Here is a 139174-nt window from a genome sequence, read left to right on the forward strand (position 1 = left end):
AGACTCCACCAACCACACCATAGGTCCCTCCCTGCTTCACAAGCCAACATCCAGGCTTCTAGACTTGGGTTCAATTGCCACACCAATTTCAACTAAGAGTACATTAGAGAAACTCACCAACTGACCGTGGAGATCTACCACCATCCACACCAGGGTGAAGACTCAGAGACACAGACACAAAGTATAGATTTATAAAACCGGAAGGCAAAGGTTTCCCTCTACAAAAGTAAGGAGGGAACCTGATTCAGCACTTCCCAGAAGCATTTATTTTCTTAGGCCTGCCAGCTCAAACACCAGCATGGTGGCACAGTGCAGGTATAGCCTTTCCAGGACCTGCGAGGTCTCTGGCCTGCTCACTCCTACCTGACACAGTGCCTTTGTGTGCATCTTCTTAGAACCCCAGCTTCAAGTCCCTGGTCTGCCACTCCTGTCTAGAACCATTAGCCATTGGGACTAAGGCCACCAGTGGGGCACATCCCCAGGATCCAGGCCTCAGCCCTTTAAACTAGCACTGTGGCACGGTGTTGGAACAACACCTGGACCCTGCAACATGTGTCCCTGGGCTGCCTGCTACCTACCTGGTAGTGCCAGGTGCCATGCAACACTCTGGTAGCAGTGCACCTTAGAACCAAATGTCTGGATTTTTCAGTTTCTTCCTGAAAAGTCAAACTTTTGGGGACTGGAGCATTGACTCAATTGGCTAATCTTCCACTTCCAAGTGCCGACATCTCATATGGGCACCAGTTCATGTTCTAGCTGCTCTACTTTTGCTCCAGCTCCATGCTTATGACCTGGGAAAGCAGGAGAGGATAGCACAATGCCTTATGTTGTATAAGTGTAGAACCATGTTCAGTTAGCCCAGCCTGTCTCTCCCCCTAACCCAGTTCACATGCAGGCCAACAAGAGTTGTAGCCCTGCCCAGCCTGGTCTGCCCTAGTCCTAGCTCTCACATTCACCAGCAGGAGCAGTGGCCTACTCAGTATGTCCCCACAGCTCCCCTACTGGGCTTGCCCCCCTCCCAGGGCCTTGCATGTGTGGTGGGTGCTGCAGCCCAGTCTGGCATGTCCTGCCTCACCTTGGCATATACCAGTGGGTGCTGTAGCCTGGCCTGCCCTGGTGTTGCCCCAGTTCCAACTCCCACTGGTAGGTAGTGCTATCCAACCAGCCTAGCCAGCCCAGTCCCGGCAGTAATATGAACTGGATGCTGCTGTGGTCTAACTTGGCTTGTCCTGCAGCCCATCCTGGTTCTCAGATCTGCCAGTGGATGCACCTGGAAAGTAAGTGTAAGATCTGGGACTGGGGATTGGGCCCAGTAGGGAGACTGTGGGCACTTCTCTGATGGGCTGTAGCTCCCACTGGTGAGCAAGAAAACCAGGACTGGGGATAGGCCTGGCTAGACAGGTGGTGGCATCCACTGACATGAGTGAGGCCTGGAGGGTGGAGTCAGTGGGTTGAGCTAGGCTTTACCATCTAAGCTATAATAACTACACACCACATTCATGTTAATTAGCAAATGTTGGAAGATCACAAAACAACACTGATCTAAGAACACAGTCAGTATATGACTGTCTCAAAGATAACTTGAGACACAAACAATTCTGTGGCCTTTGACCATTGCCCAGCCGAGGGCTGCTTCCCATAGGCCTCAACCTTGGTCCTACACCAGTGTATACCTATAATCCTTGCTACAAGCGTCCAGGTATTTGGGGGTACGTTGAGGCACCAATGCCTGCCAAGCTGCCTTCCTCTCCACTAAGCAGAAACATGGGAATAGATTTGCCTTGGCATGGCCCTCATAAAACACTGTGTTTGTACACCTGTCTGATCCCTGTCCAAGGACTGCAATGTCTTATACTGAATCTTGAGTCACAACAGATGTGTGCAATCTGGCTTGAGTCATTCACAGATGTAGTCCCCATGAAGGACTGTTTTTTAAATCCAACATATTTTCACTTTTATGGGTTCCAGAATGTAATGGTGAGCACTCTGGACACTGAATCCAGTGATCTGAGTTCAAATCTCCATGGGACCATTGGAGTTTTTCCTGTTTGATTGAAATCTGGTTTCCACTACAATTTTGTTTTTTAACAGAGAGGCAAGGCAGCTCTGCAAAGCACCACTCCAAGCCTCATGTTTCTGGCTCTGTGCCTGGGACCTCGCAGGATCTTTCTTGTGCTTGCTCTTCTGCGCTTAAGCTCCCCAGGAGTTCAGGTTCTCATATTGGCCAGTCTGCCTGGAAATGAGCGATCCTGGAGGATCCTGTTCCTGGCCAAACCTGAGGTGCCTGCACTCACCACAGAGAATGTTGGTTCCTTCGAGGCATTGGCTCTGCCCGAGCTGTTGCCTGTGCTCAAGGACTCTGTCAGGGAACCACCCATGGTGATGAGATAGTTCAGACACTTTAGTAGCAAGGCCAGAATGTGGGTTCACGCTGAGTTCTGGTGGGACCACTTGCAGAAGTGAAAATTGCTCACAGCTTTGCTTTACCCCAAGGGACAGTGTGCAGCAAGTACTCCGTCTTCCCACATCGGGGTCCTGAGCATTGATCCCCAGGCACTGTGGGGTGCTGCAGGGCAGCTTGGTTTTCTTAGGTTGGGGTCCATCAGGGTTGATGATCCTTGTGATGATCACAAGGCTGCTCCAGATCCCTTCCCTTGGGTGCACACTACCAGGATCCAGGAGCTTTGGGGTTTCCAGGTGAAGAGGAGTGAAACCTGGGTCTCCGTGGACTAGCCGAGCCCCAATTATTTACCTTACTTCACCACAATTTTAGGGTCGTCCTGAGTCAAGGATGAGGGGGTGGGTCACATGACTTCAGGCACTCAGCTCTGCTTCTGCTTCCTTTTGGCTCACAAAAGTGCTGGACTGAATTAGAGCTAGGTGGGAATCGGGCTCCTGCGGAGGTGACTGGCGCCATCAGAACTGTCAGCGGTCTCAACTGAATTTGAACTGTGGTAATGCAACAAGGTGGAGGAATCCACCATAGGCGGGAGGTTTGGGGAGGGGTGGGGGGAATCCCAGTGCCTATAAAACTGTGTCACATAATGCAATGTAATCAATAAAAAAAAAAAAGAACTGTCAGCGGGACAGTGGGCAAGAATAGCAGCTGCTGCAGATCACTGACTTATGACAGTAGAGGGACCTGAGACAGTCTAAGAAGCTAAAATTTTGCCACACCTTTAAGTAGGTGGCACAAGAGTTGCACAGCCATTTCCTAATTGGCTAAGAAACCACCAATGGAGAATCTTTTACCTGTAGGTTCCCGCCTAACAAGAAGGAGTCAGGGAATGCTTAAAACCCCAAGACCCTTCCTGAAACCTTTGGTGTCTCTCCCTCTCTCCTTTCAAGAGACATCCCACCTCCCAGCTTTCTCTCAGGAGGTACTTTCCCCTTCCCTCTTTCCACCCCCAATTCCCCTTCCCCCAGCTCACTTGGTCATGTTGCAAGTAAAACTACTCTGCAACAGGTTCCTGGCTTTGTATTTCAATATTAAGCTGAGGAAAGAACCTGGAGTTTTTCTGGTAATAGGACCCACCACTGATTGTTACTTGCTGGAGCTGCTGGGGACCTGGGTTGGCAGAGGTGTGGGTGGAGGAATACCCTCGGGACTTGCTGGCCATCCACACAGGGGATGAGCCCTCAAACAAGAGGCACTGTTGCAGCCAGCATTGCAGGGGCCTGTAGAGACTCAGTATCCACTTGACCACGTGGGTCCTCCCCACCTAGGGGACCAGGGCGCACCTCCTCCAGGCATGATGGGACTGTCTCCTGGTGGGAGATCTCCAGTGAGTTCCACAATGGGAATTCACACACACACACACACACACACACACACACACACACACACACACACGAAAATGCAATGTGCATGCTACCTTCAGGGATGCAAGGCCTTCTTTGAGCCTTGGCCACTGAGTATTGGAAGTAAATTCACAGAGACTTAGGCTGGAATTCCCATTGGTTGTGCTGCTGTCCCAGGAATCTCCAGGGGTTGCCTGGCTTCTCTTATAGGCATCTCCCCCCAGGAAGGCATTGCCCGTGACCAGACTCTTCTTGGTTCTCCTCAGCTCCAGGTTTGTTTCCTGTAAGACTGCACATAGTCCTTTCATTCTCTTGTGGCCTATGAAACTGGTTTGAAATCAACTCTTAACACAGTATCATTTTTTTTGTGATTTTTAAAATTGATTACATTGCACTATGTGACAGTTTTATAGGCACTGGGATTCCTCCCACCCCTCCCCACCCCCCCGCCATGGTGGATTCCTCCACCTTGTTGCATTACCACAGTTCAAATTCAGTTGACATTCTTTCATTGCAAGCATCTACCAGGCATAAAGTCCAGCATCTTATTGTACAGATAAGTTCATCAGTTTCTTGGGGAGACCATCTCTGGTCTGAAGGTAGAGCCGGCAGAGTGGTCTTGATAGTTCAACAGATCTGAATTGCTGCCACTCTCAACACTCCAAGCACGATGCAGTTGTTGGAGAATCCACTGATTGACATAGTCCATCATATAGTCTCTGTTTGCCCAGTATTTTCATTGCCAACATATAGCTGAGGTGGTTGATTGACTTGTTCTGTCTTCTGTCTTTTCTTGGTTAGGGTTCTGAGTCCGAAAGCTAGATTGGGGGGATCCCCAAAGAAACTTTGTCTGAGGTGTTCTCAGACCAGATTCTTGTATGTACTAGCAAGCACAGGGCCCGGCACAGTCCATCGCCCTGATCAGCTGGTGGTTGCAATTGCTGGGTTGGTTCTATTCTCAGCCCGACTTACACTGGAACCAATGGGTGTTGCAGTCCAGCCTGGTTCTGCCCAGCACATACCTGACCCTCGCATAAACCAGTGGGAACTGCAGCCTAATCAGAGCGACCCACAATAACCCCACCATGCCCGCCCCCTACCCTGCTTTGCCAGTATGTGTAGCAGACTAGTCCAGTCTGTCCCACATCCCCTTCTGCTCTCATACATGTCAATGGATAGTAAAACCTTGTTCCATCTAACCAGTTCAACTATCCAGCCTTCATGGATGTTGTTGGGTGTCTCTCTGTCTAGCCACCCCAGCCCCTGTCCTAGTTTTGGTGCCCTCCCGTGAGAGTGGTAACCCATGAGGAAGGAGCCCACTATTTCCCTCCCAGGTCTCTCTCACTCCCAGATTATGCACTCTCCAGGTGGTTCTGTGGTTTGACTTGACAAAACTAGCTCCCAGTGCCTGCTTCTGCCAGCTGATGCTAACACAGTATCATTTTTTAAGTCATGGATTTCTTTTGTGATTCTGAAGGTTTTGTCCCATGCACTTAAGGCCATTGTCTCGAGAAGGTGGCATGGGTTTCAGCAGATGGCCAAAGGGAGACAACCCACATGGGAGAAAGAATGAGAAGAGGCACGCAGGTGGGACCAGGCTCTAGGTGGCTGGTTACCTTCCACCAAGATGGAAAAAGAACGGGAGGGAAGATTCAGATGGAAGAAAACCCTGCATGTCCAGGGTAGACACCAACAATCTGAGAAGGACTGAGTGGTCTGGGAACAAACTGCTAGGGCGTTCCGCCTGCAAGGCAGCAGTCAAGTCCTCAGCTGCAGGTGGCATTCTAAGACACTGAGCTCTGGGAGCTTGTGTGCTCAAGCGGGAATCCTGTTCTGCTCCCTGTGGTGCAGGCTGAGCTCCTGGGGTCTAGGGTTGGTAAACAGTGAATGTAGATGTGACCTTAGACTCTTTCCAGGTAAATAGAAAAATTGTTACCCTAAGAAAATAAAATCTCCCTTTTGTGAGCACTGCACACGCAGATTCTGTTGCACCCTGTTCACGTGCTGAAGTCTAGGCTGTCTTGAAGTCCTCCAATAACCGCAGCTCTTATCTGTGGTGACCTAGTCAGCTTTCCCAAGACCTTCACTCCTGTCCCAGGCACATTGGCAGGGAACTGGATCAGAAGTGGAGCGGCTGGGACTCTGACTGATGCCTGTATTTGGTGCCCTGTGTTTGTTACAGATGACAGCTTGACCCATTTTGCCGTAACAGCAGCCCTTGTATATGAACTTTTTAAATTATTCTGCTAAGTGTGAACAACCACTGTAAACCATATCAAGCATGGATGTTGGGGTCCGTGCAGTGGATGTGGGAGACACGAGGGTGTGAGGACATTGTTCCATTGCTGGCAGGGCCACAAGGAACTTCCCGCTGAGGCAGGGCCTGGCGGATGTCTACAGTCACCTGGATGCAGCTCCACCTTCCTTTGCATGGATACCGGGCCACCCTGCGGAAGAATTCTAATCTGCCCAGGCATTTTAGCTATTGTGAGACTGGCTTTTTACACAATGTGAACTTGGAGGCTAATGTCAATGATAATGTCTTACAAAAGGGCCTTCTATTATTCCTACTGTTTTGGCTGTCCCCATTGACCTTATGCTAATCAAGGGACCTGTATTTAGGGTTTCATTCTTTCCTTAATCTTTAGGTTCTCCTTTTCTTTGTGATACAAGATTAGGTTGTAGGATAAGAATTGTAGCAGGAATTTCTATTGTTTTTGGATAAAGCAGATGGCAGGGTTGTCCTTAGAAACACCCACTTGACCATGACCTGGAAAGTCTGGACCAGAGTTTTAACTGATTCTGTATAAATAAAGCGGATGGTTTTATAGCTATGTCCACTATCATCATGGAATCCTAGTGGTCCGTCTCTTTCTTTCTGCTCCTCATCCACGCACCCTTCCCGAGTTCCGAAACCCAGGCTGGAGCTGGGCTCCGGCACATGAATGCTTGTGAAAATTTAGAACCATTGCTCACTAATGTACTATGCCCGTTATCACTGCTACTTTTACACGTTTTACACTTGGTTCTGAACTCCAACCACTACACTACGGAAACTCCATCACCGCCTTCTCTGGAGTGTCTCCTCACCTTCTTCAGGAGGGCTGCCTGCTTTCACTGCGTCCTGAAGTAGGGAAGGAGCAAGGAACGCACCATCTGTGCCTCAGCGACGGGGAACCGCCCATTCCCGCTGACCGGATGCAGAGTCCGCGTGTGAGGAGCCGGCGTCCCAGCACTCGGGTTTCTCGCTGCTCCTAGCTCGGGGAGCAGGACACCCGAGTCCCGCCCCACACCAAGTCCCTGCAGCCGCCACAGGCTGCGGGCGGGAGACGCTGCCGCCTTCCCGAGGAGCTAAAGGCCGCGCTGCAGAGCGACTCCCGCGGGTCGTGGGCGCCGTGCGCGGGAGCTGTGCTGCGGGAGCTGCCGGCGCCTCAGCTCTCAGCTCCTCTTCGCCGGGGCCGCCTCCGGGTCTCGGTCGTGCCCGCAGCCTCCCGCCCTGCCCCGGCGCCGGGCAACCTCTCTCCGGAGCTCGGCGACTTCTCCCAAGGTAGCGGCGTTTTGTTTTTTAGCCGACAGGGCGACCCCTGGTACAGCGATCACCTACCTGCGTGCTTTAGTGGGCGTGAGGCCTGCGGCGTGCTGCTGGTCGGCCTTTTGGAAAGGGTCTGGAGAGTCCGCGTTCCAGACCTGCCAGGAAGGGGGAATGAGGCCCGGTTTTGGTCGCGTGGACGGGGATTTCTCAGATGTGCTCTTCCACTACAATCATGCAGATGTGGGGGCAACGAACCAGTAGCTTTTGTCTCCGTGGTGGTCCGCTGGGTGGAATTCGACGCCGCTTTCTTCGCCGTGGCCCTGATAGAATTTCAGGTCAGGAAAATTGTAAAACCTCACATTTAAAACCTTTAGAGAGTTGCGTTTCTGGAACTGTCTTGTAGTGGGAAAGACTCAGCCAGGAAAAATGTATGGATGCGCAGTTGTGGGTTCCCCTCTGGGTGTTGAGGATTTGCAGGACTTTTGTCTCTTCTTTGTAGATGCCATCATTAGCCCACAGTTATACAACTATGCAAGAGACACATATACTGACCTCTTCATTTGTTTGCCATATGGGCGTTATTGAAAGAGCTGGTTTTGTTTCCAGTAACGACTCCTCACTTTTTAAGGTTTAAATTTCCAAGTTTAACAGCTGTTGACTGTGGGGAACTATCTTCAGAAGTGATCTGAAGGTGCTGGGAAACTGAACACAAATAAGCAGACTCATGGAAGCTTGGAGCCACTACTCATGATTTGCGCATGGTTGGCAGGGAGACAGAGATTGGCTGTCAGCCCATTTGTAGCTGCTGGACTAAAGGAACAAGCAACACAGTCACTTGGCAAGTCAAGGAAATCCCAGAATGGGAAAAGCCACTGAGGAGGTGGCAAGTCATGTGCAAAAGTTTGTGTGTTGGGTGGCTCTCAGCACAAGATGATGACTGCAGGGTTAGGGGGTCATCATAAAAACAGCAGAACCTAACTATAAAACAAGGACTATGGGGGAACGGAAGGTAGAGGAGGGCGAGGGAGAAAGCAATATACCTGCAAAATTGTGAAACAGAAGAATTTAGAAAAAGGAAAACAGAAAGTAAAAAGTAAATGTATGCAGGATGGTCACTGCTTATCAACTATGCATCAAAATGACAAGAAAATATGTAAACGTGAATAGTTTCTAGATAGAAAATATATATAGAGTCTTTGCTTATCGATCATTTTTTTCTGTAACCTCTATTTTCTAAAATAAACAGATACCAATCATACTTCATAAAAAAATCACAGAACCTATGTGATTTTGAGTCTACGGACGGGGGATACAAATCAGAAGATCAAAAGGCCATCCTGAGACACCTGTAATAGAGGAGCCTGGGAAACTACTCTGACAGAATGCAGTTCCTGAAGATGAGTGTAAGAACCAAGGTAACGAGCAGCCCAGACCAGGCCAGGTTACAATACCCACTGGCATGCATGTGGATCAGGTCCAGGTGGGGTCAGGCTAGGCCAGTTCATAACATTCCCTGGTAGATCTGAGAACCAGCATGGGGTGCAGGAGGGATTGGGTTGGGCCACAACACTAGTCAGTTCACATCAGGGCTGGGCCTAGGGCCTGGCTGGGCTGCAGCACGCATCAGCATGAGTTGGAACTGGGGGCAGGGTGACCCAAGCCAGGATGCAGTACCCGCTGGTGGATGCCAAGGAAGGTGAGCTGTGGTAATCAGGGGAAGGTGGGTGCTGAGTCCGTGAGCCCCAGGCATAGGGAATCCAGAAGGACTCAGGTTGCCTGGCCCAGGTCCTCGGCCCACCTGCATGGTGGGGGCCGGGTTCATATGCCCTGGGGGCAGGGGGTCTAGTGGGACCCAGGTTACCTAGCCCGGGTCCTTGACCTGCTCACGTGCAGGGCCCGGTCTCCCAAGGGTTAACTCCACAGTTTAGCTTGTTTCTAAGAGGTAACACAGTGGAAAATCTTGGCCTAATGCATTTAGCCCCTGGCTTGACTGCAAGTTCCCTCTTCCTTACTTCCCTTTTGTTAAGATGCCCCCAGGGGAGCTTAGGTGTTGCTTGAACATTGGGATAATACTGGGAGGGACTAAGCAGACTATAAAAGCTGCGGGATACTTGGAATAAATGGCATTCTGTGTACAACAGTGACCCTCCGCGTGTTGTCTTGTGTTGTCTTGTGTGTTGTCTTTTTGCAACCCTAGCCCCTCCGCTCGGCTCGGGGTACGTGGTGACTGTGACGCGGGCGTTGCCAACACTCACGCATTCGGGGCTAGGTCCATGAGCCCTAGGGGCTGGGGATCTGGTGGGGCCCAAGTCGCATGGCCTAGGTCCTTGACCTGCCTGTGCATTGGCGGCTAGGTCCATAAACCTCAGGGGTGACAAGTCTAGCAGGGCCTTGATCACCTGGCTGGGGTCGCTGGCCCACCTGTGAGAACTGGTCCTCCTTCGTAGAAAAGATGTGGTAATGGACAGCAGGCTTAAATCCACATATAGGATATGGCATAGAGCTTTGCAGGAATAATCTGCAGAACAAATTGGACAATAAGCCCTGCCAAATAGTGACAGCAAATATCTGGGTAAATGGAGACTCTGAGGTTGACTATGTCAGCCAATGGACATTGAAAGGGGCCCCTGGTACTGGGATCAGTGAGATCGATAACATTTCAGAAGTATCAAAACCATCTGGGCACAACCCTCAGAGTATGTGCCACATTGGGACCCTGGCTTGATCTCAGGTGGCCATTCAAATCACTGGGTACTGGAGCAGTTGGGAGGTTGGGTATGGCTTATCCCATTACACCCCTTCAACCCACAAACCTCTGAAGCAAGAAGGATAAATAGAAAATCGGGAAAAAGTGATCAATTTGATCCAACACACTTAGATCAACTATGTTAACATATTCTAAAATTAAAAATTAAATTCAAAAAAATTTTTTTTTAAAAAGATTTTATTATTATTGGAAAGCCGGATATACAGAGAGGAGGAGAGACAGAGAGGCAGATCTTCCATCCGATGTTTCACTCCCCAACTGAGCCGCAACGGGCCGATGCGCGCCGATCCGAAGCCGGGAACCAGGAATCTCTTCCAGGTCTCCCACGCGGATGCAGTGTCCCAATGCATTGGGCCATCCTCAACTGCTTTCCCAGGCCACAAGCAGGGAGCTGGATGGGAAGTGGAGCTGCCGGGATTAGAACCGGCGCCCATATGGGATCCCGGGGCGTTCAAGGCGAGGAGGACTTTAACCGCTAGGACACGCCGCCGGGCCCAAATTCAAAAAAATTTTTAAAGGGTCACTCGGAGCAGCTTTTCTGAGGAGAGGCGAGGCTCTAGCTCCACCTCAGGGAGGATGCCATGGCTCACGCTTTACAACCAAAGGCAGTGTTGTCCTCTTCGGAGTGCAATGTTGATTGGATATAAAACACCACAATAGCTTTAAAACAGCAAGGGATAGAAACTGGGCTCACACTGCCTACATCTTGGCCACCAAACTGAGGAATTACAGGCTTTGCGAAGGAAACAAGTGACAGGACAGACTAATTAAAGTGTACCAGGACGCACTAGCGACAGACTTGGCCTTGCAAATGGGCAGTACCTGGGAAATCGTTAGCGATGAATCCCTTCACCGCGCGCCGGCCCGCAACCGCCCACGCGCAGGGAAACCCCAGCTTCCCAGGGCAGAGCACGGCCCTCGCCGCCTTGCCGGTCGCCTGCTTCGGAAGCCAAAATCTGGGGACGGCGGTGCGCGCTTCCGCTTCCCTCTCTGCCGGCGTCCGCACCGGGACCCGAGGGAGCTGAGCGTGCCTGTGGCCGCGGGTGCTGGCGCTTCCCAAGCCGGGCAGGCCCCTCAGCGGCCTCGGGCGCCGCTCGCTCCACCCGGGGCGCTCGGGGGTCCAGGCGGAGCCCGCCGGACGCAGAGAGGAAGGCGGCGAGGCGAGGGGAGGCGAGGACAGGGACACCTCCCGGGAGTTCTGGATGCTTCTCGGAGTCCTGGCTGTTGGGCCACACGGGTACGGTGTTGGTCTGGCTGCTTGCCTGTCGCGGTGTCCTGGGGGAGCGGAGCGAGCTCTGGAGACACGAAAACGGGATGACCCGCAGCTGTTTGTGAGCACTTGCGCGAGGTGATGGTGCCGAGTGAGTGCCTACCAGCAGGTTGCAATGGAGGGAAGGCTGAGTTATTGTTCCGTGATGGCATAGTGGTTAGTACTCTGCTTAGTAGTGGCCGCAGCAACCTCAGTTGGAATCCGAGTCACGGCAGGTTGTATGCAGCGAGGAACTAATTTCTCCGTTAGTCTTCCTTTGTACTCCCTCCCTCTTTAGAAACACGCAGTGTTTAGAAACACGCATCGGATTTAGCTGCAGGCCCCGCGGCAGCTCCTCGCGCCCACTCCACGGGCCCGGCGTGCCCAGACCTGGCCCAGCCAAAGCAGGACCACGGACTCACAGCCAGCCGTGCCCCGACAGCGCGGGCAGAGCACCGGAACTCTGCCAAGCTGCTGTGTCGGTCGTGCCTAAGCCTGGCTGCGGTGATTGCGTGTCCACTCTGTGTTTGAGCCACCAGGGCTGTAAGAGCGACACTGTTGGATTCTCTCCGCGCAGCAGGCTGCAGCCTTGTTTGCACGGAGTGAACTTACTCGGACGGGAGAAATGCAGGGGTTGTGTGTTGTGTGTTCCCTGGTGGTCTAGTGGCTAGGATTCGGCGCTTTCACCGCCGCGGCCCGGGTTCGATTCCCGGTCAGGGAGCTTCATTTTAAGCACTGCATCAGCTGCTGCTGACGTGGTCGCTAGGGAGCTTGTGTGCTCCTCCTCCTCTTCCCCCTCCTCCTCCCTCTGGTGCATGATGATAGCCTGGGCTTATGTACCTACCAGTGGCAATGGCAATGCGACCTTCCCTGGACTACTGTCTCATCAGCAGAGAAATTCTATGCCCTAAGAAATAAATCCTGCTGCAAGTACTGGGCAGGGTTTCATGCACGGTGGTCCGGTGGCAGGATTTTTGCCTCCCACTTGGGACACCCGGGTTCAATTTCTGACAATAATGTGTCACCCCTCGTTCTTTTCCACGTGTCCAGTGCAGAGTACCTCTCTCAGGCTTAGCGCTCATGCCCTGTAGATGGTGGGTTGTCAGCTGCCAAAGGCCAGGCCGCTTCGAGTACTGATCCTTTAGATTGCATGGCAATGGATTCAAACTCCAGGTATTCATGAGAATGGGCTGGCCGTGCTGGATTTGGCTGCAGCACCCTCAGCATGAGTTGGGACTAGGGGCAGGCAGGCAGAGCCAGGCTACAGCACCACCAATGAATGCCGAGGTGAGACAGGCCGTGACAGACTGGGCTGCAACACACACCGGCACAGACATGACCCCAAGCCAGGAATGAGCCTGATGGGATGAGGATGTGGGGGCTCCTCTGCTGGATCACTGTTCCCCTGGGGAGTGTGACTGCTGGAGCTGGGGGCAGTCAGGTTGGGCAGGGCCATAACAAGCATCAGCCTTGTGAGCTGGGTTTGCTGGAGGCCTGGGCTATGCCACCACAGCCATCGCTGCCGCCTGCAGGAGCCAGGAGAAGTGCCATCTGGTTGGGCTTTACCACAGCATCTGGCAAGTACCAAGACAGGGTGCAAGTTGTGTCAGACTGGACCACAGTAACCCCTAGAAGGTGCAAGATCTGGGAGTGGGCCTAGGAGGGAAGCTGTGACCACTCTGCTGCTGGCCTGCAGCTCCCACTGGTGTGCATTAGAGTTAGGGCTGGAGGCAGGTCAGGCTGGATGGTGACAGCACCTGTTGGCATACGTGTGGACTGGATCATTGTGTTGGGTGGGCTGAGTTAAGCGACAACACACATATGTGTATACAAGAGCCCTCCTGGGATGCGGCACGGACCAGACTAATCTGATTGTACACATTAGAAAGTGCAGGAACCAGGGCAAGGGGCCAGCATGGTGGGGGTTATTGAGTCCCCCTAACTAAACTGTAGCTCCTGCTGCTCGGTGTAAGCGCCAGGCCTGTGGCAGGCTGAGATGGGCTCGGTGGCATCACCCATAGGTTTGCATAGAATGTGGGGCTGAGGACAGAACTGACCAGGCAACTATAATCACCATGGTGGGTGTAGGCTTATGCAGGTGACAGATCGAACTGGACCCTGTACTGGTTCACACATGCAAGAAAAAGGCCTGTGATCACCCAGGTGAGGCTTCTTTATCATATATATATATATATACACATATATATTATATATTATATATATTATATATATTTTAATGTTAATGTAACTTCTTTTTACATTATTATTTTCATTCTATGATACAGTTCCATAGGCCCTGGGATTTCCCTTTCCCCCTCCCCATGTCTGCTCTCCCCCACTGAATTCCCCTATATTATTACTATAGCATAGATCTTCATAAACAGTCACATATTCATCATTGTGGACATGGACAGTGGCAGAGAGTCCAGCCTCCCATTGTCAAGATACAGCTAATCATCTCATTAGTAGTCCATCTTTGATCTGGAAGTAGAGATGCACACTGCACTGCATCCTCACATCTGGACACGAGAGTCTCCATCACACAGTCACCACACATCCCTCTTCAGTGAAAAGCCACAATTCAAAATCAACAACAGGAAGAGAAATAGAAATTTACAACACCATAAATTTCTCAAGAGGTTTTGATAGCTCAACAGTCCTGAATTGCTTGGCAATCCTGCCTCTCCAATCACGATGAAATCTCTCCCAAATCCACTGGCTGCTAAAGGAAACCTTAATGTCTCCGTCTGCCCAGATCTTCACTGCCGATGATTGGCTGGGGTAGTTGATCAGTTTGTTCTGTCCTCTGTGCTCTGCCATGGTACCAGGTGTCCTCTGGAGGCTCCGATGGACTGCCATATCCTCCATGTACATTTGGATATGCGGTGCACTGCTCTATCTGAGCCACTGAGGAGGCCCAGCTCTGACACATCCACTCCCACAGTCAGCCCATGCAACCTGCATTTCTCGGAGAATCAAGATGGCGGAATAGGGTAAGGACACGTTTAAATGGGTGGAACCTGCAATTCTGTTCATAGTTAGGGTTCTGAGTCCAGCATTTCAGTTGGTAGAGAATCACTCAAGAAACCTCATCTGAGGCCATCCCAGACCTGATTCTTACGTGTGTTTGCCAATGCAGGGTCCGGCACAATCTGTCACCCAAACCAGCCTACACACACACCAAGGAATGGTGAGACCTCTTTTTCCATGGTCCATCCTCTCCTTTCCACCCTTCCACATCGAGGCACTGTGGGCACTTCCATCTCATCTAGGTCCTCTGGCACACTTCCTCCTTCTCGTCAGCAGTCGGGGTCCAGAGTGACCGACCCAGCTTAGCAGGAATTTGCGGAAACGTGGATGTTTTGTAACTCGTGATGCCTGCTTGGCAAGCCTGCCCTGGGCAGAGTCCGGCCATTAGGGCTCAAGGCCGCGTACAATGTTTTACTCCCCAACTTAGCAGATGCCTTCACGGTAGCAGGAGGTGCATACCCCACTAGGAGAAAAAAAAAATCTCTCTGCTTGTCCATAGGTCATGATAAGGATGTAGTCAAGCATAGCTGACATGTGGCCCGGCTAGCTCAGTCGGTAGAGCATGAGACTCTTAATCTCAGGGTCGTGGGTTCGAGCCCCACGTTGGGCGCAAGTAAGCTTTTGCAACCTCAGAACTGTCCCAGTTCCATCTACTGGAGAACCTTCTTCAGAAACCACCAACCGCCATCCGAGTTCTCCCCTCCCGCTCACCTAATCCCCCACCCGCTGACTTCCCACCGCTCCTCTCCTCGGTGGTCCTCTCCTCTTACCGCCCCGACTGTGTCAGTGCGTTTAGCTGGCTGAAAACATTCAGCTCTCTCCCGCTTTCTGCCCCGTTTTGAAGTCGTGGGAGGAGAAGCCACAGAAGAGCACGCGTGAGTTTAGTGGTCACGGGCCAGCCTTCTGCGGCTGGTGAGGGTGGTCCAGTCCAGTGCACCGTTGTGGTGAGCGGGTGTCTCCACCTGCGGAGCAGGCTGAGGCCGCTGCTTGGCTTCCAGGGAGCTTGGCATAACAACTGAAAGTGAAATTGTTCTTGGAGAAGACTCTCAAGACGAGGTGGAGGCGTGAGTTTCGTGGTAATGGGCCTCCACCTCGTCTTATGCCGCATTTTTCTGAACCCGAATTTAAGCACTTACCTCTCAGAACGGCGGGCAGAGGACCCCACACAGGGCAAGCTGTGTACCCAAGCTCCCTGGAGCTCTTCTGTGGCTTCTCCTCCCACTACTTCAAAACGGGGCAGAAAGCGGGAGAGAGCTGAATGTTTTCAGCCAGCCAAACGCACTGACACAGTCGGGGCGGTAAGAGGAGAGGACCACCGAGGAGAGGAGCGGTGGGAAGTCAGCGGGTGGGGGATTAGGTGAGCGGGAGGGGAGAACTCGGATGGCGGTTGGTGGTTTCTGAAGAAGGTTCTCCAGTAGATGGAACTGGGACAGTTCTGAGGTTGCAAAAGCTTACTTGCGCCCAACGTGGGGCTCGAACCCACGACCCTGAGATTAAGAGTCTCATGCTCTACCGACTGAGCTAGCCGGGCCACATGTCAGCTATGCTTGACTACATCCTTATCATGACCTATGGACAAGCAGAGAGATTTTTTTTTTCTCCTAGTGGGGTATGCACCTCCTGCTACCGTGAAGGCATCTGCTAAGTTGGGGAGTAAAACATTGTACGCGGCCTTGAGCCCTAATGGCCGGACTCTGCCCAGGGCAGGCTTGCCAAGCAGGCATCACGAGTTACAAAACATCCACGTTTCCGCAAATTCCTGCTAAGCTGGGTCGGTCACTCTGGACCCCGACTGCTGACGAGAAGGAGGAAGTGTGCCAGAGGACCTAGATGAGATGGAAGTGCCCACAGTGCCTCGATGTGGAAGGGTGGAAAGGAGAGGATGGACCATGGAAAAAGAGGTCTCACCATTCCTTGGTGTGTGTGTAGGCTGGTTTGGGTGACAGATTGTGCCGGACCCTGCATTGGCAAACACACGTAAGAATCAGGTCTGGGATGGCCTCAGATGAGGTTTCTTGAGTGATTCTCTACCAACTGAAATGCTGGACTCAGAACCCTAACTATGAACAGAATTGCAGGTTCCACCCATTTAAACGTGTCCTTACCCTATTCCGCCATCTTGATTCTCCGAGAAATGCAGGTTGCATGGGCTGACTGTGGGAGTGGATGTGTCAGAGCTGGGCCTCCTCAGTGGCTCAGATAGAGCAGTGCACCGCATATCCAAATGTACATGGAGGATATGGCAGTCCATCGGAGCCTCCAGAGGACACCTGGTACCATGGCAGAGCACAGAGGACAGAACAAACTGATCAACTACCCCAGCCAATCATCGGCAGTGAAGATCTGGGCAGACGGAGACATTAAGGTTTCCTTTAGCAGCCAGTGGATTTGGGAGAGATTTCATCGTGATTGGAGAGGCAGGATTGCCAAGCAATTCAGGACTGTTGAGCTATCAAAACCTCTTGAGAAATTTATGGTGTTGTAAATTTCTATTTCTCTTCCTGTTGTTGATTTTGAATTGTGGCTTTTCACTGAAGAGGGATGTGTGGTGACTGTGTGATGGAGACTCTCGTGTCCAGATGTGAGGATGCAGTGCAGTGTGCATCTCTACTTCCAGATCAAAGATGGACTACTAATGAGATGATTAGCTGTATCTTGACAATGGGAGGCTGGACTCTCTGCCACTGTCCATGTCCACAATGATGAATATGTGACTGTTTATGAAGATCTATGCTATAGTAATAATATAGGGGAATTCAGTGGGGGAGAGCAGACATGGGGAGGGGGAAAGGGAAATCCCAGGGCCTATGGAACTGTATCATAGAATGAAAATAATAATGTAAAAAGAAGTTACATTAACATTAAAATATATATAATATATATAATATATAATATATATGTGTATATATATATATATATGATAAAGAAGCCTCACCTGGGTGATCACAGGCCTTTTTCTTGCATGTGTGAACCAGTACAGGGTCCAGTTCGATCTGTCACCTGCATAAGCCTACACCCACCATGGTGATTATAGTTGCCTGGTCAGTTCTGTCCTCAGCCCCACATTCTATGCAAACCTATGGGTGATGCCACCGAGCCCATCTCAGCCTGCCACAGGCCTGGCGCTTACACCGAGCAGCAGGAGCTACAGTTTAGTTAGGGGGACTCAATAACCCCCACCATGCTGGCCCCTTGCCCTGGTTCCTGCACTTTCTAATGTGTACAATCAGATTAGTCTGGTCCGTGCCGCATCCCAGGAGGGCTCTTGTATACACATATGTGTGTTGTCGCTTAACTCAGCCCACCCAACACAATGATCCAGTCCACACGTATGCCAACAGGTGCTGTCACCATCCAGCCTGACCTGCCTCCAGCCCTAACTCTAATGCACACCAGTGGGAGCTGCAGGCCAGCAGCAGAGTGGTCACAGCTTCCCTCCTAGGCCCACTCCCAGATCTTGCACCTTCTAGGGGTTACTGTGGTCCAGTCTGACACAACTTGCACCCTGTCTTGGTACTTGCCAGATGCTGTGGTAAAGCCCAACCAGATGGCACTTCTCCTGGCTCCTGCAGGCGGCAGCGATGGCTGTGGTGGCATAGCCCAGGCCTCCAGCAAACCCAGCTCACAAGGCTGATGCTTGTTATGGCCCTGCCCAACCTGACTGCCCCCAGCTCCAGCAGTCACACTCCCCAGGGGAACAGTGATCCAGCAGAGGAGCCCCCACATCCTCATCCCATCAGGCTCATTCCTGGCTTGGGGTCATGTCTGTGCCGGTGTGTGTTGCAGCCCAGTCTGTCACGGCCTGTCTCACCTCGGCATTCATTGGTGGTGCTGTAGCCTGGCTCTGCCTGCCTGCCCCTAGTCCCAACTCATGCTGAGGGTGCTGCAGCCAAATCCAGCACGGCCAGCCCATTCTCATGAATACCTGGAGTTTGAATCCATTGCCATGCAATCTAAAGGATCAGTACTCGAAGCGGCCTGGCCTTTGGCAGCTGACAACCCACCATCTACAGGGCATGAGCGCTAAGCCTGAGAGAGGTACTCTGCACTGGACACGTGGAAAAGAACGAGGGGTGACACATTATTGTCAGAAATTGAACCCGGGTGTCCCAAGTGGGAGGCAAAAATCCTGCCACCGGACCACCGTGCATGAAACCCTGCCCAGTACTTGCAGCAGGATTTATTTCTTAGGGCATAGAATTTCTCTGCTGATGAGACAGTAGTCCAGGGAAGGTCGCATTGCCATTGCCACTGGTAGGTACATAAGCCCAGGCTATCATCATGCACCAGAGGGAGGAGGAGGGGGAAGAGGAGGAGGAGCACACAAGCTCCCTAGCGACCACGTCAGCAGCAGCTGATGCAGTGCTTAAAATGAAGCTCCCTGACCGGGAATCGAACCCGGGCCGCGGCGGTGAAAGCGCCGAATCCTAGCCACTAGACCACCAGGGAACACACAACACACAACCCCTGCATTTCTCCCGTCCGAGTAAGTTCACTCCGTGCAAACAAGGCTGCAGCCTGCTGCGCGGAGAGAATCCAACAGTGTCGCTCTTACAGCCCTGGTGGCTCAAACACAGAGTGGACACGCAATCACCGCAGCCAGGCTTAGGCACGACCGACACAGCAGCTTGGCAGAGTTCCGGTGCTCTGCCCGCGCTGTCGGGGCACGGCTGGCTGTGAGTCCGTGGTCCTGCTTTGGCTGGGCCAGGTCTGGGCACGCCGGGCCCGTGGAGTGGGCGCGAGGAGCTGCCGCGGGGCCTGCAGCTAAATCCGATGCGTGTTTCTAAACACTGCGTGTTTCTAAAGAGGGAGGGAGTACAAAGGAAGACTAACGGAGAAATTAGTTCCTCGCTGCATACAACCTGCCGTGACTCGGATTCCAACTGAGGTTGCTGCGGCCACTACTAAGCAGAGTACTAACCACTATGCCATCACGGAACAATAACTCAGCCTTCCCTCCATTGCAACCTGCTGGTAGGCACTCACTCGGCACCATCACCTCGCGCAAGTGCTCACAAACAGCTGCGGGTCATCCCGTTTTCGTGTCTCCAGAGCTCGCTCCGCTCCCCCAGGACACCGCGACAGGCAAGCAGCCAGACCAACACCGTACCCGTGTGGCCCAACAGCCAGGACTCCGAGAAGCATCCAGAACTCCCGGGAGGTGTCCCTGTCCTCGCCTCCCCTCGCCTCGCCGCCTTCCTCTCTGCGTCCGGCGGGCTCCGCCTGGACCCCCGAGCGCCCCGGGTGGAGCGAGCGGCGCCCGAGGCCGCTGAGGGGCCTGCCCGGCTTGGGAAGCGCCAGCACCCGCGGCCACAGGCACGCTCAGCTCCCTCGGGTCCCGGTGCGGACGCCGGCAGAGAGGGAAGCGGAAGCGCGCACCGCCGTCCCCAGATTTTGGCTTCCGAAGCAGGCGACGGGCAAGGCGGCGAGGGCCGTGCTCTGCCCTGGGAAGCTGGGGTTTCCCTGCGCGTGGGCGGTTGCGGGCCGGCGCGCGGTGAGGAGATTCCTCGGAACAAACGGGTTCCCGGGCTTTGGAGCCGGCGCTTTGTCGTTTTCAAGGCTCTGGCTCCACCTAGTGCCAGTCGTACACGTTAATTAGCCTGTCCTGTCACTTGTTTTCTTGGCTTAACCTGATTCCTCAATTTTGTGGCTAGGAAGTTTTCCGAGCTCTGTCCCTATCCTTTAATGCGTTTCAGAGGTGTTTGGTGTTTATATCTCACGCGACATTCCACTCCCTAAGAGAAACAACACTCTCTTCAGGTTGCGATTGCCTAGAACGGCGTGAGCCGTGGTATCCTTCCTGAACTCTTAAGATGGTTTGCAAGTCCCGCCTGTCTTCAGAAAAGCTACTCAGTGTGGCCTTTAAAAAGAAACACGTGATTTGTATCCTCTTGTTATAATTCTAAATCACATAGGTTTTGTTTTGTTTTCTTTTTTTAATGAACTAATCTCAATTTTTTTGCGCTTGGACACGTCTCCGGCGAGCTCAGCTGTGGCGGGTTGATCTGACCAGAGACCCAGGACGCAGAACATTGCCAAGAGAAGGTGGATGTGGCCTTGGCCCCCTTGGGAGACTTGTGCTGCCCGCAGCACAGGTGAAGTGTGGGAGGCAGAATGGTTCATGATGGCGCAGAACGCGAGAAGGTAGGAGGAAGCTCCAACTCCTGTGTCGCTCACATGCTAACAGAAAGCGCAGCGTGCGGGTGAAAACGTAGGAAGCAGAATGCGTCTTGCTCGCTGCCCCAAGCACGCGCTATGGCCGCGCAGTGGTCAGGCCTCAGCTTGTGGCCCCAGCAACCTCTGCTCTGGAAAAGTCGCGGAGGCCGGGGGAGCAGGTGGGTGGTCACACGAGGCCACAGGTCGCACGCCCACCAGAGCACGCAGGTGCTCGCTGTGCCGGGCGGGAGGCTGCGTCATGGCTAGGATCAAAGATAACACAGTCTTTGGAGAAGTCGCCGCGCTCCGGAGAGAGGTTGCCCGGCGCCAGGGCAGGGCGGGAGGCTGCGGGCACGACCGAGACCAGGAGGCAGCCCGGAGAGGAGCTGAGAGCTGAGGCGCCGGCAGCTCCCGCAGCACAGCTCCCGCGCACGGCGCCCACGGCCCGCGGGAGTCGCTCTGCAGCGCGGCCTTGAGCTCCTCGGGAAGGCGGCAGCGTCTCCCGCCCGCAGCCTGTGGCGGCTGCAGGGACTTGGTGTGGGGCGGGACTCGGGTGTCCTGCTCCCCGAGCTAGGAGCAGCGAGAAACCCGAGTGCTGGGACGCCGGCTCCTCACACGCGGACTCTGCATCCGGTCAGCGGGAATGGGCGGTTCCCCGTCGCTGACGCACGTAAGGTGTGTCCGGCGGTCCTTCCTTTTCTGGGGACCGAATGGATGCAGAAGGCATCCTGAGGAAGGTGAGGGAGTCCCTGCTGTAATGGTACTTCAGCTCCGTTTCCGTAGTGTAGTGGTTATCACGTTCGCCTCACACGCGAAAGGTCCTCGGTTCGAAACCGGGCGGAAACATCTGGTTGTTTTTGCTGATGGAGGACACTACTTAAAGCACACAGGGGATCTACCAACCAGACCACACAGCTCTCCCTTTCGATTCCTCTATATTGATATATCTGTGATATATTTGGGAAACAGACTTAAAGACAGAAAGACAGAAAGAAGACAGAATAGGAATGAGAGAGAGAGAGAGAGAGAGATCTACCATCCACTGGTTCATTCCCCAAAGAAAATAGCACCTAGAGCTGGGCTAAGTTGAAGATGGGAACCTGAAAATTTATCTGTGGTTTCATTGGCCTAACGTCTTTGGCCATCTTCTTCCATGTTCTCAGGGTGTTAGCAGGAAGGTGGATTGGAAATGTACAGCTGGGACTTGAACCACTGTCCATATAAAATGCCAATGTTTATCCCAGCTGCTGCACTTCCCATCCAGCTCCCTGCTTGTGGCATGGGAAAGCAGTTGAAGGTGACTTAAAGTCTTGAGGGAGCCTGCAACACATTTGGGAGACCCAGAAGAAGCTCCTGGCTCCTGGCTTCAGATTAGCTCAGCTCTAGCCATTGCAAACACTTGGGGAGTGAATCAGCAGATGGAAAATTCTTCCTTTCTGTCTCTCCTCCTCTCTTTATATCTGACTTTCAAATAAAAATAAATAAATCTTTTTAAAAATGCCAGTATTGCTGGAAGCTGTTTAATCTACTATTGCACAGCTGTGGCCATCTATGATTACCTTCAATTCCTTGTCTCTCCCATGATGGTCTTATGCCCATTCATTTTGCAGATTTTATTTTTATTTGCTTAATCTCTAGTGACTCATTTTCTTTCTCAATTGGTTCCAGTTACTTTCTGGCTCTTTACAAAGTTGGCTTCTGGATTCCCATTTTCCCAAAGCTTGTGCACCACAACGTCAAAAAGTGAGTTATCACATACCTGCACCTATGAATCATGAGTAGATACTTTGCAGACAAGTTAACAGAGTTCTGAAAATAAACTCCCATTTAGGAGGCATTGCTATGGTGTAGTGAGTTAAACCATTGCTTGTAATGCCAACATTCTTTAGGGCTGGTTGGAGTTCTGGTTGCTCCACTTCTGATCCAACTGCTTGCTACACTACCTGGGAAAGCAGCAGAGGATGGCAAGATGCTTGGCCCCTTGATTTGTATGGGGGTTCTTGGAAGACTGGAGTGCAGAGTGCTCCCTTTCCCTGAGGAAGACAAGCCACCGTTTGTCAGTTGGGTGGCCACGGCTCTGGGGGACTCACCATGTTTCTGCAGGTGGTTGGCCGGGAAGGAAGCAGTAGCTCTGGACGTGAGGTATTTCTCTGTCAGGTCGCGGAGGTTCTGCTTGTTCTTCTCCAGCGTGGAGCGTAAGCAGTAGTGGGTGTCCAGGGCACGCCTGTCAGCCGCTGCCCCAGAAACTGTGCTGGGAGGTGTGGCCATGATGGAAGCTTGTGCTCAGAGCAGAGCCAGAGCCTGGGCGGGAGAAACCAGCACAATGACTACAACTCAAGGGAGGGTCCACGGCTGCCTGGCTTAGTAACTTCCTATACTACTCAAGTACACAACTGTGATAAGGCTAGAGGGCAGAGCCGAAGGCACTGCCGCAGCCACAGAATCCCACAGGAGTGAGGGCGTTAGGACGAGCTTGCCAGGTAACGGTGTGACGTCACAAGAGCAGATGCAGAAGGTGGGGATGTCGTGGAATCTCGCGAACCTCTGTGTTCCAGTTGCCAAAGCCAGCCTGGTGCCCGAGGCCTCTGCTTTCTCCTGATCACCACCAGAGGGCACCACCCAGCCGGCAGCAAATCTCAGTATTTGTGCACCAGGGGACCACACTCCAGTCCTGTGTTCCTAAAACCTAGGCATAGTTCCACCGTTTCTTCTTCTGAGAGCAGACAGAACATAAAAGCATTCAATGCTTTTTTTATATATAAAGAATTCAGTGTTTTCCAAATTGTTTTTCTTCTTCATTTTTAAAGTTTGAAAGCAGAGTCAGAGTCAGATACAGAGATGAATCCTCCATGCAGTGTCCCACTCCCGATTTCCACAGCAGCTAGAGCTGAGCCAGGCAGAAGCCAGTAGCCAGGGAGCCACTGCTAGATCCAACTGCCAGCGCTGTCATCGGCGGCCTCCTTGTGTGCACACCAGCAGGAAGCTGCAGTTAGGAGCCGGGGTTCACAACCCAGCAATTGCAACCACCAGCTGATCGGGGCGATGGACTGTGCCAGGCCCTGTACTTGCTAGTACATACAAGAATCTGGTCTGGGAACACCTCAGACAAAGTTTCTTTGGGGATCTCCCCAATTGAAATGCCGGACTCAGAACCCTAACCAAGAAAAGACAGAAGACAGAACAAGTCAATCAACCACCTCAGCTATATGTTGGCAGCGAAATACTGGGGAAATGGAGACTCTATGATGGACTAAGTCAATCAGTGGATTCTTCAACGACCTCATCGTGTTTGGAGTGGTGAGATTGGCAGCGATTCATAACTGGTGAACTATCAAAACCATTTGAGCAAGAATCTCGGAGCATGCCCCACATTCGGGACCTGGGGTGGGTGGGAAACTAGCTGGGGCTCCTCCCTCAATATCCTCTTTACCTCAGATACACGCAGGAAATAATATGGAAATAATAGTCTTCCCCATTTTCCTACAGCCCTTGATCCTTTTTGCCCTAATTTACTATGTAAAGATGGTAAAAATATAATTTAAATAATGGGGGAAAAAAGGAGCCGGGATTCAGTTCCAGGCACTCGCATACGGGATTAGGCATAAGCAGCAGCAGTTTGATCTCTGCTTACCCAGTCCGCCACTGCTTTCACTGCTTAAGGACTGTCATGATGTACTGTATTCCTCCTGGGGTCTGCGACGTCTGGTAATGTGTGGGTGGAGAGACTGTTGAGGGAGAATGAGACAGATGAGATATGACTTCTCAGGACTTCCAGCAACCAGGCCACTGCACTTGCAAGTAAAAGAGGAAGCTGAGACCCAGTGGTTTAGAGGAGGGAAACTGGAGGACCTTTTAGGACCAAACCAATACACCCACTCACGTGTGAGACCTGAGCAGGGATTGTTGGTATCCACCACCATCTATAGGCACATTTAAAAGCTATGGATGGGGGACCTGCCTGGCAGGGCTCGACCATAGTACGTGCCAGTGAAGGTCGGGGCAGGGGAGTGGAACATGTTGGGGTGCACCATGTTAGGCTGGGCCATGTCACTAACCAGCTCATGAGAGAACTGGGTGTGGGAGCAGATTCTGTGAAGGGTCATGGGCACATCCCTCTGAGATTTCCATACCAGTTGGTCTGCTTGAGGTCTGGAAGTGGTGATGGGCCAAGCTAGGCATGACCATGGAACTCACCAAAGCTCATAGGTGCCAGGGTTGGGAACAGGCCAGGCTGGTTCAGGTTGCGGTATCAATAGGCACACCCAAGGATGCAGTGTGGGGTAGTACGGCCACAACAACCACCAGCACACACAAAGACCGAGACTGGAGAGCAAACTATGACTGCTAAGGGCCTAGCATCTGCTGGCACACGTGAGATCTGAGTCTGAGAGTGGGCCTGCTGGGGGAACGTGGGAACTCCCTTCATAGTCCGTTACACATGTGGGGTTGGTGGGGCTGAGCTAGGTTCCAATACCCATTGATGTGTAAGAGAGCTGAATGCGGTGTGGGATGGACTGGACCAGTCTGTTGCACTTATTGTACAATCCTCATTAGGCCATTACTCCTGCTGGTGAGCACATGAGTCAGGGCAGGGCTGCTCCACTTGTCTACAGGTGTGGGTTAGCTCTAGGGGAGCAGACTGAACAGCGACAGGCCAAACTATAGCACACAGACATGCACAGTAGCCAGGATGAGGTGCAAACCATGCTGGACTAGGCTAGGCTACCACACCTACTAGTCTGTATGAAAGTCAAGGATGGGGGCAGGCTGGGCAGGGCTAAGTTGCAGCACCCACCAGCAAGAGTTGGGATTTGGAGCAGGCCAGGCCAGGCCAGGCCAGGCTACAGCATCTGATGGCACAGGCCAAGCTGGTGATGGGGAATGCTGGGCTGGGTTGGAGCAACCCATTGGCATGCTCGAGATTTGTGGCTGGGAGCAGACCTGATTAGGGATGCCCCAGCTGGGCCTCAATTCCCACCGGGGAGTGCAAAAACCAGAACGGGGGCAACAAAATAGGTTGGACATGGCCGCAGTATCTCTCCACATGGGTGTGGACTGGTTTGGAGATGTGCCAGACTGGGCTAGACTCCACACCTGCTCGTGCTCACAAGAGCCAGAGTGGGTGTAGGATGGGCTGAGCTAGGCCGCTGTGCCTGCCCAGTCATGTGAGAGCTGGGTCTGGGGTTGGGCTAGGTAGGTCTGGGTGATAGCTCCAAACAGTATGAACTAGAATGGGTGTGGGCTGGTTGGGCAAGGCCACTGTACCTTCCAGGACAGGAGGTGGGCCAAGTCCGGATGGGCTAAATCCCATGGGTTTGCATGAGATTTGTAACTAGGAGGGGACCTGGTAGAGGAGCTTGGGGAACTCCTCTGTCAGGACACAGTCCCTGCAGGCTAGCACAAGCACCAAGGCTGAGAACAGCCCAGACAGCAAGGTGACAGTAGCCACCAGCATACGTGTGGCTGAGGCCCGGGGGCAACACAGGCTGGGCCAGTTCATAGCACCCATTGGCAGATGTGAGAACCGGGACAGGGTACAGTCTAAAGCAGGTTGTGCTACAACACTAGGCAGTTCACATAAGGCTGGGACTGGGGGCTGTCCAGGCTGGGCTAGGCTGTAGAACCCTTCAGTAGGAGCTGGAATTGGGGACTGACCAGGATCAAGCCAGGCTTCAGCACCCACCGGTGAATGCAAAGGTGAGTTGGTGCCATTCCAGGCTGACTGGGCCAAAGCACTCAGCAGCACACGTAAGAGCTGGAAGGCAGGCTTGGTGGGAAAGTCCAGTTAGAGGAGCTGTGGGGGCTCCCCTGCTGGGTTGCTGCTCCCACTGGTGAGCTTGTGAGCATGACAGCTTGGACTGGAAGCAGGCCAGGCTGGGCAGTCCTACGACACCCATTGGCCTGCATGTGAGCTGGGTTAGGGGGACAGCAGTTTCGGCTCAGCAACCGCATCCACTGGTTCATGTATGAGCCAGAGTAAGTAAAAACTAGTAGGTGCTGGGACAGGGGGCAAATCTTCCTAGGCTATGCTGCAGAACCAACTGGAAAGTGTGGGATCCAGGCCTGGGAATGGGCCTAGTAGGGAAATTATGCACACCCCTCTGATGTGCTACAGTTCCCACTGGTGAGCATGAAAACCAGGGCTGGGGTTGGACCTGGCTGGACAGGCAGTGGCACCAGCCTGCATGAGTGTGGATTAGATAATGGGGTTGATAGGGCTGAGCTAGGCTCCAACACCCCATGATGTGTAGGAGAGCTGAACGGGATGTTGGATGGCCTGGCCCGGTCTGTTGCACGTACTGTCATGCGCAAAACCAAGGCTTTGATTGGGCCTGGTGGAGGCTATTGGGGGTCTGTCTGACTAGGCTTGAGTTCCCTCGGGTGTGCAGGTGGGCTGAGCGCGTGGTGGGAAGGGCTAGGCTGAGCCACAGCATCCATTGGCTTGTGCATCAGATGGGGCTTGGGCCAGAACTGACTAGGTGATTGTACATACCAGTGTGGAGGCTGATGTGAGTGATGGACTGACTGGGCAGGACCCCTCCCTGGCTGGCACACAAGGAAGCAGGTCTGGAACGACCTCTGGCCAGGTTTCTTTGGGGACCCCCTCAGCTGCACCACTGGACTCACAACTCCCACCATGTGAAAGTCACAGGATCTGTCGTCTGACCATGGAGTGCACATGTCAGAACTGGGTCTCCTTGGTTGCTGAGACTTGTGTGGCAGACACCATGCCCAGATGTTTACGGGGGGACTTGACAACCAGTCCACTGAGGCATTCAGTGGACATTTGGTGCCATGGAAGGCAGAACAGGTTGGGCAACTCAGCTCTCCCATTCAGGCTTTGACAGCAATATCTAAATGAATGGAAGTTCTAGGGTAGACTATGTCAGCCAATGGACCTTGGAAGGATTTCCTTAACCTTAGAGCTCTAGGTCAACAGGATTTCATAAGAACTGAAGGCACTTAAGCAGTGCCCTAGGAACACGTTCCACATCCAGGACCCTGGAATAATACCGGGTGGCCATCCCCATTCCCTGGTGCTGATGTGGCCGGCCTCCTGGGAGTGGCCCTCTCCCTTTCTCTCCCCACTTTCCTCAGATACAAGAAGAAAAGGAGAGAGTAGAGGTAGTTGTCTCATCCACTTGCCCTCATTCCTCGGCCTTCCCTACCCTAACCAGTGGTCCACGTGGGCATGCATCCTTCTCAACTACGTGAACATCATCAAAAATAAAGTGAATTTCTTAGTCAAAAAAAAAAAAAAAAAAAAAAACAAGGGTGGAAGATCTTTGGTTCTCCTTCTCTCTGTAAATCGACCTTTCCAACAACAAATAAGTGAATCAGTTTTAAGAGCACGTTGTTATTGGAAAGGCAATTTTAGAGATTTGGAGACAGAGAGGGAAAGAACTTCTGTGGGATTCCAGGCTTGAAACTAGGGAGTTAATTTGGTAAGCCACAGAACAAGCAGCAGTATTCTTATCTCTTTGAAGACTATTATGTATTTTTATTGGAAAAGCGTCTTTACAGAGAGAAGGGAAGACGAAGATTCTCCCTCTGCTGGTTCATTTCCATATGGTCGCAATGGCAGGATCAGACACTCTAAACCGGTCAACTTTGCCAATCAAACTCAGGTGAACGCTGGAATAAGAGAGATCGTGCTCCAAGCCATCTGTGCTGCAGAAATGCTACCGTGAGTGCCCAGAGACCCGAACGCAGAGTGATGACGGCAGCGTTGCAGGTCACCTTAGAAGTCACACAGCCGATTTGGACGGGGCGATGCAAATCAGACGAAACAAAAACGGGAGCACCGTCGCACTCCGGGTGTTCAGGGAGGATCCCGCGGATCACACCTGTATGGGCCGGCCCCAACCTGAGGGGCGGATGAGTGTCGTTCTCCCTGGGGGTGGAATGACGCGTTGGATGAAAAACACCACAGCCGCTCTAAAACGCAGGACTCTAAGGACAGTGGAAGAAAATGGCTGAATTAACGTGTACGACAGCGCACTCTGGCACTAGGTGGAGCCAGAGCCTTGCAAGAGCCCACGCGCAGTGCCGGCTCCAAAGCCCGGGAACCCGTTTGTTCGGTGGAATCCCCTCACCGCGCGCCGGCCCGCCCACGCGCAGGGAAACCCCAGCTTCCCAGGGCAGAGCACGGCCCTCGCCACCTTGCCGGTCGCCTGCTTCGGAAGCCAAAATCTGGGGACGGCGGTGCGCGCTTCCGCTTCCCTCTCTGCCGGTGTCCGCACCGGGACCCGAGGGAGCTGAGCGTGCCTGTGGCCGCGGGTGCTGGCGCTTCCCAAGCCGGGCAGGCCCCTCAGCGGCCTCGGGCGCCGCTCGCTCCACCCGGGGCGCTCGGGGGTCCAGGCGGAGCCCACCGGACGCAGAGAGCAAGGCGGCGAGGCGAGGGGAGGCGAGGACAGGTACTCCTCCCAGGAGTTCTGGATGTGGCGTCCTGGCCGGGTGGCAAAAGGAAAACGGTGTTGGTTTGATCGCGGACCGGCCAGGGTGTCCTGAGGGAGTGCTTGGAGAGACAAAGGCTGGATGCTGCACGGATGCTCGTGCGCGCCGAGGGGTAGTGACGGTCCTGAGTGAGTGCCTGCTCCCGAGTTGCAGTAGAGGCTTTTGGAAGGTGTCGTTGTGTGGTGCCGTGATCGTATAGTGGTTAGTACTCTGCGTTGTGGCCGCAGCAACCTCGGTTCGAATCCGAGTCACGGCATGGTGTGTGGCAATGACTGATTCCTTTTCTTCCTTCACCTTTTTTTCCCCTCCCTTTTTAGAAACACGCAGGCTCGGAGCTTCTGATTTACTTGCGGACCTGGCGCAGCTCCTCCCGCACACTCCACGCCCTCAGCCTGCCCGAACCAGACGTCGCCAAGTCAGGACGCTGCCCACACAGCCAGCCCTAACCAGAAGCTCACACTCGGGTCTGTGCAGGCTCCAGCCTGGTCTGAGCACCAGGAACTCTGCCAGCCTGCTCTCTGGCCAGCTTCCCACAGCCGGGTGCTCCGTACCCTTTTGCTCCGACGAGATTGCAAAGAAGCTGTAAGCTCCATCCCACCTTGGAGGGAGGATCCCTCATTTGTTCAGCGTGGGGAGAGGTTTGTGTGCACAGGAGAAAGGCAAGGATACAGAGCAGGGAAGGACGGGCCTGAACCAGAACACTGATCTGAAAGTGAATTGTGGTGGGGCCAGGAGGAGATCAGAGGATGGGTGGGATTGTGGTGGGCTCCCAGGTCAAACTCATGAGCCAGAAGAACCACAGCCTTCTTCCCCAAACACGCATTTGCTCCCCACATGTCGGGGAATCCACGTGGTCCCTATCCCAGTGGGTTCTTTGCCGGCTGAGCTGAGAAGCAGCAGGGAAGTTCCTTAGGCAGAAGTGTCAGACAGAGCAACACAGCCCTCTGCCTGGCTGGCCCTTGTGGACAGGCCCCAAACAGGGAGGACTCAGGACAGGAGCAAAGGGAACCCCTGAGGGCAGAGAAGCCCAGGGTGTCGGAGTCAAGCCCTACCCCAGAGGTCCGCTTGAGTGGGACAGCACTGTTGCCAGTGGAATGCACCCCTGTGCTGTTGTCATTACCGACATCTGCAAGAGCTCAACACTGGACAGGGTGTCCTGCGGTTCCCAATGGGAGGTGGCTCTCCCCTCCTACTTGCTTGGTGGGTCCTGCTGTAGGGGCAAACCACTCAAGCAGAAGAGTTTTCTCTTGCTCCAGTCACACAGGCAGGGACGTTAAACGATTCACCAGAAGAGCCCTGCCCCATGAGGAGTGGTCTTCCCCCAAACCTCAGTCCAGCAGAGGCTGAGGTTCCTGATGTGGCAGCGCCCTCACATGTGACCCCTGGGATTACTGGAATGTGCCATTGGATGTCTGATCTGAGGAAAACGCAGGCTCGGGGGAGGACCCTCAGGTGTGGAGGCCTTTGCCAGGGGAAGAATGCAGCTGTCCCCCGGGCAGTGGGGAAGGTGGCAGGTGCAGTGGGTGCTGACAGAAGGTTGTGCCCAAGCCTTGCTCAGGTGAGTTGCCTGTCCTCTTGTTGAGACAACACGGATGTGGGAGATGACTCTGTGTGATTCCTACAGCCACGTAGCCCAGGCCTTCTTTTCACTCAGATTTATTTATTTTCATCAGAAATGCAGTTTAAGGAAAGAAGGAGAGAGAGAAAGATTTTCCCTTTGCTGGTTCACTGCCCAGGGGGCAGCAATGGATGGAGCTGAGCTGATTCAAAGCCAGGAGCCAAGAACCAGGAGGCTCCTCTGGGTATCCCACCACCACAAGTGCAAGGTCCCAAGGCTTAGCATGCCTCGGGCTTAGCATTCCTGCCTTGTAGAAGGTGGGTTGTCAGCTGCCAAAGACCAGGCAGCTTCAAGTACTGATCCTTTGGACTCCACGGGAAGAATTCTAACTCTGGGAATTTAAAATTTCCTTTATGGCCTGGTTGCTAGCATTTGGCAGCTTCACCAACCAGAAGAGCACGTGTTTGGTGTCTCTGTAGCACCGTCAATTAGTGCTTTTGGGTGTTAATACAAAGATTGGTGGTTCAAGTGCATCCAGGGACATCCATTGGTGCTACATGTCAACTGCAGGTTGATCATGTGTGGCTGTTGTCTATTGCCACCATAAAAGCCACCCCTACGACCCAACTCATTGTCTTCCCTCTCTCTTCATCTGCTTTACACACTGAGGAATCTACTGTGATAAGCATAGCATGAAAATGCTGGAGACAGAGGCGATGGCAATTAAAAAACAAGAAATGTGGCAGACACCAGATAAGCATGAAAAATGTAGGTATCCAGAGTAGGAGGCTGACCATGAAGGCACCCTGCCTCCACCTTTTACTGAACGTCTTAGGGAGTCAAATTACAAGAACCAATGTTGAAACAACAGGCTTGACAGGAGTGATCACAGGTTCGGCTACACTTTCCTCTTCAAGGAACACACGCCAAACCTTTACCTCAAGAGGGGATAGAGGGCATAGAGGTCTCTGTTGGTCTAAGAATGGCACTCCTTGCCCTTGCCTAGCTGAGTCACATTCCACATGGTCACATGGTGGAACTGCTATGCTAGCAGGATGACAAAAGAGAGAAATACCGTATCCTTGCCCAAATAAGAAAGAATCACAACGCATTTCTGCACTTGCCAGAGGTCGTTCAGGGCAGACCTCAACAGTCTGAACGGGCGGGAGGCAGTTGAGCCGTCTGGGAACGATCTCAAGGCATTCCGCCTGCAAGGCAGCAGCGGTCAGGTCCGCAGCTGTTCTAAGATACTGAGCTCAGAGAGCTTGTGCGCTCAGGGAGGGATGCTGTTCTCCTCCTGCCTCTGGTAAACCAGGCTGGGCTCCTGGCGGTGTCGGGGGCCACTGGGCAGTGTGCAGGGCGGTGTGTCCTTAGACTTTGCTGCTGTAAGAGAGTGAAGTGTGGGAAGGCCTGGATGGCCTTGTGCTCCCTTTTGTGGAGAGACCTGGAAAGACCAGGGTCGTGGGGCATTGGTGGTTCAGTGGTAGAATTCTCGCCTCCCACGCGGGAGACCCGGGTTCGATTCCCGGCCAATGCAGTGGAGTTTTTTTACTCTCTGCCCCTCTGTTTGGCTGAGCGGCACTTCCCTCCCACCCCCGCAGTCTCCACTGCTGGCCAAGGCAACCCTCCCTCAACAGAAGGCACCGGGACCAGTTGAGCTTCAGAAGAGCAGGGAGGGGAACACGTTTGAAACTCAGAGCTACAGGAAGAGGCAGAGAGGCATCTGACATTCCCAGATGGCCAGAAAGGCCAGGGTGGATCAGCCCAAACGCGGGAGCTTTTATCCTGGTCCCCCGTGGGGCTGCAGGGTCCCAGACACACTCTACTGGTGTCTATATGGAGAACTGGCTGCAGGTTGATGCCTAACGCCGACCTAGGTTTATTTTCTTTGGGCAGTCAGTGTGTTGCTGCGAAGGAAAGCAGTCCCTATGTGCTACCGTCCAGAACTTTTTAACGCGAGCCAGAGCAAAGGTTTGTGGTCTACGGAAATGATTCAAGATTAGGGGACGGTAAAGATTCTTCTGTTCCAAATTTTTAAGGCTGGGATAGGTGTGACGACTGATTGTTATCGCCACTTTTTCTTATGTCCCCATTCACCTTCACCAACCCATCTGTTCCTCCATCAAAAGAACGATGGTTTCTGCAAAACCGGGATCTTATGCGCGTGAGGTGTACATTATAAACAGTACACAAGAACGGAAGCCCGCACCCTTGTCACTCTCCTGAGAGTCTCTAGACTCCGTCTTGAGCGCCACCTGCTTCATGGACGTCCGGATGCGGAGTCCGAGTGTGAGGAGCCGGCGTCCCAGCACTCGGGTTTCTCGCTGCTCCTAGCTCGGGGAGCAGGACACCCGAGTCCCGCCCCACACCAAGTCCCTGCAGCCGCCACAGGCTGCGGCGGGAGGCGCTGCCGCCTTCCCGAGGAGCTCAAGGCCGCGCTGCAGAGCGACTCCCGCGGGTAGTGGGCGCCGTGCGCGGGAACTGTGCTGCGGGAGCTGCCGGCGCCTCGGCTCTCAGCTCCTCCTCTCCGTGGCCGCCTCCGGGTTTCCGTCGTGCCCGCAGCCTCCCGCCCTGCCCCGGCGCCGGGCAACCTCTCTCCGGAGCGCGGCGACTTCTCCCGGTGCCGCAGCATCTTGTTCGCCTCCGGGATGCAGCTTCCCGCCCGGCACAGCGAGCACCTGCGTGCTCTGGTGGGCGTGCGACCTGCGGGCCAGGGCTCCTGGTGCGTCCGGGGGGTTCTCCTTTTGGAGAGAGTGTGGAGGGGATGGCGTTGCAGACCTGCCAGGAAGGGGAGCGAGGTCCTGCTCACAGGCGTGCTGCTATTGCAATCACACACGGGTAGGGGCTAAGACGCTATTTTCTCTTATCTCCCTGGTAGCCTAGTGCTTAGGATTTGGTGTTTCCACCACTATTCCCTGGGTTCGGCTCCCGGTCAGGCAAGTTATATTTTGTGTTTGGACATTTAATTTAAATCCTCTGTAGTTTTGGTGTTCTACTAGGAGAGACTCAGACAGGAAAAATAATATGTGCACTACTAGTTGTGGCAACCACTCTCAGTTTTTACAGCGAGATCTGCTGTCTATGACTGTACCCCACAAGCATTCTCAATGGAAGCAATGAAAGATCTACCAGGCTGAATCCTAGACCTGCCGGAGACAAGCTCCAGCTGAGTTTGGAACTCGAGAAGGGTGCGTGGATGAGGCGCAAAGAGAGAGACGAAATGGACCACTACAATTCCATGATCATCGTGGACAATGCGAGAAAGCTGTCCGTTTTATTCATAGAGAACCAGTCAAACTCTGGCTCAGACTTTTTACGTCATGGTCAAGTGGGTGTTTCCAAGGGTAATTCTGCCATTTGTTTCACCTTAAAGCAGGATGTTATCCATCCTGACCCTGTGGTCAGGAAGTTCTCAATAGATGGTGCATATCAATCAGTAACACATTCCTACTACAATCCTCATTCCACAACTTAATCTTGAATCAGTTAAGGAAGGAAAGGCATCACAGAAGGAAGGACCTAAAGATCAAAGAAAGAGGGTAAGAATAGATTCCACTACACCTGGGGACGGACCACCCCTGATTAGTATATGGTCAATGGGGGAGGAGGATCCTAAGCATAGGTTTCTGCTATACCCTAGATTAGCATAGGATCAAAGGGGGAGTTAACACCCTTGTCAATGGGGGCAGCCGAGACAGCAATAATGAAAGGTCTTTTGGCTAAAATGGTATCAGGAACATCAACTTCCAAGCTCACATTGATACTAAACAGTAACTCCGCAGAGGCAGACAATGCCTGAATAAATTATAGAAATCTCAGTGGGGTTGTCCGGAGTCCATGCAAAGGGAGGTGGAGCTACATTCAGGTGGTCGTAGAGACATCCGCTGGGCCCTGCCATACAGCGGGAAATTCATTGCAGCCCTGCCTGCAATGGAACAATTCTCTTCACACCTTCCTGTCTTACACACCCATCACACGGACCCCAGCATAGACCCAACAGCTTTTTCTGGGTCTACCAATCGAGTGCAGGGACCCAAAACTTGGGACTGTCTTTGTGTGTTCCTAATATGAGCTGGCAGGTGGGATCTCAGTTGGGTATTTTTTTTCTTTTGTCATGTCTTCTTAGACGCCAGTAGTAGGTCAATGTTATATAGCTATGCAGAGACACACAAATTGACCACTTAATCCGTTTATTACAAGGTCATTACTGAAACAAAAGGTTCTGCTTCAAGTAATGATTACTCATTCAGTTAAAAACTGATGGCTGCGACGTGTGTCTGGGACCCTGCAGCCCCACGGGGGACCAGGATAAAAGCTCCCGCGTTTGGGCTGATCCACCCTGGCCTTTCTGGCCATCTGGGAATGTCAGATGCCTCTCTGCCTCTTCCTGTAGCTCTGAGTTTCAAACGTGTTCCCCTCCCTGCTCTTCTGAAGCTCAACTGGTCCCGGTGCCTTCTGTTGAGGGAGGGTTGCCTTGGCCAGCAGTGGAGACTGCGGGGGTGGGAGGGAAGTGCCGCTCAGCCAAACAGAGGGGTAGAGAGTAAAAAAACTCCACTGCATTGGCCGGGAATCGAACCCGGGTCTCCCGCGTGGGAGGCGAGAATTCTACCACTGAACCACCAATGCCCCACGACCCTGGTCTTTCCAGGTCTCTCCACAAAAGGGAGCACAAGGCCATCCAGGCCTTCCCACACTTCACTCTCTTACAGCAGCAAAGTCTAAGGACACACCGCCCTGCACACTGCCCAGTGGCCCCCGACACCGCCAGGAGCCCAGCCTGGTTTACCAGAGGCAGGAGGAGAACAGCATCCCTCCCTGAGCGCACAAGCTCTCTGAGCTCAGTATCTTAGAACAGCTGCGGACCTGACCGCTGCTGCCTTGCAGGCGGAATGCCTTGAGATCGTTCCCAGACGGCTCAACTGCCTCCCGCCCGTTCAGACTGTTGAGGTCTGCCCTGAACGACCTCTGGCAAGTGCAGAAATGCGTTGTGATTCTTTCTTATTTGGGCAAGGATACGGTATTTCTCTCTTTTGTCATCCTGCTAGCATAGCAGTTCCACCATGTGACCATGTGGAATGTGACTCAGCTAGGCAAGGGCAAGGAGTGCCATTCTTAGACCAACAGAGACCTCTATGCCCTCTATCCCCTCTTGAGGTAAAGGTTTGGCGTGTGTTCCTTGAAGAGGAAAGTGTAGCCGAACCTGTGATCACTCCTGTCAAGCCTGTTGTTTCAACATTGGTTCTTGTAATTTGACTCCCTAAGACGTTCAGTAAAAGGTGGAGGCAGGGTGCCTTCATGGTCAGCCTCCTACTCTGGATACCTACATTTTTCATGCTTATCTGGTGTCTGCCACATTTCTTGTTTTTTAATTGCCATCGCCTCTGTCTCCAGCATTTTCATGCTATGCTTATCACAGTAGATTCCTCAGTGTGTAAAGCAGATGAAGAGAGAGGGAAGACAATGAGTTGGGTCGTAGGGGTGGCTTTTATGGTGGCAATAGACAACAGCCACACATGATCAACCTGCAGTTGACATGTAGCACCAATGGATGTCCCTGGATGCACTTGAACCACCAATCTTTGTATTAACACCCAAAAGCACTAATTGACGGTGCTACAGAGACACCAAACACGTGCTCTTCTGGTTGGTGAAGCTGCCAAATGCTAGCAACCAGGCCATAAAGGAAATTTTAAATTCCCAGAGTTAGAATTCTTCCCGTGGAGTCCAAAGGATCAGTACTTGAAGCTGCCTGGTCTTTGGCAGCTGACAACCCACCTTCTACAAGGCAGGAATGCTAAGCCCGAGGCATGCTAAGCCTTGGGACCTTGCACTTGTGGTGGTGGGATACCCAGAGGAGCCTCCTGGTTCTTGGCTCCTGGCTTTGAATCAGCTCAGCTCCATCCATTGCTGCCCCCTGGGCAGTGAACCAGCAAAGGGAAAATCTTTCTCTCTCTCCTTCTTTCCTTAAACTGCATTTCTGATGAAAATAAATAAATCTGAGTGAAAAGAAGGCCTGGGCTACGTGGCTGTAGGAATCACACAGAGTCATCTCCCACATCCGTGTTGTCTCAACAAGAGGACAGGCAACTCACCTGAGCAAGGCTTGGGCACAACCTTCTGTCAGCACCCACTGCACCTGCCACCTTCCCCACTGCCCGGGGGACAGCTGCATTCTTCCCCTGGCAAAGGCCTCCACACCTGAGGGTCCTCCCCCGAGCCTGCGTTTTCCTCAGATCAGACATCCAATGGCACATTCCAGTAATCCCAGGGGTCACATGTGAGGGCGCTGCCACATCAGGAACCTCAGCCTCTGCTGGACTGAGGTTTGGGGGAAGACCACTCCTCATGGGGCAGGGCTCTTCTGGTGAATCGTTTAACGTCCCTGCCTGTGTGACTGGAGCAAGAGAAAACTCTTCTGCTTGAGTGGTTTGCCCCTACAGCAGGACCCACCAAGCAAGTAGGAGGGGAGAGCCACCTCCCATTGGGAACCGCAGGACACCCTGTCCAGTGTTGAGCTCTTGCAGATGTCGGTAATGACAACAGCACAGGGGTGCATTCCACTGGCAACAGTGCTGTCCCACTCAAGCGGACCTCTGGGGTAGGGCTTGACTCCGACACCCTGGGCTTCTCTGCCCTCAGGGGTTCCCTTTGCTCCTGTCCTGAGTCCTCCCTGTTTGGGGCCTGTCCACAAGGGCCAGCCAGGCAGAGGGCTGTGTTGCTCTGTCTGACACTTCTGCCTAAGGAACTTCCCTGCTGCTTCTCAGCTCAGCCGGCAAAGAACCCACTGGGATAGGGACCACGTGGATTCCCCGACATGTGGGGAGCAAATGCGTGTTTGGGGAAGAAGGCTGTGGTTCTTCTGGCTCATGAGTTTGACCTGGGAGCCCACCACAATCCCACCCATCCTCTGATCTCCTCCTGGCCCCACCACAATTCACTTTCAGATCAGTGTTCTGGTTCAGGCCCGTCCTTCCCTGCTCTGTATCCTTGCCTTTCTCCTGTGCACACAAACCTCTCCCCACGCTGAACAAATGAGGGATCCTCCCTCCAAGGTGGGATGGAGCTTACAGCTTCTTTGCAATCTCGTCGGAGCAAAAGGGTACGGAGCACCCGGCTGTGGGAAGCTGGCCAGAGAGCAGGCTGGCAGAGTTCCTGGTGCTCAGACCAGGCTGGAGCCTGCACAGACCCGAGTGTGAGCTTCTGGTTAGGGCTGGCTGTGTGGGCAGCGTCCTGACTTGGCGACGTCTGGTTCGGGCAGGCTGAGGGCGTGGAGTGTGCGGGAGGAGCTGCGCCAGGTCCGCAAGTAAATCAGAAGCTCCGAGCCTGCGTGTTTCTAAAAAGGGAGGGGAAAAAAAGGTGAAGGAAGAAAAGGAATCAGTCATTGCCACACACCATGCCGTGACTCGGATTCGAACCGAGGTTGCTGCGGCCACAACGCAGAGTACTAACCACTATACGATCACGGCACCACACAACGACACCTTCCAAAAGCCTCTACTGCAACTCGGGAGCAGGCACTCACTCAGGACCGTCACTACCCCTCGGCGCGCACGAGCATCCGTGCAGCATCCAGCCTTTGTCTCTCCAAGCACTCCCTCAGGACACCCTGGCCGGTCCGCGATCAAACCAACACCGTTTTCCTTTTGCCACCCGGCCAGGACGCCACATCCAGAACTCCTGGGAGGAGTACCTGTCCTCGCCTCCCCTCGCCTCGCCGCCTTGCTCTCTGCGTCCGGTGGGCTCCGCCTGGACCCCCGAGCGCCCCGGGTGGAGCGAGCGGCGCCCGAGGCCGCTGAGGGGCCTGCCCGGCTTGGGAAGCGCCAGCACCCGCGGCCACAGGCACGCTCAGCTCCCTCGGGTCCCGGTGCGGACACCGGCAGAGAGGGAAGCGGAAGCGCGCACCGCCGTCCCCAGATTTTGGCTTCCGAAGCAGGCGACCGGCAAGGTGGCGAGGGCCGTGCTCTGCCCTGGGAAGCTGGGGTTTCCCTGCGCGTGGGCGGGCCGGCGCGCGGTGAGGGGATTCCACCGAACAAACGGGTTCCCGGGCTTTGGAGCCGGCACTGCGCGTGGGCTCTTGCAAGGCTCTGGCTCCACCTAGTGCCAGAGTGCGCTGTCGTACACGTTAATTCAGCCATTTTCTTCCACTGTCCTTAGAGTCCTGCGTTTTAGAGCGGCTGTGGTGTTTTTCATCCAACGCGTCATTCCACCCCCAGGGAGAACGACACTCATCCGCCCCTCAGGTTGGGGCCGGCCCATACAGGTGTGATCCGCGGGATCCTCCCTGAACACCCGGAGTGCGACGGTGCTCCCGTTTTTGTTTCGTCTGATTTGCATCGCCCCGTCCAAATCGGCTGTGTGACTTCTAAGGTGACCTGCAACGCTGCCGTCATCACTCTGCGTTCGGGTCTCTGGGCACTCACGGTAGCATTTCTGCAGCACAGATGGCTTGGAGCACGATCTCTCTTATTCCAGCGTTCACCTGAGTTTGATTGGCAAAGTTGACCGGTTTAGAGTGTCTGATCCTGCCATTGCGACCATATGGAAATGAACCAGCAGAGGGAGAATCTTCGTCTTCCCTTCTCTCTGTAAAGACGCTTTTCCAATAAAAATACATAATAGTCTTCAAAGAGATAAGAATACTGCTGCTTGTTCTGTGGCTTACCAAATTAACTCCCTAGTTTCAAGCCTGGAATCCCACAGAAGTTCTTTCCCTCTCTGTCTCCAAATCTCTAAAATTGCCTTTCCAATAACAACGTGCTCTTAAAACTGATTCACTTATTTGTTGTTGGAAAGGTCGATTTACAGAGAGAAGGAGAACCAAAGATCTTCCACCCTTGTTTTTTTTTTTTTTTTTTTTTTGACTAAGAAATTCACTTTATTTTTGATGATGTTCACGTAGTTGAGAAGGATGCATGCCCACGTGGACCACTGGTTAGGGTAGGGAAGGCCGAGGAATGAGGGCAAGTGGATGAGACAACTACCTCTACTCTCTCCTTTTCTTCTTGTATCTGAGGAAAGTGGGGAGAGAAAGGGAGAGGGCCACTCCCAGGAGGCCGGCCACATCAGCACCAGGGAATGGGGATGGCCACCCGGTATTATTCCAGGGTCCTGGATGTGGAACGTGTTCCTAGGGCACTGCTTAAGTGCCTTCAGTTCTTATGAAATCCTGTTGACCTAGAGCTCTAAGGTTAAGGAAATCCTTCCAAGGTCCATTGGCTGACATAGTCTACCCTAGAACTTCCATTCATTTAGATATTGCTGTCAAAGCCTGAATGGGAGAGCTGAGTTGCCCAACCTGTTCTGCCTTCCATGGCACCAAATGTCCACTGAATGCCTCAGTGGACTGGTTGTCAAGTCCCCCCGTAAACATCTGGGCATGGTGTCTGCCACACAAGTCTCAGCAACCAAGGAGACCCAGTTCTGACATGTGCACTCCATGGTCAGACGACAGATCCTGTGACTTTCACATGGTGGGAGTTGTGAGTCCAGTGGTGCAGCTGAGGGGGTCCCCAAAGAAACCTGGCCAGAGGTCGTTCCAGACCTGCTTCCTTGTGTGCCAGCCAGGGAGGGGTCCTGCCCAGTCAGTCCATCACTCACATCAGCCTCCACACTGGTATGTACAATCACCTAGTCAGTTCTGGCCCAAGCCCCATCTGATGCACAAGCCAATGGATGCTGTGGCTCAGCCTAGCCCTTCCCACCACGCGCTCAGCCCACCTGCACACCCGAGGGAACTCAAGCCTAGTCAGACAGACCCCCAATAGCCTCCACCAGGCCCAATCAAAGCCTTGGTTTTGCGCATGACAGTACGTGCAACAGACCGGGCCAGGCCATCCAACATCCCGTTCAGCTCTCCTACACATCATGGGGTGTTGGAGCCTAGCTCAGCCCTATCAACCCCATTATCTAATCCACACTCATGCAGGCTGGTGCCACTGCCTGTCCAGCCAGGTCCAACCCCAGCCCTGGTTTTCATGCTCACCAGTGGGAACTGTAGCACATCAGAGGGGTGTGCATAATTTCCCTACTAGGCCCATTCCCAGGCCTGGATCCCACACTTTCCAGTTGGTTCTGCAGCATAGCCTAGGAAGATTTGCCCCCTGTCCCAGCACCTACTAGTTTTTACTTACTCTGGCTCATACATGAACCAGTGGATGCGGTTGCTGAGCCGAAACTGCTGTCCCCCTAACCCAGCTCACATGCAGGCCAATGGGTGTCGTAGGACTGCCCAGCCTGGCCTGCTTCCAGTCCAAGCTGTCATGCTCACAAGCTCACCAGTGGGAGCAGCAACCCAGCAGGGGAGCCCCCACAGCTCCTCTAACTGGACTTTCCCACCAAGCCTGCCTTCCAGCTCTTACGTGTGCTGCTGAGTGCTTTGGCCCAGTCAGCCTGGAATGGCACCAACTCACCTTTGCATTCACCGGTGGGTGCTGAAGCCTGGCTTGATCCTGGTCAGTCCCCAATTCCAGCTCCTACTGAAGGGTTCTACAGCCTAGCCCAGCCTGGACAGCCCCCAGTCCCAGCCTTATGTGAACTGCCTAGTGTTGTAGCACAACCTGCTTTAGACTGTACCCTGTCCCGGTTCTCACATCTGCCAATGGGTGCTATGAACTGGCCCAGCCTGTGTTGCCCCCGGGCCTCAGCCACACGTATGCTGGTGGCTACTGTCACCTTGCTGTCTGGGCTGTTCTCAGCCTTGGTGCTTGTGCTAGCCTGCAGGGACTGTGTCCTGACAGAGGAGTTCCCCAAGCTCCTCTACCAGGTCCCCTCCTAGTTACAAATCTCATGCAAACCCATGGGATTTAGCCCATCCGGACTTGGCCCACCTCCTGTCCTGGAAGGTACAGTGGCCTTGCCCAACCAGCCCACACCCATTCTAGTTCATACTGTTTGGAGCTATCACCCAGACCTACCTAGCCCAACCCCAGACCCAGCTCTCACATGACTGGGCAGGCACAGCGGCCTAGCTCAGCCCATCCTACACCCACTCTGGCTCTTGTGAGCACGAGCAGGTGTGGAGTCTAGCCCAGTCTGGCACATCTCCAAACCAGTCCACACCCATGTGGAGAGATACTGCGGCCATGTCCAACCTATTTTGTTGCCCCCGTTCTGGTTTTTGCACTCCCCGGTGGGAATTGAGGCCCAGCTGGGGCATCCCTAATCAGGTCTGCTCCCAGCCACAAATCTCGAGCATGCCAATGGGTTGCTCCAACCCAGCCCAGCATTCCCCATCACCAGCTTGGCCTGTGCCATCAGATGCTGTAGCCTGGCCTGGCCTGGCCTGGCCTGCTCCAAATCCCAACTCTTGCTGGTGGGTGCTGCAACTTAGCCCTGCCCAGCCTGCCCCCATCCTTGACTTTCATACAGACTAGTAGGTGTGGTAGCCTAGCCTAGTCCAGCATGGTTTGCACCTCATCCTGGCTACTGTGCATGTCTGTGTGCTATAGTTTGGCCTGTCGCTGTTCAGTCTGCTCCCCTAGAGCTAACCCACACCTGTAGACAAGTGGAGCAGCCCTGCCCTGACTCATGTGCTCACCAGCAGGAGTAATGGCCTAATGAGGATTGTACAATAAGTGCAACAGACTGGTCCAGTCCATCCCACACCGCATTCAGCTCTCTTACACATCAATGGGTATTGGAACCTAGCTCAGCCCCACCAACCCCACATGTGTAACGGACTATGAAGGGAGTTCCCACGTTCCCCCAGCAGGCCCACTCTCAGACTCAGATCTCACGTGTGCCAGCAGATGCTAGGCCCTTAGCAGTCATAGTTTGCTCTCCAGTCTCGGTCTTTGTGTGTGCTGGTGGTTGTTGTGGCCGTACTACCCCACACTGCATCCTTGGGTGTGCCTATTGATACCGCAACCTGAACCAGCCTGGCCTGTTCCCAACCCTGGCACCCATGAGCTTTGGTGAGTTCCATGGTCATGCCTAGCTTGGCCCATCACCACTTCCAGACCTCAAGCAGACCAACTGGTATGGAAATCTCAGAGGGATGTGCCCATGACCCTTCACAGAATCTGCTCCCACACCCAGTTCTCTCATGAGCTGGTTAGTGACATGGCCCAGCCTAACATGGTGCACCCCAACATGGTCCACTCCCCTGCCCCGACCTTCACTGGCACGTACTATGGTCGAGCCCTGCCAGGCAGGTCCCCCATCCATAGCTTTTAAATGTGCCTATAGATGGTGGTGGATACCAACAATCCCTGCTCAGGTCTCACACGTGAGTGGGTGTATTGGTTTGGTCCTAAAAGGTCCTCCAGTTTCCCTCCTCTAAACCACTGGGTCTCAGCTTCCTCTTTTACTTGCAAGTGCAGTGGCCTGGTTGCTGGAAGTCCTGAGAAGTCATATCTCATCTGTCTCATTCTCCCTCAACAGTCTCTCCACCCACACATTACCAGACGTCGCAGACCCCAGGAGGAATACAGTACATCATGACAGTCCTTAAGCAGTGAAAGCAGTGGCGGACTGGGTAAGCAGAGATCAAACTGCTGCTGCTTATGCCTAATCCCGTATGCGAGTGCCTGGAACTGAATCCCAGCTCCTTTTTTCCCCCATTATTTAAATTATATTTTTACCATCTTTACATAGTAAATTAGGGCAAAAAGGATCAAGGGCTGTAGGAAAATGGGGAAGACTATTATTTCCATATTATTTCCTGCATGTATCTGAGGTAAAGAGGATATTGAGGGAGGAGCCCCAGCTAGTTTCCCACCCACCCCAGGTCCCGAATGTGGGGCATGCTCCGAGATTCTTGCTCAAATGGTTTTGATAGTTCACCAGTTATGAATCGCTGCCAATCTCACCACTCCAAACACGATGAGGTCGTTGAAGAATCCACTGATTGACTTAGTCCATCATAGAGTCTCCATTTCCCCAGTATTTCGCTGCCAACATATAGCTGAGGTGGTTGATTGACTTGTTCTGTCTTCTGTCTTTTCTTGGTTAGGGTTCTGAGTCTGGCATTTCAATTGGGGAGATCCCCAAAGAAACTTTGTCTGAGGTGTTCCCAGACCAGATTCTTGTATGTACTAGCAAGTACAGGGCCTGGCACAGTCCATCGCCCCGATCAGCTGGTGGTTGCAATTGCTGGGTTGTGAACCCCGGCTCCTAACTGCAGCTTCCTGCTGGTGTGCACACAAGGAGGCCGCCGATGACAGCGCTGGCAGTTGGATCTAGCAGTGGCTCCCTGGCTACTGGCTTCTGCCTGGCTCAGCTCTAGCTGCTGTGGAAATCGGGAGTGGGACACTGCATGGAGGATTCATCTCTGTATCTGACTCTGACTCTGCTTTCAAACTTTAAAAATGAAGAAGAAAAACAATTTGGAAAACACTGAATTCTTTATATATAAAAAAAGCATTGAATGCTTTTATGTTCTGTCTGCTCTCAGAAGAAGAAACAGTGGAACTATGCCTAGGTTTTAGGAACACAGGACTGGAGTGTGGTCCCCTGGTGCACAAATACTGAGATTTGCTGCCGGCTGGGTGGTGCCCTCTGGTGGTGATCAGGAGAAAGCAGAGGCCTCGGGCACCAGGCTGGCTTTGGCAACTGGAACACAGAGGTTCGCGAGATTCCACGACATCCCCACCTTCTGCATCTGCTCTTGTGACGTCACACCGTTACCTGGCAAGCTCGTCCTAACGCCCTCACTCCTGTGGGATTCTGTGGCTGCGGCAGTGCCTTCGGCTCTGCCCTCTAGCCTTATCACAGTTGTGTACTTGAGTAGTATAGGAAGTTACTAAGCCAGGCAGCCGTGGACCCTCCCTTGAGTTGTAGTCATTGTGCTGGTTTCTCCCGCCCAGGCTCTGGCTCTGCTCTGAGCACAAGCTTCCATCATGGCCACACCTCCCAGCACAGTTTCTGGGGCAGCGGCTGACAGGCGTGCCCTGGACACCCACTACTGCTTACGCTCCACGCTGGAGAAGAACAAGCAGAACCTCCGCGACCTGACAGAGAAATACCTCACGTCCAGAGCTACTGCTTCCTTCCCGGCCAACCACCTGCAGAAACATGGTGAGTCCCCCAGAGCCGTGGCCACCCAACTGACAAACGGTGGCTTGTCTTCCTCAGGGAAAGGGAGCACTCTGCACTCCAGTCTTCCCTCTCCTTCCTCAGTGTGAATTTTCTCCTGACTTATCTCTAGACAGTAAATGCAGGCATTCAGGCCTCAATATGCAACAGTTGAGAAAACTGAGACACAAATGATTAGGTGCAAGGCACTACATCACTCATTTTCTGTCAGTAACATGTGTCGGTTTCGGTGAACCCGTGATGTCTCTGGTCACTCAGCATTCCATTCAAACTCTAACTAAGCATCTATTTGCAGCTCAATTATCTGGCCAGAAAAAAAATAGTTCCTTTCCTGCTTTAAAAGAGGTTAGAGATGGCCCAGTGCAATAGCATTGTGGTTAAGGTCCTTGCCTTGCAGGTGCTGGCATCCCACATGGGCGCCGGTTCATATCCCAGCAGTCCTGCTTCCCATTCAATTCCCTGCTTGTTGCCTGGGAAAGCAGTCGAGGACAGCCCAAAGACTTGGGACCCTGCACCCGTGTGGGAGACCAGGAAGAACCTCCTGGCTCCTGGCTTTGGATTGGCTCAGCTCCAGCCGTTGTGGTCTCTTTGGGAGTAAATCAACGGACGGAAGATCTTCCTCTCTGTCTCTCTTCCTCTCTGTATTGGAAATAAAAATAAATAAATAAAATAAATTTTTAAAATAAAAAATAAATATGTATTATAATAAAAATAAAATAAATCTTTTTATAAAATGTTTTAAAAAGCAAAACAGCTTTGTTGTTTTAACAGAGAATCAGATTTTAAATTCATGCATCAATAAATATTTAGAAAATGCTGCAAATAATGAAGACTATGACCAATTATATTGCATATAAATCATACAAGATGCAGTCCTTTCACATCCTCCATGACTTCCTCATCCCTTCTTCAATGTACTTTAGCCTTAAAATATTTTGTCCTCTTCACCTTTGCAGTCTAACATAACCATTCTCCTATCGGACAGCATATTTTACAAAGCATATCCTTCTCTCTTTTATGCAAAACCTCTTTCTTTTACAACCTTGTTCATTGAGAACACAGTTCTATGCTTACAATTATTCTTTATTGTACTGCAAAAACTAGCAGACCAAAGCACATGGGTGCATCTCACATCTGGAAAAAAATTAACAATGGATTAGATTTTGCTTTTATACCAATTCATATTTAATGTAAATATTACATTCTTTAGAGAATGCCTTCAACAATACCCTGAGAATTATATTTAATTATGTACAAATGTTATTTATAGAGTACAAGAGGTTAGTTGTTTTATTGTTTGGAATTTTGAGAGGAGTTTCTGGAGGGACAGCTGTGGCTGATATGCCCCAGTCTGCCACAGGTGTAACAATTGCTTCTTTTTTTTATTTCCTTGATTGCCTTCTATGTTCTTTAAAATCTGAGTGGCAGTTGATCTGGAAGAGTTGCATCAATAATTAACCCTTGCATGTAAGATGGAGGTACCTCGGCATAAACTTAAACGTAGTCTGGCAAATCTCCAGTCCTTCTCACTGGCTGAATTAAGGTTTGGCAAGTTGGAGTAGCATTTTCAAAAGCTAGCTGTTTAATAATGAGATCTGTAGCTGTATTATTATTTACTGTCCAGCTCTCTGCTTCAGTGAGTCCAGCTACAAAGTCTTCAAGAGACTCCTCAGGTATTGCTTGGTATTTATAAAACCTGAAGACTTTTAATCCAGAAACGGAAGGTGTTTCCATGTTCCTAATGCCAGGGAGGAGATAAGCTGTAATGTCTCCTTAGGCAGAGTAAGTTGTTCTGAAATGCCAAGATGAGCGCCCTGTCCTAAAAGCATGTGTAAGGTAAGAGGTTTGCCACACATCACAGATCTGTGAGACTTTACTTCTGCTCTAATATTCCATTTTCCACAGAGAGAAGTTTCCTCCTGTGAGGCAAGCTTTGGTAACCAGAAACTAATCATATGGAGTCTTCAACTTTGCTGCTAGTCCCTCCACCATTGTCATAGTGTATGGGGAGTTCAGCCAACAGTCAGAGACAGAATACTTTAGCTCTTTAATAAGCTTATGAGGCAACGGTTCCCACTCAGGTTCATCCCATTCATAAACAACAGGAAAACTTATGGCAACTCCATATCGTTACCTGGTAACACAAGACCCTCCCTTCTTTCCTCTGTTGGCAACACTACAGGCAGGGCCATTATCTCTGCACTCTCCGTCTGCTGGCCCCAGCCCGGCCTGGACCGTCCAGCGCCCACAGGGGCCCAGGACGCCTCCAGGAGCACTAAAAGCACCCGGGCCTGGAAGAGGGCGCCTCCCGGGAGACCAGGGCCGCCCGCGCCGCGGCTGCGCCCTCGGAAGGAAAAATGCTCCTGATGGCGCAGAACGCGCAGGACAGGGGGACAAACCGCGAGAAGGTAGGAGGGAAGCACCAACACCCGTGGGCTCTCAGGGATGCTCTCAGTTCTGACAGAGACTCGGCTGACAGTTTCTTGTGGCTATTAATCTTGTTGTTCTTTGCTCCTTTTAGTTCGTTTCTGTTCAGGCTACCTTGGCTTAGCAGAGTAACACAATCTGCTACTGTTTTCCACCTGATATTCATTCTCCTTCTCCATCTCTCTCTCTTTCTCTTTCTCTCTCTCCCTCCCCCCATCATCTATTCCCTCAGGGTTTTTCATGCATGTTGACAGCTATCGCTGCTATGCCCACTGGTCTCCAAGGTGAACAAGGAAAGAATACTTCCTTTACCTTTGATTTCTTCAAGGAGCCCGAGGTTGCGCTGTAGGACTTTCATGCTGAGACAGTGGTGAAGCCGGTTTGCTATTTAGGATTAGGAGAGCTCAGGCGAGGGTCCCGCGTGGGTTCCAGGCAGGGATGGTGAACACTCTGGACCAGGAATGGGGCGACCAGAGTCCAAGGCTCCATGGCCTTTCCTGTGTGATGTGGGGTGAGGCCATTGTTATTCCTTGAATGACTTTGGTGTCTGCACACACAGCCCCCCCCCCCCGAATGCCTTGACACATGTGCAGTTCTCCAAATGGTGTGATTTGTGGCTGTGATAGATGAAGATAAGCCGGGATGGAGTGGCCTTGGCCTGGCTCTCAGAAAACACCGTGCTTGTGCAGCTGTCAGAGCCCTGCCCGGGAGCTGCGATGGTTTGTACTGAGTCTTGAGTCGCAGCAGGTGGGTATGGTGTGTCTTGAGTGATTTATGGAAGTATTCCCCGTGTTAGACTAGGTGTTTGAAATGCCACAAATGCATTCTTGCCAATGTGCATGTTGTGCAGAAGGAGCAGGGAGATGTTTCTGGTGCAGGTTCCATGGTGTAATGGTGAGCACTCTGGACTCTGAATCCAGCGATCCGAGTTCAAGTCTCGGTGGGACCTTGTGAGTTTTTCCTGTTTGACGGGATTTGGGGTGGTTTTTCTGCTTGCTCCACCTTTCCTTTTAATGGAGAGGCAGGTCCGCCGAGCACTGCTCCGACCTCGCAGGATCTTCCCAGCGCTAGCTCTCCTGTCCCCACGGTTCCTCTGTGAGTTGAGATCACTCACATTGAGCCAGTCCTCAGGGAAATGACCGAACCTGGCTAAGGCCGAGGCTCCTGCACTCACCGCGAACGGACCGCGGCATCCGCAGGTGACTCGGCCCCACCTGAGCTGTCTCCTGTGCCCGAGGACTCCGCCGGGGAACCCCCCACGGCAATGCGGGGATGTTCCGACAGTCCCGGAGCAGGCCCAAGAGGACCTGAACCTAGCGCGGCTACTCTCGCCCTTCACTTTCGCTGCTTGGAGAAGATGCAGGGCGCACTTTGGGGGTTTACACGACCCTGCGAGGCACAGGTGAGCCCCGCCAACAGTGCCAGGTTCCTCCCGCACACACCGCCCCTTGGGCTCCGGCTGCCTTTGTCCTGTCCACCTAATGACCGTGGAAGCCACTGAAGGCGATGGACCTGCTGCTCTGTGAGGAGAAAGGAAGTTGCGAGTTTTGCAAAGAAGCAAGGGGTGGGGACGCGGAATCTCGGAAGTTCCTAATCTAAAGTCGCTCTGAAGGCCCTCGCGGATGACACTCGTAGTCCAGTCACGTGCGAGTCTCGGGTTTGAGCCAAACAGAGCGCGGCCAAGCACAGGCGCGGCCTCCCCAGGGTGGTGTTTGGTCGTCGACCACCGGTGAAGGAGCACCGCAGCCGAGTACAGAAAAAAAAAAAAAAGAAAAATGCGAAAGGCCTTTATTCAGGGAACTTTATTTGCGGGGCTTTCTCCCACGCAACGGATAAACAGAGGAGAGCTGCGGGGACGAAAAGGCGCGCAAGCGAGCGCAAGGGAGGTTTTTAAACCCCTCCTGATACGGCAGCCCCAACAGGTCCTGCTCCGGTCCTTATTACGTGAAGGATGCCAACCTGCCGTTGGTCACTAGGTCCATCAGGGGTTTGCTGCCCTTGGTAACGTGTCGGGTCGGATGCAAACTCCGCCCTTCCCCCGTAACCGCCGCATCCAGCAGGCCGACGCCCTGGAGCCCAGGGTACGAAGGCAGAGGGCGGGGAGCGAGGACTCTACGGACCCAAGCGCCGATCGACCACGTGCCGAGAGCGCCGAGCAACCCTCTTCCCGAGGGGCGCCGTCCACGCTGCGGCCGCCGGGGCGCCCCTGCTCGGCCACACCTGACCGCGGGGTCGTGCAGCCTCTGCGGCTGGACAGCGGAGAAGCATGGCCACTGGCTCTCGGTTCCGGACCTGGCGGCCCCGTGTGAGATGCCTGATCCCAAATCCAGAATGCGGGCCCACAACGTCTTCGCTACCGATTCCGCGTGGGACCACAAACCTGGACCCACAGACAGCTACAGTTTCCTTGCTGGAGGGTCTTGGGTGCTTCCCGGGGTCTTTTTACATTCGAATTGAATTTTATGGGTTAGAAAGTGTTAATAATTGAAGATGGTAAGTTCTCGAATGGTAATATAGTAGTTGGTTTCCGTAGTGCAGCGGTTATCATGTTTATCTCACCTGTGAAGGGTCTTCAGCGCGGAAGCAAAACCCTGAAGCTTTAGCCAAATGTCACAGGCGTTAAACCCTTATGGGGAACTACCTGAAAGAATCCCTACAATTGCTGTTGTTTATTTACTTCGTGTCTTACTACCATCTATTTGGTTTGTTGCAGCGCTAAATCACCAATGTGTGGATTTCTATATAAGGCCTGCACGAACCCATTAAATATGTTTAGGTGAGGGGCAAGGTGGTGATCATGCTGGGAAGAAAACCCTGACACTGACCGGAAACCAAACTAACCAAACTACCTCGTTGTTTGATTGATCTTGTTCGTGCCAGCCTGCAGCCTGGCAGCCTGCACTAAGACAATGCAGGCTTAGAAATTCCCTGGCAGTTCCCTGGAAGGGTCATCTGCTCAGTTCCGAATATGTCGGCAAGTTCAGTGTCCCTCACTTGAGTACAGGCAAAAGATACTAGAGTGATGAGCAGGTTTCACACAAGATGCAGCGTGGACGTGAAGGACATAGACTAGCTGGAGGGAAGGCATTTTGTTTTGTTTTGTTTTGTTTTCCTTTTTTCAGTCTGCCTGAATTAATGGAGATAAGAGATGATAGGCAGAAAGCAGTTACCAAAAAGTGGCAGTAAGTTTGTATTCAACAAAGGTACGCTCTTTGGAGTTAAACTGGAAAGGAGTTGTTCAGCTGTGAGCATGAGGAAATGTATCAGAAGAGTCCAGCACGATTTGGCTTGGTAACAAGCACAGGTACCAGCCAGAGGGGTAAAGACAGGTTTTAGGGATGGATCCAACCCTCAGGACCGTGCCCTGCGCTTCAGGAGTCGGTGTGCCTGGTTCTGATCAGAGCATGGCTGGAGAGTGATCTCGTGGTGCCGACAGGGAACCCAGGCGTGTTGACTATCAGCGTTTGTGACTCTGAGTTAGTCTTGTGAAGGTTGGCTTCCTGGCTGAGTTCAGTTTTTTTACTCAGCCTGGACCTTGCTTGACCTTCCAGCAAGAGCAGCACGCGCTCCCAGACCCGACACAGGGGGCAGCTCTCCAGGCTCTTCTCTTCCATTTTCTTTCCTCAAGGAGACTTGGGGAAAGAAAATTCTCTACCATCTGAACTTTACCAAAAGATCATCATGTTAATATTTCAACTATCATTTTTTAAAAAAATAATGAAGTCTTTACATAGCTAGTAATAAAAACATACTAACCCTGAAAGTTAGATATTTCCAGATAATTCAACATTGATCTCAAGAGTTTTTGGTCTTTTTGTTGTTGTTGTTCTTTCCACTTTCCTGTATAAAGAAGGTTCTCAGTATCAAGGTAGGAAGGGGGGGAGATGGGACAATCCCTTAGTGTAGACATAGGGGGCAGGAGGAGGATGAGGCTCATCAACACGTACGGCAGGCTCTGTGGAAAGCTGGAGGCTCCAGCCCAGAGCCAGAGGCAGAGCTGGTGTGCTGCAGCTCTACAGGCTGGGGGCCTTTCCTCCCAGGGCCAGGCTGCACCGCTGCTCACTCCGGGTCACCCTCATCTTCCTTATGAAGGGTAGGAGTGGTACAGGACTCTGCAGACCGAGAGTCTGGCTAAAGTGGAAAATGCTTGTTACTCTTTAATCATCAGAGGTTCAGAAATCCCAAAGCATATGCTGTCAGATGTGTTTTAGGTTAAAACAGAAATGATTGTTTAAGAAGAGGGTATAATACTACTCACAGGCCAACATAATGGCTGAAGTCCTCACCTCGCATGCTCCGGAATCCCATATGGCCGGCCGCAGGTTCTAATCCTGGCAGCCCGGGTTCCCATCCTGCTCTCAGCCTGTGGCCTGCGAAAGCAGCTGAGGATGCCCCATACCTTTGGGTTCCTGCACTCACATGGGAGAACTGGAAGAGGCTCCTGGCTCGTGGCTTCAGACTGATCCAGTTCTGGCCATTGTGACTGTTCGGTCAGGTTTATCTCTGTGTATATCTGACTTTCAAACCCAAATTAAAAAATCGTTTTTAAAAAGTATTTTCAGTTGTACTTGCTTTAAATTGTATACAAGGTGTATACAATAATTGTATACAAGCTACAATTTGTTGTTGATGTTGTTGTTGTTGTTATTGTTGCTGTGATCGATGTGGCTGTTATGAAATGATGTCAATCCGAAAAAATAGTAAAAAAAAAAAAAGTAATTTTCTTTGATGATTTAATCATATTATGTCCCGTTAATAGGAGTACTTTCTTTTTTAAAAATGATGTGTTCAAATTGTATGAAAGGCCCTTGCTTTGATGATGATGGTCATGGTTTTTGTTTGCCAATTTGTTATGATAATATTTTTGTTGATTAGATAGGTATTAGAAGATGAACTAACCTTCCATTTAAGGGATATAAAATATATTGTCTTGATGTATTATCATTTTAAGTTTTGCCAGGCAAGACTTAACAACATTTTATCAGGAATCTTTCTATCTTTATTTATGTGTTAAGCTGCTTTATAATTTTACTTTGTATGTTGCTTTTATCATTTTTGGTATTTGAGGTATAATAATAAAATATGTGAAAAAAAAATAAATTGTCTACAAGCTGTACCTAAAATTATTCAAGTGAATCTTTTCGTATACCTTAAAATTTGCATACAAATTTTTGTGTCTATGCCTGTGTGGACTTTGTGCTGGCTAACCTTCATCATTTACTTTTGTTATGCAAACATGCTTTGCATTGCGTGTTCTGCCACGTCTGTGTTAATTTACTTCGTGTGAACTTTACAGTGGCAGCTCTTAGTGGAAGACATTTCAAATTTAAGCTGGTGACTGAGTATATGTTAATCACCTCTTAGTTAAGCTCTGCACTTGCGCCTCCTGTTTAAATTTCCTGCTGATATTGTGCCACACCTCCTAAATAGGATTATCTCACGGAACAAGAATTAAACATTAATAGGCTGCTAGTATTTTCAAGTACAAGCTTATGAGTATAATAGTAAAACTTTACATTATGGTATGACTAATTTTAGGCCACTTGAATTTCTCTGAAATAGCCTCCCAGAAAAACTTACAGCTATAATTTCCTCATTTAATTTTTGTTGACTGAAGATCTGATGGAAATGTGGAGCTGATGTTATAATACCTTCACTGGTAAAGCAGAGTTGAATTATAGATTTGTGCATACAACAGAAAGTGCTGATTCTGTTCCCATTGTATTGTATGAAGCATGTGTGGAGCCTTTCCTAGTCTAGCATCTATTAGAAATTACATTTAAACAATTCTAATATAGTTCTTTTTTTGGATGATGAAGGGTGATTTTTATTTTAAGATTTATTTTATTTTTATTACAAAGTCAGATATACTGAGAGGAGGAGAGATAAGAGAGGAAGTGGGGCCGCCGGGATTAGAACCAGCGCGACCATATGGGATCAAGGCAAGGACCTTAGCCACCAGGCCACGCTGCAGAGCCCTCTAATATAGTTTTGAGATACTAAGTTATCCACCAATCGTCCTGTGGCATTAACCGATTAACAAGAGTGGCCAAAGAAAGTTTGTGCACATTTCAGCAGTAACAGCATTGTCAGCACAGTTGAGAACAGCAGTGGTAATCTCTGATAATGTTGACAATTGGAATTTGTATAGGGAGATGAGTTGTAGATTATCATTTGTGAGGTGAAATTGGCTGGAACATAACTCTGTTGACCCACAACTGGACATCTATAATTGGCTTGGTGAGTTCTGGGAATCTAAATACTACATTCTATTTCTGTAAACACCAGTGCTCTGTTTGTAAGGGCTGATGTTTTACAATGTGATTTTCCAAAACCTACCACCTAAAGGAAAATAAAACACGAACACATATAATAAATTAGTCTGCTTGCTTGGTTGCTTTGATGGTGGTGGAGATCTTGGGTTTCCATCATCTGTGGATCCTTGTTGAGATGTAGTCAGTCCCATTGCATATCTTCTGTTTGTTCTGCTCAATTGAAGTAAGTTTATAATGTTAAATGTATACTAATAATGGATTGAAGAAATGTGTTATGGATGCTGAAAACTGTGGTCTTTTGAATAAAATACTAAAATAAAGGCAGAAAGGAAGGAAGGAAGGAAGGAAAGAAGGAAGGAAGAAAGAAAGAAAGAAAAAAAGAAAGAGAATCCTGTGTGAATTTCACTATGGAAATCCTACACAATTGGAAAGAACCTTTTTGAGTTGTTGCCTCAGGGAATTCAGGCTTTCCATACTTAGATAGCTTTGCAAAAGTTTTCTGTTTAGGGCCCGGCGGCTAAAGTCCTCGTCTTGAAAGCCCCGGGATCCCATATGGGCGCCGGTTCTAATCCCGGTAGCTCCGCTTCCCATCCAGCTCCCTGCTTGTTGTCTGGGAAAGCAGTCGAGGACGGCCCAAAGCTTTGGGAACCGGAAGAGGTTCCTGGTCCCAGCATCGGATTGGCGCGTACCGACTGTTGCGGCTCACTTGGGGAGTGAATCATCTGATGGAACATCTTCCTCTCTTTCTCTCCTCCTCTCTGTATATCCGGCTTTCCAATAATAATAATTAAAAAAAGGAAAATTATCATTTAAAAAAAGTTTTCTGTTTAAAAAACTTCTGTACATTTTTGTTAGTTTTCATCAACACTACAAAAATCCTTTTTCACAGTGGCAGAGTGCTTTGCAAATACCCATCTTTGGTCATTTTGCTGAACACACTTGACAGGGCATTGGTGGTTCAGTGGTAGAATTCTCGCCTCCCACGCGGGAGACCCGGGTTCGATTCCCGGCCAATGCAGTTGTCTACATCTTTTTCCCAGTTTTCAAAGCTTTGGGTCTAGGCGGCTCTTAACTGAGGACACAACCTACCGAAATTCAAAAGATATCTCGCTGCAATCCCTCGCAGAATTGGACTCAAAAAGCTTTAGGGGCTTTAGTAGTTCCTAGAGCCACTGTCATTGTCCCCTAGGCTCCCGGAGGATCCCCGAAAACTTCCAGAACGCCCAAGTCCGCGATTCGCGGAGGGAAGCTGAGCCGTCCGCCCTGCGAAAGGAGAGGAGCTCGGGACCGGGCAGGTGCTCCGAGGTCCCGGAGGCCCACGGAAAGGGAGGACGCTGAGGGAGGAATCCGCCTGGAGCCGGCGGGAGGACTCTCGGGCCTGCGCCCAGGACACCGCCATCCCGACCGGTTGCCATCGGCCACCAGCCCGGCCTCCACAGCTGTTCCCCGGCTCCCGCAGTGTGTGTGTCAACAGATGTCCGCCTGAAAATGGAATTTGCAGTAAAAAAATCTAAGTACCCAATCTGATATTTATGCCTGTCCAGGTTCGTTTCATACTCCTTCACAAAGTAGGAAGCTTTGACTTTGAGAGCAGCTCGTTGCTGTTACTGCCTTAAAGGTAACAATGGGTTAGTTTTTTTTTTATTTCCACAAACTCTTCTCAAAAAAAAAAAAGTCTTATTATTCGACAATTGCTTGAAATCCAATACCAACGACATTTGGGGAGGTTTTTTTGTTTTGTTTTAGTTTTTATCTGTTTTGAAAATAAGCGTGGTGTACTGTATTTTTGGATTTTAATGTGAGGCTTTCTGCATTCTGTGTATAAACGAATGGAGGAAACGGGGAATTCTCTGACGTTCACAAATAGATTCTCCACTGCACTTCGTACTTTCTCAGTGAGCGTTTACCTCTGAACAGCAGTCCGATGTCAGGGCAGGAAAACGTAGGAGCTCTGATTCCTGACCAAGAAACTCACCACTTGCGGGTTTTGAAGCAAAACGATGATAGGGTCACCACGATCTTGCGGGTTGCTGAAGATGATTCTGGCTTTGGCTCCGTTCCTTACCTTCCTCAAATTCAGCTTTGCTCAGAATTGCAGGTGGTTTTGGGGGAAAGGATTCGCCCAGACACAGGCCTGGAGAGTTTTGCTGACCAGAATGGAGGCAAGAAAAGACTGTGACATCAGCTGTGAATAAGCCATGGGAAGGACAGTTGACTTGCTTTTGTTGCTCTTAGATCAATGTCTTCTTTTTTCATTTATTTTTTATAAGATTTATTTATTTTTATTACAAAGTCAGACGTAGAGGAGGAAAGACAGAGAAAGATCCTCCGTGCAATGTTTCTTTTTCTTCTTTTTTTTGGCAGCTTATTTTTAATGCACAGCTATTTAAGAAAGTACTTCATTCTCTGGTTTTAACCTAGGCACAAGTTCAACACTAGTAGAAATTGCAGTCCCTTAAATCCGTTTCTTACCAGAATGATTTGCTTTCTTACCAGCAACGATTTCTGACATTCCTAGAAAATCTTGCCAGCATTTGGTGTACTCTGTTAAGTGTAACCAAGTTGATGTCTACGTAGTGGTATGTCAGTGTCAAATTAATCTGTTTTTCCCAAATTAGCAATGTTGTCAGCATATTTTCTTATAACTTTGACATGTAAGAAATCCTCCTTTGTGAGACAGAAAACCCTTATCCTCTGGTTCATCTTCCAAATGCTGGCCCCGTCGCTACATGGCAGTCACTGCTCTTAAGAATGTTGGCATAAATACAGTTTTCCAGATCTTGTGCACAACTACATGAATGTCAATTCTGAGCGTTTCCCAGAATTCTTGTCACAAGAGCTTAATCATCTCTTGTCCTTTTGCCCACTGCCACACACACTACCAGTTCCTGTCCAGTAAGCTTTTCCTTCTGTACCCTGAAGCCCTCCCCCATCTCACTTCTTTGTTGATATGATGCCAAGGGAAAGAGATCTCCCATCTGGGTATTCACTCCCCAAAATGCCCCAACAGCCAGACCTGGGCCAGGCAGGAGCCAGGAACGGGGAAACTTCATCCAGGTTCTGCCATGGGTGGCAGGGGCCCACATACCCTTGAACTACATCCCGGGAGCACTGCAAGTGGCTGAATAGGAAGCAGCAAGCCTGAACTAGAATTGGCATACCCTGGCCCTACACAATGCACTGGCGTGGAGCCCCACCTCCATAAAACCATACCCTCCTCTCTTTTTCTGCCTCCATCCTCCTTCTGTGCAGCCCTCCCCTCTCTCCTTCAAGTGGGTGGCCTAGCCTAACAGCCTTGAGGGGGTACCTCCCTTAGCTTTTGTTATGTAGAACAAGGCAACTTTCCTTATTCCAGCTCCTTAGTCGGGATGAGGCCAGCTCCTTCATCAGGAAGGGGCCAGGCTGAAGCCAGTAGCTTTTTCCAGGTCTCCCACGTGGGTTGCAGAATCCAGTCAGAAGCACCTCCCGCTGGACTCCAACTGGGGTCTTTAGGAGAGCCTGCAGGTGGCCGCCTAACCCTGGGACCCACATTTTCATTTTCTCTAGGCGTTCAGTGTGTCTACAGCTCTGTTCCCAAATGACAGGAAGGAAGCAGCCCCCTTACGAGTTGCCGTCGGGAGCTCTCAAAGCCAGAAACTGTTCAACGTGAGCCTAAGAGGTGGGGTGGAGGGAGGGTGTTGAGGTCTCTGTGAGGAAGATTCAAGATAAGAAAACGCAACACTTTTCTTGTTCTCCGTCTCGCGCAGGCGGGAATTGGGGGATAATCGCCATTCTCCGACTGAAAAATGAGTTCTGCTTGGTAGCACCACTTTGCCTCCTCTCCCTACTCAGCCTCACGGCTCCCTTCACTTTCCCCATCAGGAACAATAACCAACCTTCTGGCCGGCTTCCTACTGGAGACCTTTAGGTGTGTCAGACGAGCATTGCAGCCACGGCACCAGCGAAACCACCTGCGGAGATACGGTTGTGCCAAGAAGTTCTCAGAACTGCGGGCAGGGGCCCCGCGCCGAGGGCAAGATGCGGGCGCAAGCTCCCTGGACGTCAGGCTGCGGCCTCAGCCTGGTCTGCGAGCGGAGACAGGACGGGCCTGGACTGGACCACCCTTAGCGGCGATGAAGCGTGACTCCAGATGACCCGGAGCAGTTGACGTCGCGACGTCTCCGGTCCTGGCCCTCCATCCCGGTCACGTCCACTCACCCTGGCAGGAGGAGCCCTCCCGCGCCTTGCGCTTGAGAGCGCTTCGGGGACAGCCGGGAGGCAGGTGTCCTCTGTCCTTCGGGCCGGAGGGGCCCAGAGCTCTGGCGAACCACGCACTCCCTCCTGCCCCCGCACCCAGCGCCTCGCAGTCCCCCGCCAATCCCCGACCCGGCCGCCCTGCGCTTCTCTGCGGGCTGAGCGGGACGTGCAGGTGCCGACGCTTCTCCAGGAGCCTCGCAAGCTCCCCGGCAGCTGCCGCGAGTCCGTGAGGCCGGCGAGGCCGGGAGAGGAGGACGGAGAGGTGCGAGCCCACGAGGGCGCGACGGCCGAACTCCGCTCTCCCGAGGGTCGCTCGCCCTTGTGTGCAGGGCGCCTGCCTCCTTTCTGTTCCCAAGAAGGGAAGGACCACGGATAGACCGCGCTGCACCTCATTAGACGCAATGCCGGATCTCTGATGGAAGCTGTCAAGCTTGCTCACGTCTCCCTGGTGGTCTAGTGGTTAGGATTCGGCGCTCTCACCGCCGCGGCCCGGGTTCGATTCCCGGTCAGGGAACTTACTTTTCTTTCTCAGGTCGCCCACAGTTACACAACACACCGAAGGAAAATCACACTTGTGCAGGTGTCGAATTCTTCACGGCCAACGAAAGAACAAAGTGCAAAGACACACAGTTTCTATTTCGTACGTGTTTTCCAGCACCTAACTTAGGCAAAGTTCTGAGCATTAGTGTTGTTTTATTTCATCCCATGTAAAGAGACAAATACAAACACAAAAGCTATTCCCTCAGGTTTTATGTTTTCTTGTTATTCTCTTTAGGAGAATAAGAACCAAAGCTCTCTTTGCACTTGCCTTGCATGAACACACAAAGCCAGTTTTTTTGTTTTTGTTTTTTTTTTAATCAAATGCATTTTTTTTTCAAATTGGTGGTGCCCTACTTGTGGCCCTAGTTGACATCACGGCCACTCCACTTCTAATCCAGCCCCCTCTAAAGCTCCTCCGAAAGCAGCAGAGGACGGGCCAGATGCTGGAGCCCCTGCACCCATGAAGGAGACCCGGGAGAATGTTTGAATTCCTGGCTGCAGCCTGGCCTTTCAAGCCTGGCCTTTCAAGCCATTTCAAGAGCCAATTAGTGCATGGAAGACCTCCCTTACTCTCTAAATCTGCTTTTCAAACATTTCCTTGACTTTAAGATTTTAAACATGCCATGGGTGTGAAATCAAGATTGTGAGGCTTTCTACTATTGTAGATTTTTGTGGAAATAATAGAGATGGTTGCTTCTAACAAAGCGTGTGTGCATGTTTAAGCCATGCAAACCTGAAGCTCCCTACTTGTGACCTGGGAAGGCAGTCCCGGGCGGTCCAGGGCCTTGGGACCCTGCACCCGCGTAGGAGACCCTGAGGAGGTTCCGGACCCCTGGCTTTGGAATGGCAGAGCTCCGGCCATTACATCCACTTTGGGGAGTGAATCGTCGGATGGAAAATCTTCCTGTCTCTCCTCCTTTCTGTGTATCTGACTTTTCCATAGAAGAAGAAAAAACACACAAAAGGTCGCAATTGATTGGTTGCTTCCTACTACATCTTATGGACACAAATGCTTAAGAAGCTCCGCTCGTTTTTTCTCTGCTGTACAAATAAGGTCATTGAACAAGGAAGGAGATTTCTATCAATGACTGGGGTTAGGAAATGTCTATGAAGACTCACACTTGGGAAACTTCCACATGGGTGGCCTGAGATTCTATCAGCTGCATGGTCTTTCTCATCTCTAGGCAAAGGCTGTGTGTGAAATATACAGTGGTGGTGGTTCTGATTAAAGAGGCAATATCATTTTCAATAAACACAAAAAATGTTAAAAGACATGGTCCAATGAAACTCAGTAGGCAAAATCTTTAAAAGGGTATTGATTCCCCTAATTCTAGAAGCCAGATATTCTCAAAATGGCTACAGTGGGCAGGTTGAAGGGTTGCAGGGCCGAGCAGGGGACAGCACGCAGGTCAGGCCGCCCGGGTCAGGACCGGGCAGGGTGCGGCGACCCTAGGGCTCCCGCTGGCCCCGAGGCCGCGAGATCTGACGGCCAGCGCGCAGAGGACCACCGAGGAGGCGGCCGGGACGCGCCCGGGCTCGGCTGTTCCTGACCCGCGGGCTCCTGCAGCTTCTGGGGCTGGAAAGTCAGCGGCCAAGAAGCAAGGCACCACGCTCGGTTCTGGACCCGGAGACCCTGAGGGAGATGCTGCGGGAGTCCCACAGCCGGCGAGGACCCCACGGAGGTCTCACACCACGATCGACGATCGCGGGCTCCTGCTGGAAGGCACGGTCGCGCTGTGTTGGGGTGTTGGTGGTTTCTGAAAGTATGCTGCACTCTAAAGTAGAGATGTGGCTACACTTCCCACTTCCAAACTCTGATGGGCTGTCTTGAGGACTTTTCGGGCAGCGATCTGAGATTCCCGAGGTGGGTGGAACCCCGGGAGAGGGAGCGCTGGTGGGCGGCCACCAGGCAAAGCATAAGACAGGGAGCCCGGGAGGCCCGGGAGCTGCGTCGGTGTCATGCAGAGGATGTGGCTCACTAGACATTAAGAAGCAAGACTTACCATGCCTTCACCTGCTGTGGACGCGATTTCCAGTGCTGTGGGACAAAGTATGGGACCGTTGCTTGTAAATCCATATATATTGTGTAAGGGCCAGGGGTGCGCAGAGTCAATAGAACCTGTTTTTAAAATGCAGGGGAAAGATGCAGCTGTGTTGGGGCTGAAAGAAAAAACCCTACTTAGCCAGCAGGGAAAATACCACCACCAGGAAGGCGCTTTACTCAAGGTGAGGCTCGTCCACTGCACTGGGGATGTGCTGACCCCTGTGACTTCCCCACAAGTAGGAAACTCAATTGCATGATCTGTGGTAGTGGGGGGGGGGGGGCTGCATTTGCACTCTGCCATGACCTTCTGGGTACTTGAAAGCAAGGTGTATCTGGTAGTCTTGTTCTCTCACTCTCAGGGGTGGCCTTGTAACCCAGCCTAGGTTAGTCCAAAATGCCTCCATGCAGCCTGCCATAGTGGGTGAAGAAGCTTACACACACAGGACATTGCTGAATGCCTGCCACTGCATCACGCAGATGAGTGACATGTGTAAACTGCTGGTCAGCTTCTCCTTGCTCCTGGTCAGTTTGGGGAGGTGGTGTGGGGGGTCATGAAAGAAAACAGTGTGAGAGCAGGAATCCTGAGAAGTACATGCCTGTTGATACAGATTACAATCAGACTATGGAGTAGTAGCTTAAGACTGCCCGTGGTGCCAGCATCCACATGGAGGACGGTTCAAATTCTGGCTGCTCCACTGAGATCTGATGTGGATGAGGAAAGCATTTTAAAATTTGTACTTTATTTTTTTAAAAGATTTATTTTTTATTTTTCTCACAAAGTCAGATATACAGAGAGGAGGAAAAACAGAGAGGAAGATCTTCTGTCCGATGATTCACTCCCCAAGTGACCGCATTCAAGGCAAGCACTTTAGCTGCTAAGTCACCAGGCCAAGCCCTGTATTTTTCTTAAAGATTTTATTTATTTTGGCTAAATCCTTACCTTGCCTGTGCCAGAATCCCATGTGGGCACTAGTTCAAGTCCCGGCTGCTCCATTTCCCTTCCAGCTCCCTGCTTGTGGCCTGGAAAAGCAGTGCAGGATGGCCCAAGGCCTTGAGACCCTGCACCTGCATGGAAGACCTAGAAGAAGCTCCAGCTCCCAGCTTCGAACTAGCTCAGCTCTGGCTGTTGCAGTTACTTGGGGAGTGAACAGTGGATGGAAACTCTTTGTTTCTGTCTTGCCTTCTCTTTATGAATCTGATTTTCCAATAAAATAAATAAATATTTACTAAAAATGTATTTATTTTTGAGTGGTGCACTGACCTAAGGATCTATGACTGCTTGGGTCCTGGGCTGGCAGGTCTCCAGGCCAAAACGCTACTCCACGGGAAGACTGGGCTCTGGAACCCACATGCTTGCAGGCTTGGGGGCTGCAGAATACTCCAGGAAGGGGGTATGGGGATGTGTGGGAGGGAGGACCTCTGAGGGAGCGCATTACAGGTGAGGAATGACTTCTAAGGCACATCCACAGACCAGGCCACTGCACTTGAAGGTAAATAAGGGGCTGAGACTGGGTGGTTTGCAGGAGAGAAACCAGAGAACCATTCTGGGTCAGAACAATGCACCTGTTCACATGGGAGACATGAGCTGGGCTGGTTACCATTGACTACGGCTCACCAGGGAACACAAAAGCTAGGGCCGTGGGGCTGGCAGGCAGGGTTAGTCCACAGTACCAGCCAGTGAGTGACATGGGAAAGGGTCATGTTAGGTTGGGCCATGACACTCACTGGCACATGAAAGAACTGGGTCTGAGGCCAATTCTGAGGAGGAGTTGTAGCTTGCCCCTGTGGGACTACAGGGGGTGACCTAGTTTGCTCAAGAGCTAGGGGTGTTGATGGGCTGAGTTAGATATGACCGTGGAACTCACCAACACTCATGGTAACTAGGATTGAAAACAGGCCGGACTACTCCAGGCTGCAGCACTCATAGGCACACCCAAGAATTGAGTGTGGGGTGGACCAGGCCACGACATTCACCAGCACACACGAGAGCCAAGACTGGGGGTCAAACTACACCAGGTACAGGTCTAGTACCCTCTGGCACATGTGAGATCCTGGTAAGAGTGGGCCTGATAGTAGAACTACCCCAGTGGGTTGTAGCTCCCCCTGGTGATCAGTGAGTCAGCCCCGGGTGTTGACCAGGCAGGGCGAGGCTGCTCCACTTGTTGGCTTGTAAGTGGGCTGGCTAGGGTTGGGCCAAACCTTAAAACACTAGCATGTTCAAGGGCCAGAATAGAGTGTGGGCCATGCCAGGCTAGACTATCACACCTACTGGTTTGCGTGTGAGACAGGGATGCGGCAGACTGGGCAGAATTAGGTTGCAGTACTCACCAGCGAGAGTTGGGAGTGCGGGCGGGCTGGGCCAGGCCAGGCTGCAGCACCTAATGGCAAGGGCAAAGAGTTACGTGGGCCATGCCAGGCTGGGTCGCAGCAACCACTAGAATGCACAAGATCTATGGTTGGAAGCAGGACTAGTAGGAGAGCTATTGATTGCAGTTCCACCCCTGAGCCCAGAGCAGAGGACCTGGGGAGGACCTGGCTAAACATGGGGGGAGTTAAGCTGCAACACCCATAGGTGTATACGAGAGCCTGGTTGGGATGCGGCACAGACCCAACTCATCTGCTGCACACACCGGCACGCAAAAGAAACGTGGCTGGGGGCAGGCCTGGTGGGAGTTAATGGGAGTGGCTCCAACTAGGCTGCACTTCCCGCTGGTGTGTGTGAGGACCAGGTCTGTGGCACACTTAGCTGTGTGGGGCTGTGCCACAGCACCTGTAGGTTTGCACAGGACATGGGACAGGGGATGGACCTGACCAGGCAACTTACAATCATCAGGGTATGGACAATCTGATGTGGGAGACAGACTGAACTGGACCCTGGCTGGACCCTGTAGTGTTCTGCCTGCAAGGCAGCAGTCAAGCCCTCAGCCGCAGGTGGCATTTTAAGACACTGAGCTCAGGGAGCTTGTGTGCTCAGGAGGAATCCTGTTCTGCTCCCTGTGGTGCAGACTGAGCTCCTGGGGTCTCCAGGGCTAGTGACCAGTGGGAGTGGGGATGTGACCTTAGACTATTGCCATTCAGTAGGGAATTTTGTACCCTCATCAGTAAGAATTGCTAGGAAGAATTGGGCGGAGTTCCTATCTGTTTGCTGAAATGAAACCTCTGCTCCTCCACTTTTAAAATCTTCCTCTCATTTCTGTGTCTCTCTTTTTTCTTTTGTTTTTAGAGTTATTTTAGTTTCATTGGAAAGGCAGATATACAAGAGGGAAGAAGAGAGAGAGAGAGAGAAAGACGTGCCCTTCACTGGTTCACTTCCCCAGGTGGCTGCACAGGCAACCTCTCAGAGCTTTGAAGCGTCCGTGATTGCTCTCCCAGGTCACAGGCAGGGAACTGGATGCCAAGTGTGAGACCATCCAGGCCTGCTGAGGTCTTGGCCACACCTTCAGGTGGGCGGTACCAGCATTGCCCACCCATTTTCTAATTAATTAAGAGACCACCAATGGGGAACATCTTACCTGTAGGTTCCCCGCCCAACAAGGAGGGGTCAAGGAAGGCTTAAAATCCCAAGACCCTTCCTGCAATCTTCGGTGTCTCTCTCCCTTCCCTTTCGAGAGGCACCCCACCTCCCGGCTTTTCTGAGGTGCTTCCCCTTCCCTCCCTTCCCTGCTCACCTGGTCCCTTCGCAAATAAACTTTTCTGTTTGCAACAGATTCCCGGCTTTTTATTTCTTTTTTTTTTTTTTTTTTTTTTTTTTTTGCAGCCACTGAACAGAGGGCACTTCATTATTTTAATGAAGGAAAAAAAAATGATTACCAAAAACCAAAAACAAAACCAAAGCAAACTCGAGTTCTGGACGCCTCCAGAGGGCTTACCTGACTCCTCTCCTTGTCCACTTTCTTAAAACACTTATTCAATGACAAATTGTGTCTCACTGAGTTTTTCCACCCAGTGGGAGCATTTGCAAAATAGGGAAAATGTTCCAAGATCCAGTTGTAAATATCCTTCACTGGCAGGCGCTTGGTCGGGGAGTCCTCGATGGCCATGAAGATGAGGCAGCTGAAGGAGTAGGGCGGCTTGCAGTTGGGGTTCTGCCTGGCATCATAGGGCATGTCCGAGCGGGCGGGGGACGGGTACGTGTCGTCGTCCAGGTCCTGGACGGGGCTCACACTCCTGAGGACCGACTCCCCGAAGCTCTTGAGCAGGTTCTTGCTCTCGTGCAGCCAGTTCAGGTTGGTCAGCTCCTCATCCTCCATGGCCCCCTCTTCGTGCCTGAGGTCGGGGAGCGAGAAGTCCAAGTCATGATCCTCCTGCAGAGCCTTGGGGAAACTGCTGCCCCGGTAACACTGGCTCAGTCCGCTGGGCACGCTAATTCCTGAGCTTGCTGGCTTCTTACTGGGAGGCATGACTGGACCCATTTACGTGAAGGCTCCTGGCCGGAGCGGGCGCGGGGGCGCCGCTGCCCTTCAGCGCAGCCGGCAAACTTTCGCGGGCGCCCAGCGGGCATCGCTCGGGGACCCCTTGAGGGAGGCGCGGGCGCGGGGCGGCGAGCCCGGGGCTCCGGGCGGCGGGGGGCGGCCGCGGCAGGGGCGCGGGGGTCGCGGCGCGGCATGGGACCTGCGGCGTCCGCCGGGTGCGCCGCGCGTCCTCCCGCCGGCCCCGCCGCTCTCCCCGCCCCGTCCCGCCTCCCGCTCGCCTCCGCCGCGGCGCGTCGGGCCGGGGCGCGCCGAGCGGCGAGAAATTGTTTCCACTGCGCCGGCTTTTTATTTCTATACTAAGCTGAGGAAAGAACCCACCGGGCATTTCTGGTAACAAAGTGGTCCAGACAGGACACATCGCAGCGAAAGTTTCCAGAAGTGTCGTGAGGGGTCCAAGGACCGGAGCAGCTGGGATAGGCGAGGGCCGGAGCTCGGGGCAGAGGCGCCTGTAGGGCCGCCCAAGGGAGGCGGGAAGGACAGAGGGGGGCTGATGGGGACTGAGGGTACTGAGGGGGGACTTGGGGGTTGAGGGGACTGTGGGTGACTGAGGGGACAGAGGGGGGCTGAGAAGGGGGGGTACTGAGGGGACTGAGAGGGACGGGCGTGTCCCTCTACTGGGGCCAAGCGGAGGAGGGCGGGGCCGGAGAGGGCGTGTGTATGTAGATGTGGAGGCGCAGGGGCTGCTGGTCCGGCAGCTGCCGCAGGAAGAGGACAGGGGTTTCCGTGGTGTGGGAGAAAGTGCGAGGGCGTGTCTTGGGAAGCCGTGCATGTTTTGTGTGTGTGAGGGCGCAGAAGGGCTGGAGCGTGTGTGTGAGAGTGAGCGTGTGTGTGAAGTGTCGGGGTGTGTAGTGGCGTAGTGGCGTTGTGGCGGGAGATCGCACTTAGCTGGCAGGTGAGATACCATGATCAAGCAGGTGGTTTTTCCCAGGGTGAGGTTCCTCGGTTGCACTAGGGAGGTGCTGATCCCTGCGATTTCCCCAAGTGTGGGAAACTCAACTGCATAATTTGTGGTAGTGGGGGACTGCGTTCGCGCTCTCCCCTGACGTCATTTTGTCCGAACAATAGGTTTTGTCTTTTTTACTTCTGTTACAATAGGGATCAGGTATGTGGTTGTGTTGCTAGCTGTGCATTTCTTACAGGTGTTTTTCTTAAGACCAAAGGTTTTGTGTTTGGAGACCCGTATTTACCAGGCGTGAGTCAGGTAAATATAAGAAAGATGACAAGCAACTACGTGAAACAAACTCGGGGGTAGGTGGAAGGTTATAAAGGGTTTCTCTTTTTCAAACTCCTCTTTCGCAGACCTTAAATTTCCTTGGAGTATCAATTCTTTCTACTGACAAGCAGCAGGTTAAAGCCACCGTGGGAGATCACCCCATAAATCTCTGCCTACTTAAGACAATGTGGGAGATCAGAGGCACACAGCACACCGTGTCCCGCGGGGAACCCTGACTATGCTTTCGGCTAACCGGGACCTCAGCCTGGGTCTAAGGGCAGGGCTTCCTGCCACGGTCACCACCACAGACGCCTGGAGGCTCGCCATAGCCAGGACTTTCCAGACCGACCAGCTGTCTTTGTGAGCCAAAATGAGGCAGAACCAGTTCCATTCGCAGCTGCTCCACTTCCGATCCAGCTCCCTGCTACAGGCCTGGGAAAGCAGTGCAAGATGGACTAAGTGCTGGAACCCCTGCACCTTACAGGAGACCCAGAGGAAGCTCCTAGCTCCTGCCTTCAGGTCAGCACAGCTCTGCACTTCCTGGCCATTTGGAGACTGAACCCGCAGAGGAAACGTTCTCTCTCCCCTCTCTACCTCGAATGCTGCCTTTCAAATAAAGGCAAGCAACTGTGAAGGGAAGAAGGCAGGCGTGCTGCACGCTTGCCAGGGAAGCCGGGAAGCCGGGAGCGTTTTCCCCTTCTCCACGAGAACCCACCCCCTGATCCTGCTCCCCGCGACCGCGGGAGGCTCAGCCCAAAGTCCTCGGGGAACAGCGCAGGCTGCGGGTGCCTCCTCCCCTCCTTCCACTGTGGATGCCTGGGCCTCAGCCTCGCCCAGCATGGAGGGCGTTTGATCCTCTCTGTAGCCTTCTACCTCGTGGAGCTGGTCTCGGAGTGAATCTTTTCATTCTGTCAGGCCGCGCCCACGAGCTACACCTGTCAGCTGTTCCTTTTTCAGCAGCTCAAAGGTCACCCTTAGAAACCGAGAGGGATGTCATTTGTGTCTGCATTTGCAGAGGCGGCTTGACTGTGCTGAGGGAGCAGGAGGAGGACGTCGCCCAGCGCCTCAGCTGCAGAGGGAGCGCGCGGCGACACCGGGGAGCCAGAAAAACGAATCCCAACCGGGGCCTGAGGCCCTTCCGCCGCCCGGCAGCTCCGAGTCTCACTTTCTGAAACGGGAAGGAGACACCGAGGAAGATCCTTGCGGGTCGCGTCTCGCAGCCCTGTGTGAGGACAGCTCGATGCTGTGAGGGGCAGGGGTCGCAGCGCGGGGCGCCGCAGCCTGCTCACCGTCCAGGGAGCAGGTCTGAGCGCACCGGCTCCCGCGGAGAGGCCGGAGTCCCAGCCGGACGTCGGGGCTTGAGGCCGGCGGAGGGCGAGCGGCTGCGTCTCCGACTGAGGCGACCCCGCGCGAGGCCGGCAGGCAGTGGTGCTGAGAAAAGGCGCGAAACAGAGGACGTGCTTGCGTCTGTGCGTGTGGCGCGCCGTGATCGTATAGTGGTTAGTACTCTGCGTTGTGGCCGCAGCAACCTCGGTTCGAATCCGAGTCACGGCATATCGTATATGATTCCTTTTCTCCGCTCGCCTTGGCACTTTCTTTTGAAACCGTGAGGTTTTCGCCTTCGCTTCCACCTTCCACGCTAGCCGCTTGTCCCATTCAGGGGAGGCGGCGCTGAGCTCCTGGGGTGCCTCGGAAAAAGCACAGGCTGTGACCTAGAAATCGGATTACAAGCATTTGGCCCCTTGGCTGCTGGCCTCACGCACAGGGTCCCGGGCTCCCGCTGGAGGGTCCCGTTGGCCTGCTCAGCCACGATTACAGGTTCATCTCCACCATTCATTTCGGAACCACTAAGCCTCCCAACCACCTGGCCTGGCCTTTACAAGAATTTGTCATCAGGATAGCAAGTCCAGGGCAGCATGTGTCTCCAAGGTATTCTAGGATCGCTTCCTGCTCTTCCTGGAACGTGCCTTTATCTCTCGGTCCCCTGCTGTTTGCGTAACAGAGAACCCTGCGGAGGGCATGACAACGCTGGAATCTCAGGAACGTTCTCAGAAGAGTGCTACCTGAAAGTCTGAATAAACTGACCACAGTCGTTCATGTTAAAGTTTTCTGTTCCAGCCGCTCCGCGTCAGGCCTCACCTTTTGGTTTTTCGTTCAGCTCTACCCAGATTCATTCGCGTGTTCATCTGGGAAGAAACATTGTTTCGGCTTTGCACAATAAATGGTTTTAGCAAGTGTGGAGTACTTACGGGGGAGAAGTTGCCCAGGTGTTGGATTTCTCTCTCTCTCTCTCTCACAAACACACACTATGGAGCCGTGTTTATTATGTGACATTAGGCTGACCCAGTCAGCCCAGGCTGAGGAGTTCGGGACCTCACAGGTCCTGGGAGCCCTCAGGTCCTCGAGGCATTGGGCACCCAGGTCTTCACCTGGGTATGGGGAGCAGGCGTGGCTGGAAACAATCGCCGCAGGATTGCTGCGCCCCCGATAAGGGGAGGGCGTGGATCTGGACTGAGGTCCCGAGTGTACACGTGGGGACATCTTGGTCTCCGAATCCTGAACGCGGTTCTTTACTCAAGCAACACAAATTTGTATTTAGAAGGGAAGCCCTGCAGGGACTGGTGAGGCCTAATTTCCCACGGTCCATCCTCTGCTCTCCACCCCGCTCCAACCAAGCCCCAGATGTCTTGGCGCTGTTGGTGCGTCCCGTACACGTCCTGCCGCCTACTTTCTCGTTGTCCTCGTGGGACGGAGTTCAGTTTAGCTGCCTTCCAGGTAAGTTAGACACAACAAAGCGGTTTTGCTTGTGTGGAGAGAATGCGATGGATGCGGTAGAGAGTGTCGTACGTATGCCCGGCTAGCTCAGTCGGTAGAGCATGAGACTCTTAATCTCAGGGTCGTGGGTTCGAGCCCCACGTTGGGCGGTTTCCTTTTGAATCTTTCTCATCTACCACCAATGCTGAACTGTTAAATCGCCACTCCACAAAGTTTCCCAAGTCCCTCCAAATTCCCCAAGAGAGGTATTCTAGATACAGGTATTCTAGAAAGAGCTGGGGAATCGGATTCTCTGCTCCCGAGCTAAAGTGAAAGGAGCCTGACTATGCAGTGCGGGTGGGGAAACCCGACTCTCCTCCCCGCCCGGCTCAGTCCCGGACTGGCCCCTGGCGAGGCTCGTTCTCTTCCGAAGGTTGGGACTGTTAGTTATTTAAAAAGATTGGTAGAGTTCTAGTTCATACGATATTACTATATTATTATGATTTTATTACGCGCAGCTAATTCCCACAACCTGGTTCTTTACCGTGAGCTGAAACACACCAGACCCAACGAGGTGTCTTAGGAGGTTTATTCCAACGGGGCAGGAACGGGTAGAGGTGGTGAAAATCAGGAGGAGAAAAGGGGGAAGGGGAGAGAGAAAGAAGAGCGGGGTAAGAGCGGGGTAAGAGAGCGAGCCGAACCTGGGGGGGCCTTTTGGTCGGCCAGGTGTAGGGGGTGGGGATTGGGAGGGATTGAGGCCAGGCCCCCAGGGGATTGGCGCCTGCAGGTGAATGCCTAGGGATGATTGGCGAGTGGGCGGAGTTGGGGAGGGGGCTGGAAGATTGGGAGGTGGGATTCAGGTGGAATGCCAGGTTACATCCGATTGGTGGACGGCTGGACCGGCGCGAACTTCATGAGCTGTGAGGAAGAAGGAATGGCGCCGGGTCCAGGGAAGGATATTGGAATAACTCCTTACAGGGACGAGCCTCTCAGGGCCCACGTAGGTGCTAGACTCTTCCGCAAGGAGCCGAGGAGGAGCGTTCCCTGGCAGCAAAGGAACACGTCTACTGCCCATCCCCGGGCAGGTGGCTGTGAAGGTGGAGGCGAGGGGCGGGCGAGGGGCGGGGCTGGGAGATTCGGGTGGGGCGGGGCTTGGAGGGGTGGGGCCGGGTTTGGGGCGGGGCTGGGAGTGGAGGGGTGGTGCCGGGCGAGGGGTGGGACGTGGGGGAGAGAGCGTTGCCGGGCAGAGCGCGACCAAAGTGTTGTAGGGCGTGGCGATGCCGGGAGGGGCGGGGCTGAGAGGGGCGGGGCGGAGCCGCTCAGGCTCTGACCCCTCGGGTCCCCAGCCCTCCCTCAGCAAGCCTCGCGTGGTTCGAGTGGAATTGGTCCCCGCTGACCTGTCTGTCCCTGCTGCGGTGCTATGCGGACACGCGTGTTCGAGGCGAGTGCCCGCCGTATGGGGGCGGATGTCTCAGCAGCGGCGACCGATTTCCCTTAGACAGCCGGTCGACCTTCTCCTGAAGGTTCGCTCACCGCTGCTCTTTGGAAGTTTGTAATTATTTGTTAGTCTCTCTTGTGGATATATAACCACCTGCAATATGAACAACTCATACCAAGCCCATTAAAACGAATGCAATGTAAATTATGTTATCAACATGGTAATTTAAAAACTCTAAAATATCAGAAGAGTTAGTGTTCATTGTTTAAAGTAAATTGGTACAAGTTCTGCGGGGTGCTTGTTGTCAAAATTTTAGCCTTAGCAATCTATTTCTAGAGTTTTATCCTACAAATATAGCCACATATGTGTGACATCAAGTACTATAAACCAATTAGGAGGGCCCAGCACTGTGGTCTGGTGGCTGGAGTCCTGGCCTAGCACGCTCTGGAATCCCTTGTTGGCGCCAGGAACTCTTCGTGTCCCAGCTGCTTCACTTCCCTTCCAGCTCCCTGCTTGAGGCTTGGGAAAGGAAAGAAGGGCGGCCCAAAGCCTTAGGACCCTGCACCCACGTGGCAGACCCAGAAGAAACTCCTGGCTCCTGGCTCCTGGCTCCTGGCTCCTGGCTTCAGACCAGCCCAGCTCTAGCCATTGCAACCGCTTGGGAAGTGAACCAGTGGATGGAAGATCTTTCTGTCTTTCCTTCTCTCTATCAATCTACGTTTCCAATGGAAATGAATAAATCTTGTTTTAACTTATAAATTTACCTGTGGACCATTTTGTCACAAGAACACTGGTAACTATCAATGTCCATCCATTTTAGAGGTTATTAAATGAGTGAGAGCAAAACCATTCAATCACATATAGTTCAGCCAGCTGTGAAGAAAATGGGGCAGAAATCACACACCTCAGCCATTAAAACAAACAAACAAACAAACAAACAAACAAAACCAACAAAAAAAAAACCAAAAAAGGCAAACCAGTTAAGAAATAGGAAAAGGAGGGCCCGGCATGATGGCCTACTAGCTGAAGTCCTCTTCTTGATGCGCTGTATCCCATATGGACACCAGTTCTAATCCTGTTAGCCCTAATTCCCATCCACCTCCATGCAGTCACTTGGGGAGTGAATCCTAGGACCCAATATCTTCCTCTCTGTCTCTCCTCCTCCCTGCATGTCTGACTTTGCAATAAAAATGAATAAACCTTAAAAAAAAAAAGAAATAAAGAAAGGAGGTGAATAGGCATTCTCAAAGAAACACAATGGCCTTACAGATATGTGAAGAAATGGTTAGAACTGCTGGCCATCAGGCAAACACAAGTAAAACCACAGTGGAGTCTCATCTCACTCCAGTTAGTGTGTCTGTTAAGCAAAAAGATAAACAGGGCAAATGCAAAGTAGTTCAGCCATTATGGAGAATAGTATGCATCTGTCCCAGGTGCTCCACTTCTCATCCAGCTCCCTGGGAAGGTGCCAGCAGATGGTCCTCTGTTGGGGTGCAGCCAGGTGATAGCTAACCCCCCCCCCCCCGCCCACAGCAGTAGACTTGCTGAGGTCATGGAAGGGCAATTGCTCCAAAAGGGGCTCCAAAGGCTCCAGGGGCCCCACCCCTCCTGCTTCCTCCCACGCCATTCTATGTAACTTGAATGTGCCACCTGGAAACTTTGGGCTGCAGTTATTCCCTGCCTGTTTCTTGCCACTGAAGTTCGTTGGAAGTTTTGTAGGACATGTGGATACTTTGCACTGCAAACATCAATCTGATTGGAAGATGAAAGCTTCAAAAGCTCTTTGGCTTCATGGGGCAGTGGCTCCTGGAGTGTGGCAGGAGCTGCTGTCACCAAGGTTGGACAACAAAGAAGCCTCCTAAAATCCTACACTGGTGTCCAGTGCAGTCTCTCTCACTCTGCACCAGTCCAAGTGCTTGGGACCCCGCACCGATGTCCAAGACCCAGAAGAAGCTCCTGGCTCATCGTTTTGGACCAGCCCAGGTCCAACCTTTGTGGACATCTGGGGACTGAACCAGCACATGGAAGATCTCTGGCTCTCTCACTCTCTCTCTCTGCAAATCTGCCTTAATGAACAAAACGCTATTTAGATAGACCTCTACGAGGATCCAAATAAGACTTTATGTAACTTTAGGTAAATCTTCAGAATTGATTTTTTAATAAAAAGGATTTATTTATGTTTATTGCTAGGTAGGATATATACAGAGAGGAGGAGAGACAGAGAGGAAGATCTTCCATCCAATGATTCACTCCCCAAGTGACTGCAACGGCTGGTGCTGCGCCAATCTCAAGCCAGGAGCCAGGAACTTCTCCCAAGGCCTTGGGCCATCCTCTACTGCTTTCCCAGGACACCTCCTATTTCGATGTGTTCTTTTGTTTTTCTAAGATGGCAAAGCAGACTGTATTCAAGCAGAGCCCAAGGCAGCAGGCACATGGACCACGGAAATGGGGGTCTTCAGCAGGGGAGAGAGTGGACTGACTCCACTATTTCTGTTATCGATGACAACTTTTCTTTCTTTCTTTTTTTTTTTAATTATTTTATTTTTGTTGAAAAGTCATATATACGGAGAGGAGGAGAGACAGAGAGGATTCGCTTCCCCAAGTGACCGCAACAGCCAGTGGTGCTGCATTGATCTGAAGTCAGGGAGCCAGGAACTTCTTCCAGGTCTCCCACACGCAGGTGCAGGGTCCCAAGACTTTGGGCCATCCTCGACTTCTTTCCCAGGTCACAGGCAGGGAGCTGGATGGAAAGCAGGGCTGCCGGGATTAAAACCAGCACCCATATGGGATTCCTGCAAGTTCAAGGCCAGAACTTTAACCACTAGACCACTGCGGTGTGTCAAAGACAAGTTTTTAGGATCTTGCCCACTTCAGCTCACCAGACAAGGTTTCATAGCAAAAGCCACCTACCAGCTCACATTTATCCACAGGAGCAGTGAAGTGGCCATAATTTTTTTTCATGAATTTGCATGTCATCCTTGCACAGAGGGCATGCTAATCTTCTCTGTATTGTTCCAATCTTAGTATATGTGCTGCTGAAGCAAGCATGGCCAGGATTATCAAGTTCACCAAGTAGCGTGCTGAGAATGCAATCTCTCCTCTCCTAGCACAGGAAAATAAGGAAAGAATGCACTAGATAAAAGGTCACAACCCTTTCTCGTTTTTATCTGGCTCAGGACTGGCTTTGGTCCCACTCTGGAGGGTGACTTCTGGGTCTTTCGGCAGTGCAGCCCCAGCGCTCTGCCACCACCTCTGCAGCCAGGGGAAGGCAAGCACGCGGCTCTGCTGGGATTCGCTTTCCTGCAGTGCTCATGGCTTAGGAGAAAACTCAGACGCACCTCTTCAGAGAGCCTCGTATGACACCAATACCATTAGGCAATAGCATTCCCTAAGCAAAACAAGGAATTTGTACTGCTACTAAATGCCAGCCTATGCAACCCAAAAAGGAGACAGCCCTTAGAATGTGGAAATTAAGTATGTACATTTCTTCGGAAGTCAACTAAGCATGGATTAGGGAAATCAGGCATGCACAAACACTTGGTTAGGCATGTCCACCTCCAGGAGTCTGTCGTAGGGAAACCCTTGCACTGGTGAGGAAGGATATTTGTGTGAGCACATGCTCGGTAATCTTATGGTGACAAACATGAGAAACCATTTCGTGTCCTCCAATCGAGGAATGTTACCTACCTAATGGTTCATCCACACCACGAAAAGACGTACAGTTGTTTAAAAGGCTGCGATTAGTAGTGAAGATGGTGATGCCGTTGGCAAGAGAAGCGTAGTGGCTAGAGTTTCATGAGCATGTATCAAGTGGTCGAGTGCTTAACGTGCAGTTTTCATGGGATATTAACTCAGGAGGGGAGCACTCCTATTTGTCTCCTTTTATAGATAAGGAAACTGAGACACAGAAAATTCAGGAACTTCCTCAAAGTGACACGGTCCAGAAGGAAAATCTCGCCCTGGAATCTGGAGCCTTGCGACACACAACCCTGGGGTTTTCTTTTTGTGAATTCTTGGGACGTTCACGTTTACAAAGACTTCCATTAATCAGTCAACAGAGCCGAGAAGTGAGAGGGCACGGGCAGTAGCTGTGGCCCTGGTGGGCTCTGGAGTCCCGGATTGTCTGCAGATTTTCTCCCCACTACCAGGAGTTCTTCTCGGAGGAGCCTGTGAAAGGTAACGGACCGAGGTGTGCAGAGGACCTGAAGTCGTTCCGCTTGCAATGCTTCAAGTGATAACAAAGAAACTCAAGCAAAACACAAACCGTCCCTGGGTGGGCTTGAACCACCAACCTTTCGGTTAACAGCCGAACGCGCTAACCGATTGCGCCACAGAGACAGATGAGAACACTCACAACAAACGCATTCCCTGGACAAAACAACCATTCACCACTCGCTGGCTTCCAGACTCGAAGCCTGGCACTCAGGGTCGTGCGGCTGGGCTCTCGCGGGCGCCACCTGCCATGTCAGTCAGACCCCAGACTCATGGCCTTCGCCGCCTGCCCCTCGCCCTGCCCTAACCTGCCCTACCACAGGAAACAAACGCAGCCTTCCGGCTTCTGATGCGGCCAGAAACTCCGCAGCAGGAAAGGGGGCCTTGGTCCAAGTCACCGTGCTTGGGTGGGCGAAGCCGTTCGGATTCCCCCAAACCTCCCGGCTTCACATCCCTGCATCCCGCGGCCGAACTGAGATCTCCCCCGACCCGGGCGCAGCGCTGCAGCCCTAGCTCAGGCTTCGGTGCCGGGCAAGGAGGAAACCCGCAAGCACTAGTGGGACTGGGGACCCCCGGGTCAGTCAACCAAAGTGGGAACGCGACGGCGCGTGCCCTGTGCAGGCCGGTCCCTGTGTGTTCTCACCCGGAAAATCGGGACGTGTCTCGAGTCGGTTTTCCGCTCACCATTTTGACCTCTCCTTGCCTGCCCGGTGTCGACACCGCGCGTCCGTGTGCGCGCTGGGTGCTTGCCCTGGAATCCGAACACGGATGTCTCCCTTCGCCAGGCTTCCTCCTGAGCAACTGGGGACTCCCGGGGTGCAGAGCTCCGAGCAGGTGCGCGTCTCAGGTGGCATACAGCCTGCTCCTCGCGAGCGGCTGAGGCGGGAACACTCGCAAGGGACTCCCGCCACCCGCACCCTGCAGTCGGTGGAGCGCTGCGCTCGCACATCCTCCGGGCCCCAGGAAAGACAATGATCCGCCATTGTACTGTCAGGGGTAGCGGTAGCAGGTGCCGAGAAAGAATCTGGAACAAAACATTACAAGAGTCTTCCTCGTCAACTGATGCTCGTTACTTGCAAACAGGTACATCCTCACACCTGTAGCTTTAATTCTCAAGAGGCTTATTGCTTCGGAGCTATTCTGCCTTCTTTCTCCGTGAAAACTCGGTTGTTCTGTATGTATCAGCCTTCGTGTTCCTTAGCGCCTCGATTTTGTATTTACCCAATCATCCAGAGAAGAGAGAACAAGACGCGGGGCTGAGGCTTCTGTGCCCGCAGTGGGTAGAGGTACCCTCGGTGCCCTTGGCTCCACTGGAGCTGTCGCTTATGCCGCTTATGCCCGAGGACTCTGGGGGTGGGATGTAACCACCCACGCGGATGGGGGAAGTTTGGACACTCTGGGAGCAGGCCCAAGACCAGGAGGTGGGTCCGTGTTGAGTCTCAGGAGGCCCGTGTGGAGGGGTAGAACAGACTTTTGTGCTCAGGACAGCCTTGCTTTCCTTCTTGGGGAACCTCCTATGAGGTGACAGTTCCTGCTGGTGAGCAGGAGATCTGGGGCCAGGAGCACTCCAGGCCACCTTGGACTGCCACACCCATCAGTTCACAGAAGGAGTAGGGCTGGGCAAGGCTGGGCTAGGCTGCTGTGCCTGCCAGTGAGAGCTGGGACTGGGAGTGGGCGGGGCTGAGCTCGGGTTTAGCACCTGCTGGCAAATGCAGCAGTGACTGGGGATGGGCCATGTCAGACTGGCCCACCCACAACACCTGCTTTCATGCTCAAGACCTGGGGCTGGGAGCAGGCCTGGGAGGGGAACTGAGGGCACTCCCTTGCTGGGCCACTGTTTCCAGTGGTGAGTGTGAGAGGTAGGCCAGGTTGGGCTAGGCTGCTGTACTTGCGGAGTACACAAGAGCCAGAATGGGTGCGAGCCAGCTGAGCTAGGCTGAAACATCAGCTGGCAAGTGCAGAGACTGGATGCCAGTCAGGTCAGGCTGGACTGCAGTACTCCACGGTAGGCACATGATCTAGGGTTGAGAGCATTTCTGACAGAGGAACTGTGGGCACTGTCCTGCTAGTACGTGAGTAGGTGACTCACTGTAGGTGAGTGCAAACACCAGGGCTAGGGGCAGGGCAGCCTGACCTAGGCAGAGGCATCTGTTGACCTATGTGTGGGCTGGAACTGGGGGCAGGTCAGGCTAAACTAAGCCACAGCATCCATAAGTGTGCCCAAGAGATGGATGGGTTGCTGGCTGGGGCCAGCTAGGCTGCAGCAGAGGTTGGCACGTGAAAGAACCAGGGCTGGGTTCAAGTCAGGTAAAGGTTGTTGGGGACCACCCCAACTAGGCTAGAGTACCTGCTAGTATGCTGAGGACTGGGTCTGTGGCAGGGTGGCCGGGCTAGGCCACAACACCCTTAGGCTCACGTGAGTTACGGCGCTGGGCAAAACTGACCAGGCAGCTACATCCACAGTATGTGTGTTGGCTGGTGTGGGTGACAGACCAAATCTAACCCTCCACTGACTGGCACACAAGATTCAAGTCTGGGGCCCATCACAATAGCCTAAAGGTTAAATCCTCACCTTGCATCCACCGGGTTCCCCTATGGGTGCCAGTTCATATCCAGGCTGCTCCACAGCAGTAGAGGATGGCCCAAAGCCTTGGGACCTTGCACCCAAATGGGAGACCCAGAAGAAGCTTCTCACTCTTGGCTTCATATTGGTTCAGTTCCAGCCAGTGCGGCCACCTGCGGAGTAAACCAGGGGATGGAAGATCTTTCTCTCTGTAGCTCCTTTGTTCTGTATATCTGCCTTTGCAAGTTTAAGTTAAACAGAGACAGACAGAGAGAGAGAGAGAGAGAGAGAGAATCTTGCAGCTGCTGGTTCACACACTCCAAATACCTATAACAGTAAGAGCTGAGCCAGCTGGACGCAGGCTCTACAAAACACATTCAGGTCTCCCATCTGAACGGCAGGTGATCAGAAAAGGGGCTCTCACCTGCTGCCAATTTGCCATATTAGCAGGAAGCTGGATTGAAGGTAGAGGCGGGACTCAATACCATGACTCTGATATGCATTCAGGTATCCCAAGATGCAGCCCAACCCGCTGCACCACAATGCTCATCCCAGACTCAAATCTTAGTAGATACACTCCCATAAGCTCCGGAGTGGCAGCACCAGGCCAGGGCCATCAGGTCATTCCAGAACTGAATGTCAGTGAGTCCCGGCGAGGCAGTGAAAATGTTTTGCGTCAGTGACTCATAAGGACACAATAGCTGAGGGAAGGAAACCTGTGCAGTGGGAAGCAGATGGACCTGTAGGATGTGTAGGAGAGCAGTTGCACTCAAGTTCGCTGCTAGACAGCCAAGGGGGCAGTGATTGAATCTTTGTCATGGAGTCAGAGGGCAAGAGTCTGCCCTTCACTCTTGAGCTGCAAAAGTCTCCCTTTAGGGGCATTTCCACGCTAGAGCCTACACACCCCAAGGGAGAGGGAGAAGCACACACACAGGGATCTCCCATCCACTGGTACACTCCACAGAGGCCCACAACAGATGAAGGTTCAGCCAAGCTGGAGCCTAGAGACGGCAGCTTTGTCTGGGTTTCCCCGGTGGGGCAGATGCCCAAGCACTTGGGTCATCTTCCCAGGCCTTCTCAGGTACAGAAACAGGAAGCTGGAGAGGAAGTAAAGAACCTAGGTCTCAAACCAGCTCAGATCTTGCAAAAAGCAACCTGCAGTTCCCTGCTGTCTCAGATGCCAGTGGACAGAGAATATGGTCAGTGTGAATAGCAGATACAGTTGTTTGTTCTTGTGTGTAGGGTTTCTTTCTTTTTCTTTTCTTTTCTTGTTTTGTTTTTTAAAGCTGACTTGGTTAATGAATCACAGCCCAGTCTGTCTCTGCCCTGTGTGCTGAGGGTGAGAGCTCAGTTGGGTCCCTTTGCTTTTGTGGAACTGCCAGGAGACACCCAACATGCAAACTTTTACACATAACCTGTCACGTTCTCAGTGGCTTCTCGCATTCTAGAATTTCCTCGACTTCCCAAGTGCTGTGGTTACCTAGACTGTGTCCCCTGTTCCTTTGGTCCAGCAGCTAGACACGAGCTGACAGCCGGGCTTTGCTCTCTGTCGCCCATTTGGAAAACTGGAGTGGTAGCTGCTTGTTCCCACGAGTCTGCCTCTTCACTCTCCTGGCAACTTCAGATCTCGTGGACAAAAGGTATTTCCCCTCAGTGTACAGCTGTCAACCTTGGGGGAATTAGATCTGAAAAAAAGGGAGTCATTACCGAAAGCAAAACCGCCTCTTTCAATAATGGCCACTTAGCAAATAGAGTAAGAGGTCAATACCTTCGGAGAATCCTAAATATTCGGCGGGGATGCCACAACTAGTGTGGTCGTCCATATATCTTTCGCGCCTGAGAAGCGTTCCAGTATATCAGCACTCAGGAAGATTTCAATACGCGATTGCAAAACCTCATTTGTTTTATTGGGAATAGAACCCCGGGAGCAGCACTTTAAACTCAAGAACCTAGGCACTGGACCACCAGGGAAGTGAGAGATACCTGGTGTTTTCCCACCACGCATGCATGGCTATGCAGTGGAAGAGTCCTGGCCCACCCGACAACACCTGTGCCTCTCTCCCCCTTCCTGACAGGTCTGCAACGCCGTCCCCTCCACACTCTCTCCAAAACGCGAACCCGCACCGGACGCACCAGGAGCCCTGGCCCCGCAGGTCGCACGCCCACCAGAGCACGCAGGTGCTCGCTGTGCCGGGCGGGAGGCTGCGTCCCGGAGGCGAACAAGATGCTGCGGCACCGGGAGAAGTCGCCGCGCTCCGGAGAGAGGTTGCCCGGCGCCGGGGCAGGGCGGGAGATTGCGGTGTGTCCCGCGGTCCTTCCCTTCCTGGGGACAGAATGGATGCACAAGGCATCCTGAGGAAGGTGAGGGAGCCCCTGCTGGGTTACTGTACCAACTCTGTTTCCGTAGTGTAGTGGTTATCACGTTCGCCTCACACGCGAAAGGTCCCCGGTTCGAAACCGGGCGGAAACAGTTCATTTTCCTGACGCAGTTGCAAAGAGGACCATGCTCAGTCTTCACAGCGCTGCTGATTATCGCCGCACCCTGCCTCTGGGCTTCTCACAGTTGGAAGAATAAACCCCTGCACCTAACCAAGAAGCTTTGAGACCTTTTGCCAGAGACTTCATACCTCCGCTTGCATTCACCTGGAGCCAGCAAGCACTTTCTATCTTGGAAAGCTCTGCACCATAGCTCATGAGGGCACTGCTTCCTTCCCATCAACACACTGAACCCCTAGAGAAAGTAAACCCAGGGGCTGTGCTGTGCTACACAGGGTTAGGCCGCCACCAGCTGCTGGGTCCCCATGTACACACTAGGTGGAGTCCAGGTTGCTTCACTTGTGACTGCGACCCTGTACCACATTTTTGTTTAATCCAGTGAAAAATAAATAAATAAATAAATAACTGGCCCGGGAAACCAGCGAAGGAAGGCCTGGGCCTCGGGTTCCATACCAGGCACACCACAAGGGAGGCCCAGATGAAGCTCCTGGCTTCCGGCTTCTAACAGGCCCTGCTCTGGCCGTTGCAGACTTTTGGAGAGTGAACCAGCAGGTGGAAAATCTCTCTCTAACTCTACTTTTCAAATAATAAATTAGTGTAACTCTTTAAGTACTTTTTGAATAGGTAATGGATACCTAATGACCTGCGCACACTTAATCTTGTGTCTTTTGCACTTTTGCAGGGCCTGAGAAATGTGCCAGAGTTGCTGAAAGCCCTTGAACGTGACTGACAGTCATGGATGTCTAGCAGGGTCTGGGAAGTTCTGGGCCACACAATGAAGGGATGGCACATAAGAACAACTCAACTGTGGGGATTTAACAACTTGAACAAACCTCTGTCCAAAGACACAGTAAATCTCTCATGGCTTCTGGCTACAGGGCCACTCCGTGGGAGGACCCAAAGTCCCAGCATAGAACTTTCCTGGTGGGTTGTAGCTCTTGATGGTGAGCACGTGATTCAGACCTGGGAGTTAGTCAGGCCAGGCAAAGCTGCTCAAGGTGTCAGCAGGTGTGCGGGCTGGATCCGGGGAGGGTGGAGGAGTGGTGGTGGTGGTGGTAGAGATCAGGCATGGCCAGGCCAAACCTTAGCACACTGGCATGTGTAGTAGCCAGAATGGAGAGCTCACCATGCTGGGCAGGGCTGTCACACCTACCAATCCATATGAAAGCAAGGGATGGGGCAGGCAGGGCAGGGCTAGGCTACAGCACCCAACAGCGAGAGTTGAGACTGGGGTTGGGCTTGGCCAGGCCAGGCCAGGCTGCAGCATCCAATGGCAAAGGCCAAGATGGGGGATGGGCTATGCCAGGCTGGGTCAGAGCAACCCCTCCCCCTCACCCACAACACCCACCCACACACACACACACACAATCTGTAGCTCAGAGTGGGCCTGGTAGGGGAGTTAAAGGGATGCCCCAGCTGAGCTGCAGTTCCCACTAGTGAGCATGAGAGGCAGAATGGGGGTGGTGTTCTATTCTGGCCAAGGCTGCAGGTTACCTAAGCATGGATGTGGGCTGGGTCTGGGAGTGTGCCAGACTGGACTAGGCTCCAGCACCTATGGGTGCTTGCAAGAGCCAGGGTGGGTGTAGGACAGGCTGGGCTAGGTTTTGGCACCTGCTAAAGCATGCAAGAGCTGAGTCTGGGAATAGACCAGGTGTGGCTGAGCTGGGTGTAGCACCCAACAGTAAGAGCCGGAATGAGTTTGGGCCAGTTGGCCAAGGCTGCTATGCCTGCCAAGACAGGAAGTGGGCCAAGTCAGGCTGGGCCAAGCATCCACCAGTGTGTGTGTGAGATCTGCATCTGGGAGGTAGCCTGATAGAGGAGCTTGGGCAACTCCTCTGTCAGGACACAGTCCCTGCAGGTGAGCACAAGAATTAAGACTGAGAGCAGCTCAGCCCAGGCCAGGCCAGGCCAGGCCAGGCCCAATTACAGTACCAACAGGCATAAACAACACTGAACACGGGGCACTGGAGGTTGGGGGACAAGCCTGGTAGGGGTGCAGGGAAGACTCTAATGCTGGGCCACTGCTCCTGACTGGTGAGCTTGAGAGCTGGGACCGAAGACAGAACAGTTTGGGCAGAAATACAGCACTGATTAGCCTGCATGTGAGCTGGGTTGAGGGGGGAGAGCCAGACTGGGCTAAGCGACCATATTCACCGGTGCATGCCTAAGCTAGAGTAAGTGCAGGCTGGTTGGGCTTTGCCACAGTATCAGCTGGCAAGTGCTGAGGGCAAGACCTGTCAAGATAGACTGCAAAACCACCTGGAAAGTGCAAGGTCCAGGGCCTAGGAGGGAAACTGTGGGTACCACTCTGATGGGCTGAAGCTCCCAGCAGCCAGCTTGAGAAGCAGGCCTGGGGTAAACCTGGCTGGACAGGTGGTAGCAGCCACCAGCAAAAGTGTGGGCTGGAAAGTGGGGTCAGCTGGGCTGAGTGAGGCTGCAGCACCATTGTTCTGTACAGACTGCACTGGTCTGCTGCACATACCCCAACACTCAGGCCCCGGGGCTGGGGGCAGACCTGGTGGAGGTTGTTGGGGTTTGCCCCAACTGGGCTGCCATTCCGTTGGCGTCTGTGTGAGGGCCGAGTGTGTGGTGGGTAGGGTTAGGCCAGGCATCAGCATCCATTGGTTCAGAGAGGAGATGGGGCTGGAGATAGAACAACTGACCAGGTGAATGAAACCACCAATGTGTGTGGGCTGGTGTGGGTGACAGACTGAGCTGAACCCCAAACTTGGCTGGAACACACAAGAGTCAGATTTAGGGACACCTCAGATGAGGTTTCTTTGGGGACCCTTCCAACTCAGCTGCTGAACTCAGAACTCCAACCACGGGGGAAGTCGCAGATTCTGGACTCTGACTGTGGAGTGCATGTGTCAGAACTGGGCCTCCTCAGTTGCTGTGGGCAGTGCGGTGGATGGCATACCCAGATGCACATGGGGGATATGGCAGTCCATCAGGGCCTGCAGAAGATAGCTAGCACAATAGCAGAGGATGCAGAGAAACGAAAATTGGAAACAATGGTCTCATCCACTTCCCTCTGTTGCTCGACCCTTCCCACTCTAATCAGTGGTCCACATGGGCATGCAACCTTCTCAATATGTAAACATCGTCAAAAATAAGATTTTTTTAAAAAGTAAGAAAATGCAACACCACCAGGAGCTTTCCTGTTTGTTCTATCACCTCGTCTGTTTCCAGACCACAGTTTTCTTCTCCAAAGGGACTGGGCACCAAGGGCTCAGGAGTTTCTTTCTCACGGACCTGCAAGTGCTCCTTCAAAACTCAGTCACAGCCAAGGACTGATCACGCCTCCTGGTCTCTGGGGCAGGATGGACTCCTAAAGCCCATAGTTTGGACAGCAGACACAGCTGCTCATCAGCTGGCATTCAACAATGCTTCGTAATGCCTCACTTGATCCCCGACTCCCCTCTACTTCTCCATCCCCCCGTAGACCTGCCGCTCTCCGTCAGTATTTCCTCAGCAAAATCTCTTCCTGTCACGTGGACAAACATTCCTCCATGCTGATCTCTTTAACATATTTATTTCATTATTTTTATTGGAAAGTTAGATTTACAGAGTGAAGATGTGAGAGAAAGAAGCTTACAACCGTTGGTTCACTCCCCAAGTAGCCACAAGGACCAGAGTTGAACTGATCTGAAGCTGGGAGTTTCTTTTAGGTCTCCCTCGTGGGTTCAGGGCCCCAAGGCTTTCGACCATCCTTGACTGCCTTTCCCAGGCCACGAGCAGGGAGCTGGAAGGGAAGTAGAGTAGCCAGGATACAAACTGGCGCCCATATGGAATCCCAGGCATGCGAGACGGGACTTTAGCCAGTAGAGCAGGCCAACCATGGTTATCTTTTACAAAACATATGCATGCTGTCATTCAGAGTGACTCAGCTGCTGAGCAGAGAGGTTTAGGCATGACGGGACACTCTTACTTCATAGGCATGAAGACTGGTAAATCCAAGGACCTGGTTTGTACGGGCCTGAGACTTGGCTGGTTTCCCCAAAGGACTTCTCCCTGGCTCCATTGCAAGGCCTGATGAGGCTTATTTAAACACCTGTTGAGACCAAGCCTCAGTCACATATGACACGAAGCAGTCAGAATGAGGGGCTGGAGTTACTGTGCAGCAGGTTGAGTGCTGCTCCAAAGCCCCCATCCCAGCCCACCCACTATCAGTGCAGCTCCTTGCTCACTTCCGATTCGGCTCCCTGTCAGTGTGCCCGGGAAAGCAGTGGAGGGTTCCCTAAGTGCCTAGCCCCTGCACCTCAGTATAAAGAACTACAAGATGTCCCTGACTTCAGCCTGGTCTATCCTGGACCAGCAGGAACAGTCATTTGGTGGGTGAGTGAGTGGATGGAAGATTCTGTCTCTCACTCTCTTTCTCTGTGTGTGTGTGTGAGAGAGAGAGAGAGTGTGTGTGTGTGTGATTCTGTTACACCCATCCCATGAAGCCAGGAGCCAGGAGCTTCTTCTGGGTTTCCCATGTGGGTGCAGGGTCCCAAGGGTTTGGGCCGCCCTCAACTGCTATCCCAGGCCACAGGCAGGGAGCTGGATGGGAAGCACGGCTGCCAGAATTAGAGCCAGTGCCCATATGGGATCCCCGCATATGAAAACTGAGGGCTTTAGCCACTAGGTAACACGCTGGACCCCAGTTTTGTTTTTGTTTTTGGTTTATTTTCAAGGGGACAGGGAAGGACATTCAGACTGAGGTGTGAAAGGGAAACTGCCTGAGAGCTACAGGCCCAGGATCATTTAACTACACGTTGGAAAGACAAAGTGTGAACAACCTCTGACTGCTGTAGGCTCAGATGTCAAGAAACACCAGCATCTCCAGGATAATGACAATCAAACCAGACATACAGAGATGGGGTCCATGCCAATCACCACCCAGCAGATTGTCCCTGGAGGTTCTCCATTTGAAAACATCAAACCTGGAAACCCACAGCAATGCCAGCCGAGAGAATAATGATGCAAAAATGAGAGAGTCAGGAGCCAGGGCTGAGGTATAGCAGGTAAAGCCACACCTACAGCACCGGCTTCCCTCATCCCACAGAACGATCTTTCATCTGCTCTTGCACTCCCAAAATGGCTACAAGGGCAGAGCGGAGCCAATCTGAAAGCCAGGAGCCAGGAGCTTCTTCCCACATGGGTTCTGCCACAGGCAGCTTACAAACACCAGCTTGTCTTGCTAAAGAAGAACAGGGCAGACTGTGTCTGCAATCTTGAGCTCACACAGACTGCTGGAGATGCAGACCAAAGTCAAAGTCTGTGGGTGATGGTCCAGAGGTGTTATGAAGCGTGAGACCAAGGCCACGGCCTGGAGGTGAGGGTCCACACCTGGGATATGGTCCTAGGCCACAGAACCAATGTGTGTTTTCAGGACACCCTTGAGACAGTCATGCACCTGTCCTTGGGTCGTGCTGTGGTTTCCTGATCATTAAGCATTGGCTGGTTAACGTGAATGTGGAGAGAGTGGCTATTAAAGCATGTGTCGCATCAATTCCTGCAATTTGACTCCTTGGGCACTTCAATGAAGAGTTGTTGATGCAGCTAGTCTGCCTGGTCTTCCTTCCTTCCATCCAGCCTGCCTTCCTTCCTTCCTTCCTTCCAACCTTCCTTTCTTCCTTCCTTCCTTCCTTCCTTCCTTCCTTAATTCAGAGAAAGAGATTTCCCTTTGGACACCCACCGTTATGATCTGTGTCTTGTGTAGGTCTCATGTCTTACTTTCCTAGTTGTGTGTGGTCTCCCTCTCCAGCCCTGTTCACCCTGCGCCCTGTGTGGTAGGTTCCTCCATGGGTGTGTTTCAGGACTCCTGAGCTACAGGGACAGAAGCAGATGTGGGGTGGGAGGGAGCAGTCAGGTTACAGCACTGGCTTTTGTGGGGACAACAGAGAAGAGCATCTGTGACCTGAAACTGGGTCCAGGCCCTCTGAGGAGGAAGGGGGTGCTCACTTCCCAGACCCCTGTCTCACAGTTCTCTGTCTGCATGTACTAGACGTGCTGGCTGTGCAAGGCTGTGCAAAGCAGAATCTTGCAGTTGCCTAGGCAACCCAGCCTTTCTTTCCAAACATATGGGGAGGGGACTGCATGTCATGTTCTCAGGCCAGAGAGCCCCTTGGGTAATGTTACAGCTAAGGAATGCTGCTGCTGATCATCAGTGAACAAACGGATAAACTCCACCCAAGGACACACGCTTAGCATTCGCAACCCACCTGGATCGCCCCCAGGTCTCTCCCTATGCTTGTGGCTGAAAGGGAAAAAAACATCAAATTAAGAAGTGGAAATGTTGAGTAAGGAGTGGAAGATTGAGTATCACAATGGGACACTCCATCTTGCCACTTCTGTGTAGAGTTTCCTTTCTCTTTTGGGCTGGTAAGCCAGGAAGTACACACTAAAAGGGACAGTGGCCATCCCTGGGTAGGCTCGAACCACCAACCTTCCTGTTAACAGCAAAACACACTAACCGATTGCGCCACAGAAACATGAAAAACAATAATGCACCCGCCTCCCCAGAGCATGCGCACTCTCTGCCCGCTGGCCCCAGCCCGGCCTGGACCGCCCAGCACCAGCCCAGCGCGCACAGGGGCCCAGGACGCCTCCAGGAGCACAAAAAGCACCCGGGCCTGGAAGAGGGCGCCTCCCGGCAGACCAGGGCCGCCCGCGGCACTCTCGGAGGGAAAAATGCTCCTGATGGCGCAGAACGCGCAGGACAGGGGGACAAACCGCCGGAAGCTAGGAGGGAAGCACCAACACCCGTGGGCTCACAGGGATGCTCTCAGTTCTGACAGAGACTCGGCTGACAGTTTCTTCTGGCTATTAATCTTGTTGTTCTTTGCTCCTTTTAGTTCGTTTCTGTTCAGGCTACCTTGGCTTAGCAGAGTAACACAATCTGCTACTGTTTTCCACCTGATATTCATTCTCCTTCTCCATCTCTCTCTCTCTCTCTCTCTCCCTCCCCCCCCTCCCCCGTATCATCTATTCCCGCAGGGTTTTTAATGCATGTTGACAGCTATCGCTGCTATGCCCACTGGTCTCCAAGGTGAACAAGGAAAGAATACTTCCTTTACCTTTGATGTCTTCAAGGAGCCCGAGGTTGCGCTGTAGGATTTTCATGCTGAGACAATGGTGAAGCCCGTTTGCTATTTAGGATTAGGAGAGCTCAGGCGAGGGTCCCGCGTGGGTTCCAGGCAGGGATGGTGAACACTCTGGACCAGGAATGGGGCGACCAGAGTCCAAGGCTCCATGGCCTTTCCTGTGTGATGTGGGGTGAGGCCATTGTTATTCCTTGAATGACTTTGGTGTCTGCACACACAGCCCCCCCCGAATGCCTTGACACATGTGCAGTTCTCCAAATGGTGTGATTTGTGGCTGTGATAGATGAAGATAAGCCGGGATGGAGTGGCCTTGGCCTGGCTCTCAGAAAACACCGTGCTTGTGCAGCTGTCAGAGCCCTGCCCGGGAGCTGCGATGGTTTGTACTGAGTCTTGAGTCGCAGCAGGTGGGTATGGTGTGTGTTGAGTGATTTATGGAAGTATTCCCCGTGTTAGACTAGGTGTTTGAAATGCCACAAATGCATTCTTGCCAATGTGCATGTTGTGCAGAAGGAGCAGGGAGATGTTTCTGGTGCAGGTTCCATGGTGTAATGGTGAGCACTCTGGACTCTGAATCCAGCGATCCGAGTTCAAGTCTCGGTGGGACCTTGTGAGTTTTTCCTGTTTGACGGGATTTGGGGTGGTTTTTCTGCTTGCTCCACCTTTCCTTTTAATGGAGAGGCAGGTCCACCTAGCACTGCTCTGACCTCGCAGGATCTTCCCAGCGCTAGCTCTCCTGTCCCACGGTTCCTCTTTGAGTTGAGATCACTCACATTGAGCCAGTCCTCAGGGAAATGACCGAACCTGAGAAAGGCCGAGGCTCTTGCACTCGCTGCGAAAGGAGGGACGGAGGCTCCCGCGGGGCACTTGGCCCCACCTGAGCTGTCCCCTGTGCCCGAGGACTCTGCCCGGGGACCACTCACGGCGATGGGGGTATGTTCGGACAATCCCGGAGCAGGCCCAGGAGGTGGGTCCACGCTGACTCCCTGTAGGACCGCTTGCAGGGGTGAAAAACGCTCGGAGGCTTCGCTTCGCTTCGCCCCGCGCGTCGGTGTGCAGCGCTCCTCGCTCCTGCACCGGAGTCCCGCGCGCTGTGCGGTGCTGCGGGGTGGGGCGGGGCGTTTTTCAGGCTCGGGTCCACCGGTGTTGGCCGATCCCCGCGGTGGCCACTAGGCGGCGCCCGGTGGCTCCCCTTGGCCACGCACTCCCAGGACCCAGGAGGCCTGTGGCTTCTCGGGGGTGGAGGGCCCTAGGCCTCCCTGGACACCAAGCCCCGGATTCTTTATCTTGCCTCACGACAACTTTAGGGTGGTCCTGGGTCAAGGCGACGGGGTGGGTCGCGTGACATCAGGCGCTCAGCTCTGCTTCTGGCTTCATTTTTCTTACCCAGGAGCTAGACCGGAAAGTCCTGCATTTGAGCCAGGCGTGAATCGGGCCATGGCGGGTGTCCAATCCTCTGCAGAGGTGACCAGAAGGATCGGCACCGCCAGCGGGACGGTGGGCAGGAGCAGCAGCTGCTGCAGCTCGCTGACTCAATGATGATAGGGGACCCATTACTGAGCTCCCCTCGCTGGAGCTGCTGGACACCCGGATTGGCAGCGCTGTAGCTGGAGGAATCCCAGCTGGTGTTCCCGTGCCTCAGGCTCCCCTGTTACTTGCTGGCGACCCACACAGGGGATGAGCCCTCAAACAAGAGGTGGTGCTACAGCCAGTATTGCAGGGGCCCATAGGGACCCAGTTTCCATTTGGCCACGCAGGCCCTCACCCACCAAGGAGAAAAGGGTGCGCCTCCTCCAGGCACAGTGGGACTGCCTCCTGCTGTGGGAGACCTCCAGTGAGTTCCCTAATGACAATTCTCTCTCTCTCTCTCTCTCTCTCTCTCTCTCTCTCTCTCTCTCTCTCTCACACACACACACACACACACACACACACACCACACCCAACACAACTCTAATATGCAGCCATCTCCAGGGTCCTGGTCCTTCTCCCCCTGAAGGCAAGGCCTTCTTTGAACTTTGGCCACTAAGTTCTGCATGTGGATTCACAGAGGCGTGGGTCCAGTTCCCCAGGCCCACATCATCACACACCAGCCAGCTGTGCTGTTCCAGGAATCTCCAGGGGTTGTCTGGTTTCCCTTACAGGCCTCTCCCAGAAATGCACTCCCCATGGCCACTGACTTCTTGATCCTCCTCAGCTCCAGATCTGTTTCGTGTAAAGCTGCACACTGTGGCCTATGGGGATGGTTTATAATCAACTCTTTTTTTTTTAAAGATTTATTCATTTTATTACAGCCAGATATACACAGAGGAGGAGAGACAGAGAGGAAGATCTTCCATCCGATGATTCACTCCCCAAGTGAGCCGCAACGGGCCGGTGCGCGCCGATCCGGAGCCAGGAACCTGGAACCTCTTCTGGGTTTCCCACGCGGGTGCAGTGTCCCGATGCATTGGGCCGTCCTCAACTGCTTTCTCAGGCCACAAGCAGGGAGCTGGATGGGAAGTGGAGCTGCCGGGATTAGAACCGGCGCCCATATGGGATCCCCGGGCTTTCAAGGCGAGGACTTTAGCCGCTAGGCCACGCCGCCGGGCCCTCATTTTTTTTAAGTCATGGATTTCTTTTGTGATTCTGAAGGTTTTGTGCCATGCACTTAAGGCCATTGTCCCGAGAAGGTAGCACGGGTTTCAGCAGATGGCCAAAGGGAGACGACCCGCATGGGAGGAAAGATGAGAAGAGGCACACATGTAGGACCAGGCTCTGGGTTGCTGGCCACCTTCCACTGAGACGGAGAAGAACAGGGGAGGGAAACCACGCATGTCCAGGGTAGACACAGCATTCTGAGAAGGAGGGAGACAGTTCTGAGCTGAGCAGTCTGGGAACAAACTCTGCTAGGACTTAGTTCTGCTTGCAAGGCAGCAGTCAAGGCCTCAGCTGTAGGTGCCGTTCTAAGACACTGAGCTCAGGCAGCTTGTGTGCTCAGGCCTCCCAACTCCTGTTCTCCTCCCTGTGGCACAGGGTGAGCTCCTGGGGTCTCCGGGGCTCCTTAGCAGTGGGAGTGCAGATGTGACCTTACACTGTTGCTTAGTCTGAAGGGAAATTCAATACCCTGAGAAAAATAAAAACTGCTGGGAGGAGCTGAAAGGAAGTCCTGTCCGTTTGCAGCGATGACACCTCTGCCCTTCCACGTTCCACAACCACTTTCTTGTCTCTAAATCTTCCATCTTGTTGCACGTCATCTCCCTCTTCACCCGGGTTCACGCCGTGCAGGTTGCAGTACATGTGACCTTCCAGAACGTGTGGTTCCTCATGATGACGTCCCTCCAGCAGCGTTTCTGACCAGCAGCTCATTTGGAAGTCGCATCGGCCATGTGCGCGTTGGTGTCAAAGTCCCTAGAGGGGTGAAATGGTTGTTGTCCTTCTGGAGACCGTCTCAGTGCCAACGGGATCACACACTGTGAGTATGGTGGGAATGTCCCACAGGCAGTGGCATGCACTCTGAATGGACAGGACAGCCCGACACAAATGAGATTTCTCCCGGGTTGGGGAACCAGTGATGAAGACAAGGTAATACGGGTGAACATTTGGCTTCTGATTTGTATAACCTGGCCTTCACTAATCACCCTACAACCAGCCTCTGAAATGAAGACTGAACGTGGCTCTGGCTGGTGTGATAGCCTACTGGCTAAAGGCCTTGCTTCGCATCTGCTGGGATCCTATATTGGCACCGGTCTGTGTCCTGGCTGCTCCACTTCCCATCCAGCTTCCCTCCCAACTCCAGTGACATAGGAAAGCAGTTAAGGATGTCCCAGAACCTTGGACCCTGCACCCATGTGGGAGACCTGGAAGGAACTCCTGGCTCCTAGCTTCTGGCTTTGGATCAGCTTGGCTCTGAACATTGGGACCACTTGGGGGTGAACCATTGGATGGAAGCTCTTTGTCTCTATCTCTCCTTCTCCCTGTATATCTGACTTCCAAATAAGAGTAATAAAATAAAACAATTCTTTCATTAAAAAAAAAAGACTGAAAGTGGTTCACACTGGGCAAGAAACTTGTGAAAAATGGTAATGCTTGCTCAGATGTGGGATGGACACTGCTGGGAATGGGCACAATTGCCATTAGTCATGTTTAGCTCTTAGTTTGGTAGAATACAGTAGTGCATTTGCACAGATCAGTGGACTGCTCAGTCTATGCGGACTGATCTATTTCTCTTCTCTCCTGCTACTGGTTAACATCACACACATTCACAGTAGTTCAACCCAGTGGTGGAAAAAGTTTCAGCTTGGGGGGTGAAAAATAGGCAACTTAAGACCACTCCCTGGGTGAAGCACCACACACAGGTCTGGCGCCCCAGTTGTGCACATGCTAGTATCCTGAGCAGGTGGGGTGGGGATTGGGTCTCAGGCCAACATGCTGTCATGGTGTGCCAGGCCACGGAACTTGTGCACGTGCTTGGGTCTCAGGCAGCTGGACCCGTGGGAGATTCATGCACATGCTTGGGTCCTGAGTGGGCGGAGGGGTAGGATCCCAAGCCGGCATGCTGACGTAGCGTGCCAGTGGCCCAGGTCTGGGGACCTTTGCATGTGCTTGGGTCCCTGGAAGGTAGGCAGGACTCCAGGCAGGCATGCCACCCACCAGAAGACTGGGATCAGAAACCCACGTGCTCACAGGCATGGAAGCTGTGGATTGCTCAGGGAAGGTGGTGTAGGGACGTGTGTGAGGGGGGGGTACCACTGAGGGAGTATTTTATAGGGGAGGAATGACTTCTAGGGGACTTCCACAGACCAGGCCACTGCACTTGCATGTAAACAAGGGGGCTGGGACCAAACAGTTTGGAGCGGCGATACCAGAAATATCTTCTGGTCGCCCCAAAACCAATGCACCCACCCATGTGGAAGACCTGAGCTGGCCTAGTTAGCATAGACCACCACCAACCACCACACAATGGCATACATGAAAGCTAGGACAAGAGGACCTGCCTGTTGGGGCTGATCCATAGTACCTGCCAGTGAGTGTTGGGGCACGGATAGGCCATGCTAGGCTGGGACATGACACTCACTAGCATGCAAGAGAGCTGGGTCTAGGGGCAGATTCTGTGGGGGCATATGTGGGCTCACACTTGTAGGACTACAATACCCGCTGGTTTGCTCAAGAGCTGGGGGTAGTAATAGGCCAAAATAGGCATGACCATGGAACTCAACAACGCTCGTATGAACTGGGCTTGGGAGCAGGCCGGGCTGGTCCAGGCTGCACTATCCAATGGCAAGGGTCAAGATGGGGGTAGGCCATGCCAGGCTGGATCAGAGCAACTGCTGGCACATGCAAGACCTGTGGCTGGGGGCAGGCCTGGTAAGGAAGCTAAGGGGACTTAGCGATTGGACTGCGGTTCCCACCTGTGAGCACAAGAGCCGGGAATGGGGGTGGACTCAACATATGTGTGGGCTGGGTCTGGGAGTGTGACAGACTGAGCTAGGCCCCAGTACCCATCGGTGCTCGCAAGAGCCAGAGGACATGCTGGGCTAGGTTGCGGCACCCACTGATCCACATGAGAGCCAGGTATGGGATACACCAGGCAGGACTGGCCTTTAACACCCACCAGAGAGAGCCAGAACCAGTGTGGACTGGTCCGGTAAGGCCACAGTACCTGCTGGTGAAGGTCGGGAATGGAGGTGGGCCAAGTCAGGCTGAGCCAAATGGCCACCAGTGTGTGTGAGATCAGCACCTGGAAGCTGCTCTGATGGAGGAGCTTGGGGAACTACCCTGGTAAGAAGCAGCCCCAGCTGGTGAGCACAAGAACCGAGGCTGGGCACAGTCCAGGTCAGGCCAGGCCAGGCTACAGTACCTGTTGGCATAGATGCGGATTGGGCGTGGGGCATAGTCTGGGCTGGGCCAGTCTGGACACCTGTTGGCAGGTGGGAGAGTCAGGGTGGGGTGCAGGCCAGGTCGTGTTGGAATGCAACACCTGCCAGTCCACATTAGGGCCAGGGCTGGGGGCTGGCCAGGCTGGGCTAGTCTTCAGAAGGCACCCACTGGCAAGTGCCAAGGTGAAACAGGTCACTTCATACTGGGCCGCAGCACCCACTGGCACATGCAAGACCCTAGGCCAGAGTGAGACTGTTGAGCAGGCCACTGCTCCCACTGCTGAGTCGTGAGAGCTGAGACTAAGGGTGGCTCAGGCTGGGCAGGGCTGTAACAACCTTTGGCTTGCACGAAAGCTGCGTTTGGGAAAGGACCAGGCCATAGCAGCAGCTGGCAGATGCAGGAGCCAGAATAAGTGCTGAATTGCTAGGCTTTGCCACCGCATCTGCTGGCAAGTGCTGGGTCGGGGTACAATTCATGTCCAACTGGACTGCAGTAACCCCTGGAGTGTGCAAAACCCAAGATGGGTAGCAGACATAGAGGGGAAACTGTGAGCACTTCTCTGCTGGGGTACAGCTCCTGCCAGAGGACATGTGAGCCAGGGTTGGGTACAGACTGGGATGGATACACAGATACAGAGGATGGGTGCAGGCCTGTGAAATCCACGGGGCAGGGGTCACCTGAACAACACTGCAGTTCCTGTGGGAGGATGCTGGAAACAGACTGAAACAGACCCTGCAGTACGTAGCACATGATTGCACAGCACCAGTAACCCCAGCTCTGCCATACCCAAAAAACAATCGCAACTCAAAGAGGAACCGTGGGGACAGGAGAGCTAGCGCTGGGAAGATCCTGCGAGGTCAGAGCAGTGCTAGGTGGACCTGCCTCTCCATTAAAAGGAAAGGTGGAGCAAGCAGAAAAACCACCCCAAATCCCGTCAAACAGGAAAAACTCACAAGGTCCCACCGAGACTTGAACTCGGATCGCTGGATTCAGAGTCCAGAGTGCTCACCATTACACCATGGAACCTGCACCAGAAACATCTCCCTGCTCCTTCTGCACAACATGCACATTGGCAAGAATGCATTTGTGGCATTTCAAACACCTAGTCTAACACGGGGAATACTTCCATAAATCACTCAACACACACCATACCCACCTGCTGCGACTCAAGACTCAGTACAAACCATCGCAGCTCCCGGGCAGGGCTCTGACAGCTGCACAAGCACGGTGTTTTCTGAGAGCCAGGCCAAGGCCACTCCATCCCGGCTTATCTTCATCTATCACAGCCACAAATCACACCATTTGGAAAACTGCACATGTGTCAAGGCATTCGGGGGGGGGGGGGGCTGTGTGTGCAGACACCAAAGTCATTCAAGGAATAACAATGGCCTCACCCCACATCACACAGGAAAGGCCATGGAGCCTTGGACTCTGGTTGCCCCATTCCTGGTCCAGAGTGTTCACCATCCCTGCCTGGAACCCACGCGGGACCCTCGCCTGAGCTCTCCTAATCCTAAATAGCAAACCGGCTTCACCACTGTCTCAGCATGAAAGTCCTGCAGCGCAACCTCGGGCTCCTTGAAGACATCAAAGGTAAAGGAAGTATTCTTTCCTTGTTCACCGTGGAGACCAGTGGGCACAGCAGCGATAGCTATCAACATGCATGAAAAACCCTGCGGGAATAGATGGTACCAGGGGGAGGAGAGAGAAAGACAGAGAGAGAGAGAATGAATCATGCGGAAAACAGTAGCAGATTGCTTTACCTAGCAAGGCAAAGGTAACGTCAGCAGAAACGAAGTAAAACGGGCAAGAATAACCTGATTAATAACAATGATGATGATGATGATGATGAAGTAAAACAAAAACAAAAACAAAAACAAAACAAAACACGGCTAATAGCCAGAAGAAACTGTCAGCCGAGTCTCTGTCAGAACTGAGAGCCCACGGGTGTCGGTGCTTCCCTCCTAGCTTCCGGCGGTTTGTCCCCCTGTCCTGCGCATTCTGTGCCATCAGGAGCATTTTTCCCTCCGAGAGTGCCGCGGGCGGCCCTGGTCTGCCGGGAGGCGCCCTCTTCCAGGCCTGGGTGCTTTTTGTGCTCCTGGAGGCGTCCTGGGCCCCTGTGCGCGCTGGGCTGGTGCTGGGCGGTCCAGGCCGGGCTGGGGCCAGCGGGCAGAGAGTGCGCATGCTCTGGGGAGGCGGGTGCATTATTGTTTTTCATGTTTCTGTGGCGCAATCGGTTAGTGTGTTTTGCTGTTAACAGGAAGGTTGGTGGTTCGAGCCTACCCAGGGATGGCCACTGTCCCTTTTAGTGTGTACTTCCTGGCTTACCAGCCCAAAAGAGAAAGGAAACTCTACACAGAAGTGGCAAGATGGAGTGTCCCATTGTGATACTCAATCTTCCACTCCTTACTCAACATTTCCACTTCTTAATTTGATGTTTTTTTCCCTTTCAGCCACAAGCATAGGGAGAGACCTGGGGGCGATCCAGGTGGGTTGCGAATGCTAAGCGTGTGTCCTTGGGTGGAGTTTATCCGTTTGTTCACTGATGATCAGCAGCAGCATTCCTTAGCTGTAACATTACCCAAGGGGCTCTCTGGCCTGAGAACATGACATGCAGTCCCCTCCCCATATGTTTGGAAAGAAAGGCTGGGTTGCCTAGGCAACTGCAAGATTCTGCTTTGCACAGCCTTGCACAGCCAGCACGTCTAGTACATGCAGACAGAGAACTGTGAGACAGGGGTCTGGGAAGTGAGCACCCCCTTCCTCCTCAGAGGGCCTGGACCCAGTTTCAGGTCACAGATGCTCTTCTCTGTTGTCCCCACAAAAGCCAGTGCTGTAACCTGACTGCTCCCTCCCACCCCACATCTGCTTCTGTCCCTGTAGCTCAGGAGTCCTGAAACACACCCATGGAGGAACCTACCACACAGGGCGCAGGGTGAACAGGGCTGGAGAGGGAGACCACACACAACTAGGAAAGTAAGACATGAGACCTACACAAGACACAGATCATAACGGTGGGTGTCCAAAGGGAAATCTCTTTCTCTGAATTAAGGAAGGAAGGAAGGAAGGAAGGAAGGAAGAAAGGAAGGTTGGAAGGAAGGAAGGAAGGAAGGCAGGCTGGATGGAAGGAAGGAAGACCAGGCAGACTAGCTGCATCAACAACTCTTCATTGAAGTGCCCAAGGAGTCAAATTGCAGGAATTGATGCGACACATGCTTTAATAGCCACTCTCTCCACATTCACGTTAACCAGCCAATGCTTAATGATCAGGAAACCACAGCACGACCCAAGGACAGGTGCATGACTGTCTCAAGGGTGTCCTGAAAACACACATTGGTTCTGTGGCCTAGGACCATATCCCAGGTGTGGACCCTCACCTCCAGGCCGTGGCCTTGGTCTCACGCTTCATAACACCTCTGGACCATCACCCACAGACTTTGACTTTGGTCTGCATCTCCAGCAGTCTGTGTGAGCTCAAGATTGCAGACACAGTCTGCCCTGTTCTTCTTTAGCAAGACAAGCTGGTGTTTGTAAGCTGCCTGTGGCAGAACCCATGTGGGAAGAAGCTCCTGGCTCCTGGCTTTCAGATTGGCTCCGCTCTGCCCTTGTAGCCATTTTGGGAGTGCAAGAGCAGATGAAAGATCGTTCTGTGGGATGAGGGAAGCCGGTGCTGTAGGTGTGGCTTTACCTGCTATACCTCAGCCCTGGCTCCTGACTCTCTCATTTTTGCATCATTATTCTCTCGGCTGGCATTGCTGTGGGTTTCCAGGTTTGATGTTTTCAAATGGAGAACCTCCAGGGACAATCTGCTGGGTGGTGATTGGCATGGACCCCATCTCTGTATGTCTGGTTTGATTGTCATTATCCTGGAGATGCTGGTGTTTCTTGACATCTGAGCCTACAGCAGTCAGAGGTTGTTCACACTTTGTCTTTCCAACGTGTAGTTAAATGATCCTGGGCCTGTAGCTCTCAGGCAGTTTCCCTTTCACACCTCAGTCTGAATGTCCTTCCCTGTCCCCTTGAAAATAAACCAAAAACAAAAACAAAACTGGGGTCCAGCGTGTTACCTAGTGGCTAAAGCCCTCAGTTTTCATATGCGGGGATCCCATATGGGCACTGGCTCTAATTCTGGCAGCCGTGCTTCCCATCCAGCTCCCTGCCTGTGGCCTGGGATAGCAGTTGAGGGCGGCCCAAACCCTTGGGACCCTGCACCCACATGGGAAACCCAGAAGAAGCTCCTGGCTCCTGGCTTCATGGGATGGGTGTAACAGAATCACACACACACACACTCTCTCTCTCTCTCACACACACACACAGAGAAAGAGAGTGAGAGACAGAATCTTCCATCCACTCACTCACCCACCAAATGACTGTTCCTGCTGGTCCAGGATAGACCAGGCTGAAGTCAGGGACATCTTGTAGTTCTTTATACTGAGGTGCAGGGGCTAGGCACTTAGGGAACCCTCCACTGCTTTCCCGGGCACACTGACAGGGAGCCGAATCGGAAGTGAGCAAGGAGCTGCACTGATAGTGGGTGGGCTGGGATGGGGGCTTTGGAGCAGCACTCAACCTGCTGCACAGTAACTCCAGCCCCTCATTCTGACTGCTTCGTGTCATATGTGACTGAGGCTTGGTCTCAACAGGTGTTTAAATAAGCCTCATCAGGCCTTGCAATGGAGCCAGGGAGAAGTCCTTTGGGGAAACCAGCCAAGTCTCAGGCCCGTACAAACCAGGTCCTTGGATTTACCAGTCTTCATGCCTATGAAGTAAGAGTGTCCCGTCATGCCTAAACCTCTCTGCTCAGCAGCTGAGTCACTCTGAATGACAGCATGCATATGTTTTGTAAAAGATAACCATGGTTGGCCTGCTCTACTGGCTAAAGTCCCGTCTCGCATGCCTGGGATTCCATATGGGCGCCAGTTTGTATCCTGGCTACTCTACTTCCCTTCCAGCTCCCTGCTCGTGGCCTGGGAAAGGCAGTCAAGGATGGTCGAAAGCCTTGGGGCCCTGAACCCACGAGGGAGACCTAAAAGAAACTCCCAGCTTCAGATCAGTTCAACTCTGGTCCTTGTGGCTACTTGGGGAGTGAACCAACGGTTGTAAGCTTCTTTCTCTCACATCTTCACTCTGTAAATCTAACTTTCCAATAAAAATAATGAAATAAATATGTTAAAGAGATCAGCATGGAGGAATGTTTGTCCACGTGACAGGAAGAGATTTTGCTGAGGAAATACTGACGGAGAGCGGCAGGTCTACGGGGGGATGGAGAAGTAGAGGGAAGTCGGGGATCAAGTGAAGCATTACGAAGCATTGTTGAATGCCAGCTGATGAGCAGCTGTGTCTGCTGTCCAAACTATGGGCTTTAGGAGTCCATCCTGCCCCAGAGACCAGGAGGCGTGATCAGTCCTTGGCTGTGACTGAGTTTTGAAGGAGCACTTGCAGGTCCGTGAGAAAGAAACTCCTGAGCCCTTGGTGCCCAGTCCCTTTGGAGAAGAAAACTGTGGTCTGGAAACAGACGAGGTGATAGAACAAACAGGAAAGCTCCTGGTGGTGTTGCATTTTCTTACTTTTTAAAAAAATCTTATTTTTGACGATGTTTACATATTGAGAAGGTTGCATGCCCATGTGGACCACTGATTAGAGTGGGAAGGGTCGAGCAACAGAGGGAAGTGGATGAGACCATTGTTTCCAATTTTCGTTTCTTTGCATCCTCTGCTATTGTGCTAGCTATCTTCTGCAGGCCCTGATGGACTGCCATATCCCCCATGTGCATCTGGGTATGCCATCCACCGCACTGCCCACAGCAACTGAGGAGGCCCAGTTCTGACACATGCACTCCACAGTCAGAGTCCAGAATCTGCGACTTCCCCCGTGGTTGGAGTTCTGAGTTCAGCAGCTGAGTTGGAAGGGTCCCCAAAGAAACCTCATCTGAGGTGTCCCTAAATCTGACTCTTGTGTGTTCCAGCCAAGTTTGGGGTTCAGCTCAGTCTGTCACCCACACCAGCCCACACACATTGGTGGTTTCATTCACCTGGTCAGTTGTTCTATCTCCAGCCCCATCTCCTATCTGAACCAATGGATGCTGATGCCTGGCCTAACCCTACCCACCACACACTCGGCCCTCACACAGACGCCAACGGAATGGCAGCCCAGTTGGGGCAAACCCCAACAACCTCCACCAGGTCTGCCCCGAGCCCCGGGGCCTGAGTGTTGGGGTATGTGCAGCAGACCAGTGCAGTCTGTACAGAACAATGGTGCTGCAGCCTCACTCAGCCCAGCTGACCCCACTTTCCAGCCCACACTTTTGCTGGTGGCTGCTACCACCTGTCCAGCCAGGTTTACCCCAGGCCTGCTTCTCAAGCTGGCTGCTGGGAGCTTCAGCCCATCAGAGTGGTACCCACAGTTTCCCTCCTAGGCCCTGGACCTTGCACTTTCCAGGTGGTTTTGCAGTCTATCTTGACAGGTCTTGCTCTCAGCACTTGCCAGCTGATACTGTGGCAAAGCCCAACCAGCCTGCACTTACTCTAGCTTAGGCATGCACCGGTGAATATGGTCGCTTAGCCCAGTCTGGCTCTCCCCCCTCAACCCAGCTCACATGCAGGCTAATCAGTGTTGTATTTCTGCCCAAACTGTTCTGTCCCTGGTCCCAGCTCTCAAGCTCACCAGTCAGGAGCAGTGGCCCAGCATTAGAGTCTTCCCTGCACCCCTACCAGGCTTGTCCCCCAACCTCCAGTGCCCCGTGTTCAGTGTTGTTTATGCCTGTTGGTACTGTAATTGGGCCTGGCCTGGCCTGGCCTGGCCTGGGCTGAGCTGCTCTCAGTCTTAATTCTTGTGCTCACCTGCAGGGACTGTGTCCTGACAGAGGAGTTGCCCAAGCTCCTCTATCAGGCTACCTCCCAGATGCAGATCTCACACACACACTGGTGGATGCTTGGCCCAGCCTGACTTGGCCCACTTCCTGTCTTGGCAGGCATAGCAGCCTTGGCCAACTGGCCCAAACTCATTCCGGCTCTTACTGTTGGGTGCTACACCCAGCTCAGCCACACCTGGTCTATTCCCAGACTCAGCTCTTGCATGCTTTAGCAGGTGCCAAAACCTAGCCCAGCCTGTCCTACACCCACCCTGGCTCTTGCAAGCACCCGTAGGTGCTGGAGCCTAGTCCAGTCTGGCACACTCCCAGACCCAGCCCACATGCATGCTTAGGTAACCTGTAGCCTTGTCCAGAATAGAACACCACCCCCATTCTGCCTCTCATGCTCACTAGTGGGAACTGCAGCTCAGCTGGGGCATCCCTTTAACTCCCCTACCAGGCCCACTCTGAGCTACAGATTGTGTGTGTGTGTGTGTGTGGGTGGGTGGGTGGGTGTGGGTGGGTGTTGTGGGTGAGGGGGAGGGGTTGCTCTGACCCAGCCTGGCATAGCCCATCCCCCATCTTGGCCTTTGCCGTTGGATGCTGCAGCCTGGCCTGGCCTGGCCAAGCCCAACCCCAGTCTCAACTCTCGCTGTTGGGTGCTGTAGCCTAGCCCTGCCCTGCCTGCCCCATCCCTTGCTTTCATATGGATTGGTAGGTGTGACAGCCCTGCCCAGCATGGTGAGCTCTCCATTCTGGCTACTACACATGCCAGTGTGCTAAGGTTTGGCCTGGCCATGCCTGATCTCTACCACCACCACCACCACTCCTCCACCCTCCCCGGATCCAGCCCGCACACCTGCTGACACCTTGAGCAGCTTTGCCTGGCCTGACTAACTCCCAGGTCTGAATCACGTGCTCACCATCAAGAGCTACAACCCACCAGGAAAGTTCTATGCTGGGACTTTGGGTCCTCCCACGGAGTGGCCCTGTAGCCAGAAGCCATGAGAGATTTACTGTGTCTTTGGACAGAGGTTTGTTCAAGTTGTTAAATCCCCACAGTTGAGTTGTTCTTATGTGCCATCCCTTCATTGTGTGGCCCAGAACTTCCCAGACCCTGCTAGACATCCATGACTGTCAGTCACGTTCAAGGGCTTTCAGCAACTCTGGCACATTTCTCAGGCCCTGCAAAAGTGCAAAAGACACAAGATTAAGTGTGCGCAGGTCATTAGGTATCCATTACCTATTCAAAAAGTACTTAAAGAGTTACACTAATTTATTATTTGAAAAGTAGAGTTAGAGAGAGATTTTCCACCTGCTGGTTCACTCTCCAAAAGTCTGCAATGGCCAGAGCAGGGCCTGTTAGAAGCCGGAAGCCAGGAGCTTCATCTGGGCCTCCCTTGTGGTGTGCCTGGTATGGAACCCGAGGCCCAGGCCTTCCTTCGCTGGTTTCCCGGGCCAGTTATTTATTTATTTATTTATTTTTCACTGGATTAAACAAAAATGTGGTACAGGGTCGCAGTCACAAGTGAAGCAACCTGGACTCCACCTAGTGTGTACATGGGGACCCAGCAGCTGGTGGCGGCCTAACCCTGTGTAGCACAGCACAGCCCCTGGGTTTACTTTCTCTAGGGGCTCAGTGTGTTGATGGGAAGGAAGCAGTGCCCTCATGAGCTATGGTGCAGAGCTTTCCAAGATAGAAAGTGCTTGCTGGCTCCAGGTGAATGCAAGCGGAGGTATGAAGTCTCTGGCAAAAGGTCTCAAAGCTTCTTGGTTAGGTGCAAGGGTTTATTCTTCCAACTGTGAGAAGCCCAGAGGCAGGGTGCGGCGATAATCAGCAGCGCTGTGAAGACTAAGCATGGTCCTCTTTGCAACTGCGTCAGGAAAATGAACTGTTTCCGCCCGGTTTCGAACCGGGGACCTTTCGCGTGTGAGGCGAACGTGATAACCACTACACTACGGAAACAGAGTTGGTACAGTAACCCAGCAGGGGCTCCCTCACCTTCCTCAGGATGCCTTGTGCATCCATTCTGTCCCCAGAAAGGGAAGGACCGCGGGACACACCGCAACCTCCCGCCCTGCCCCGGCGCCGGGCAACCTCTCTCCGGAGCGCGGCGACTTCTCCCGGTGCCGCAGCATCTTGTTCGCCTCCGGGACGCAGCCTCCCGCCCGGCACAGCGAGCACCTGCGTGCTCTGGTGGGCGTGCGACCTGCGGGCCAGGGCTCCTGGTGCGTCCGGTGCGGTCCGGTGCGGGTTCGCGTTTTGGAGAGAGTGTGGAGGGGACGGCGTTGCAGACCTGTCAGGAAGGGGGAGAGAGGCACAGGTGTTGTCGGGTGGGCCAGGACTCTTCCACTGCATAGCCATGCATGCGTGGTGGGAAAACACCAGGTATCTCTCACTTCCCTGGTGGTCCAGTGCCTAGGTTCTTGAGTTTAAAGTGCTGCTCCCGGGGTTCTATTCCCAATAAAACAAATGAGGTTTTGCAATCGCGTATTGAAATCTTCCTGAGTGCTGATATACTGGAACGCTTCTCAGGCGCGAAAGATATATGGACGACCACACTAGTTGTGGCATCCCCGCCGAATATTTAGGATTCTCCGAAGGTATTGACCTCTTACTCTATTTGCTAAGTGGCCATTATTGAAAGAGGCGGTTTTGCTTTCGGTAATGACTCCTTTTTTTCAGATCTAATTCTCCCAAGGTTGACAGCTGTACACTGAGGGGAAATACCTTTTGTCCACGAGATCTGAAGTTGCCAGGAGAGTGAAGAGGCAGACTCGTGGGAACAAGCAGCTACCACTCCAGTTTTCCAAATGGGCGACAGAGAGCAAAGCCCGGCTGTCAGCTCGTGTCTAGCTGCTGGACCAAAGGAACAGGGGACACAGTCTAGGTAACCACAGCACTTGGGAAGTCGAGGAAATTCTAGAATGCGAGAAGCCACTGAGAACGTGACAGGTTATGTGTAAAAGTTTGCATGTTGGGTGTCTCCTGGCAGTTCCACAAAAGCAAAGGGACCCAACTGAGCTCTCACCCTCAGCACACAGGGCAGAGACAGACTGGGCTGTGATTCATTAACCAAGTCAGCTTTAAAAAACAAAACAAGAAAAGAAAAGAAAAAGAAAGAAACCCTACACACAAGAACAAACAACTGCATCTGCTATTCACACTGACCATATTCTCTGTCCACTGGCATCTGAGACAGCAGGGAACTGCAGGTTGCTTTTTGCAAGATCTGAGCTGGTTTGAGACCTAGGTTCTTTACTTCCTCTCCAGCTTCCTGTTTCTGTACCTGAGAAGGCCTGGGAAGATGACCCAAGTGCTTGGGCATCTGCCCCACCGGGGAAACCCAGACAAAGCTGCCGTCTCTAGGCTTCAGCTTGGCTGAACCTTCATCTGTTGTGGGTCTCTGTGGAGTGTACCAGTGGATGGGAGATCCCTGTGTGTGTGCTTCTCCCTCTCCCTTGGGGTGTGTAGGCTCTAGCGTGGAAATGCCCCTAAAGGGAGACTTTTGCAGCTCAAGAGTGAAGGGCAGACTCTTGCCCTCTGACTCCATGACAAAGATTCAATCACTGCCCCCTTGGCTGTCTAGCAGCGAACATGAGTGCAACTGCTCTCCTACACATCCTACAGGTCCATCTGCTTCCCACTGCACAGGTTTCCTTCCCTCAGCTATTGTGTCCTTATGAGTCACTGACGCAAAACATTTTCACTGCCTCGCCGGGACTCACTGACATTCAGTTCTGGAATGACCTGATGGCCCTGGCCTGGTGCTGCCACTCCGGAGCTTATGGGAGTGTATCTACTAAGATTTGAGTCTGGGATGAGCATTGTGGTGCAGCGGGTTGGGCTGCATCTTGGGATACCTGAATGCATATCAGAGTCATGGTATTGAGTCCCGCCTCTACCTTCAATCCAGCTTCCTGCGAATATGGCAAATTGGCAGCAGGTGAGAGCCCCTTTTCTGATCACCTGCCATTCAGATGGGAGACCTGAATGTGTTTTGTAGAGCCTGCGTCCAGCTGGCTCAGCTCTTACTGTTATAGGTATTTGGAGTGTGTGAACCAGCAGCTGCAAGATTCTCTCTCTCTCTCTCTCTGTTTAACTTAAACTTGCAAAGGCAGATATACAGAACAAAGGAGCTACAGAGAGAAAGATCTTCCATCCCCTGGTTTACTCCGCAGGTGGCCGCACTGGCTGGAACTGAACCAATATGAAGCCAAGAGTGAGCAGCTTCTTCTGGGTCTCCATGGGGGTGCAAGGTCCCAAGGCTTTGGGCCATCCTCTACTGCTGTGGAGCAGCCTGGATATGAACTGGAACCCATAGGGGAACCCGGTGGATGCAAGGTGAGGATTTAACCTTTAGGCTATTGTGATGGGCCCCAGACTTGAATCTTGTGTGCCAGTCAGTGTAGGGTTAGATTTGGTCTGTCACCCACACCAGCCAACACACATACTGTGGATGTAGCTGCCTGGTCAGTTTTGCCCAGCGCCGTAACTCACGTGAGCCTAAGGGTGTTGTGGCCTAGCCCGGCCACCCTGCCACAGACCCAGTCCTCAGCATACTAGCAGGTACTCTAGCCTAGTTGGGGTGGTCCCCAACAACCTTTACCTGACTTGAACCCAGCCCTGGTTCTTTCACGTGCCAACCTCTGCTGCAGCCTAGCTGGCCCCAGCCAGCAACCCATCCATCTCTTGGGCACACTCATGGATGCTGTGGCTTAGTTTAGCCTGACCTGCCCCCAGTTCCAGCCCACACATAGGTCAACAGATGCCTCTGCCTAGGTCAGGCTGCCCTGCCCCTAGCCCTGGTGTTTGCACTCACCTACAGTGAGTCACCTACTCACGTACTAGCAGGACAGTGCCCACAGTTCCTCTGTCAGAAATGCTCTCAACCCTAGATCATGTGCCTACCATGGAGTACTGCAGTCCAGCCTGACCTGACTGGCATCCAGTCTCTGCACTTGCCAGCTGATGTTTCAGCCTAGCTCAGCTGGCTCGCACCCATTCTGGCTCTTGTGTACTCCGCAAGTACAGCAGCCTAGCCCAACCTGGCCTACCTCTCACACTCACCACTGGAAACAGTGGCCCAGCAAGGGAGTGCCCTCAGTTCCCCTCCCAGGCCCAGCCCTACTCCTTCTGTGAACTGATGGGTGTGGCAGTCCAAGGTGGCCTGGAGTGCTCCTGGCCCCAGATCTCCTGCTCACCAGCAGGAACTGTCACCTCATAGGAGGTTCCCCAAGAAGGAAAGCAAGGCTGTCCTGAGCACAAAAGTCTGTTCTACCCCTCCACACGGGCCTCCTGAGACTCAACACGGACCCACCTCCTGGTCTTGGGCCTGCTCCCAGAGTGTCCAAACTTCCCCCATCCGCGTGGGTGGTTACATCCCACCCCCAGAGTCCTCGGGCATAAGCGGCATAAGCGACAGCTCCAGTGGAGCCAAGGGCACCGAGGGTGCCTCTACCCACTGCGGGCACAGAAGCCTCAGCCCCGCGTCTTGTTCTCTCTTCTCTGGATGATTGGGTAAATACAAAATCGAGGCGCTAAGGAACATGAAGGCTGATATATACAGAACAACCGAGTTTTTACGGAGAAAGAAGGCAGAATAGCTCCGAAGCAATAAGCCTCTTGAGAATTAAAGCTACAGGTGTGAGGATGTACCTGTTTGCAAGTAACGAGCATCAGTTGACGAGGAAGACTCTTGTAATGTTTTGTTCCAGATTCTTTCTCGGCACCTGCTACCGCTACCCCTGACAGTACAATGGCGGATCATTGTCTTTCCTGGGGCCCGGAGGATGTGCGAGCGCAGCGCTCCACCGACTGCAGGGTGCGGGTGGCGGGAGTCCCTTGCGAGTGTTCCCGCCTCAGCCGCTCGCGAGGAGCAGGCTGTATGCCACCTGAGACGCGCACCTGCTCGGAGCTCTGCACCCCGGGAGTCCCCAGTTGCTCAGGAGGAAGCCTGGCGAAGGTAGACATCCGTGTTCGGATTCCAGGGCAAGCACCCAGCGCGCACACGGACGCGCGGTGTCGACACCGGGCAGGCAAGGAGAGGTCAAAATGGTGAGCGGAAAACCGACTCGAGACACGTCCCGATTTTCCGGGTGAGAACACACAGGGACCGGCCTGCACAGGGCAAGCGCCGTCGCGTTCCCGCTTTGGTTGACTGACCCGGGGGTCCCCAGTCCCACCTAGTGCTTGCGGGTTTCCTCCTTGCCCGGCACCGAAGCCTGAGCTAGGGCTGCAGCGCTGCGCCCGGGTCGGGGGAGATCTCAGTTCGGCCGCGGGATGCAGGGATGTGAAGCCGGGAGGTTTGGGGGAATCCGAACGGCTTCGCCCACCCAAGCACGGTGACTTGGACCAAGGCCCCCTTTCCTGCTGCGGAGTTTCTGGCCGCATCAGAAGCCGGAAGGCTGCGTTTGTTTCCTGTGGTAGGGCAGGTTAGGGCAGGGCGAGGGGCAGGCGGCGAAGGCCATGAGTCTGGGGTCTGACTGACATGGCAGGTGGCGCCCGCGAGAGCCCAGCCGCACGACCCTGAGTGCCAGGCTTCGAGTCTGGAAGCCAGCGAGTGGTGAATGGTTGTTTTGTCCAGGGAATGCGTTTGTTGTGAGTGTTCTCATCTGTCTCTGTGGCGCAATCGGTTAGCGCGTTCGGCTGTTAACCGAAAGGTTGGTGGTTCAAGCCCACCCAGGGACGGTTTGTGTTTTGCTTGAGTTTCTTTGTTATCACTTGAAGCATTGCAAGCGGAACGACTTCAGGTCCTCTGCACACCTCGGTCCGTTACCTTTCACAGGCTCCTCCGAGAAGAACTCCTGGTAGTGGGGAGAAAATCTGCAGACAATCCGGGACTCCAGAGCCCACCAGGGCCACAGCTACTGCCGTGCCCTCTCACTTCTCGGCTCTGTTGACTGATTAATGGAAGTCTTTGTAAACGTGAACGTCCCAAGAATTCACAAAAAGAAAACCCCAGGGTTGTGTGTCCCAAGGCTCCAGATTCCAGGGCGAGATTTTCCTTCTGGACCGTGTCACTTTGAGGAAGTTCCTGAATTTTCTGTGTCTCAGTTTCCTTATCTATAAAAGGAGGCGAATAGGAGTGCTCCCCTCCTGAGTTAATATCCCATGAAAACTGCACGTTAAGCACTCGACCACTTGATACATGCTCATGAAACTCCAGCCACTACGCTTCTCTTGCCAACGGCATCACCATCTTCACTACTAATCGCAGCCTTTTAAACAACTGTACGTCTTTTCGTGGTGTGGATGAACCATTAGGTAGGTAACATTCCTCGATTGGAGGACACGAAATGGTTTCTCATGTTTGTTACCATAAGATTACTGAGCATGTGCTCACACAAATATCCTTCCTCACCAGTGCAAGGGTTTCCCTACGACAGACTCCTGGAGGTGGACACGCCTAACCAAGTGTTTGTGCATGCCTGATTTCCCTAATCCATGCTTAGTTGACTTCCGAAGAAATGTACATACTTAATTTCCACATTCTAAGGGCTGTCTCCTTTTTGGGTTGCATAGGCTGGCATTTAGTAACAGTACAAATTCCTTGTTTTGCTTAGGGAATGCTATTGCCTAATGGTGTCATACGAGGCTCTCTGAAGAGGTGCGTCTGAGTTTTCTCCTAAGCCATGAGCACTGCAGGAAAGCGAATCCCAGCAGAGCCGCGTGCTTGCCTTCCCCTGGCTGCAGAGGTGGTGGCAGAGAGCTGGGGCTGCACTGCCGAAAGACCCAGAAGTCACCCTCCAGAGTGGGACCAAAGCCAGTCCTGAGCCAGATAAAAACGAGAAAGGGTTGTGACCTTTTATCTAGTGCATTCTTTCCTTATATTCCTGTGCTAGGAGAGGAGAGATTGCATTCTCAGCACGCTACTTGGTGAACTTGATAATCCTGGCCATGCTTGCTTCAGCAGCACATATACTAAGATTGGAACAATACAGAGAAGATTAGCATGCCCCCTGTGCAAGGATGACATGCAAATTCATGAAAAAAAATTATGGCCACTTCACTGCTCCTGTGGATAAATGTGAGCTGGTAGGTGGCTTTTGCTATGAAACCTTGTCTGGTGAGCTGAAGTGGGCAAGATCCTAAAAACTTGTCTTTGACACACTGCAGTGGTCTAGTGGTTAAAGTTCTTGCCTTGAACTTGCAGGAATCCCATATGGGTGCTGGTTTTAATCCCGGCAGCCCTGCTTTCCATCCAGCTCCCTGCCTGTGACCTGGGAAAGAAGTCGAGGATGGCCCAAAGTCTTGGGACCCTGCACCTGCATGTGGGAGACCTGGAAGAAGTTCCTGGCTCCCTGACTTCAGATCAATGCAGCACCACTGGCTGTTGCGGTCACTTGGGGAAGCGAATCCTCTCTGTCTCTCCTCCTCTCCGTATATATGACTTTTCAACAAAAATAAAATAATTTTTTTTAAAAAAAAAAGAAAGAAAAGTTGTCATCGATAACAGAAATAGTGGAGTCAGTCCACTCTCTCCCCTGCTGAAGACCCCGTTTCCGTGGTCCCTGTGCTTGCTGCCTTGGGCTCTGCTTGAATACAGTCTGCTTTGCCATCTTAGAAAAACAAAAGAACACATCGAAATAGGAGGTGTCCTGGGAAAGCAGTAGAGGATGGCCCAAGGCCTTGGGAGAAGTTCCTGGCTCCTGGCTTGAGATTGGCGCAGCACCAGCCGTTGCAGTCACTTGGGGAGTGAATCATTGGATGGAAGATCTTCCTCTCTGTCTCTCCTCCTCTCTGTATATATCCTACCTAGCAATAAACATAAATAAATCCTTTTTATTAAAAAATCAATTCTGAAGATTTACCTAAAGTTACATAAAGTCTTATTTGGATCCTCGTAGAGGTCTATCTAAATAGCGTTTTGTTCATTAAGGCAGATTTGCAGAGAGAGAGAGTGAGAGAGCCAGAGATCTTCCATGTGCTGGTTCAGTCCCCAGATGTCCACAAAGGTTGGACCTGGGCTGGTCCAAAACGATGAGCCAGGAGCTTCTTCTGGGTCTTGGACATCGGTGCGGGGTCCCAAGCACTTGGACTGGTGCAGAGTGAGAGAGACTGCACTGGACACCAGTGTAGGATTTTAGGAGGCTTCTTTGTTGTCCAACCTTGGTGACAGCAGCTCCTGCTACACTCCAGGAGCCACTGCCCCATGAAGTCAAAGAGCTTTTGAAGCTTTCATCTTCCAATCAGATTGATGTTTGCAGTGCAAAGTATCCACATGTCCTACAAAACTTCCAACGAACTTCAGTGGCAAGAAACAGGCAGGGAATAACTGCAGCCCAAAGTTTCCAGGTGGCACATTCAAGTTACATAGAATGGCGTGGGAGGAAGCAGGAGGGGTGGGGCCCCTGGAGCCTTTGGAGCCCCTTTTGGAGCAATTGCCCTTCCATGACCTCAGCAAGTCTACTGCTGTGGGCGGGGGGGGGGGGTTAGCTATCACCTGGCTGCACCCCAACAGAGGACCATCTGCTGGCACCTTCCCAGGGAGCTGGATGAGAAGTGGAGCACCTGGGACAGATGCATACTATTCTCCATAATGGCTGAACTACTTTGCATTTGCCCTGTTTATCTTTTTGCTTAACAGACACACTAACTGGAGTGAGATGAGACTCCATTGTGGTTTTACTTGTGTTTCCTGATGGCCAGCAGTTCTAACCATTTCTTCACATATCTGTAAGGCCATTGTGTTTCTTTGAGAATGCCTATTCACCTCCTTTCCTTATTTCTTTTTTTTTTTTAAGGTTTATTCATTTTTATTGCAAAGTCAGACATGCAGGGAGGAGGAGAGACAGAGAGGAAGATCTTGGGTCCTAGGATTCACTCCCCAAGTGAGTGCATGGAGGTGGATGGGAATTAGGGCTAACAGGATTAGAACTGGTGTCCATATGGGATACAGCGCATCAAGAAGAGGACTTCAGCCAGTAGGCCATCATGCCGGACCCTCCTTTTCCTATTTCTTAACTGGTTTGCCTTTTTTTGGGGTTTTTTTTTGTTGGTTTTGTTTGTTTGTTTGTTTTAATGGCTGAGGTGTGTGATTTCTGCCCCATTTTCTTCACAGCTGGCTGAACTATATGTGATTGAATGGTTTTGCTCTCACTCATTTAATAACCTCTAAAATGGATGGACATTGATAGTTACCAGCGTTCTTGTGACAAAATGGTCCACAGGTAAATTTATAAGTTAAAACAAGATTTATTCATTTCCATTGGAAACGTAGATTGATAGAGAGAAGGAAAGACAGAAAGATCTTCCATCCACTGGTTCACTTCCCAAGCGGTTGCAATGGCTAGAGCTGGGCTGGTCTGAAGCCAGGAACCAGGAGCCAGGAGCCAGGAGCCAGGAGTTTCTTCTGGGTCTGCCACGTGGGTGCAGGGTCCCAAGGCTTTGGGCCGCCCTTCTTTCCTTTCCCAAGCCTCAAGCAGGGAGCTGGAAGGGAAGTGAAGCAGCTGGGACACGAAGAGTTCCTGGCGCCAACAAGGGATTCCAGAGCGTGCTAGGCCAGGACTCCAGCCACCAGACCACCGTGCTGGGCCCTCCTAATTGGCTTATAGTACTTGATGTCACACATATGTAGCTATATTTGTAGGATAAAACTCTAGAAATAGATTGCTAAGGCTAAAATTTTGACAACAAGCACCCCGCAGAACTTGTACCAATTTACTTTAAACAATGAACACTAACTCTTCTGATATTTTAGAGTTTTTAAATTACCATGTTGATAACATAATTTACATTGCATTAGTTTTAATGGGCTTGGTATGAGTTGTTCATATTGCAGGTGGTTATATATCCACAAGAGAGACTAACAAATAATTACAAACTTCCAAAGAGCAGCGGTGAGCGAACCTTCAGGAGAAGGTCAACCGGCTGTCTAAGGGAAATCGGTCGCCGCTGCTGAGACATCCGCCCCCATACGGCGGGCACTCGCCTCGAACACGCGTGTCCGCATAGCACCGCAGCAGGGACAGACAGGTCAGCGGGGACCAATTCCACTCGAACCACGCGAGGCTTGCTGAGGGAGGGCTGGGGACCCGAGGGGTCAGAGCCTGAGCGGCTCCGCCCCGCCCCTCTCAGCCCCGCCCCTCCCGGCATCGCCACGCCCTACAACACTTTGGTCGCGCTCTGCCCGGCAACGCTCTCTCCCCCACGTCCCACCCCTCGCCCGGCACCACCCCTCCACTCCCAGCCCCGCCCCAAACCTGGCCCCACCCCTCCAAGCCCCGCCCCACCCGAATCTCCCAGCCCCGCCCCTCGCCTCCACCTTCACAGCCACCTGCCCGGGGATGGGCAGTAGACGTGTTCCTTTGCTGCCAGGGAACGCTCCTCCTCGGCTCCTTGCGGAAGAGTCTAGCACCTACGTGGGCCCTGAGAGGCTCGTCCCTGTAAGGAGTTATTCCAATATCCTTCCCTGGACCCGGCGCCATTCCTTCTTCCTCACAGCTCATGAAGTTCGCGCCGGTCCAGCCGTCCACCAATCGGATGTAACCTGGCATTCCACCTGAATCCCACCTCCCAATCTTCCAGCCCCCTCCCCAACTCCGCCCACTCGCCAATCATCCCTAGGCATTCACCTGCAGGCGCCAATCCCCTGGGGGCCTGGCCTCAATCCCTCCCAATCCCCACCCCCTACACCTGGCCGACCAAAAGGCCCCCCCAGGTTCGGCTCGCTCTCTTACCCCGCTCTTATCCCGCTCTTCTTTCTCTCTCCCCTTCCCCCTTTTCTCCTCCTGATTTTCACCACCTCTACCCGTTCCTGCCCCGTTGGAATAAACCTCCTAAGATACCTCGTTGCGTCTGGTGTGTTTCAGCTCACGGTAAAGAACCAGGTTGTGGGAATTAGCTGCGCGTAATAAAATCGTAATAATATAGTAATATCGTATGAACTAGAACTCTACCAATCTTTTTAAATAACTAACAGTCCCAACCTTCGGAAGAGAACGAGCCTCGCCAGGGGCCAGTCCGGGACTGAGCCGGGCGGGGAGGAGAGTCGGGTTTCCCCACCCGCACTGCATAGTCAGGCTCCTTTCACTTTAGCTCGGGAGCAGAGAATCCGATTCCCCAGCTCTTTCTAGAATACCTGTATCTAGAATACCTCTCTTGGGGAATTTGGAGCGACTTGGGAAACTTTGTGGAGTGGCGATTTAACAGTTCAGCATTGGTGGTAGATGAGAAAGATTCAAAAGGAAACCGCCCAACGTGGGGCTCGAACCCACGACCCTGAGACTAAGAGTCTCATGCTCTACCGACTGAGCTAGCCGGGCATATGTATAACACTCTCTACCGCATCCATCGCATTCTCTCCACACAAGCAAAACCGCTTTGTTGTGTCTAACTCACCTGGAAGGCAGCTAAACTGAACTCCGTCCCACGAGGACAACGAGAAAGTAGGCGGCAGGACGTGTACGGGACGCACCAACAGCGCCAAGACATCTGGGGCTTGGTTGGAGCGGGGTGGAGAGCAGAGGATGGACCGTGGGAAATTAGGCCTCACCAGTCCCTGCAGGGCTTCCCTTCTAAATACAAATTTGTGTTGCTTGAGTGAAGAACCGCGTTCAGGATTCGGAGACCAAGATGTCCCCACGTGTACACTCGGGACCTCAGTCCAGATCCACGCCCTCCCCTTATCGGGGGCGCAGCAATCCTGCGGCGATTGTTTCCAGCCACGCCTGCTCCCCATACCCAGGTGAAGACCTGGGTGCCCAATGCCTCGAGGACCTGAGGGCTCCCAGGACCTGTGAGGTCCCGAACTCCTCAGCCTGGGCTGACTGGGTCAGCCTAATGTCACATAATAAACACGGCTCCATAGTGTGTGTTTGTGAGAGAGAGAGAGAGAGAAATCCAACACCTGGGCAACTTCTCCCCCGTAAGTACTCCACACTTGCTAAAACCATTTATTGTGCAAAGCCGAAACAATGTTTCTTCCCAGATGAACACGCGAATGAATCTGGGTAGAGCTGAACGAAAAACCAAAAGGTGAGGCCTGACGCGGAGCGGCTGGAACAGAAAACTTTAACATGAACGACTGTGGTCAGTTTATTCAGACTTTCAGGTAGCACTCTTCTGAGAACGTTCCTGAGATTCCAGCGTTGTCATGCCCTCCGCGGGGTTCTCTGTTACGCAAACAGCAGGGGACCGAGAGATAAAGGCACGTTCCAGGAAGAGCAGGAAGCGATCCTAGAATACCTTGGAGACACATGCTGCCCTGGACTTGCTATCCTGATGACAAATTCTTGTAAAGGCCAGGCCAGGTGGTTGGGAGGCTTAGTGGTTCCGAAATGAATGGTGGAGATGAACCTGTAATCGTGGCTGCGCAGGCCAACGGGACCCTCCAGCGGGAGCCCGGGACCCTGTGCGTGAGGCCAGCAGCCAAGGGGCCAAATGCTTGTAATCCGATTTCTAGGTCACAGCCTGTGCTTTTTCCGAGGCACCCCAGGAGCTCAGCGCCGCCTCCCCTGAATGGGACAAGCGACTAGCGTGGAAGGTGGAAGCGAAGGCGAAAACCTCACGGTTTCAAAAGAAAGTGCCAAGGCGAGCGGAGAAAAGGAATCATATACGATATGCCGTGACTCGGATTCGAACCGAGGTTGCTGCGGCCACAACGCAGAGTACTAACCACTATACGATCACGGCGCGCCACACGCACAGACGCAAGCACGTCCTCTGTTTCGCGCCTTTTCTCAGCACCACTGCCTGCCGGCCTCGCGCGGGGTCGCCTCAGTCGGAGACGCAGCCGCTCGCCCTCCGCCGGCCTCAAGCCCCGACGTCCGGCTGGGACTCCGGCCTCTCCGCGGGAGCCGGTGCGCTCAGACCTGCTCCCTGGACGGTGAGCAGGCTGCGGCGCCCCGCGCTGCGACCCCTGCCCCTCACAGCATCGAGCTGTCTTCCCCAGGGCTGCGAGACGCGACCCGCAAGGATCTTCCTCGGTGTCTCCTTCCCGTTTCAGAAAGTGAGACTCGGAGCTGCCGGGCGGCGGAAGGGCCTCAGACCCCGGTTGGGATTCGTTTTTCTGGCTCCCCGGTGTCGCCGCGCGCTCCCTCTGCAGCTGAGGCGCTGGGCGACGTCCTCCTCCTGCTCCCTCAGCACAGTCAAGCCGCCTCTGCAAATGCAGACACAAATGACATCCCTCTCGGTTTCTAAGGGTGACCTTTGAGCTGCTGAAAAAGGAACAGCTGACAGGTGTAGCTCGTGGGCGCGGCCTGACAGAATGAAAAGATTCACTCCGAGACCAGCTCCACGAGGTAGAAGGCTACAGAGAGGATCAAACGCCCTCCATGCTGGGCGAGGCTGAGGCCCAGGCATCCACAGTGGAAGGAGGGGAGGAGGCACCCGCAGCCTGCGCTGTTCCCCGAGGACTTTGGGCTGAGCCTCCCGCGGCCGCGGGGAGCAGGATCAGGAGGTGGGTCCTCGTGGAGAAGGGGAAAACGCTCCCGGCTTCCCGGCTTCCCTGGCAAGCGTGCAGCACGCCTGCCTTCTTCCCTTCACAGTTGCTTGCCTTTATTTGAAAGGCAGCATTCGAGGTAGAGAGGGGAGAGAGAACGTTTCATCTGCGGGTTCAGTCTCCAAATGGCCAGGAAGTGCAGAGCTGTGCTGACCTGAAGGCAGGAGCTAGGAGCTTCCTCTGGGTCTCCTGTAAGGTGCAGGGGTTCCAGCACTTAGTCCATCTTGCACTGCTTTCCCAGGCCTGTAGCAGGGAGCTGGATCGGAAGTGGAGCAGCTGCGAATGGAACTGGTTCTGCCTCATTTTGGCTCACAAAGACAGTTGGTCGGTCTGGAAAGTCCTGGCTATGGCGAGCCTCCAGGCGTCTGTGGTGGTGACCGTGGCAGGAAGCCCTGCCCTTAGACCCAGGCTGAGGTCCCGGTTAGCCGAAAGCATAGTCAGGGTTCCCCGCGGGACACGGTGTGCTGAGTGCCTCTGATCTCCCACATTGTCTTAAGTAGGCAGAGATTTATGGGGTGATCTCCCACGGTGGCTTTAACCTGCTGCTTGTCAGTAGAAAGAATTGATACTCCAAGGAAATTTAAGGTCTGCGAAAGAGGAGTTTGAAAAAGAGAAACCCTTTATAACCTTCCACCTACCCCCGAGTTTGTTTCACGTAGTTGCTTGTCATCTTTCTTATATTTACCTGACTCACGCCTGCTAAATACGGGTCTCCAAACACAAAACCTTTGGTCTTAAGAAAAACACCTGTAAGAAATGCACAGCTAGCAACACAACCACATACCTGATCCCTATTTTAACAGAAGCTAAAAAGACAAAACCTATTGTTAGGACAAAGTGACGTCAGGGGAGAGCGCGAACGCAGTCCCCCACTACCACAAATTATGCAGTCGAGTTTCCCACACTTGGGGAAATCGCAGGGGTCAGCACCTCCCTAGTGCAACGGAGGAACCTCACCCTGGGAAAAACCACCTGCTTGATCATGGTATCTCTCCTGCCAGGTAAGTACGATCTTTCGCCACAACGCCACTACACAGATACACACCCCGACACTTCACACACACGCTCACTCTCACACACACGCTCCAGCCCCTCTGCGCCCTCACACACACAAAACATGCACGGCTTCCCAAGACACGCCCTCGCACTTTCTCCCACACCACGGAAACCCCTGTCCTCTTCCTGCGGCAGATGCCGGACCAGCAGCCCCTGCGCCTCCACATCTACATATACACGCCCTCTCCGGCCCCGCCCTCCTCCGCTTGGCCCCAGTAGAGGGACACGCCCGTCCCCTCAGTCCCCCTCAGTCCGCCTCAGTGGCTCCGTCCCTCTCAGTCCCCTCAGTACCCCCCTCTTCTCAGCCCCCCTCTGTCCCCTCAGTCACCCACAGTCCCCTCAACCACCCGCCAGTCCCCCCTCAGTACCCTCAGTCCCCATCAGCCCCCCTCTGTCCTTCCCGCCTCCCTTGGGCGGCCCTACAGGCGCCTCTGCCCCGAGCTCCGGCCCTCGCCTGTCCCAGCTTGCTCCGGTCCTTGGCCCCCCTCACGACACTTCTGGAAACTTTCGCTGCGATGTGTCCTGTCTGGACCACTTTGTTACCACAAATGCCCGGTGGGTTCTTTCCTCAGCTTAGTATAGAAATAAAAAGCCGGGAATCTGTTGCAAACAGAAAAGTTTATTTGCGAAGGGACCAGGTGAGCAGGGAAGGGAGGGAAGGGGAAGCACCTCAGAAAAGCCGGGAGGTGGGGTGCCTCTCGAAAGGGAAGGGAGAGAGACACCGAAGATTGCAGGAAGGGTCTTGGGATTTTAAGCCTTCCTTGACCCCTCCTTGTTGGGCGGGGAACCTACAGGTAAGATGTTCCCCATTGGTGGTCTCTTAATTAATTAGAAAATGGGTGGGCAATGCTGGTACCGCCCACCTGAAGGTGTGGCCAAGACCTCAGCAGGCCTGGATGGTCTCACACTTGGCATCCAGTTCCCTGCCTGTGACCTGGGAGAGCAATCACGGACGCTTCAAAGCTCTGAGAGGTTGCCTGTGCAGCCACCTGGGGAAGTGAACCAGTGAAGGGCACGTCTTTCTCTCTCTCTCTCTTCTTCCCTCTTGTATATCTGCCTTTCCAATGAAACTAAAATAACTCTAAAAACAAAAGAAAAAAGAGAGACACAGAAATGAGAGGAAGATTTTAAAAGTGGAGGAGCAGAGGTTTCATTTCAGCAAACAGATAGGAACTCCGCCCAATTCTTCCTAGCAATTCTTACTGATGAGGGTACAAAATTCCCTACTGAATGGCAATAGTCTAAGGTCACATCCCCACTCCCACTGGTCACTAGCCCTGGAGACCCCAGGAGCTCAGTCTGCACCACAGGGAGCAGAACAGGATTCCTCCTGAGCACACAAGCTCCCTGAGCTCAGTGTCTTAAAATGCCACCTGCGGCTGAGGGCTTGACTGCTGCCTTGCAGGCAGAACACTACAGGGTCCAGCCAGGGTCCAGTTCAGTCTGTCTCCCACATCAGATTGTCCATACCCTGATGATTGTAAGTTGCCTGGTCAGGTCCATCCCCTGTCCCATGTCCTGTGCAAACCTACAGGTGCTGTGGCACAGCCCCACACAGCTAAGTGTGCCACAGACCTGGTCCTCACACACACCAGCGGGAAGTGCAGCCTAGTTGGAGCCACTCCCATTAACTCCCACCAGGCCTGCCCCCAGCCACGTTTCTTTTGCGTGCCGGTGTGTGCAGCAGATGAGTTGGGTCTGTGCCGCATCCCAACCAGGCTCTCGTATACACCTATGGGTGTTGCAGCTTAACTCCCCCCATGTTTAGCCAGGTCCTCCCCAGGTCCTCTGCTCTGGGCTCAGGGGTGGAACTGCAATCAATAGCTCTCCTACTAGTCCTGCTTCCAACCATAGATCTTGTGCATTCTAGTGGTTGCTGCGACCCAGCCTGGCATGGCCCACGTCCCTCTTTGCCCTTGCCATTAGGTGCTGCAGCCTGGCCTGGCCCAGCCCGCCCGCACTCCCAACTCTCGCTGGTGAGTACTACAACCTAATTCTGCCCAGTCTGCCGCATCCCTGTCTCACACGCAAACCAGTAGGTGTGATAGTCTAGCCCGGCATGGCCCACACTCTATTCTGGCCCTTGAACATGCTAGTGTTTTAAGGTTTGGCCCAACCCTAGCCAGCCCACTTACAAGCCAACAAGTGGAGCAGCCTTGCCCTGCCTGGTCAACACCCGGGGCTGACTCACTGATCACCAGGGGGAGCTACAACCCACTGGGGTAGTTCTACTATCAGGCCCACTCTTTTTTTTTTTTTTTTTTCAGCCTCAAATTTTTACTTGGTTTCATAATGTTTTCAATCTCTGTTGGGGTTTCTTTTTCTTTTTTTTTTTTTTTTTATAATCCATTTTATTGTATTGTTGTTGACAATCTTTACATAGTTAACTATAGTTGAAGGAAAATCAAGAAAGAGAAGAAAAAAAAAAAAAAAGGTTCAGGGGGATAGGGAGGTGGGCAATGCTATTATGTCCATATTGTTTCCATCATGTATCTGAGGTAAAAGGGGATATTGAGGGAGAAGCCCCACCCGGTTTCCCGCCCACCCCAAGTCTCGGATGTGGGGCATGCTCTGAGATATGTGCTCAAGTGGAGTTAATAGTTCTCCAGTTATGAGTCACTGCCAGTTTCGCTCGATGAGGTGGTCCACTGATTGATATGGTCCATCATGAAGTCTCCATTTGTCCCATATTTCGCTGCCAACATGTAGCTGAGATGAATGATTGTCCTATTCTGTCTTCTGTCTTTTCTTGGTTAGAATTCTGAGTCCAGCAGTTCAAGTGGGGAGATCTCCAAAGATACTTTGAGGTATTCCCAGACCAGATTCTTGTATGTTCTAACAAGCACAGGGCCCGGCACAGTCCATCACCCTGGTCAGCTGGTGGTTGCAATTGCTGTGTTGGTTCTGTTTTCAGTCCCGAGTTGCACTGGAACCAATGGGTGTTGCAGTCCAGTCTGGTTCGGCCCTTACATCAACCAGTGGGAGCTGCAGCCTAGTCGGGGCGACCCTCAATAACCCCCACCAAGCCTGCCCCCTACCCTGGTTTGCCAATTTGTGTAGCAGAAGACCAGTCTGTACCCCATCCCATTTGGCCCTGGTACTTGTCAATGGGTATTAAAGCTTAGTTCTATCTAATCGACTCAACCATCCAGCCCTCACAGATGTTGTTGAGTGCCTCTGTCTAGCCATCCCAGCCCCCGTCCTAGTTTTCATGCCCTCCCACGGGAATAGTGACCCAAGAAGGGGGAACCCACTTTTTCCCTCCCAGGTCTCTCTGTCCCGGTTTATGCACTCTTTAGGTGGTCCTGTGATTTGACTCGACAGAATTAGTCCCCAGTGCCAGCTTCTGCCAGCTGATGCTGTGGCCCTGATCTTGTCCACATGCAGCGCACAGGTGTTGTAGCCTTGCTTAGTCGTGTCTGTCTCTATCCCAGCCAACACTCCCCAGTGGGAGTGGTTGTCCAGCGAGGGGACCAGCCCCTTAACCCCCCCCGCCAGCTCTGCCCCTCCCTTCCTGGATCTCAAGTGTGCTGGATGGGTGCTGCATTCATATCCAGTACAGGCAACCACGCCCTGGCGTTCCAGAATGTGTACTGGTTTTGTCGCAACCAAACCCGGCCCATTCCACACTTTGTTCTGGTGATCGGATTTGCCAGAGGATGACATGAACTGTATCAGGCCCACTCTTACCAGGATCTCACATGTGCCAGAGGGTACTAGACCTGTACCTGGTGTAGTTTGACCCCCAGTCTTGGCTCTCGTGTGTGCTGGTGAATGTCGTGGCCTGGTCCACCCCACACTCAATTCTTGGGTGTGCCTATGAGTGCTGCAGCCTGGAGTAGTCCGGCCTGTTTTCAATCCTAGTTACCATGAGTGTTGGTGAGTTCCACGGTCATATCTAACTCAGCCCATCAACACCCCTAGCTCTTGAGCAAACTAGGTCACCCCCTGTAGTCCCACAGGGGCAAGCTACAACTCCTCCTCAGAATTGGCCTCAGACCCAGTTCTTTCATGTGCCAGTGAGTGTCATGGCCCAACCTAACATGACCCTTTCCCATGTCACTCACTGGCTGGTACTGTGGACTAACCCTGCCTGCCAGCCCCACGGCCCTAGCTTTTGTGTTCCCTGGTGAGCCGTAATCAATGGTAACCAGTCCAGCTCATGTCTCCCATGTGAACAGGTGCATTGTTCTGACCCAGAATGGTTCTCTGGTTTCTCTCCTGCAAACCACCCAGTCTCAGCCCCCTTATTTACCTGCAAGTGCAGTGGCCTGGTCTGTGGATGTGCCTTAGAAGTCATTCCTCACCTGTAATGCGCTCCCTCAGAGGTCCTCCCTCCCACACATCCCCATACCCCCTTCCTGGAGTATTCTGCAGCCCCCCAAGCCTGCAAGCATGTGGGTTCCAGAGCCCAGTCTTCCCGTGGAGTAGCGTGTTGGCCTGGAGACCTGCCAGCCCAGGACCCAAGCAGTCATAGATCCTTAGGTCAGTGCACCACTCAAAAATAAATACATTTTTAGTAAATATTTATTTATTTTATTGGAAAATCAGATTCATAAAGAGAAGGCAAGACAGAAACAAAGAGTTTCCATCCACTGTTCACTCCCCAAGTAACTGCAACAGCCAGAGCTGAGCTAGTTCGAAGCTGGGAGCTGGAGCTTCTTCTAGGTCTTCCATGCAGGTGCAGGGTCTCAAGGCCTTGGGCCATCCTGCACTGCTTTTCCAGGCCACAAGCAGGGAGCTGGAAGGGAAATGGAGCAGCCGGGACTTGAACTAGTGCCCACATGGGATTCTGGCACAGGCAAGGTAAGGATTTAGCCAAAATAAATAAAATCTTTAAGAAAAATACAGGGCTTGGCCTGGTGACTTAGCAGCTAAAGTGCTTGCCTTGAATGCGGTCACTTGGGGAGTGAATCATCGGACAGAAGATCTTCCTCTCTGTTTTTCCTCCTCTCTGTATATCTGACTTTGTGAGAAAAATAAAAAATAAATCTTTTAAAAAAATAAAGTACAAATTTTAAAATGCTTTCCTCATCCACATCAGATCTCAGTGGAGCAGCCAGAATTTGAACCGTCCTCCATGTGGATGCTGGCACCACGGGCAGTCTTAAGCTACTACTCCATAGTCTGATTGTAATCTGTATCAACAGGCATGTACTTCTCAGGATTCCTGCTCTCACACTGTTTTCTTTCATGACCCCCCACACCACCTCCCCAAACTGACCAGGAGCAAGGAGAAGCTGACCAGCAGTTTACACATGTCACTCATCTGCGTGATGCAGTGGCAGGCATTCAGCAATGTCCTGTGTGTGTAAGCTTCTTCACCCACTATGGCAGGCTGCATGGAGGCATTTTGGACTAACCTAGGCTGGGTTACAAGGCCACCCCTGAGAGTGAGAGAACAAGACTACCAGATACACCTTGCTTTCAAGTACCCAGAAGGTCATGGCAGAGTGCAAATGCAGCCCCCCCCCCACACTACCACAGATCATGCAATTGAGTTTCCTACTTGTGGGGAAGTCACAGGGGTCAGCACATCCCCAGTGCAGTGGACGAGCCTCACCTTGAGTAAAGCGCCTTCCTGGTGGTGGTATTTTCCCTGCTGGCTAAGTAGGGTTTTTTCTTTCAGCCCCAACACAGCTGCATCTTTCCCCTGCATTTTAAAAACAGGTTCTATTGACTCTGCGCACCCCTGGCCCTTACACAATATATATGGATTTACAAGCAACGGTCCCATACTTTGTCCCACAGCACTGGAAGTCGCGTCCACAGCAGGTAAAGGCATGGTAAGTCTTGCTTCTTAATGTCTAGTGAGCCACATCCTCTGCATGACACCGCCGCAGCTCCCGGGCCTCCCGGGCTCCCTGTCTTATGCTTTGCCTGGTGGCCGCCCACCAGCGCTCCCTCTCCCGGGGTTCCACCCACCTCGGGAAACTCAGATCACTGCCTGAAAAGTCCTCAAGACAGCCCATCAGAGTTTGGAAGTGGGAAGTGTAGCCACATCTCTACTTTAGAGCGCAGCATACTTTCAGAAACCACCAACACCCCAAGACAGCGCAACCGTGCCTTCCAGCAGGAGCCCGCGATCGTCGATCGTGGTGTGAGACCTCCGTGGGGTCCTCGCCGGCTGTGGGACTCCCGCAGCATCTCCCGCAGGGTCTCCGGGTCCAAAACCGAGCGTGGTGCCTTGCTTCTTGGCCGCTGACTTTCCAGCCCCAGAAGCTGCAGGAGCCCGCGGGTCAGGAACAGCCGAGCCCGGGCGCGTCCCGGCCGCCTCCTCGGTGGTCCTCTGCGCGCTGGCCGTCAGATCTCGCGGCCTCGGGGCCAGCGGGAGCCCTAGGGTCGCCGCACCCTGCCCGGTCCTGACCCGGGCGGCCTGACCTGCGTGCTGTCCCCTGCTCAGCCCTGCAACCCTTCAACCTGCCCACTGTAGCCATTTTGAGAATATCTGGCTTCTAGAATTAGGGGAATCAATACCCTTTTAAAGATTTTGCCTACTGAGTTTCATTGGACCATGTCTTTTAACATTTTTTGTGTTTATTGAAAATGATATTGCTTCTTTAATCAGAACCACCACCACTGTATATTTCACACACAGCCTTTGCCTAGAGATGAGAAAGACCATGCAGCTGATAGAATCTCAGGCCACCCATGTGGAAGTTTCCCAAGTGTGAGTCTTCATAGACATTTCCTAACCCCAGTCATTGATAGAAATCTCCTTCCTTGTTCAATGACCTTATTTGTACAGCAGAGAAAAAACGAGCGGAGCTTCTTAAGCATTTGTGTCCATAAGATGTAGTAGGAAGCAACCAATCAATTGCGACCTTTTGTGTGTTTTTTCTTCTTCTATGGAAAAGTCAGATACACAGAAAGGAGGAGAGACAGGAAGATTTTCCATCCGACGATTCACTCCCCAAAGTGGATGTAATGGCCGGAGCTCTGCCATTCCAAAGCCAGGGGTCCGGAACCTCCTCAGGGTCTCCTACGCGGGTGCAGGGTCCCAAGGCCCTGGACCGCCCGGGACTGCCTTCCCAGGTCACAAGTAGGGAGCTTCAGGTTTGCATGGCTTAAACATGCACACACGCTTTGTTAGAAGCAACCATCTCTATTATTTCCACAAAAATCTACAATAGTAGAAAGCCTCACAATCTTGATTTCACACCCATGGCATGTTTAAAATCTTAAAGTCAAGGAAATGTTTGAAAAGCAGATTTAGAGAGTAAGGGAGGTCTTCCATGCACTAATTGGCTCTTGAAATGGCTTGAAAGGCCAGGCTTGAAAGGCCAGGCTGCAGCCAGGAATTCAAACATTCTCCCGGGTCTCCTTCATGGGTGCAGGGGCTCCAGCATCTGGCCCGTCCTCTGCTGCTTTCGGAGGAGCTTTAGAGGGGGCTGGATTAGAAGTGGAGTGGCCGTGATGTCAACTAGGGCCACAAGTAGGGCACCACCAATTTGAAAAAAAAATGCATTTGATTAAAAAAAAAACAAAAACAAAAAAACTGGCTTTGTGTGTTCATGCAAGGCAAGTGCAAAGAGAGCTTTGGTTCTTATTCTCCTAAAGAGAATAACAAGAAAACATAAAACCTGAGGGAATAGCTTTTGTGTTTGTATTTGTCTCTTTACATGGGATGAAATAAAACAACACTAATGCTCAGAACTTTGCCTAAGTTAGGTGCTGGAAAACACGTACGAAATAGAAACTGTGTGTCTTTGCACTTTGTTCTTTCGTTGGCCGTGAAGAATTCGACACCTGCACAAGTGTGATTTTCCTTCGGTGTGTTGTGTAACTGTGGGCGACCTGAGAAAGAAAAGTAAGTTCCCTGACCGGGAATCGAACCCGGGCCGCGGCGGTGAGAGCGCCGAATCCTAACCACTAGACCACCAGGGAGACGTGAGCAAGCTTGACAGCTTCCATCAGAGATCCGGCATTGCGTCTAATGAGGTGCAGCGCGGTCTATCCGTGGTCCTTCCCTTCTTGGGAACAGAAAGGAGGCAGGCGCCCTGCACACAAGGGCGAGCGACCCTCGGGAGAGCGGAGTTCGGCCGTCGCGCCCTCGTGGGCTCGCACCTCTCCGTCCTCCTCTCCCGGCCTCGCCGGCCTCACGGACTCGCGGCAGCTGCCGGGGAGCTTGCGAGGCTCCTGGAGAAGCGTCGGCACCTGCACGTCCCGCTCAGCCCGCAGAGAAGCGCAGGGCGGCCGGGTCGGGGATTGGCGGGGGACTGCGAGGCGCTGGGTGCGGGGGCAGGAGGGAGTGCGTGGTTCGCCAGAGCTCTGGGCCCCTCCGGCCCGAAGGACAGAGGACACCTGCCTCCCGGCTGTCCCCGAAGCGCTCTCAAGCGCAAGGCGCGGGAGGGCTCCTCCTGCCAGGGTGAGTGGACGTGACCGGGATGGAGGGCCAGGACCGGAGACGTCGCGACGTCAACTGCTCCGGGTCATCTGGAGTCACGCTTCATCGCCGCTAAGGGTGGTCCAGTCCAGGCCCGTCCTGTCTCCGCTCGCAGACCAGGCTGAGGCCGCAGCCTGACGTCCAGGGAGCTTGCGCCCGCATCTTGCCCTCGGCGCGGGGCCCCTGCCCGCAGTTCTGAGAACTTCTTGGCACAACCGTATCTCCGCAGGTGGTTTCGCTGGTGCCGTGGCTGCAATGCTCGTCTGACACACCTAAAGGTCTCCAGTAGGAAGCCGGCCAGAAGGTTGGTTATTGTTCCTGATGGGGAAAGTGAAGGGAGCCGTGAGGCTGAGTAGGGAGAGGAGGCAAAGTGGTGCTACCAAGCAGAACTCATTTTTCAGTCGGAGAATGGCGATTATCCCCCAATTCCCGCCTGCGCGAGACGGAGAACAAGAAAAGTGTTGCGTTTTCTTATCTTGAATCTTCCTCACAGAGACCTCAACACCCTCCCTCCACCCCACCTCTTAGGCTCACGTTGAACAGTTTCTGGCTTTGAGAGCTCCCGACGGCAACTCGTAAGGGGGCTGCTTCCTTCCTGTCATTTGGGAACAGAGCTGTAGACACACTGAACGCCTAGAGAAAATGAAAATGTGGGTCCCAGGGTTAGGCGGCCACCTGCAGGCTCTCCTAAAGACCCCAGTTGGAGTCCAGCGGGAGGTGCTTCTGACTGGATTCTGCAACCCACGTGGGAGACCTGGAAAAAGCTACTGGCTTCAGCCTGGCCTCATCCCGACTAAGGAGCTGGAATAAGGAAAGTTGCCTTGTTCTACATAACAAAAGCTAAGGGAGGTACCCCCTCAAGGCTGTTAGGCTAGGCCACCCACTTGAAGGAGAGAGGGGAGGGCTGCACAGAAGGAGGATGGAGGCAGAAAAAGAGAGGAGGGTATGGTTTTATGGAGGTGGGACTCCATGCCAGTGCATTGTGTAGGGCCAGGGTATGCCAATTCTAGTTCAGGCTTGCTGCTTCCTATTCAGCCACTTGCAGTGCTCCCGGGATGTAGCTCAAGGGTATGTGGGCCCCTGCCACCCATGGCAGAACCTGGATGAAGTTTCCCCGTTCCTGGCTCCTGCCTGGCCCAGGTCTGGCTGTTGGGGCATTTTGGGGAGTGAATACCCAGATGGGAGATCTCTTTCCCTTGGCATCATATCAACAAAGAAGTGAGATGGGGGAGGGCTTCAGGGTACAGAAGGAAAAGCTTACTGGACAGGAACTGGTAGTGTGTGTGGCAGTGGGCAAAAGGACAAGAGATGATTAAGCTCTTGTGACAAGAATTCTGGGAAACGCTCAGAATTGACATTCATGTAGTTGTGCACAAGATCTGGAAAACTGTATTTATGCCAACATTCTTAAGAGCAGTGACTGCCATGTAGCGACGGGGCCAGCATTTGGAAGATGAACCAGAGGATAAGGGTTTTCTGTCTCACAAAGGAGGATTTCTTACATGTCAAAGTTATAAGAAAATATGCTGACAACATTGCTAATTTGGGAAAAACAGATTAATTTGACACTGACATACCACTACGTAGACATCAACTTGGTTACACTTAACAGAGTACACCAAATGCTGGCAAGATTTTCTAGGAATGTCAGAAATCATTGCTGGTAAGAAAGCAAATCATTCTGGTAAGAAACGGATTTAAGGGACTGCAATTTCTACTAGTGTTGAACTTGTGCCTAGGTTAAAACCAGAGAATGAAGTACTTTCTTAAATAGCTGTGCATTAAAAATAAGCTGCCAAAAAAAAAGAAAAAAAAGAAACATCGCACAGAGGATCTTTCTCTGTCTTTCCTCCTCTACGTCTGACTTTGTAATAAAAATAAATAAATCTTATAAAAAATAAATGAAAAAAGAAGACATTGATCTAAGAGCAACAAAAGCAAGTCAACTGTCCTTCCCATGGCTTATTCACAGCTGATGTCACAGTCTTTTCTTGCCTCCATTCTGGTCAGCAAAACTCTCCAGGCCTGTGTCTGGGCGAATCCTTTCCCCCAAAACCACCTGCAATTCTGAGCAAAGCTGAATTTGAGGAAGGTAAGGAACGGAGCCAAAGCCAGAATCATCTTCAGCAACCCGCAAGATCGTGGTGACCCTATCATCGTTTTGCTTCAAAACCCGCAAGTGGTGAGTTTCTTGGTCAGGAATCAGAGCTCCTACGTTTTCTTGCCCTGACATCGGACTGCTGTTCAGAGGTAAACGCTCACTGAGAAAGTACGAAGTGCAGTGGAGAATCTATTTGTGAACGTCAGAGAATTCCCCGTTTCCTCCATTCGTTTATACACAGAATGCAGAAAGCCTCACATTAAAATCCAAAAATACAGTACACCACGCTTATTTTCAAAACAGATAAAAACTAAAACAAAACAAAAAAACCTCCCCAAATGTCGTTGGTATTGGATTTCAAGCAATTGTCGAATAATAAGACTTTTTTTTTTTTGAGAAGAGTTTGTGGAAATAAAAAAAAAACTAACCCATTGTTACCTTTAAGGCAGTAACAGCAACGAGCTGCTCTCAAAGTCAAAGCTTCCTACTTTGTGAAGGAGTATGAAACGAACCTGGACAAGCATAAATATCAGATTGGGTACTTAGATTTTTTTACTGCAAATTCCATTTTCAGGCGGACATCTGTTGACACATACACTGCGGGAGCCGGGGAACAGCTGTGGAGGCCGGGCTGGTGGCCGATGGCAACCGGTCGGGATGGCGGTGTCCTGGGCGCAGGCCCGAGAGTCCTCCCGCCGGCTCCAGGCGGATTCCTCCCTCAGCGTCCTCCCTTTCCGTGGGCCTCCGGGACCTCGGAGCACCTGCCCGGTCCCGAGCTCCTCTCCTTTCGCAGGGCGGACGGCTCAGCTTCCCTCCGCGAATCGCGGACTTGGGCGTTCTGGAAGTTTTCGGGGATCCTCCGGGAGCCTAGGGGACAATGACAGTGGCTCTAGGAACTACTAAAGCCCCTAAAGCTTTTTGAGTCCAATTCTGCGAGGGATTGCAGCGAGATATCTTTTGAATTTCGGTAGGTTGTGTCCTCAGTTAAGAGCCGCCTAGACCCAAAGCTTTGAAAACTGGGAAAAAGATGTAGACAACTGCATTGGCCGGGAATCGAACCCGGGTCTCCCGCGTGGGAGGCGAGAATTCTACCACTGAACCACCAATGCCCTGTCAAGTGTGTTCAGCAAAATGACCAAAGATGGGTATTTGCAAAGCACTCTGCCACTGTGAAAAAGGATTTTTGTAGTGTTGATGAAAACTAACAAAAATGTACAGAAGTTTTTTAAACAGAAAACTTTTTTTAAATGATAATTTTCCTTTTTTTAATTATTATTATTGGAAAGCCGGATATACAGAGAGGAGGAGAGAAAGAGAGGAAGATGTTCCATCAGATGATTCACTCCCCAAGTGAGCCGCAACAGTCGGTACGCGCCAATCCGATGCTGGGACCAGGAACCTCTTCCGGTTCCCAAAGCTTTGGGCCGTCCTCGACTGCTTTCCCAGACAACAAGCAGGGAGCTACCGGGATTAGAACCGGCGCCCATATGGGATCCCGGGGCTTTCAAGACGAGGACTTTAGCCGCCGGGCCCTAAACAGAAAACTTTTGCAAAGCTATCTAAGTATGGAAAGCCTGAATTCCCTGAGGCAACAACTCAAAAAGGTTCTTTCCAATTGTGTAGGATTTCCATAGTGAAATTCACACAGGATTCTCTTTCTTTTTTCTTTCTTTCTTTCTTTCTTTCTTTCTTTCTTTCTTTCTTTCTTTCTTTCTTTCTTTCTTTCTTTTCTTCCTTCCTTCCTTCCTTCCTTCCTTCCTTCCTTTCTTTCTGCCTTTATTTTAGTATTTTATTCAAAAGACCACAGTTTTCAGCATCCATAACACATTTCTTCAATCCATTATTAGTATACATTTTAACATTATAAACTTACTTCAATTGAGCAGAACAAACAGAAGATATGCAATGGGACTGACTACATCTCAACAAGGATCCACAGATTATGGAAACCCAAGATCTCCACCACCATCAAAGCAACCAAGCAAGCAGACTAATTTATTATATGTGTTCGTGTTTTATTTTCCTTTAGGTGGTAGGTTTTGGAAAATCACATTGTAAAACATCAGCCCTTACAAACAGAGCACTGGTGTTTACAGAAATAGAATGTAGTATTTAGATTCCCAGAACTCACCAAGCCAATTATAGATGTCCAGTTGTGGGTCAACAGAGTTATGTTCCAGCCAATTTCACCTCACAAATGATAATCTACAACTCATCTCCCTATACAAATTCCAATTGTCAACATTATCAGAGATTACCACTGCTGTTCTCAACTGTGCTGACAATGCTGTTACTGCTGAAATGTGCATAAACTTTCTTTGGCCACTCTTGTTAATCGGTTAATGCCACAGGACGATTGGTGGATAACTTAGTATCTCAAAACTATATTAGAGGGCTCTGCAGCGTGGCCTGGTGGCTAAGGTCCTTGCCTTGATCCCATATGGTCGCGCTGGTTCTAATCCCGGCGGCCCCACTTCCTCTCTTATCTCTCCTCCTCTCAGTATATCTGACTTTGTAATAAAAATAAAATAAATCCTAAAATAAAAGTCACCCTTCATCATCCAAAAAAAGAACTATGTTAGAATTGTTTAAATGTAATTTCTAATAGATGCTAGACTAGGAAAGGCTCCACACATGCTTCATACAATACAATGGGAACAGAATCAGCACTTTCTGTTGTATGCACAAATCTATAATTCAACTCTGCTTTACCAGTGAAGGTATTATAACATCAGCTCCACATTTCCATCAGATCTTCAGTCAACAAAAATTAAATGAGGAAATTATAGCTGTAAGTTTTTCTGGGAGGCTATTTCAGAGAAATTCAAGTGGCCTAAAATTAGTCATACCATAATGTAAAGTTTTACTATTATACTCATAAGCTTGTACTTGAAAATACTAGCAGCCTATTAATGTTTAATTCTTGTTCCGTGAGATAATCCTATTTAGGAGGTGTGGCACAATATCAGCCGGAAATTTAAACAGGAGGCGCAAGTGCAGAGCTTAACTAAGAGGTGATTAACATATACTCAGTCACCAGCTTAAATTTGAAATGTCTTCCACTAAGAGCTGCCACTGTAAAGTTCACACGAAGTAAATTAACACAGACGTGGCAGAACACGCAATGCAAAGCATGTTTGCATAACAAAAGTAAATGATGAAGGTTAGCCAGCACAAAGTCCACACAGGCATAGACACAAAAATTTGTATGCAAATTTTAAGGTATACGAAAAGACTCACTTGAATAATTTTAGGTACAGCTTGTAGACAATTTATTTTTTTTCACATATTTTATTATTATACCTCAAATACCAAAAATGATAAAAGCAACATACAAAGTAAAATTATAAAGCAGCTTAACACATAAATAAAGATAGAAAGATTCCTGATAAAATGTTGTTAAGTCTTGCCTGGCAAAACTTAAAATGATAATACATCAAGACAATATATTTTATATCCCTTAAATGGAAGGTTAGTTCATCTTCTAATACCTATCTAATCAACAAAAATATTATCATAACAAATTGGCAAACAAAAACCATGACCATCATCATCAAAGCAAGGGCCTTTCATACAATTTGAACACATCATTTTTAAAAAAGAAAGTACTCCTATTAACGGGACATAATATGATTAAACCATCAAAGAAAATTACTTTTTTTTTTTTTACTATTTTTTCGGATTGACATCATTTCATAACAGCCACATCGATCACAGCAACAATAACAACAACAACAACATCAACAACAAATTGTAGCTTGTATACAATTATTGTATACACCTTGTATACAATTTAAAGCAAGTACAACTGAAAATACTTTTTAAAAACGATTTTTTAATTTGGGTTTGAAAGTCAGATATACACAGAGATAAACCTGACCGAACAGTCACAATGGCCAGAACTGGATCAGTCTGAAGCCACGAGCCAGGAGCCTCTTCCAGCTCTCCCATGTGAGTGCAGGAACCCAAAGGTATGGGGCATCCTCAGCTGCTTTCGCAGGCCACAGGCTGAGAGCAGGATGGGAACTCGGGCTGCCAGGATTAGAACCTGCGGCCGGCCATATGGGATTCCGGAGCATGCGAGGTGAGGACTTCAGCCATTATGTTGGCCTGTGAGTAGTATTATACCCTCTTCTTAAACAATCATTTCTGTTTTAACCTAAAACACATCTGACAGCATATGCTTTGGGATTTCTGAACCTCTGATGATTAAAGAGTAACAAGCATTTTCCACTTTAGCCAGACTCTCGGTCTGCAGAGTCCTGTACCACTCCTACCCTTCATAAGGAAGATGAGGGTGACCCGGAGTGAGCAGCGGTGCAGCCTGGCCCTGGGAGGAAAGGCCCCCAGCCTGTAGAGCTGCAGCACACCAGCTCTGCCTCTGGCTCTGGGCTGGAGCCTCCAGCTTTCCACAGAGCCTGCCGTAGGTGTTGATGAGCCTCATCCTCCTCCTGCCCCCTATGTCTACACTAAGGGATTGTCCCATCTCCCCCCCTTCCTACCTTGATACTGAGAACCTTCTTTATACAGGAAAGTGGAAAGAACAACAACAACAAAAAGACCAAAAACTCTTGAGATCAATGTTGAATTATCTGGAAATATCTAACTTTCGGGGTTAGTATGTTTTTATTACTAGCTATGTAAAGACTTCATTATTTTTTTAAAAAATGATAGTTGAAATATTAACATGATGATCTTTTGGTAAAGTTCAGATGGTAGAGAATTTTCTTTCCCCAAGTCTCCTTGAGGAAAGAAAATGGAAGAGAAGAGCCTGGAGAGCTGCCCCCTGTGTCGGGTCTGGGAGCGCGTGCTGCTCTTGCTGGGAGGTCAAGCAAGGTCCAGGCTGAGTAAAAAAACTGAACTCAGCCAGGAAGCCAACCTTCACAAGACTAACTCAGAGTCACAAACGCTGATAGTCAACACGCCTGGGTTCCCTGTCGGCACCACGAGATCACTCTCCAGCCATGCTCTGATCAGAACCAGGCACACCGACTCCTGAAGCGCAGGGCACGGTCCTGAGGGTTGGATCCATCCCTAAAACCTGTCTTTACCCCTCTGGCTGGTACCTGTGCTTGTTACCAAGCCAAATCGTGCTGGACTCTTCTGATACATTTCCTCATGCTCACAGCTGAACAACTCCTTTCCAGTTTAACTCCAAAGAGCGTACCTTTGTCGAATACAAACTTACTGCCACTTTTTGGTAACTGCTTTCTGCCTATCATCTCTTATCTCCATTAATTCAGGCAGACTGAAAAAAGGAAAACAAAACAAAACAAAACAAAATGCCTTCCCTCCAGCTAGTCTATGTCCTTCACGTCCACGCTGCATCTTGTGTGAAACCTGCTTCTCACATGCTCATCACTCTAGTATCTTTTGCCTGTACTCAAGTGAGGGACACTGAACTTGCCGACATATTCGGAACTGAGCAGATGACCCTTCCAGGGAACTGCCAGGGAATTTCTAAGCCTGCATTGTCTTAGTGCAGGCTGCCAGGCTGCAGGCTGGCACGAACAAGATCAATCAAACAACGAGGTAGTTTGGTTAGTTTGGTTTCCGGTCAGGGGCAGGGTTTTCTTCCCAGCATGATCACCACCTTGCCCCTCACCTAAACATATTTAATGGGTTCGTGCAGGCCTTATATAGAAATCCACACATTGGTGATTTAGCGCTGCAACAAACCAAATAGATGGTAGTAAGACACGAAGTAAATAAACAACAGCAATTGTAGGGATTCTTTCAGGTAGTTCCCCATAAGGGTTTAATGCCTGTGACATTTGGCTAAAGCTTCAGGGTTTTGCTTCCGCGCTGAAGACCCTTCACAGGTGAGATAAACATGATAACCGCTGCACTACGGAAACCAACTACTATATTACCATTCGAGAACTTACCATCTTCAATTATTAACACTTTCTAACCCATAAAATTCAATTCGAATGTAAAAAGACCCCGGGAAGCACCCAAGACCCTCCAGCAAGGAAACTGTAGCTGTCTGTGGGTCCAGGTTTGTGGTCCCACGCGGAATCGGTAGCGAAGACGTTGTGGGCCCGCATTCTGGATTTGGGATCAGGCATCTCACACGGGGCCGCCAGGTCCGGAACCGAGAGCCAGTGGCCATGCTTCTCCGCTGTCCAGCCGCAGAGGCTGCAGGACCCCGCGGTCAGGTGTGGCCGAGCAGGGGCGCCCCGGCGGCCGCAGCGTGGACGGCGCCCCTCCGGAAGAGGGTTGCTCGGCGCTCTCGGCACGTGGTCGATCGGCGCTTGGGTCCGTAGAGTCCTCGCTCCCCGCCCTCTGCCTTCGTACCCTGGGCTCCAGGGCGTCGGCCTGCTGGATGCGGTGGTTACGGGGGGAAGGGCGGAGTTTGCATCCGACCCGACACGTTACCAAGGGCAGCAAACCCCTGATGGACCTAGTGACCAACGGCAGGTTGGCATCCTTCACGTAATAAGGACCGGAGCAGGACCTGTTGGGGCTGCCGTATCAGGAGGGGTTTAAAAACCTCCCTTGCGCTCGCTTGCGCGCCTTTTCGTCCCCGCAGCTCTCCTCTGTTTATCCGTTGCGTGGGAGAAAGCCCCGCAAATAAAGTTCCCTGAATAAAGGCCTTTCGCATTTTTCTTTTTTTTTTTTTTTCTGTACTCGGCTGCGGTGCTCCTTCACCGGTGGTTGACGACCAAACACCACCCTGGGGAGGCCGCCTGTGCTTGGCCGCGCTCTGTTTGGCTCAAACCCGAGACTCGCACGTGACTGGACTAAGAGTGTCATCCACGAGGGCCTTCAGAGCGACTTTAGATTAGGAACTTCCGAGATTCCCCGTCCCCACCCCTTGCTTCTTTGCAAAACTCGCAACTCCCTTTCACCCCACAGAGAAGCGGATCCATCGCCTTCAGTGGCTTCCACGGCCATTAGGTGGACAGGACAAAGGCAGCCGGAGCCCAAGGGGCGGTGTGTGCGGGAGGAACCTGGCACTGTTGGTGGACCACTCTGCCCGCGCTGGCTTGGCCTGACACACCCCGGGTGGGCGGTGAGAGCCGAGGGCGCTCATCCTGTGGCTGATGGACATGCGAGCCTTCTAGGCGCGCCGCTGGCAGGGCTCAGGGGGTGGCATGGATGCTCACATGGTGAGAAAACGGGAGGGGTCGGCCTTCTGAACATTTCCTTGAAACAGCAACACTGACAAGTGTGAACGCAACATTTGTGTGTGTGTGTGTGTGTGTGTGTTTATGATTGACCACTTTATCTGCGTTTTAAACTTACAAAGTGTTTTTCCTCACATATATGCGCATGTAAAGTCTTATTTAAAAGCACTGCTTTGTGGGGGAGGTGGTTTCCTTCCTAACACATGTCAGACACACCTGCCCTCCTGGCTTCTCCTGTTTGTTTTATCAGACGGTGGGCTTTTGGGCTAGCAGGAAATCCAGAACACAACCAGTGAAGCCCTTCAGCTGTGCACGCTGCAGGAGTGTTAAAGGGTTCTGACTTCCCATGGAAAGGTAAACGTAGTTTCCTATTTCGTTAGGGTGAGTAGAACAGGTGGGAAATTAATCAATCGAAAAAAAAAAAAATCAAGAACTTTCCAGAATTGCCTAAAGGTTATCAAGTAAAACATTTTACCCAGAATTAAGAAAAATATAGTAAAGGTAGAAAACCTAAGTCATACCAATTGTTTCATTTTATCTGAAAGAGAGACAGATGTAGATGTAGACATAGTTCTTCCATCTTATTCGCTCCCCAAATGCCCACATCAGGGTTGGTGAGACAGAAGAAAGAATCCAGAACTCAACCCAAGCCTCTCTCAGGGGTGGCAGAAACCCAGCAATAGCATGCTGCCTCCCATGTACACGCTGGCAAAGGGCTGGAACTGGAAGTTCATCAGACTCAAATCCAGGCACTTGAATACAGGATGCACACGTCTTAATCACAGAACAAATGGCTACTCTTGGGCTTGTTGTGTGTGTGTGTTTGTGTGCTTATACACCTCCAACTACTGCAGCACAACGTTAAAAAGACTTTGCTTTCTCCCTTGAACTGATGATGCACTTTTGTTGAAAATCAGTGCCATGTGTTTGTGTGAGACTATCTCTGGTTCTTTTCTCTGCTCCATTGGTCTGTCTCTATCAACACTACACTGTATTGATTATTAGAGCTTTACAATAGATCTTACTACTTAAGGCAGAGTGAGTCCTTCCTCTTCTGCATTTTGAAAAATAAAGTTTTTTTTTTTTTTGCCATCTTCCACTTTATTTTATCTCTGCCATGTGATAGAATGGTGAGGGGTAGAAAAGGGAGAGGAAGAGGAGGGAGAGAGAGAAGACGAAGAGAGAGAGGATTTAAAAACTGTTTTTGGGGAGAGGTTGGTACGATGGCTCAATTGACTATTTCTTCCCTTGCAAACACCAGGATCTCATATGACCATCAGTTCGTGTCCCGATTGCTCCAGTTCCTTTCCAGCTCCCTGCTGTAGCCTGGGAAAGCACTGGAGGATGGTACAAAGTCTTGGGACCCTGAATCCAACCGAGACCCAGAAGAAACTTTTGAATCCTGGCTTCAGATTGGCTCACTCTGCATGTTGCAGCCATTTTGGGAGTGAGCCAGTGGATGGAAGATCTTTCTCAATGTCTCTCCTTCTCTGTAAATCTTTCCAATTAAAATAAAATAAATAAATCGGACTCGGCATGGTAGTCTAGTGGGTAAAGTCCTCGCCTTGAACATGCCAGGATCCCATATGGGCACCAGTTCTAATTCTGGCGGGTCCGCTTTCCATCCAGCTGCCTGTTTGTGGCCTGGGAAAGCAGTTGAGGATGGCCCAAAACCTTGGGACCCTGTTCCGGGCTCCTGGCTTCAGATTGGCTCAGTTCCAGTCTTTGCGGCTGCGTGGGGAGTCAATCAATGGACGGAAAATCTTCCTCTCTGTCTCTCCTCCTCTTTGTATATCTGACTTAAATAAAATAAAAATAAATAAATCTTTAAAACAAATATTAAAAACTGTTTTGAAGATTCTTTCAGCTGTTACAGAGCCTGTTTCCTCCATACAAGTTTTATTTTATTTATCTATTTTAAACTCCCCCACCCTTTTTTATAAAGGAGTAATTCAGAGAGGGGAACAAGGGAGTGGGGAGAAAAAGAATCATCCGTGCACTAGTTCACTCCCCAGATGCCCATGATGGTAACAGCCAGTACTGGGCCAGGTTGAAACCAGGAGCCAGGATTTCCATCGGGGTCTGCTCTGTGGGTAGCAGGGACTCAAGCCCTTGGGTCATCTGTTGCCCCAAAGTACATTATCAGGAAGCTGGGTCACAGGCAGAAGATCTCATTTTATTTGCTGTTTCTATTTCTTGGGCCTTTGCACGTTTCTGGAAATAGGAACAGTTTTCTTACTTGTTTCTTGCCTTATTGCAGTTGCTAGAACTTTCACTAGGATGCTGAGTAACAGCAGTGGAAACAGACATCTTTCCTTGTCCTATACTTAGGGGCCAAGCATTCAGTCTTTTACCATTAAATATGATGCTATCTGTAGGATTTTAAAAAAATGTTTATTTATTTGATAGTCATGTTCCAGAGAGAGAGAGAGAGAGACAGAGAGAGGAAAAAGGAGACACACGCACACAGAGGTAATCTTCCACCCACTGGTTTACTCCCCAAATGTCTGCAGTGGCTGGGGCAAGGTCAGGTCAAAGCCAGGAGCCCTTAGCATCTTCTGAGTCTTCCATAAAGGTGTGGGGATCCAAGCACCTGGGTGATTTCCGCTGCTTTTCCAAGCACATTAGCAGGGAATTGGATCAGAGATGGAGCAACCAGGACCATAGTGGCTCCCATATGGGATGTCAGTATGACAGATGGCAGCTTTACCTTCTACTCTACAAAATTGGCCCCAGGATTTTTTTTTTTTAGTATTTGTTTTATTTTAGAGGAAGAATGTGTGTGTGTGTGTGTGTGTGTGTGTGTGTGTGTGTGTGTGTGTGTAACAGAGAGAGAGAGCGAGAGAGATAGAGAGAGAGAGAGAAAGGAGAGAATCTTTCATCCCATCCACTGGTTCACTTGCCAAATGGCCATACCAGTCCAAAGCCAGGAGTCAGTCACACCACACAAGTGTTAAACATGGGTGACCAAAGTACTGAAATCACCTTCTGCTGCTTTCCCAGGGAGCAGGATTAAGGGTGTAGCAGCACTGAACTGGTGCTCCTATGGGATGCAGGCATTACAGGCTGTAGTTTAACCTGCTGTGTCACAGTTGTAGGATTTTTGTAGAGTTTAAAAAAGATTTATTTATTCAAAAAGCAAAGTTACAGAGAGAGAGAAAGCAAATATCTATATCTATATCTGTATCTGTATCTATATCTATATCTATATCTATATCTATCTATCTCTTCCATCTGCTAGTTCACTCCCAAAATTGCCTCAACAGCTGTGGCTGGAACAAGGCAAAGTGTGGGTTGCAGGGCCTCAAGCACTTGGGTAATCTTCTGCTATTTTTCTAGGACGATTAGCAGGGAGCTGGATGAGAAGTAGGGTGGCCAAGACTCAAACTGGTGCCCATATGGATTTCTGGTGTGACAGGCAATGGTTTAATAAACTATACCACAACACTGCTTGTAAATTTCTCTATCAGGTTGCAGAAGCTCTCTGTTGCACTAGTTTTCTAAGAATTTTAATTAAGAATGGGTATTGGATTTTGTAAAATTTCTTTTCTGCCTTAATTAGTATAATCATATTTTTATTCAGAGACATGTTGAATGTTCCTGAATTTAATTTGCTAATATTTTGTTAATGACTAATTTTAAAAAAGACATTTCTGAGATAGGTAGGAACTATATAGATAAAGAACAAAGGGTTGGGAGAATCAAGATGGCAGAATAAGGTAAGGACACATTGAAACAGATGGAGAAACATTAGCCAGTGTAAAGCAGAGAGGGCACATTTAAGGAAATAAGAGAAGAGAGAACAAGAGCAGAGGGGTTCCTAGAGACTGACAGACACAGGAAAGCAGTGGACACAACACTATGGTGTTGCAATGAATGATACCCCAGCGACATTCAGCAAGTGGTGATCTGAACTGCAGCAGCAGTTGGAACTCCACCAGCAACAAGATGGAAAGAGACATTCACCAAGAGCTCAGGAGGTGAACCCAGACAAAGAACTTCGCATCCTGTTGGTCCGTTTGATTTGACCAGGAGCAGAGACAGAGTGGCAAGTCCCAGACAGGCGGTGCAGGAACAGAGTGGATTTCACAGCCCATTCTGCCCCCTAGATCTGAATTGGGTGCCATTTTGTGTAGGGAGACAAGGGCTATGGGACGTGACTGCATGCACTGAGCTGGGAGTGAGCTCATTTCTGGCTCAGTGAACAACAAATGTGGCATCCTACAGGTTGCATCCAAGATAGATCTGGGTAGCCCTCATACCTGAAGGCCAGCAGGTCAAGAACTCTAGTAGTAGCACATCAGGCGCCATTTCTTATAGTGTGGCAAAAAATTTAAGACTGCAGAGGACAACAGTGAGCTGTGCATGTGCTGAGCTTGATGAGAATTCACTCAATTCAGTGCATTGTGCTGGTCCCACAGGGAAAATAACACCAACTATGGCATTGTATGGGTCAAAATAGGTTCATGTGGCTGCTGGACCTAGCGGCCAACAGGTTCCAGCAAGATCACCACCACCACCAATAACCTAGCTATATAGGACTGCTGATGTTTCCCTAATCCTGGGACCTGCTCCAACCGGAAGTGGGAGAAAGGTTGTACAGACAATGGTGCAGCCTCAGCATGGTAGCACAGGAGGTGGAGAGTGGTGAGCCAAGAACTGGGACTACAGAGACCACGGTGGAAATCTAACATAAGTACCCAGACCTGAAACTCGCTGGAGGGAGTGGCACAAGTGATTGCAAACAAAGAGTCATGTGCCAACTACAATAAGTGAAATCGAATTGTAGACCTGTGGGTGACACAGCTTAGAAACCTGCACCAAGGAGAAGAAGCTGATAACCAGAAGTACAATGACCAAGAGCAAAAGAGGAGACAAAGGCACAATCAATATTATTGAAGACTCCCCTGCAAAGGAACAAAAGCTTTTGCCAACCTCAGAGTTAACTGAGGAAGACATCAAGAAAATGGGGGATACAGAATTCAAACCACTTGTTATAAAGCTTCTTATCAGCACCGAGAAGCATGTAAAGTAGGAGTTGAAGAAATTTAAGAAATATGTCACACAAGAAATGAATCAAGTGAAAGCTGATCTATCAGAAATGAAAAAAAACAGTGGAGCAAACTGAAAGTACAGTGGAGAGTCTCCAAAATAGAGTAAATGAAGCAAAAGAATCTCAGAATTAGAAGATATTTCCTGTCACCAGGAGGAAACAAACTAAAAGCTGGAAGCAGAGCTGGATCAAGCTAAAAAAAAAAGGATTCAAGAATTGAAAGACACTATTAAAAGGCCAAATATGAGTTATGGGAGTCGCTGGGCTTGAAAATGTATTTAATGAAATAATAAGGAACAATTTCCCTAATCTAGGGAAAGAATTGGGAAACAACATCCTGGAGGGGCACAGAACTCCCAGCATGCTTGACTAAAAGTGATCTTCACCATGACACATGATAATTAAGCTCTCTTCAATCGAACATAAAGAAAAAACCCTTAAATGTGCATGTGAAAAAAAATTAATTGATATATAAAGGAATGCCAATTAAATTCACAGGAGACCTCTCAGAGGAAACTCTACAGGCCAGAAGAGAATGAGGCAACATATTTCAGATTAAAAGCGAAGAATTGTCGGCCCAGGGCAATGTGCCCAGCAAAGCTTTCCTTTGTCTTTGAAAAATGAAATAAAATTCTTCCACAGTAAAGAAAAGTTCAAAGAATATGCCTCTTCCAAACCTGCCCTATAAAGGATACTTAAAGATGTTCTCTTGACAGAGAAGAGGAATAGCACCCACCAAAATCAAAGGCAAAAGCAAAGAACATCCATGTACAATAGCAACAGAAGATGAAATCAATGAACAACCCATTGCTAAAATGACAGGACCAAATTACCACCTGAATGTATTAACCCTGAATGTAAATGGTTTAAGCTCATCAACCAAACGCCATAGATTAGTAGACTGGATTAAAAAACAAAACCCATCTACTTGTTTTCTACACAAGACATATCTCACCAACAAAAATCAACAGAAATTGTATCTCATGGATTGGATTTTTTTTGTTAGTTTCATCTCTTCAAAGCACTTTCTTCTGATTAAATTCTTCACTGACTCATAGATCATACAATAGCATCATTTTCTTCAAGAAGGGTCTTGATTTTCTTTTTCATTTCATCAGTATCATTAGTCATTCAGTATCATGTTATTTAACTTCGTGACATTTTTAATTTCTTCTTTTCTTCCTATTGTTGATTTTGTTTTGTGTTTTTATTTAAGGGGATGTACAGTAACTGTGCAATGGAGACTAACATATCCAGTAACATGTTATTTAACCTAATGGTGTTGTAAATTTCTATTTTTCTTCTTGTTGTTGATTTTGTATTGTGGCTTTTCATTTAAGAGGTTGTATAGTAACTGTGTAATGGAGACTATTATATCCCGATGTTAAGATAGAATGCAGTATGCTTCTCTACTTCCAGACAAAGACAGACTCCCAATGCAACTATTAACTATATCTTGACAGTAGGATGTTGGACTCTGCCATTGACCATGCCCACAAGGATGGACATACAGCTGTTTATGAAGAACTATACTGTAGTAATAACATAGGGGAATTCAGTGAGAGTGGGAGGGACTGGGGGAGGGGTAAGGGAAATCCCAGGGCCTATGGAACTGTATCATAAAAGGATAATAATAATAAAAAAGAATTTAAAAAAAGAGCAAAGGGTTGTGCAGGGTTGTTCCATATGTGTGAGCAGGCACCCACGTAGGTCGCCTTCTGAAAAAACACAAGCAGACCCTCTTTCCTGAGTTAGTAAGGGGTGGGGCCTTCCCACCTTTCTGGGGGATGAATTCTTCCATAGATCTGAAGACATTTGTATTGTGCCAGTAAGGGGCCACCAGCTGGTACAACCAGGCATACATGTGTACTGAGAAATCCAAGTGTCTCTCCCAGTTCTCATTACTCAGTTCAATATGTTTCTTTAGGAGGAAGAAAGGGGAGTAGGCGGGGG

At 51.8% G+C, this 139174-nt stretch overlaps 1 protein-coding gene, 28 non-coding genes and 2 pseudogenes across 29 annotated transcripts; 16 read left to right on the forward strand and 15 right to left on the reverse strand.

Annotated features, from left to right (window-relative positions):
* Positions 1-11998: 11998 nt before the first annotated feature.
* TRNAE-UUC (transfer RNA glutamic acid (anticodon UUC)) lies at positions 11999-12070 on the forward strand. Its single transcript has one exon. It is a non-coding gene; the product is annotated as a tRNA-Glu (tRNA).
* Positions 12071-14916: 2846 nt separating this feature from the next.
* TRNAK-CUU (transfer RNA lysine (anticodon CUU)) lies at positions 14917-14989 on the forward strand. Its single transcript has one exon. It is a non-coding gene; the product is annotated as a tRNA-Lys (tRNA).
* An 848-nt stretch (positions 14990-15837) lies between these two features.
* Positions 15838-15910, reverse strand: TRNAK-CUU (transfer RNA lysine (anticodon CUU)). The gene has a single exon. It is a non-coding gene; the product is annotated as a tRNA-Lys (tRNA).
* Positions 15911-18756: 2846 nt separating this feature from the next.
* TRNAE-UUC (transfer RNA glutamic acid (anticodon UUC)) lies at positions 18757-18828 on the reverse strand. Its single transcript has one exon. It is a non-coding gene; the product is annotated as a tRNA-Glu (tRNA).
* A 2480-nt stretch (positions 18829-21308) lies between these two features.
* Positions 21309-21381, forward strand: TRNAV-CAC (transfer RNA valine (anticodon CAC)). Its single transcript has one exon. It is a non-coding gene; the product is annotated as a tRNA-Val (tRNA).
* A 7795-nt stretch (positions 21382-29176) lies between these two features.
* Positions 29177-29248, forward strand: TRNAH-GUG (transfer RNA histidin (anticodon GUG)). The gene has a single exon. It is a non-coding gene; the product is annotated as a tRNA-His (tRNA).
* A 2768-nt stretch (positions 29249-32016) lies between these two features.
* TRNAG-CCC (transfer RNA glycine (anticodon CCC)) lies at positions 32017-32087 on the forward strand. Its single transcript has one exon. It is a non-coding gene; the product is annotated as a tRNA-Gly (tRNA).
* A 3018-nt stretch (positions 32088-35105) lies between these two features.
* Positions 35106-35176, reverse strand: TRNAG-CCC (transfer RNA glycine (anticodon CCC)). Its single transcript has one exon. It is a non-coding gene; the product is annotated as a tRNA-Gly (tRNA).
* Positions 35177-37944: 2768 nt separating this feature from the next.
* Positions 37945-38016, reverse strand: TRNAH-GUG (transfer RNA histidin (anticodon GUG)). The gene has a single exon. It is a non-coding gene; the product is annotated as a tRNA-His (tRNA).
* Positions 38017-47888: 9872 nt separating this feature from the next.
* TRNAQ-CUG (transfer RNA glutamine (anticodon CUG)) lies at positions 47889-47960 on the forward strand. The gene has a single exon. It is a non-coding gene; the product is annotated as a tRNA-Gln (tRNA).
* Positions 47961-54233: 6273 nt separating this feature from the next.
* On the forward strand, positions 54234-54304 carry TRNAG-CCC (transfer RNA glycine (anticodon CCC)). The gene has a single exon. It is a non-coding gene; the product is annotated as a tRNA-Gly (tRNA).
* Positions 54305-57964: 3660 nt separating this feature from the next.
* On the forward strand, positions 57965-58036 carry TRNAE-CUC (transfer RNA glutamic acid (anticodon CUC)). Its single transcript has one exon. It is a non-coding gene; the product is annotated as a tRNA-Glu (tRNA).
* Positions 58037-60237: 2201 nt separating this feature from the next.
* LOC131479692 (U1 spliceosomal RNA) lies at positions 60238-60402 on the forward strand. Its single transcript, XR_009245050.1, has one exon. It is a non-coding gene; the product is annotated as a U1 spliceosomal RNA (small nuclear RNA).
* A 3509-nt stretch (positions 60403-63911) lies between these two features.
* Positions 63912-64766, reverse strand: LOC131479599 (forkhead box protein N3-like). Its single transcript, XM_058660916.1, has one exon. It carries the CDS (start codon positions 64516-64518, stop codon positions 63913-63915), a length of 606 nt encoding a protein of 201 aa, XP_058516899.1. The 5' UTR covers positions 64519-64766; the 3' UTR covers position 63912.
* Positions 64767-65455: 689 nt separating this feature from the next.
* On the forward strand, positions 65456-65620 carry LOC131479691 (U1 spliceosomal RNA). The gene has a single exon (XR_009245049.1). It is a non-coding gene; the product is annotated as a U1 spliceosomal RNA (small nuclear RNA).
* Positions 65621-67273: 1653 nt separating this feature from the next.
* On the forward strand, positions 67274-67345 carry TRNAH-GUG (transfer RNA histidin (anticodon GUG)). Its single transcript has one exon. It is a non-coding gene; the product is annotated as a tRNA-His (tRNA).
* A 1297-nt stretch (positions 67346-68642) lies between these two features.
* TRNAK-CUU (transfer RNA lysine (anticodon CUU)) lies at positions 68643-68715 on the forward strand. Its single transcript has one exon. It is a non-coding gene; the product is annotated as a tRNA-Lys (tRNA).
* A 4214-nt stretch (positions 68716-72929) lies between these two features.
* On the reverse strand, positions 72930-73027 carry LOC131479708 (U6 spliceosomal RNA; annotated as a pseudogene).
* A 1220-nt stretch (positions 73028-74247) lies between these two features.
* TRNAN-GUU (transfer RNA asparagine (anticodon GUU)) lies at positions 74248-74321 on the reverse strand. Its single transcript has one exon. It is a non-coding gene; the product is annotated as a tRNA-Asn (tRNA).
* A 4834-nt stretch (positions 74322-79155) lies between these two features.
* On the forward strand, positions 79156-79228 carry TRNAV-CAC (transfer RNA valine (anticodon CAC)). The gene has a single exon. It is a non-coding gene; the product is annotated as a tRNA-Val (tRNA).
* Positions 79229-86879: 7651 nt separating this feature from the next.
* TRNAQ-CUG (transfer RNA glutamine (anticodon CUG)) lies at positions 86880-86951 on the forward strand. The gene has a single exon. It is a non-coding gene; the product is annotated as a tRNA-Gln (tRNA).
* Positions 86952-93152: 6201 nt separating this feature from the next.
* On the reverse strand, positions 93153-93224 carry TRNAQ-CUG (transfer RNA glutamine (anticodon CUG)). The gene has a single exon. It is a non-coding gene; the product is annotated as a tRNA-Gln (tRNA).
* A 7717-nt stretch (positions 93225-100941) lies between these two features.
* On the reverse strand, positions 100942-101014 carry TRNAV-CAC (transfer RNA valine (anticodon CAC)). The gene has a single exon. It is a non-coding gene; the product is annotated as a tRNA-Val (tRNA).
* Positions 101015-105665: 4651 nt separating this feature from the next.
* TRNAN-GUU (transfer RNA asparagine (anticodon GUU)) lies at positions 105666-105739 on the forward strand. The gene has a single exon. It is a non-coding gene; the product is annotated as a tRNA-Asn (tRNA).
* A 1213-nt stretch (positions 105740-106952) lies between these two features.
* On the forward strand, positions 106953-107050 carry LOC118758674 (U6 spliceosomal RNA; annotated as a pseudogene).
* Positions 107051-111242: 4192 nt separating this feature from the next.
* Positions 111243-111315, reverse strand: TRNAK-CUU (transfer RNA lysine (anticodon CUU)). Its single transcript has one exon. It is a non-coding gene; the product is annotated as a tRNA-Lys (tRNA).
* Positions 111316-112612: 1297 nt separating this feature from the next.
* On the reverse strand, positions 112613-112684 carry TRNAH-GUG (transfer RNA histidin (anticodon GUG)). The gene has a single exon. It is a non-coding gene; the product is annotated as a tRNA-His (tRNA).
* A 1652-nt stretch (positions 112685-114336) lies between these two features.
* Positions 114337-114501, reverse strand: LOC131479690 (U1 spliceosomal RNA). The gene has a single exon (XR_009245048.1). It is a non-coding gene; the product is annotated as a U1 spliceosomal RNA (small nuclear RNA).
* Positions 114502-119992: 5491 nt separating this feature from the next.
* On the reverse strand, positions 119993-120162 carry LOC131479693 (U1 spliceosomal RNA). The gene has a single exon (XR_009245051.1). It is a non-coding gene; the product is annotated as a U1 spliceosomal RNA (small nuclear RNA).
* A 2201-nt stretch (positions 120163-122363) lies between these two features.
* Positions 122364-122435, reverse strand: TRNAE-CUC (transfer RNA glutamic acid (anticodon CUC)). The gene has a single exon. It is a non-coding gene; the product is annotated as a tRNA-Glu (tRNA).
* A 3638-nt stretch (positions 122436-126073) lies between these two features.
* TRNAG-CCC (transfer RNA glycine (anticodon CCC)) lies at positions 126074-126144 on the reverse strand. Its single transcript has one exon. It is a non-coding gene; the product is annotated as a tRNA-Gly (tRNA).
* Between the last annotated feature and the right edge of the window lie 13030 nt (positions 126145-139174).

Source organism: Ochotona princeps, chromosome 2 (genome assembly GCF_030435755.1).
Source record: "Ochotona princeps isolate mOchPri1 chromosome 2, mOchPri1.hap1, whole genome shotgun sequence".
Classification (NCBI taxonomy): Eukaryota; Metazoa; Chordata; class Mammalia; order Lagomorpha; family Ochotonidae; genus Ochotona; species Ochotona princeps.

Bases quoted from the DNA above. Each gene is read 5' to 3' on its own strand.
- LOC131479599 (XM_058660916.1), bottom strand. From the start codon at position 64,518: ATGGGTCCAGTCATGCCTCCCAGTAAGAAGCCAGCAAGCTCAGGAATT.